This window comes from Poecile atricapillus, chromosome Z (genome assembly GCF_030490865.1).
Source record: "Poecile atricapillus isolate bPoeAtr1 chromosome Z, bPoeAtr1.hap1, whole genome shotgun sequence".
NCBI lineage: Eukaryota > Metazoa > Chordata > Aves > Passeriformes > Paridae > Poecile > Poecile atricapillus.
In genome coordinates, this window is record NC_081289.1 from 79,576,729 (window position 1) to 79,720,907 (window position 144,179).

At 43.2% G+C, this 144,179-nt stretch overlaps 1 protein-coding gene and 1 pseudogene across 1 annotated transcript; one reads left to right on the forward strand and one right to left on the reverse strand.

Moving 5' to 3' along the window:
- Window positions 1-17,602: 17,602 nt before the first annotated feature.
- GRIN3A (glutamate ionotropic receptor NMDA type subunit 3A) lies at window positions 17,603-93,416 on the forward strand. The gene is made up of 9 exons (XM_058826143.1): window positions 17,603-18,292; window positions 50,839-51,443; window positions 57,179-58,226; window positions 73,595-73,740; window positions 75,214-75,329; window positions 77,391-77,542; window positions 88,887-89,051; window positions 89,774-89,847; window positions 92,726-93,416. The coding sequence occupies exons 1-9, from the start codon at window positions 17,603-17,605 to the stop codon at window positions 93,060-93,062; spliced, it is 3,333 nt and encodes a 1,110-aa protein (XP_058682126.1). The 3' UTR covers window positions 93,063-93,416.
- Window positions 93,417-98,935: 5,519 nt separating this feature from the next.
- On the reverse strand, window positions 98,936-113,277 carry LOC131572613 (E3 ubiquitin-protein ligase BRE1A-like; annotated as a pseudogene).
- Between the last annotated feature and the right edge of the window lie 30,902 nt (window positions 113,278-144,179).

Sequence of the window (144,179 nt, forward strand, 5' to 3'; positions counted from 1 at the left end):
CTCAGTGTATGAGCAGTGGGGATGACTTTTCTTCTTCAAAAACTCACTGTGGTTAATGGGATAGCACCCTTCTGGCATAAAGCTGGGCTCTGGCCTGATCTTTTCTGTACCTTCAGGTCTGGAACATCCAGACAGCTCTTTCCTGTACAGTTGGTTCCACAAGAGTTCAAGACCCAAGAGAGAGCCTTCATATCCAAGCAGCTCCTGGATTCCCAGATCACCACCTGCCTAAGACCACGACCTTCTAAAGGCTCTCTGTGCCACCCATCATGATGCTGTAAACAGTGCTGTGACCAATCCTATCTATTTGAGCTGTTTCCATTACTGTCTTATGAATAAACATGACAGAAGATATGACATAATGGAATAGATTTAAAAGTAAAAATAACAAAAGGCACCGACAGTAACTTCACATAAAGGATCAAACTAAACCAGAGTAGAGAACTAAACCAGATCCTTACTAATCAAACAAGTCACTACAGTGGCTTCTCTTCCAGCTGTCCCTCTGCCCAGGATTAATGTACCTCCACGATGAAAACAACAGGGAGTATTAAGAATGACTGGCAAGGAGGAAAACATGACTAAGTGTCAAACTCAAAACACATGGCATGAACAAAATACACGGTAGCTGGGGATCTCAAGAGGGTTTTACAGCAACTTGTTTAGAAAAATATACACTGCTACCTCATATGGGGAGCAATAAAAACAATTGACTGGATCACTCACACTGACAGAACAACCCTGTCACATGCAGCTGAACGCTTCCTCCCTCATCCTGGCAGTGGAAACAGAATACATTTGTGTCTCCTTTAGGCACATTTAGTCGGCCACAGTGGTAGAAAGAAGCTGTGACTGAGTACCAGTGACTTTTTTTTCTTTTTTTTTTCTTTTTTTTTTTTTTTTTTTCAATTTATAGGTACTTGGAAGGTATTGAGGTCTTCCCGTGGTAGCATTTTTAGGGAGAAGACTACCAAAGCCAGAGAGGGTGGTGGGCTCTGTGCCCCTTCCTGTCAATGTTACAAGGTCTCCTGCTGCTCTTCTATCCAAAAAGGACCACAAAGTAGTTGACTGCCTGTTTTTCTCACTCACTCCTTGAGCATCCTCTGACAGGATCAGTCTGTCTGGATTTATACTGCCAAAAGAAACAAAGTGGAAGTTTTGTTCAGGTAGCAAGAACTGTCTCAGGCTCTCTTGTAAGGCAGTAAAATAGCACACAGCCTTCACTGATGAAAATCTATTTGACTGCAAAGTAGTTGTTTGGATTTGACACCGGGCCTGCCCACAGAAGGATATTTGCAGGCATTAAGTGTTAAGTGTAAGAATTTTGGCATAAAATATACTGTCTTGCACATCAGAGGGGCTGGGTGTGCCCGAGGAACTGAAGAACCAATTCAGCACCATGAGCCTATCATATTCAGTAGGAACAGTCCCAATCACAGTCAGAAGTAGTGCAGTCTATTGAAAGAAGAGAAATAAGAGATTCAGAATTGCATGGATGAACACACCAGCTGTGAGAAAACTAATAAAAACCATAATATTGTGTTAACCTTGGTAATAGTAATCCTACACAGAAGGTTACCAAGAAGGTGTCCTTTCCTGAGAGAAGGGAGAGCAGAGTAACCAGTCATCTGTCTCCATCTGTTTTTTTGGGTCTTCCTTCTACCCAGGTGAAATTTCTACCCTCCTGATATATGGCCCAAACTTAACCTCCTCCTCCCTCTTACAAACAGCAGGATCAAGGTGGATGGTTGAGTCATACAGTCATTGTATGTGTTAGCACATGCCTAATTAAGCTTATTAGCATGTCCTAGGAAGTGAATTTCAAAAATACACTTTTTGGCTGTGCTGCCCTTCAAATTTTCACATGACCTTGTTCCTCACATCTTATCTCCACAGGACCTCCCCTCACAGCTATCTCAGCCTTTCCTCTTGTCAGCCATGCAGATCTCCATCTGCAAAGATAACATAGAATGAACATTGCATGTGCTGCACACAATAGGCCTTGGCCCATCCGTAACTCCTTCAGGGATCACCATCCATCACATAGTAATTCTGGAGCAGCCAATGCACTGAAGATCCACCACAGCAAAGTGAAGGCTTTCAAACATAAACTCAACCTCCTTAAAGCAGTTTTAGGTATATGAAAGTGTTTGCAAATTAGTTTTTTTCTGACTGGTAAAAGACTGTGGAGGACAGAAAGCAAGGAACATCCAGATGACTATATTTTTTTCCCTTCAAGTGGCAATTCAAATCACAAACATAGCATTTTGAAATTTTGGAAACAGCATTTAGAAAAATTGGACCATCTAAATAGAAACAAAACAGTCCATTCCTAGTAAATGAAAGGATTAACTTTATCTGAACAGTTTATTTTTCTCTAAGTGTCATTTCCTAACTGTGGTTATGAAAAGGGGTGGGGGGGGACTCATTCCAGGCTGACCCAAAATAAGTCTCTCACCCACTCCAAGGCTAAAGAGACAGTGTGAGGCATCCTGCAATCTCAGTTCGTGACTTGGGCCTTTTAGAAGGCATAATCAGCTTAAAAAAGGGGCAGATGAACATGAATTTAGGCTTTGCAAGGCCTTGGGGTTTTTTCAGCAATGGGAGCAGAACAACACAGAGCTGGACAGAAGGACTGTGATAACCAATTTTCAAACAAGCCCAGTTGCTCAGAGGAAACAAGCTTTGTAGAAGGTCACTGTGATACACACAGGACAAATGTTCTGCAGCCCAGAAACCACACAAACCAACCCTACTTCAAAGAAATGACAGTGAGCCAAGCAAGTGGAAAGAGCGGCAAGAGAAATACAAGTGATAATTTTAATCACATATCCCTGCTGTATTTTTCATTGCTGAAGGGCTTTCACCAGCTCTAACTGTGATGCTCAGACACAGATCAAGGACAGATAACTTGTGTGGCCACACTTCTCCAGCAGTCAATGCCACCAGCACTGCTTGGCTGGTGGTTACACAGCGTGACAACCAGCTCAGAGGAGATGCATCCACTTGCCTGGGTCTGCCTGGTCTTGTTTCAGTTGAATAACTGTGGCAGCGGCCTCAGGGAGACAAAGAGTTACATTGTCCCACCCCAAACCCCTTGTGTAGGGCGGCCTAGGAGTTCTGATTGGGTTTGAGTCCCTGGGGGGTTCTCCCTTGGTGTGTTTCTAATGGTCCCTGACCCTGAACTCCGCCCTCAAAGGTGTAAACCCTCGGTTCTGTCCCTCAAAAACCCCTGCTGTGCCTCTGTTCAGGGCTCTCTGTCCTGGACCTGAGTTTGTTCTTGTGCTGAATAAATGGTTTCGTGAACCCGTCTCGTTGGTGTTTCATGCTGGTCGCCAGAATCCTGCTGCTTCCCTGGACGAGATCCTGAGGTTGCTGACTGCAACAAATGGTGAGAGAATGCGTGGCATCCAGCGAAGCACCAGGAGAACAGCAGGACCCAGCTCCATGGACACCTCGTAAGTCCCCAGCTGATGGCTTGAGAGCCGGCGAGACCCCCACCTTGGAAAGGAGGACTTGAGATTACCTGGCAGGGAGACTGGGTTGAGAGTGCCTCGGGCACGGGGAAGAAAAGGGCTTACGGAAGTGTGGGAGCCGAGACCAGACGCTGGGACAAGCACCTAACATCACCCAACGAGACGTATTATGGATGATATCAACATTATGGATGATAATGGACGATATCAACATTATGGACGATTAACATTATGGACAATTAACATTATGGACGATTATGAACAGTATGGCTCTTCCAGTAGACTGTTTTTTGTCTTCTGTGAAGTTCCTTTTTTTGGTGTATACCTCCCTGTACCTTCCCCTTTCCTCTGTTCCTAAGGGCAGGACAAAGGGTGAAAAAAGCCAAGATGGCTCGGGGTTGCTGCCGACTCCCCGTCACACCAGTGTCTTTTCTGCCATCCCATCCCCCGTTTTCCTGAAGGCAGGCAAGGGACAGAGAACATCCAGAGTGATGCAGGTCTGCTGCAGTCTGCCCGCCGTTCCGTGTCCTCCTTCACCCCCTGTCTTTCCATATTCCCCTTTCCTGGTCCGGGAAAGTCCGTCCCAGACCTCCCCCCTTCCCAAGATGGCGCTGGCCACGCAGCCTGGGATCCCTTGTTTCCCGCCTTGCTCCTTCTTTTCCAGTCCCGAACCTTCTCTTCCCCCAGTATCTCCTCCTTCGGTCTCAGCCCTTTGTTCAGTGCTCCACCCCTGGGGGCTGTGCCTGTTCCATCGTGGGCAACAACCCCCTCCGGGAAAATCGAAACTGTAACCGAGCTCTGAAAGCCAGTGTTATACGGAGATCATCTAAAGAGGCGGTGCCCACATGGGAGCCAAAGCCGAAGCTCGAGATCGAAGAATTCTGCCCCTCGTGAGAGGAGATCTGAGAGCTGCACCCTTCCTAACAGAGAATCCTAAAGTGGAAGAGACTGAACAAAAATCCATTATGTTTGCATTAAGTACCACCACCGTTTAATTTGCCCGGCGTGGTCCTAGATTTAAGTGTTTGGTTTCAATTTTGTTTTTTCTGTTTGCTTAATGTGTTTTGTTATTGAGTTATTGGTGTCCCACAAAGCAAAGTGGGTGCTCTGTGGAGGAGGTGAGATTTTAAGGTGTGTGTTTGGAAACATTTTAAGCTCCTAATTAAAATAAAAAATAAATAAATAAATAAATAAATAAATAAAAAAGGAGCAGATGTGGCCGCGGCCTCAGGGAGACAGCGAGTTACACTGTCCCACCCCAAACCCCTTGTGAAGGGTGGCCCAGGAGTTCTGATTGGGTTTGAGTCCCTGGGGGGTTCTCCCTTGGTGTGTTTCTAGTGGTCCCTGACCCTGAACTCCACCCTCAAAGGTGTAAACCCTCGGTTCTGTCCCTCAAAAACCCCTGCTGTGCCTCTGTTCAGGGCTCTCTGTTCTGGACCTGAGTTTGTTCTTGTGCTGAATAAATGGTTTCGTGAACCGGGAGCCCATCTCGTTGGTGTTTCATGCTGGTCCCCAGAATCCTGCTGCTTCCCTGGACGAGATCCTGAGGTTGCTGACTGCAACAAATAACTAACACAAAAAAAGAGCAGAATGGACATTCCTATGGCAGCAACCACTGTGAGAAAGGGAGAAGGAGGGAGGACTGTTGAAGGCAGCCAGTCCTTAGCGTGAAGTTGAAAAAAGTCAACAACCCCATCAAAAATTATATTCTGTATTTTATTCAGCCCTGCAAGAGGGACTGCAGTATTTCTAAATAGCAAGTTGCAACTGATAGCAGTCTCCAAGTACTTTTAGACTACAATGATTGTGCTCTTTTGCACATGAATATTTATAAAAAAAGCAGAAAAATTAATGACACAACTTTCCAAATATATAAACTTTGATGGTATTTATATCCTTTCTTAAGGAACTTTCTGGAAATATTCCAGCATCTCACAGAGCAGTACTTAAGGACTACTTAATGTCTCTTCTTAAAAACAAAGCCTGTGTTCACACACTTCGTTATATCAAGGATATTGCAGAGAACTTTATTAACAGAAATATTTGAGCAAAGAGTAAAAATAAACACAAATTTCAGAGAAGAGAAATTCATAATTTATTTATTGCTATAAATAATCAAGCTGAAAATATACTTTCAAGATGTAGAGCCATTTGAGTCAAAAGTATTTCAAATGGAAGTTTGACCATTCTGTGCAGTTCACGTTTCTAACAGTGACCACTTGCTCGAAACTGAGTCCAGAGCAGGAATTCCTCACAGCCATAATTCTCAGAGCAGCACTGATGACAAAAAAAATCACATTGCAATCTGGTCAAAAATTATCCACAAATGAAAAACGAACAAGAAAACAAAAACCCCAATGAAACAAAACAAAACCAAACATAAACAAATTAAAAACTCAGGAAAATCACAAGCAAACAAGGAAAAAAAAAGTAGATACTGAATTATTTCACTTTATTAATTGATTTCCAGTGTAATTTTCAGAGCTCTTTCAAGAATAAGGTTAATTACGTTTCCTGAAGCACTTGCTTTTTTAAATTAGTGTCTCCTGTTCTCAAAAGCCAGAGAAATATTTGCTTCTATAATGAAGCTTTAAATGAATGACAATTTAGGGCTGTGTGTTAAGACACAGAAGAGTCACCATTTCTTATAGAAATAATTCCTACATGAAAACTAGTAATTATCAAACCACAGAGCAGAAAATTTATGTGCCAGTTTTCTTCCAAACCTGACAAAAAGGATGCAGATAAAGACAACACCTCTGTAGCTGTACAAATCTCAAGTGATCCCTTTCTCACTACCTGAAAGGTAACTCCTGTGGTTCAGGGAAAAAGTTTTCTCTGCACTGTGTGAGATTTACTACATCCAAAGCCAGTTCTCCCAGCAATAATTTCTTACTGCTAACACAGCAGGCTTGGAACACGTCGTTAACACAATCTACTCCTTCAAAGAAAGTGAGGAAAAGTGACAGGAAGAAGCTGGGCTGATCAGACAAGAAATAAAAATGTGATTACAAGACTAGAAAAAAAAAGAAAGAAGAAAAGAGGAAATAGGAAATTGTTGCTAATTCTTAGACGCACTACTCGTGCTCACGCTACTCACCTGTACACACAGAAAATGGTGCAGTCTTGGCCTGCAGACCACTGCTCCGCCATCCATAGTTTTCCATGTTGGGAACCAATTTTGCAACCTTGTACCAATTTAGAGCAGAGTGAGAGAAACACTAGGTTTGCAGGCCACTGGGAAGGTAACAGCAGGCAGGAGAAAAGGACAGACAAGACAGAGAAACAGCAGCATGGCTGCCAAAGACCTGGGTAAGACCTTGCCTTGAAGACTTTGTACACCTCTGATGATGCTCACACAGGAAGGATGAATTTAAATCAGAAAACACACAGTTCAGACCTTTTGGGAGGCACTGACCTCCTCTTTTATGCAGCATGATGGGAAGTGTTTGTTTCTACGCAGATTATGTGCATACCAATGGAAGAAAAACCAAGGGATGTAAGTGAAGTTTTTTCAGCAAGGGTGGTAAAACATTGTCAGAGGTGATCCAGAGATGCAGTGAATGCCCCATCCCTGGGAACAGTCAATGTAATGATTGTGTAAGTAGAGACCCTTTTGTTCGCCTAAACATACAAGATACGATCAAGATACGATGCTTTGCAAAGCATTGCTTTGTGGAATCAGGATGAGGTTGAAGGTTGTTTCTGACGGTTGCATAAATTATTAGTGCCCTTGCGAGCTTTCTAGAATTCCAGAGATAAGCCTTAAAAAGAAAAACAGTGAGAAAAGGTCAAAGGGAGGACTGAGGAAGACTCTGGATCTTCATATCGCGACCACCAGGAGGCAGGGAAAGACCTCCGAACAGCCGGAGAGACATGCGCAGAGACACTCGAGAAAGGACACGTAACCTGGAAGCTGGATAGCTTAAAAGGGGGAATACCGGAATTAGCGGCGCTGCAGTTTCGCGGAGAGGGAACTCCCCTGCTCCCCTGTCGCCCAGCGCTGATCTTTTGCTTATTGCTTGCCTGCTGTAATTAATAAAACTTTTCTTTGATTGAACCATATCATTCTCTTGAGTGCATTCATAACAAATTTGGTCCCGTGACTCGGATGCAATCTGCAGGACGGATTCTCGGCACTACCAGGGGGGCGCCCCGCTAATATTTAGCGGCCCGGAGGACTGGTTCCTGCCTCGGTTGCACCGACAAACCTATATTTAAGGCAATAAGCAAAAGAGAGACCCCTTAAAATCTGTGCACAGAGTCTGGACGAAGACGCAGGACGCGTGAGTATTACAGGAGCTGTTTGGTCTGGGTCGGGATCCTGGAGTGTGGCGAAGTGTGTGTGTGTGTGAGCGGGGAACTGGTAGCCAGATTCCCCAAGCAAGAGCGGACCCTTCAGTAGTGCGGTTCCCATTAGCCCGCGAGGGCGTGGGCCACGAACCAGGGGAAGTGAAAGAGGCTGTGTGATTTGAAGGCACTCCGGAAGAATGGGGCAGGGGAGAAGCAAGCCCCCTGTATCTATTAAACTCCCACCGGTACCTAGAGATAGTCCGTTGGGTTTTATACTAGATAATTGGAAGTATTTCCCGGGAACAGAAAATAAAGATAGGGCAAAAATGATTCATTATTGTGTAGAAATATGGGGAGGAAAGGAAATTTCAAAGAATGTATTTTGGCCTATATTTGGATCAACCGAAGATTGGGTTAAACAAAAGCTAAATTCCTGGGTAAAAACAAAGATCCCCTTTAGCCCAGAGGAAAGTGCTTATGCAGAGATCTGGGTAGTAAATCCCGAGGTTTTTATATTTAAGCTGACAGTGAATTCGGGGGAGGGGAAGGGAAAGAAAAAGAAACCCCGAAAAGAAGACACTTTGATAATCCCCCCCTCCATTTGTACCACCACCACCACCACGAGCCCCTCCCCCTCCGAACCCCGAGGAGGAGGATTTAGACATGCCAGAAGTGGGGCCTGTTACCAGGAATAGATCCAGAAGGAAACAGGAGAACCTATTCCCATTAAGAGAGATGCCAATGGGTGGCCACCAAGCTGGAATAGTGTTTATATCTGTCCCTCTTAGTTCCGGGGATGTCAGAGACTTCAAAAAGGAGATGGGGCATTTGCTGGAAGATCCACTGGGGGTTGCAGAAAGAGCTGATCAATTCTTAGGACCCAATATGTACACGTGGGAGGAACTACAATCTATCCTGAATATTTTATTTACAGCAGAAGAGAAAAACATGATTAGAAGGGAAGGAATGCGCATTTGGGATGCTCAGCATGTCCAGGGACTACTGGCAGATGTAAAATGGCCCCTCCAGAATCCCCATTGGGATCATCAGAATCCAGCCCACAGAGTGCACATGCAGGATTTGAGGACTATTATAATTCAAGGAATTAGGGAGGCAGTCCCAAGGGGTCATAATATCAATAAAGCATTTAATGAGAGGCAAAAGAAAGATGAAACTCCTACGGAATGGTTGGAAAGGCTAAGAAAGAATTTTCAACTATATTCCGGAATGGATCCAGACACCCAATTGGGACAAGCACTGCTTAAAGCACAATTTGTTGCAAAAGCCTGGGAGGATATTCGGAGGAAGATAGAAAAATTGGATGGGTGGCAAGACAGAGGTTTGGATGAGCTTTTGCGGGAGGCACAAAAAGTGTATGTTAGAAGAGAAGAGGAGGCTCAGAAGTGGCAAATTAAGATGATGGTGGCTGCTGTGAGAGAAAGTAGAGATCAAACCTGGAAAGGGAAACAACAGAGACCGATCAGAGATTCAAAGAAAAGACAGAACACTAAAGTTTGTTTTTACTGTGGAAAGAAAGGACACTTTAAGAGAGAATGTAGGGTGAGGATCCAGGATGAAAAGATGTTCAAAGACTAGGGATGTCAGGGGCTCCTTATTATGGGGACAAAAAAACCACCAGAAAGAGCCCTTGATAAAGTTAAAAGTGGGTCCCCAGCACCAAGAAATAACATTCTTGGTAGATACTGGAACTGAGAGATCAACCATTCAGTTTTTACCTAAAGGATGCAGTATATCCAAAGAAACTGCCACGGTAGTGGGGGCAAAGGGGGAACCCTTTGAAGTGGGGGTTATTAAAGATGTGATGATAGAATCAGAGTCAAAAATCGGGTTGGGAAATTTTTTGTTAGTATCAGAAGCAGATTATAATTTGTTGGGACGGGATTTAATTATTGAATTGGGAATACATTTAGATATAGTTGATAAGGAGTGGAGGATAAGGCTATGCCCTTTAAGGGTAGAAGATGAAGACAAAATAAACCCAGAAGTGTGGTATACACCTGAGAGTGTGGGACAGTTGAAGATAACCCCATTCTCGGTCACTATTAAAAACCCAGAAATCCCAGTCAGAATAAAACAATATCCCTTGTCACTTGAGGGACGAAGAGGGTTGAAACCAGGAATTGACAGATTGTTAAGTAAGGGACTATTAGAACCATGTATGTCACCTTTTAACACACCCATACTGCCAGTAAAGAAGCCAAATGTGACTTATCGTTTGGTACAAGATTTAAGAGAAATTAATAAACGCACAGTAGCACGGTTCCCCGTAGCTGCAAACCCGTACACGTTACTAAGCAAGCTGGGACCTGACAGTTTGTGGTACAGTGTTATAGATTTAAAAGATGCATTCTGGGCCTGCCCTCTTGATGAGACTAGCCGAGATTATTTTGCATTTGAATGGGAAGATCCAGACACGGGGAGGAGACAACAACTGAGATGGACAGTATTGCCCCAGGGATTCACGGAATCCCCCAATTTGTTTGGGCAAGCATTGGAGCAGATTTTACAGGATTATCAGATAGACCCAGGAGTGACCCTGATACAATATGTGGATGACTTGCTTTTAGCTGGGAAAGAGGAAGAAGACATAAGGAGAGAGTATTAAGCTGTTAAATTTCCTGGGTTTAAAGGGATTGAAAGTATCCAAGGCAAAGCTCCAATTTGTGGAAGAAGAAGTAAAATATTTAGGCCATTACCTTAGAAAAGGGGAGAAAAAGATAGACCCTGAAAGGGTACAAGGAATTTTGTCACTACCAATTCCTAAAAATAAAAGACAGATACGTCAAATCTTGGGGTTAACAGGGTACTGTAGACAGTGGATTGAAAATTATAGCAGCAAAGTTAAATTTTTATATCATAAATTGACACAGGAGGGATTAATGAAATGGAGTTTAGAAGATACAGAAAAATTCCGGGAGCTACATGAAAGTTTAATTCATGCTCCTGTCCTGAGTCTCCCGGATTTGAGAAGACCTTTTTATTTGTTTGTAAATGTGGAAAATGGAATTGCCTTCGGAGTCCTGACTCAGGAGTGGGCAGGGAGAAAGAAGCCGATAGGGTATCTATCAAAGATCTTGGACCCCGTAAGTAAGGGCTGGCCAACTTGTCTGCAAGTAGTAGCAGGATGTGCCCTACTGGTGGAGGAAGCTAGGAAAATCACTTTTAATAGAAATTTGAAGGTAATGTCCCCCCATAACATTCGGGGTGTGTTACAACAAAAGGCGGAAAAGTGGATTTCAGATGCTAGACTTCTAAAATATGAAGGAATTTTAGTTGAGGCCCCAAACTTAATATTAGAAACCACTACTTTACAAAACCCGGCTGCATTTTCGTATGGAGAACCCGAAGGTGAACCTTTGACACATGACTATATAACTACAATTGAGGAACAAACCAAAATTAGACCTGATTTGGAAGAAGAGGAATTAGAAAGCGGAGAAAAGCTGTTTGTGGATGGGTCCTCCAGAGTAATAGAAGGAAGGAGGAAAACAGGCTATGCCATCGTAAGAGGACCTGATTTGCAAGTTCTAGAATCAGGTCCGTTAGACAAATCTTGGTCAGCCCAAGCCTGCGAATTGTATGCAGTATTAAGGGCATTGAAACTATTAGAAGGAAAGGAGGGGACAATATATACAGATTCCAGATATAGTTATGGGGTGGTGCATACGTTTGGTAAACTGTGGGAAGAAAGAGGTTTAATAAACTCTCAAGGGAAAGATTTAGTTCATCAAAAACTCATAATTGCAGTATTAAAAGCCCTGAGAAGGCCCAAAAGGTTGGCAGTGGTTCATTTGAAAGGACACCAGAAGGGAATGGACTTGAGGAGTAGAGGAAATAATGCTGCTGATCAGGAGGCAAAACAGGCAGCATTACGAACAATGGTTCTAAAAGAAAAAGAGGGGCATGAAGAAATTTTGGAACATAGGGATAGTGACTTAAGAAGTAGATTTACTGAAGAAGAGAAGTTAAAACTCCCAGAGACAGGAGCAATAGAAAACCCAGAGGGGAGATGGTTTCTCCCAGATGGCCGGGAAGTATTACCAAAAGCCATAGCTCAAAGAATATTAGAAAAAAATACATCAAAGGACACATTGGGGAGCACAGGGATTAATAGACTATTTCGCTGCAAGGTATATGAGCACAGGTATCCGAGACTTAGCTAAGCAAATTACTAGAAGCTGCCTCCCATGTTTAAAAACTAATAGGAAAAATCTCAGAAAATTACCGTATGGAGGGAGACCCCTGGCAAAAAGACCCTTTGCAAATATTCAGATTGACTTCACAGAACTACCGAAGGTAGGGAGACTTAAATATCTCCTGGTCCTAGTAGATCATCTCACCCATTTCGTAGAAGCTTTCCCAACATCTAGGGAAACTTCATGAACAGTTGTAAAGGTGCTATTGGAAGAAATAATCCCTAGATATGGAGTACCAGAGACAATAGACTCTGACAAAGGTCCCCACTTTACATCAAAAATAACTCAGGAGGTGTCAGAAGCATTAGGAATAAAGTGGGAACAACACACCCCTTGGCACCCTCAAAGTTCTGGGAGAGTAGAAAGGATGAATGGGGAAATAAAGAAGCAACTTACCAAGCTAGTGATGGAAACAAAACTATCATGGGTTAAGTGTGTTCCACTAGCCCTTCTGAATATTCGAACCCAGCCAAGGGCAGATTTGGGAATTTCCCCTTTTGAGATGTTATATGGTATGCCCTATAATATAGAGGAAGTTCAAACACATCCAAAAGTGAGTGATCAATACATCAATAAGTACTTAATAAAATTAATGAAGTTCAAAAGGGCATTGTGGGAAAAAGGGATGCTGGCTCAAAGACCACCATTGGATTTTATATTACATCAGGTACAACCGGAGAGTCGGTGCTGATAAGAAGTTGGAAAGAGAATCCCCTAACACCGAAGTGGGAGGGACCGTATCAAGTCCTACTAACAACTGACTCTGCGGTACGAACAGCGGAGAAGGGATGGACACATGCTAGTCGAATAAAAGGACCTGTGAAGCCACCAAAAGCTAATAACTAGGAAGTGGTTAGCCCAGCTGGGGACCTGAGACTTAAGATATCCCGAACAAAATAACATCCAAGAACTATTAACCTGCTTAGAAACTTATGAATAGTAAACTCCATAAAGGCTTCTATATAGAATATAAGATACCTCCATCTAGTGGTGAGGAAATGTATAATAGAAGTGTTAAAATAGGCTGTGCTTTATGCCAGAATTGTTACCCTTTTGTCTGTTTTAAATGTATTATATGTGAAGAACATTGGTGGACCCACTGTCATAGAGGCTACCCACCAAGAGGGGTGTGTACATCTTGCTACACTGCCCAGAGGAGACTCACTGATTGGGCCCTAGTAACCAGAATACAAGCAGGAGAGTTTGAGACAGGATCAGAGAAGTGGTGGGCTATCTACTCAAAGGGAGTCAATCCCTTGTATTATTGTTACCATCCAAACGAACCTGCACCTTTTGTAGCAAATATAGTAGCTGGGTTGTGCAGACAGTGGCTCCAGGAATTGAGGTGTAATACCCCTTTAGTAAAGCATAAAAGTTGGGAAAAATACATACAAAGAATCAATAAAAGAAGGAGTAATTTCCCTCCTGAAGAGTACTCTTGCTGCCGAGAAGATGGTGCACCCCGTGTCCCGCGGCAATTGGGTTGACGACGGGAGAGGCAGAGGAGTAATAAACTGTGGAGGGAAACACTCCAATATACATGGGACCAAAAGGTCATGGTCCTGGAAATGCCACAAGAGTGGGAATGAGACAACCCAGCGAAATAATTTCTGGGGAATCCAAATTGACACTTCACAAAAGAAAAGCCTCTATTATAGCAGGGGAAGCCAATGCTCATTAAAGAAGTCAGTAACATTTATAATCTTAATTAGCACATTTAACAATTGCACAAGCAAGATTCACGAACCCTTCAATTGGTCCTTAATCCGATGGGAAGACCAGGTCATTATCCAATCACAGATCACCTCTGGAGCCCCTAGCTTTCAAGTTACACTGGACTCTCTCATTAAGTGGAAAGGTATTAGTTATATCCGGCCTGGGCGTAAGGTACTATATATGTGCCCAGCTTCTAATCCAGGCAGAGGATATTGTAATTATCCTGGCGAATTTTACTGTAGATATTGGGGCTGTGAGACAATTTCCATGGGGTGGAAAGTACAGAACCCAGATAAGTATCTAAAGGTTGAACGGGGTCCACATGGATGTATAAAGCCCTGGATAGGCCCCTCAGGGGAAGTAACATATATTGGGACTTGCAAATTTCACTACATCAATATTACACAATCCCAAGACCCTGGGTGGTTATTGGGACGAACCTGGGGTCTCAGAGTATGGGAACCTGGAAAAGATTGGGGAGTGCACATTCTTATAAAGAAAGAAGTGGTTCCCCATGATTTGGGATCTGTTGGACCAAATCCAGTGGTGTGGGGAGCAGAAGACCCCAAAGCAAGGGATCAGAATAACCATTCAGAAAAACTAGAAAATAGCACCCAAGTATCAAACATGGTAGGGACACCCCAAGAATATGGAAACGAGGCTCTTTGGAAAATTTTGCAAGCTACCTTTAAAGTGTTAAATGATACACACCCAAATTTAACTAGAGAATGTTGGTTATGCTATAACATTAACCCACCCTTTTATGAGGCCATAGGCTCCATAGCAGAACCAAAAAGAGTAAACGGCACCAATCCTGCTGCCTGCTTATGGAAATCGGGAAGGGAAGACACCCCAGGAATAACATTATCTCGAGTCACTGGAAAAGGGAAATGTGTGGGAAATGTGCCCCCAGATAAGAATCATCTATGTCAGACAAAAATACAGATTAATGACCCTCACAAGCCAGCGCAGTGGCTGGTTCCAGCACCTAATACTAAATGGGTTTGTAACACTTTAGGAGTAACCCCATGTGTTTCTATAACAGCCTTTAATGAAACTTACGAATTTTGCATACAAGTTATAATAGTTCCCCGGATTATTTATCATTCTGAAGAGTATATGCATACACAATACCAAAACCCAGAACACCATTTGGTGAAGCGAGAACCCCTCATGGCACTAACAGTAGCCGTATTGCTAGGCATAGGAGGGGCTGGATTAGGAACAGGTGGCATCCTTAGTGAATCAGCACCAGGGATTCAGAGATCTTAGAATTTCAGTAGATGAGGATTTAAGAAGAACTGGTAAGTCTATAAAAGACCTCACAGACTCCTTAGACTCGCTGGCTGAAGTGGCCTTGCAAAATAGAAGGGGATTAAATTTATTATTTTTACAGCAAGGAAGATTATGTGCTGCACTTAGAGAAGAATGCTGTGTATATGTAAACAAAAGTGGAATAGTAAGAGAAACTATGGCCAAATTACGAGAAGGACTGGAAAAGAGAAAAAGGGAACAAGAAATGCAACAAAGTTGGTACGAATCATGGTTTAATTATTCTCCTTGGTAAACAACTCTGCTATCCACTATAGCAGGGCCGCTGATTTTACTAATCTTAGGACTTACCTTTGGCCCTTGCATTTTCAACAAAATCATTAGCATCATAAAAAGCAGGTTAGAGGCAGCTCACCTTATGTTAATACAAGCTCAATATGAAGCCTTAAATGGGGAAGAGACAGAAGATTATTTAGAATTAAGTAAAAGGGAATTACAAAGATTTAGTGAACAAAAGTAAGGAATAGAAAAAGGGGGATTTGTAATGATTGTGTAAGTAGAGACCCTTTTGTTTGCCTAAACATACAAGATACGATCAAGATACGATGCTTTGCAAAGCATTGCTTTGTGGAATCAGGATGAGGTTGAAGGTTGTTTCTGACGGTTGCATAAATTATTAGTGCCCTTGCGAGCTTTCTAGAATTCCAGAGATAAGCCTTAAAAAGAAAAACAGTGAGAAAAGGTCAAAGGGAGGACTGAGGAAGACTCTGGATCTTCATATCGCGACCACCAGGAGGCAGGGAAAGACCCCCGAACAGCCGGAGAGACATGCACAGAGACACTCGAGAAAGGACACGTAACCCAGAAGCTGGATAGCTTAAAAGGGGGAATACCGGAATTAGCGGCGCAGCAGTTTTGCGGAGAGGGAACTCCCCTGCTCCCCTGTCGCCCAGCGCTGATTTTTTGCTTATTGCTTGCTTGCTGTAATTAATAAAACTTTTCTTTGATTGAACCATATCATTCTCTTGAGTGCATTCATAACAGTCAAGGTCAGGATGAACAGGGCTTTGAGCAACCTGATCTACTTGAGGATGTTCCACTTAATGCCAGGAGGGTTGGAGTAAACGGCCTTTAAAGGTCCTTTAAAACCCTGACCATTCTGTGATTCCATGATTTTCCTTTTTGACATAAACATCTCTGAAGATAAACTTCAAAGAAAGGGGAAAGAAGGCTAACATTCAGAGCAGAGCTTAAGTTAAAGGTAAGGGTGAACAGCTGGACGAGTTACCAAAAGACTTCTAAACACTCTAGGAGTGCATGTGTCAAACCATCCTTCCATGCTGGACAGCAGGACTCTGCACTGCACTCAGGACTCAGCCAAGGAGGGAAAGATGACAGGAGTCCCATGGGCACAGAATACATCCAGGTGTACTCAAGCAGGCAGCCTCCACCTCGCGGTCGGGGAGACCTGTGAGATGATTTTCCCCTGATAGCCAGTGTGGCTGCAGAGAGGGATTCCTCTGAAATTCTGGCTATCCACCAAATAACATGGAGCGTGTCAATGCCCTAATCATAGCATTAGTCTCAGACCGGGCTCAGCGCAGCTCTGACAGCTCAGGTTTAAACCCAATTAGCAAAACTAAGACAAGGATGGGGATTTCCCCTAGTCCTCTCAGACACGCACACAAACGCCCATCTCAGCTCTGCCCTGTTTTCCCTTACGGCTTTTAGGACAGAACACTCTTGTCCTGTTAGGCAGTGCCCCAGGTTTGCGGAATCAGGATCTCAGGTCCCACGTGTCGGAAAAGGGTTGCATTTGAAGCAACAGCGCATGGGAAGGCATCGGGCTGCTTTCCACAACAAGCGGCAGCGGCAGACACGGCTTCCCGGCCATCCGATGAGCTACAGAAGCCGCACCTTCGGCTCGCAGCTCTCGGGACACGGAAAACTGTTCCGCTGCTCGGGCGAGGTGAGAAGGTGCCCCGGGGTAGCACCGGACGGAGGACTCCGTCGGGGCTGTGCCGGGACGCTCCCCAGGCAGTGCAAAGGGGCGGTTCTCCTGGGCGGCCCGCGGGGGCGGGGCCCGGGGAGGAGCCGAGCGGGGCCGGCGCTCGCCGTCCCTCCCGGCGGGAGCGCAGCGCAGCCCAGCGACCGCCCGCGGCCGCACCGGCAACTTTGCCCGGCTCCGGAGCCGGCGGGGAGCGCTCCGAGGGCTGCGAGGGGAAGAGGAGAGGGGGCTGGCGCAGGAAGCCGAGCCGGGATTGCAGGGCGGAGACGCTGCGAGGCGGGGAGCGGAGCCGGGAGCGCGGAGCGGCGGCGGGGAGCGGGGCAGAGCCTCACCCGGCGGGCTGGGAGCAGGGAACAGAGCCGTGTAGAGCCCCGCCGGAGCCCGGGCAGGGGGAGCCGGGCAGGGCAGCATCCCGCTCCTGGCGGGGTATCCGGGCGGAGCGAGTCCCGGGCGCGGCGAGCAGCGGGGTCGCAGGGGCGGGTGCCGACCTGGCCCCGCGGAACCGAGTGGGGCGGTGCGGGGGTTGAGCCTTCCCGCAGCCCCGGGGCGGGGGCGAGGCGGCGGCGGCCCCATGGGCGGTGGCGGGGGCGGCTCTGCGCGGGGCTCGCCCGCCGCGGCTGATGCATCTGTCGCCTGCCCGCGGGGCGCTTGATGCGGGTGGCGGGGCCGGGGGAGGCGGCGGGGGGCTCCCGGCCATGTGTCGGCCGGGGGTGCGCGGGGTCCTGGGCCGGGCGTGCCTTCTGCTGCTGCCGCCCTGCGCCCTGGTGCTGGCGGCGGTGCCCGGCTCCGTGTCCCACCCGCAGCCCTGCCAGATCCTGCGGCGCATCGGGCACACGGTGCGAGTGGGGGCCACCCACCTGCAGCCCCGAGCCGCCCCCTCCGCTGCCGCCTGGCCCGGAGAGGCGTCGGGCGGGCGCCCCGAGGAGCCGCGGGGCCGGCGGGCGGGGGGCGGCGGGGGACAGCGGCGGCCGCCCCCCTCGCCGCGGGACGCGCTGCTGCTGGCCGTGGCCAACCTGAACGGCGTGTCTGGGCTGCTGCCCTACAACCTGTCCCTGGAGGTGGTGATGGCGATCGAGGCGGGGCTGGGCGACCTGCCCCTCTTCCCCTTCTCTTCAGCCAGCGCCTCCTGGACCAACGACCCCGTCTCCTTCCTGCAGAGTCTTTGCCACACCGTAGTGGTGCAGGGGGTCTCCGCCATCCTCGCCTTCCCGCAGAGCCGTGGGGAGATGCTGGAGCTGGACTTCATCTCGGCGGCGCTGCGCATCCCGGTGGTCAGCATCGTGCTGGGCGAGTTCCCCCGGCAGAGCCTGGTAAGGCGCTGGGGGCACAGGGAGGAAGCGGCGGGCAGGGCAGCGCCCCGGGGGCACTGCGGGGAAGGATCGGGGGACGGGTGTCGGAGCCGGCGGGAGAACTCTGACCGAGGGAGAAGCGCTCGGACCCCGGGGCCGCCGGCGTCGCTCTTCGGTCCCTCCCTCCTTCGGCATCCCGTTCCGCTTTAGCCCTGGAGTGGCCGGGGTCAAGCATCTTCTCTGTGCACAGGCAGAGAAGAGCTCGGCGGCACAAGCGAAGTTGTTAGCCCGAAGTCAGTCACTGCGATAAGTTGTAGAGCCGAGAGCAGAAGTGGGGTCCAGGACCCGCCTTGCATGTCAGGAGAAGGTTGTTAATGGAGGAAAAAAAAAACCAAAAACCAAACAAACCGAAAAAAACCCCGGCTTTCAGAGTGTTTGTTATTGGTCTTAATGCTGTGGTCTGTGTATGGACACTGCAGGTTGTTCATCAAGTGACACCTCTCAGGGAAGTTGTTCAGTGTAACTTGACTTTGCATTGAGCTGAGCTAAAGTCCCCAGATTTTCTGTAGTTGTTTCACTTGCAGTTCATACATTGACACTAGATTAGATTTTTGCAAATTCGAGTTTCCTAACTCCTCCTAAAGTAGTGGAAATTGCAGCTGATCCTGTTTGTTTGAATGTGTAGCTAAAATAGCAGAAACTGAATTCTTTGTGTTTGACAAAAGTCTTAGGCACAAGTAGAAGTAGCATCAGGAGCTAAACTTTTTATCATACAAAGGTGGCAATTTAGTGTTACACACTCTGGAGAAAGGAAATAGATCCAGTGCTTTGAAATTGTGTGTTTGATGCCAGGAATCATATTCAGGTAAAAGAGCTAGAAGAAAATGCTCTATTCTGTAAAGTCTGTGCAAGGGAAGTAATAAGTAAAATGGTATAAGCTGTCTTTTAAGTACAGGATAAATAGTATATAAAAAGAGGTAGCTCAACTTTGCTCTCAAAATGTAATTAGAAAAAAGATTGACAGTTGAATTTGCTTTGCAAAACCAAATATAGACAACAGCCTGGATCTCATTTCTGCGGGCTTGGGGGTTTTTACGGTTTTTGTGTGTTTGAATTGTCTGTGACAAAAGAGGTAGAAGAAGTCTGAGTTAGGTAGCTCCTAGTCTGTAACTAGAGATGTGACTGCTGTATGCTGGTCTGAATGACAGCATGGTTTGGGTCAGAAGGGACCTTAAAGATGATCTCATTATACCCCCTGCCATGGGCAGGGACACCTTCCACCAGACCAGGTTGCTCCAAGCCTCATCCAGCCTTGAGCACCTCCAGGGCAGCCACAGCCTCTCTGGGAAACCTGTGCCAGGGCTTTCTCATCTTCACAGTCAAGGATTTCTTCCCAATATCCCAATTAAGCCTGCCCTCTGGTATTTTGAAGCTGCTGCCTCTCTTCCTGTCACTCCTTGTCAAACTGTCCTCTCCTTTGTTGCTCATTTGTAGCACCTTTAATTCAGCTAGGCTTCTCTACCTCAGCAAAACCTGTGTAACTCAGGTCTCTCTAGATTTAAGCAGAAACTCAGGGGTAATCAGTGCTGCTGAATTCAGTTATTGGTGGTACCAGTAGCATCTGAGTTTGCTGTTACATCTACCAGCCTTGCAGCTGCAGTCACAATGATGCTGGAGTCAGCAGCCAAAGCCCCCCGAGGGCCAAATCCTGAACCCAGGATTTGCTCTTACTGTTAGCATTATTTTATCTTCCATCTCAGAGAAGGCTCTAAGTTCAACCAAAGCTTCCTGAGTTCACAAGATGTGTTCAACACATGCAGCACGGTGTTAGATTTCATTGCTGCTTTCCACAGACTTCAAAGTTCCTGCTTAACTTTTAAATTGTTCTCAGCGGGGAGTTCAGTGGATCAGTCTGTCCAAATCAGGACTTAAGTCAGACTTTAACTGGCATTGTCTTCAGTGACAGTGAAACCAATGCCTGGCACTGCACCTGTGCTGAACAGACTCTGTTTTTCCTTCAGACTGTGCTAAAAAAATTCCTTTTCAAGGACCTGTGGTTTAAAAAAAACCACTCAGTCTTAATCCAAGGCCAGCAGGTGTTGGTCTTTCAAGATTGTCTTGGAGGGTCTGACATCTTTCTGAACACTATTTTTTTCATACTTTCGCTAAATACATACCATTTTTAGGCTAACACTGGAAGCAGTGCTTCAGCAGCCTTTCCTTGCATACTTCCTAGAGTTACAGGATCTACCAGAGCATATTGGACCCAGGAGTCCCTGGAGTTGTTGGCCTCAGCAGTCTCTCTTGCAGGCAGGGATTTTGTGTTGCTCACAGTCCCATACCAGCACTGACATGAAATGAACACACCACAGACCTGTCTCTATAGACCTGGAGCTGCAGATTGGCCACTTTTACTGACTGGCCAGGAAGCAGTTGTAAATTACATCATTGTAGACAAGACAGATTTTGCTGATAGGCCCAGGATGCAGATTTCAAAACAAAAGAAGACTGATTTCTTACCCTGCTTCTGAATAGGCACCCCTGGGGCCACCCCTCCTACTGATGTTTGTACAGAGCATCTTCCCTCCCACAGAACCACTGCAGCATGCCCTTGGGAGTACCTGCAGGTATCTTTCTTCCATGCAGGGACAGAAGCAGACCCAAAATTTGTTTGCCCTTGGAGAGCATTTTGCATTGTGTGCATGTGAAGACCGAGGCAAACATAACAAACCCAGTATTCACTAAATGGTGTGTCATACTGCTTCTCCTCAGCATTCAAATCTTTTATCAGGGAGGTCTTAAGGTAGTAATGTTTAGTAAAGTCTCATTTTCCATACTACAGCAGGTCAGGAACATGTATACGCCATGTCTTGTACTGCTGCTGAATATTAATGTCATTACTTCATGCAGAAATTTGTAACAGACAAATGTTCACTGTAATTGAAAAACATGTTGAACTTGAAGCAAATCTTCTCTAACATGCCAAAAAGCAATGCTTAGAATGAAAGGGAAGGTAAAGATCCAGAAATTAAATATACTTCAATAACACTGCCTGTTGTCTCTGTGGTATTTGATGATAGTAATACTTCTGACGTGTAACATGAGAGGAAATCCATAGCATCACAGATGGGAAGCTACAGTCAGGTAAGATACCTAGACTGTGTTTTCAAAAGTTTTGTGGTTGTTGAAGCATATTTAAAAATCTATTTCTCATTAAATTTTACCATGCTGAAGATAACAACAAAAAAAAAGAGAGTAAACAGTCTTTCTCCACTACACGACAAGACAACAGCCATCACAAGATGTGGTACTACAGTTGTTCTCCCACTGGCAACAGGTTATTCTGGAGGTGCAGGAGTATGTTGGTTTCAAGGGATGTCACACAGAGTAAAGTGTGACACACTTTTTTCATTTTATATCTGTGATTTAACTGTTAATGTACACTAACAGTAAATCCAAGTGCTGTTGTGACCCAACAAAATGCTGTTTACTTTTCCCACTTTACTATCATTTCAGTTAATTTTCACACTCAGTAAGCAAAAGTAACAATTTAACACTGTCATTCAGCAAGGAGAAAAAACCACTGGATTTCTTCACTACTAGCACAAATGCAAATTGCAGTGAAGCTTTGACAGCTCATTATTTTGGAGACAGCAGCTCACAAGCACTGATGCCACTGAGGCAAGGCTTGTCACCTTGTGTATGTTTGTATCAAGAAAAGCACTTTATTTTTTGATTCCAAGATTGTCAACATCATTAATAACTTTCCCATGGGATGGAACAGGAAACATGAACCATACATAAATAGAGTTGATGTTGTTCTAGTAGTACAGCTCAGAGCTGAGAGTCTGGGAAGAATAGCCTGTAATATCTATTTTGTTGGTGATAATATCAGAAACACAGAGGAGGTCATGTTCGCAGCAGTGCTCTCTGAATTTAAAGAAGTATTTTTAGTGGGTTTCAGATAAATCAAGGACCTCTGATGTCTGTTAACATGGAAAGGAATCTTCTCAGAACAGCTAAACTGAATAAAGTAATTGCAAATCATCAGTCCCTGCCAGTCTGTCCTTTAACTGGTTTCTTGAGGAACTGAAACTGCAGTGCTACTGATTGTTGCTATGACTTCGGAAGGAGTCAAAAGAATAAGTAAACCAAATCAGAGTTCCAGGTTAAACTGAATTATTTTCCAGTGAAATAGCAAGCTTCAGAACAGATGCTGTAAAAAGAAACTGCCTATAAACATTTAATTTTTTCATTTGTTTTTAAAAGAATTAAGCTTTTTTTTATTATTCTTTAACAGCTTCCTGATTTATAGCTATATATATCAGACCACCCTGGATGAGGAACTATAGGTCTTTTTGGAAACAGAAAGGAATACCACTGTGAATACAGTGTCCTCAGAAGTCATACTGAGCTGCAAGACACAGACCAACATCTGTGCATTGCACCAGTGAGGGCAGGCAGGAATTACAGCAAAGGGATGGAGAGGTGGGAAAGCTTCTGTCCAGCTAAATGCCCAGAGACTTTGTTCTTTCCTCCTTGGAGCCAGAATTTCATTTTTGCAGAAAAATGGTTTTGATTGGCTGGGGAAAAAAGTTTCAGTAACTCCATTTTCCAGGGAGAGAGTGCAGCACACACGTTTGGCTGCAGGGTTGGGTCATTCAAACTGTCACTGCTAATCTGTCTTAGTCCAGATATTGGAAGCTTGTACTCTTTTCTGTGTAGATGAGGAATATGTGTTCAGTCTTTCCCTGTGGCCAGCAACCCTCCTCACCTCACACTGAGTAAATAATGTGATAGCAGTTGCCTTTTGTGTACTTCAGGAGGGTTTATGAGAGGGGCCTTGAGAGGAATCAAGGACAGAAATTGAGAGGATGTGCAAACAAATGCCCAGTTGCTTCTCTTTCAGCCAGAGACCTCAGTGATATTTCCTCTGTCAAAAATCTTTGCATGGAACAAAGAAAGTGGAAAAAAAGCCTAAAGTAGTCTCTTTATTTGAGTTAGAGAGTTTAAAGAGGGTCCAGTTAATCACAGCTGCAGAAAATCCCTTTTCAGAATGCAGAAAAGTGGTAAGAATGTTTTCACTTCAGTTCTCTCCTCTGGTTCCTTAATTTTAAAGTCCCTTGGAGATGGAAAGAGCCAGAAGTCTGTTGGGATAGCACTCATTCAGAGATGGCCAGTAACAAGATACTCTCATTCCTGGTGCCATGTTGATCCTTTGACGCAGAAGAGCTGAGTTAACATCAAATTCAGTACCATACATGATGTTTATTTTGGGTTGGGCTCTTTTTTTCTGTTCTGGGTGTTCACAATACAATGTCTTTCTTGCTGCTAGGTCTTTTATAATGCATTGCACAAACTCCTGTCAGTGATGACTGATTAAAATATGACAGTGTGAAATCACTGATTATTACTTTGCTGAAGAACAGGCATTATCAGAAGAAACATCAAAGAATACTTGGCTTAATCCACTAAGTAAAAATTATCATTTTGCCTAGAACAGACAAATTTAAAGACAACCTGCTGTCAGATTCTATATGAGTACATAAGTTACTGTACTGAACAGATTGTTAACAAAGAAAAGTAAGTTGGATTATTCAGTATAATTTCCCCCAAGAATTTGTCCATGAAAGCAAGTGGAAATAGACATATAGAAGCTGGAAATCAACAAAGGATCTTGTGATGTGTTATTCTATTTATTTCTTGTGATTAAATTCAAAGACTACTTACAAAAGTTCTCATTTAGCGTGCATTTAATAAATTAATTACTATTTAAATCCATGAAATATTGAAAACACGTAATGTTAGGACTTTAGGCTGTGCTGCATCCAGTTACAGTTTTAAGCCCTCAAATAAAGTGTTTATATTGTGTTCTATTATTTCCTTCTCTGATTTCCAATTAATTTTTAAATGTGAAAGACAACCAGAATAACATGGCTAGAATTTATGTATTTATTGTAATTAGCAGAAAACTGGAAAAAGCAGTTTCTTTTAAAAACCTAAATTTGCTTTCCAACAAAGTCTCAGACTATAAATCCATGTTCCTGTACGTCTTACTGAAGGACTTTTAAAGAGTGGAAGAGTTGTCTTCTCAGTTTGATGGAATGAGAGAATGCATCAGATCTCACTGCAATACAAAGAGCTGTGCATTGCTGAGTTTGTTCTGAAGAGCTGAAAGCATCCAGAGAAAAAAGGAGGAAGAAAACAAGAAAAGGAAGCAAGAAAACTGGAAACATCACATGTCAGTGACACAGGGGGAGAGAAGGAGAAAATAAGCTGAATTGAGAAGAGAAAGAAGAGGTGCCCTTCCCTATCTTTGCTTTTTGTGGTACTAGCAGCAGAAAACAAGGGAACCGAATTTTGTAGGAAAGCACTGGACAAAGACCTGGGATCACCAACCACAGAGAAGAATGGCTTGCCCAAATCAGGGTTGAATCCATAGAGCTGTCTTGATCACTGGCTAAGAATAGTTACTTCCATTGAGTAGTGCTTACCCAAAAAAGCATTTTGCCACCCCCAAAATGCATTGTCTTCCCTGTAGACTTCTCAGGAAACTGATTAGGCCATCTAGGAAGCAGTGATGTGAGCAGGGATTATGTCAAAGGTAGATAACGGTTTATTGCTGTTGCCAGAGGGTCTTGTAAAGGGTGTGAGGTCTTGGTATAGTTGGGTGTGATTAATGGAAGCATTTTTTCAAACTTCATGCTGAGAATTATGGTCAGAGTCCCTTGTGATGCTGTGGGACCCAGGGTCAGACATTTTCTGGTTAGTTGCAGGATTTCAGAGCACCAGGTTACTGGGATGCATGCAGCATCATACCAGTAGGTACCCAGAAGGGATTTCCTAATAAATGGGAGCAGGTTCAGGCACAGGAACATTACGATTGAAACTTTGGACAGTGGTGAGTGTTCTTCTGGTCTGGCCCTGAAAGCCTCCTCATTTTCCCCAAAACCCTGTCAGTCAGCCAAATTGGTTCTCACCACCACAGGGAAACGATGTGCAGATGGTGGAAGTAGCAGGAGAACTGGGAGAAGGATATAAGCTTGAGTAGGCAGCAGTGATTGATGATTCATTTATTAAGGGAGTCACATTCAAGCAAAGCTGCTTGTTGAAGGGGCTCCTCATCAGTGTGACTCAGAAGTTCACAGCCTGGCCCCAAGTGCTTTGCAGCTGTCACAGCAAGCTGATAACGTTGCTCTTGGGAATTACAGACAACTCCATGAAGAACTGAGACAGGCATACTACAGCTATTGTAACATTACATGCTGCCCTTGTGGGGCATTGCAATGAAATTTTTGTGTGCAGCTGGTGTTGAGACTTGGGTTTGGCTGCAGAGTTCAAGAGCATCTCTCCATTCAGGCCTGTTGTTAAGCCCTCAAACCTGAGCTCTGTGTGTCATTTCTCTGCAGTGCAGGTCCATGCAGCCACTGGGGAGCATCTTGCATCTTTGGAGCACAGGAATATCCTGCTGGTACAAGCAGAAAGCAGGTGCCACCCCCATGCCAGGCAGCCGCCCCTGTGCCTCTGTGAGCTCTGAGTGCCTTGTCAGTGAGTGGGGAGATGATGTTGAGCCTCTGGGATGCTCCCTGCTGCAGGAATGGTGAGCTGGGAGAGCCCTCAGAAGCTGATGGGAAGGTTTCCAGTTGGCAGCAGTTTGGAAAGTTCTGGTGTGCAGTGTTAGTGCTGGATAATTAACTTGTATCTAAAATGTTTTGGCCTGGGTGGCTGCAAGCTGCAGATAAGGGGTGAAGGTGGGCACAGGTGCATCCTCAGCTGACACTGAACCACAGCAAATGGGGAAATTACTGTGATCATTCAATTATTATTATACAGGAAAAATCAAATGTTGCGGAGCTCAGAAGAAGCAACCACAATTTTTTCCTCTTCTTTCTATGGTATTTTTATTACTCTTTCTTCACCTGCTTTCATCTGTGATGATAGTTTACAAAGCCTGTTTTACAATGTGGAAAGTATTTGAAGTGGATTATAAAAATCTATGAATGTGCTGTGCAGGCATATTTTAAACTCTTAGTATTTCCCTGAAGGCATGCTATCCCACTTCCAGCTTCTTTAAGACTGTGAAGGAAATGATTGCCCATGCTGTTCATATGACATTTTACAAGACTTTCTAACTTGAGACAGAGTTAAAAGACAAAGATCATCAAGCATCAACTGAAATTTTAAAAATGAAATTTTGCATTTGTTGCAAAGAAAGAGCTATTAGACATAGCAAATAATAACCGGAAAGAGCAGCTGAATTACACACCAGCTTCTCTCAATGATGCTACTGATAAAGCAGGTGCATTACACTCAATTTAATAGCGTACTCACTCACACTAGCTTGAAAAGATCTTTTTATTTTGCAAATCAGATGAAAAGTTGGTATCATTGAGTTCACAGTTTGATAATTTTCTGGTGCTATTTTAGGTGAAAGCATAATTATTTATCACTGTCTGAGTGTGTTAGGCTCAATCATATGTAACTGCTTTCTGTAAGTCAGCAGTTGTTTTTAAGAATTTTATGTACTCGATATTAAGTATCTAAAGTGGAAAAACATCTGACCTCTACTTGGAGCTGCCCTCCTTTGAGAGTGTACTGAAAGCATTTTAGCTATGATTTTCATTGTTTTATTGTGCCAATACCATAGAGCTAATTTTACCCCTACCTTGAAAGGGCAACAAGATGAAGGGTTAATGTACCTGGGTTTCTTCTGCTTAAATTTTGTGTGTGATAGGTGATAAACTACAGAGTTCCAAGGCAAAAAAAAAGATACCCACTGACAGCCTTGAGGCAAACACAGGTAAATAGGTACAGCAGAAAGCATTGGTATTTTTTGTTTAAGCATCAAGACGTGAAAATTTCAGATGTCTCATCTTCTGTCCCTGGAAGTGTTGAAAGCCAGGTCAGATGGAGGTCTGAGCAACCTTGTCTGGTGGAAGGAGTCCCTGCCCATGGCAGAGGGTTGAAATGGAATGGTCTTCAAGGTCACTCCCCACCCAGATCATTCTGTGATTCTATGATCTTTGAATGTGTCTGATGCAGAGCTCATAACCAGGGAAATGGTAAAACATGGCACAAGTGTTTCTTCCTCAGAGATAATGGGGAGAAAAAAACCACCTATTAATCACCTCTGTAAAAGTGCCTTTCACAATGTTTCAGCATAGAAATATCCTGTATCGGCTGGTATGGTTGACAATACTCCTGTGGCATCTTATTTGGAGTCTTGCATCAGCAGTCAACACAGGGAAGCCAAAATGATGATTATTCAGTCATCCTTATGATCATCTTTTTATACACATGAATTATTTACATAGTACAGGGTGCTTACAAGCTTGTTAATTAAAACCTCCTTTTTCACTTCAGTTATACCCCTAAGATTTCTTCAGAGCATGTCATCCTTCTAATGACTTTTATTTCATGTTCATTAAAGTTGTATTTTTTTTTAATGTTTCCTTCCGTTGTTTAAATTGAAAATCCCTTAGTGTGTGAAATACTCTTGGGAAAGGATTCCTTTACACTGAGAGTTTGTTTTAAGAGAGAGAGATGAGTGGTGTATCTGTTTTGGATATTGGTGCCCAGAATCCCCAGGATTATTTTTTCAGATGCTCTATCTACTCTTCCATTTTCAGTGTAGCATGCTCATTTCATCCTTTTTTTGTCCTGCCCACTGGTCTTTGTTCTGAGGTCCTGTCTTCCACTGTAGAATACTACAGATCCTGAGCTTACAGAGTCTATAAACTGCAGAAAAAGACTGCAAGGTTCTATTGTGATACAAATCATCAGCAACATAAATTGCTCATCATTCACTGTTCATCTGCACTGAAGAGCACCAAAAATAAGGCATTTATTTATAAATAGCTCAGCCTGCTGGATTCCAGTGAAACACAGTTTTGTATCTTCCCACCATTTTTACAGTGCATATAAATATGTAACATGCAGTTATGTGGAAGTGAGCTGTGCCACGATGTCCTCCTGGGGTGTTCACAACCCTTACAGGTTTTTAAGTGGCAAATTTAGACCCATGGTGGGATGCAGCAGTGCCACATGATTAGCAGAAGAAAGAAGCTCTGTTTGACAGGGAATGGGAGCTTGTTGACCAGCTCATACTGCCCTTGTATTCCTCCCCAGCAGTGTACTTTAAGAGGAAAATGAAGTGAGAACTCATAGTGAATAATACATCTGATAATCACAGACATTTCTTTTCTCTGCCTGAAAACCACCTGAAATTTCTGGAACAAGCCAGAACAGAGAAGTGGTAGCATCCCAGAGCCTTCCAAAACATCTATTGCTTTTATTTCACTGGCTTTGAGGAAGGAGTGGTTTGAGATATGGTTTTGGTTGTTTAATTAAGCCCATGATTTTTTTTTTTTTCTTTCCCCCCCAGTCCAATAAACATAGGAATTGGAGATATACATGGAGTCTGGAATTAGCAAATATTCTAAGTGTTTGGTTTTGCTATGCATTTTCTGTGAGCATTTGTCCTAGTGCAATTTGATTACTGAAGTGTTCATGAAAAGAGGAGAATGTTCATGTTCAGGAGAGCAAGAACAGCTGAAGCAAATCTTTTCAGTTGTATGAGTGCCTGCATGCTGTTTCTGATGCAACTGACATCATTAAATAGAACACAAAAAACCAAAACAAAGGTATTCAGACTTCATTTAAGTATGGTATTGTTTTGCTTTGAATGAGGAACTAGTCCAATAGGATCTGTGGTTTGTTGCTGTGATACTAAAAATATATTCATAGCAAACCTCAGACTTCTGTCAGCTCTGCCCTTTAATTTTACCTGAATTTAGCTTGTTTTCACCAGAGAGTTCCCACTTTGCCTAAAAACCCATAGAAAGCTATTCACTTACTATGATCAAGAATAATTCAGACAATTAATCTTTTTGTGGACCCGTATTATGCCAGCACTGTGAGAGCAAATGCATGTCATCCAAGAGTCATGCAAATTATTACAATTTTATTGGAGAATAATAAGCAGAAAAATGGCATATTATTGTCAGTAAGAGCAGGAGAAATGAGTCTGAAGTCTGACCCTTGAACAGGGGACTCAAATGGGAAAGTCAGTCCTCTTCAGTACAGTTAAAACCAAGGAAAATACACTGGGCTTAGTACTAGAATAGCTGTTGGTCTACCAGTCCAGGCATGAAGAAGTCCAGATGTATTTTTGTGCTTTGTCAGAAGTCTCCTCTGGAAGACTTAAGTTGCCAGGGGATGTCAGACTTACCCATGACATATTGTCTGTCTGTAAACAGTGACTGTTCAGTGTGACAATGATGTGCCTGCCACTGAAAACATGTGGTGCTGTGTCATTCTTTAACAGAAGATCCTGATTTCTGTGTGTCTCCCTTTGTTGCTTTTATTCTCACTGCTGCTGACCATTTCACTCCAGTTTGCCAGGTAGCTCAAGGAGCACTTCTGGGGCATCAAAGCTTTATTGCAACGAAATTCAATTCAGCTTATAGTTTTTCACCTTCTTTAGTCCTATCCCAGGTCACTGAAGTCTGTGGAACTACAATTCTGTACATTGCTGTAATAACTGCAATACATTCCCCATCCCTGGAAGTGTTCAAGGGCAGGCTAATAGCAAACTATCTAGTGGATGGTGCCCCTGCCCTTGGCAGCAGGGTAAGTTGGGGTTTTCCAACCCAAACCGTTCTAGTATTCTGTATCTTAGACTGACCAAGACTTGCACTCTAGTGCTAACATCATGTAAACAATGAAAACTGAAATATGGAAGGAAATAAAATCCTGATACCCCTCTGTGGGTCTTCAGGGAATACACTTTCTTTTTGTGACTGTTTTTGCTGGAAGTTCTCTCTCACTGAAGCAGTACCATTTCCTGCAGAGAGAGAGACAGCAGTTTGCATACTCTTGCTAAACTCTTAGGAGCGGTGATCTGTCATCCCTTCCTCTCAGGTTGTCTGGGGGAATTAGATACTCCTCTGCAACACTCCCCCTTGTTCGGAGCGTTAAAAAGAGTTGCAGTGCCAGAAATAGTCAACGCGAATTCCTCATCCCCATGCTTTGGTTCACCAGACTCTGCAGAGTCATCGTGGATTATTTGCATGAGGATGGAGAGACGCAAATATCTTGCAGAGACTAGTGAGACATGATGCTCCTGTATTTTGTTGAAGGCACTTATCCATGTTAAACTCTCAGGGTGCGCCTCATTTTCGCTGGTTCTTACCCTCTCCTTCAGGAGGATACAATCACCCACTCAAGGAGCAGAAATAGTGCATGACTAACTATGTCAGGGAACAAATGATTAACACTAAGTAGTTTGTGCAAGCTGTTTGCAAACAATCCACGTGCCGACAATTACGCTGGAGCAATTTTGTGAATACCTAACTCTGTGTTTTGCATAACTCAAGACTGGCTCCCAGATCATTAAATTCATAACTTCTGTCTCGTTTGCTAAATTAATGAATGTCATTATTTCTTCTAGCCTGTAGAACTGGTAGTGTTAAGATTTGATGGTGTTAATTAGTCTTGGTAACACCGGAGTGGCGAAGCTGTCGGAAGGATGGTGGCTCTGATGACTGCGGAGCTGTTTAAGAGGAGTCACAGCTGCTGTGTTTTTAGAGTTTCTAAGTCACTTGAAAGTTAACTTAAAAGTTTTAAAGTGCTGAGCCAGCTGTAGTGCAGGCTACACAGGCAGGTCCATTAATACATCTGATGCTCTCAGATTCTGAGTGATGCAAATAAAGATGCTGTTTGCCCCAGCCGCACCCAGAAGACCCACAAACCCAACCACTGGCTGCCCCAGTGCATCAAAACACTGTTAAGAGATTCTGAGATTCTGTTCACTTCTGAGAGCTGAGAGCCTTTTTGTCAGCTGGAAGAGCTCATTAGCTGACTTAAGGGTCAAAAAGCTGACCTGTAGAGAGTGCAGCATCTGTAGGCATCATCCCATGGATCAGGGTGTGGGAGAGCTGAGCCATGAGGAAGAAAGATCTTGTACATCTGTAGGAAGCTCAAGCACAGGCTAGAGTTTATTGATTCATTTAGTTCATAATGTTTGGGAGCCTTTTGACTCATAGAAATGTGCAGCCCACATTTAGCAGATGCTAAAGCTCTTAATAGATTAACTGGATGCCCAATGTGCTTGGGTAATTGGTGCTGTGCAATGATTGTAGTGGCTTTTCAGTTGTCACGGAGTTTTTCAAACCCTACATAATTCTAAGGAGAAGGCACACCAATTTTTAAGGGAGATTATAAGATATTATTTTATAATACAAGGATATGGAGGTAGTGGAAATTTAATAGAATTGCATCAGAGAAGAAATAACCAGTATCAAAACTAGATTTTGTAGGCCTTTTTTCATAATTTCCATGCTGCAAGGCATTCTTCCCATCACTAACATCCAGGCTATTAAATTGTTGTTGTTACTTCCATTATTTTCTCATAAACAAGGCCTACCCCTTTCAACCTTCTACAATAGTATTTTTTCCTTTCCCCTCAAGTAATGTAATCAGCACCCGTAAGTTTTTACATAAATAGGTAGCATGAAGAACTTTGTTTACAAAGAGGTCCAATTGGTATTTAATTATGTTTCAACAATTTGTTCACCTCCTTGACTATCTTTTCCCTATGAGTGTATTGATCTTCCCTACTGTGAAAGGTCTTGCCTGGTACGAGCAGTATGCTGAGTTGTTTATGGATGGACACATTGCTTAAAGCCTCAGTTATCACTGCTCCACTGAATCTAAACATGATTTAAAGGAGGGATTAATGTGTATGATTCATATTTCATTGTGGCTTAAAATCTTGTGCAATCACTTCATTCTTGGTCCAAATGACTATGATAGGTGCAGAATTAAACCATACTCATAGCAGTAGTTGTGTGAGTGTTTGTGTGTAGTAGGGAGGTGAAGGTCTTTTGTATTTTCTGTCAGGTATTTAGATGAGCCCAGAAGATTGAGTCACAAGTAGAAGCTGTAAATGTTCACTTGATGATCTTGCACATTATAAATCCAACAGTGAGACAGGGATGGGTGATGATTTTTGACACATTCTCCCAAACCTCCCCATAATACTGGTTGTACACCACTGATGTACCTACTATAGCAAAGACTTGTTTCATGGCTGTATTGAGGACTCTTTTGGAATACAGTGGACAATTAGTAACTTGCTTATCCTTTAAAACTAATGAGGAAACCACTTTACCAAAATGTCCATAGACATGGGATCCTGATGAGGGGATTTTCAGTGGGATGTTGGAAGGACACACCAGTGCACCAGAGCAGTGTAATGGTGCAAATACTGAAATCATTTAACAACGCTTGAAATAAATGGTTGTCACTTCCCATAGTTTTTATATATTAAGGCAGTTGTGTCTAGCACAACAAAGAAGTGGAGATTTGGGTCTTAGGTTCTGCATCTGGCAAAGGCTTTATGTATTACTTAATCCCTTTTTTTACCCCCCTTTTTCCCTCTGATCCGTGCCTGTGTAAAAGGCTGTGAAGTATTTATCTTGCTGTAAGACTTAGGATGGGTGAGAAGCCTGGTGGTGATGTGTCCTCCTGGTGCACTGTGGAGGGGGTTATCCCCATTTCACAGCGATATTTGCCATCACTGAGATGAGGCAGGAATCTCAAACTGGATTGCTCAGCTTCTATTTTCAACAGCCAGCCGGTGCCCCTCCTCCTCCTCCTCCTCCTCTTCCTCCTCCTCCTCTGTGTGCCTGGTAACAGGCTCTGTGCACTCACACACTTTTCTGGTTTGCTGCTGTAATGCTTTGTTGGAAACTCAAACGCTTCTGCCTTTGGGTGCAGGGGGTGGGTGCCTCCTCTTCACAGGATCTTGCCTGATTTTGTGGTTTGCGCACTCAGAAAAAGCAATTTCAAAACATGGCCACGGAACTTCTACGCAGTAGCTCATCTTTCACGTTTTTGTTTGTTTGTTTGTTAATGACAATGTTTTAAGTCAGTATTGGGAATTAAAAGTAGGGAGCAGTGATAAAGGCATTTGCAGTGAGTACAAGCCACTAGGCTTTGGTACATTTTCAGATTCCTTTCTTATGTTGAAAGGTAGTAAGCCTGCAGCTGAGGACCTTACAAACATCATAGCTCCCAGTTTATCTGGGTTTGCCCCTGCTGAGGAAGGGAGCATCACTGCCTGATTATTGAAAGGTACCCAGCGAGCTGAGGATGCTCATGCAGGATGAGACCCTCTGACCCTGCCCAGCATTTTGGGCTTCAGCTGAGCAGCAAGAGGCATTTCAAGTCCACTCAGGACAGCACATTCCAGTGGCCCATCCTCTTTGTCAGCTGCCTGCATCCCATCACTTGCAGACTGTATTTGTTTTTAAAAGAGATGTTTGGGGTTTTTTTTCCCTGCTTATCCCTTGCCCTGAGAGCAAATTTTAACTCTTTTTTTCTAATTTCCCATCTTTCTAATTAAATCCTTGGTATATTAAATAAGGAACCTCAAGTGAAGCTGTTTAAATTCTAATCCTGGTTTTAAGCCAAGCCATGTACACCCAAGAATTCACCTTAGAGTCATGTTTTTAATGCCTAGCCTCAGAAAAATGAACTACTAACTTAATCTACCCTGGCCTCATTTAATAGAGTTAAGAGATCAGGCTTTGCAAGCTTAATTCTCAGCTTTCTTTCATACAAAAAAATCAATACAGAACAAAATGCCCTTGTAGCTAAAATTAATCCTGTGAAACATGCCTGGAGCAAGGCCCAGCAGAAGAGGATGCGATGATGAGCTGGTGCTGGCTTTCTGACGAATGGGACATGAGTCAGCATTAATTTCCCCTGCTGTATATTGCCATATACAGCTATCATTTCAGGGCTGCCCTGTGGATCACTGCATGAGTATTTCTTCAACAGGCAGAAGAAGAAGTAAACTTCTTTTTGGGGACAGAGCTGCTGAGGGTATGGGGAATGCAAATGCTCAGGAGGGGTTGAAAATACTTTCAAGGCATGCTGTAATTGCACTGGTAAGTGAAGACGGTGCTCCATCAGATTTTATTCCTTGCTGCAGGTGTTAATGGTGAATATAATCTAACTGGATTAAATGCTGTGTGCATACACCAGGTACATCTCAGAGAGGGCAACAGCTGCTTTTGTAAAAGGGGATCAGACTCCTTTTACCAACACAGCATGAATCAGTCTTCTCCACACCCTCTCTCCTTTTATTCTACATTTCCTTCCAGAATTAATTTCTTCTTGATCAGTCACTGTTTTGCTTGTGCCAAAAAAGTTAAGTCATACAGAAGGAATACTCACAGCCTGTTGTGCCTCTGTAAAAGCAGGATTTTCCAGCAATATGCTGCAGCATGTCCATCTTACTGATGAGAAGGTGGAAGCTGCTGAAATAGGGCAAAGATGGGAGTGTTGATTCAAGAGCCCTTTATGCTGAGGAGCCTGGCAGGGATGGTGTGCCAAGGAGCCCAGTGTGGAGCAGTGCTTGGCAATGTGAATCATAATTACAGCCCTGGCTGCCAAGTTCCCTATCAGCTCTTGTGCTGTGTTAGCAGTGGTCCTCAAGAGCAAGGCATTGGACCAAATATTGCACTCAATTAATGTGAGCTTTAGAAACCCTTTCTATGTGCAAAGCCAGGAATTCATTGTTAGCTTAACTGAGGTCTTAGCACTGTTAGCAAAGTGATACTGTTGGTCCCAATGACGCAGGGGAATTATGTAAGTGCCACAGCTCATAATCAGTAACAACGCAGTTCAAAATGTTGTGCTCAGAGTCCCTGTATCTCTGAGATCATCCTCTGGCTTCCCAGATCTTTAGAGACAGAGCATATGTGCCTGTTTCGCAGGGCTGGGGTTCTGACTGGCAAGTAATCTGTGTTCCAGGATTTCTCAAAGCAGGAGCATTATATTGATTTTGGGAGTTTCTCCCACATTTGGTCTCTTCTGTATTTTCATTAATGCTGCCTGCATGCCTAATATATTTACTTGCCCATTCTCCATTTGTTTGCAGTCGCACCTTATGACCACATTCATGGTATGTGGTACGTTTAATACACTCGGGGTAGCTGTCCTTTGTTCTGTGTAGATCCTGTTTTACTCAGCTCACGAGGCTGTAATCTCCTAGTGGCCAGTATCTGACCACTGGTGAGTGGTGATTTTTAGCCCTGGCACCTCTTGGTGCCATTCTGTGCTGGAAGTGTTGTTTTTTGCAGTTACCTTGTGATTCCACTTCTGAGGATCTTCAATATAACCCTGTTTGGTTGGTTTTTTTAGTCAGCCTTCAAACTCTTATTTCTCAATAGTCCAACTCACATTTTATTCCTGCAGCCTGATCACACCTATATCTTTGATCTGGGGTTGTTGGTAATCACTCTGAAAGGCTAATGAGAGTTCTTCCATTAGCTGATGCACACACAGTGTGTCCCTGTATCTGCTTAAATAGTTCTCTTCAAATTAAACCAGCAGCACTGGTGTCTTACCACATTTCCTTACAACAATAGAGTCTTCCTCTATCACACCTCAGATGTGAGGAGCAAGGAGGCAAATTTCAGCAAGCCCAAAGTACTTTGTAGTATCTGTTTCAACATCCTGCTGCTGTTTCAGCTCTGCTGCTGTGAGAAGTTGGATTGCTTGAACCGAAAACTGGGGGGAAAAAAGCCCCACCCCAGTGCATTGCCTGAATAACACGTGGGAAAACTAAAGACTGCCTGCTTCAGAACTCTTCTGAAATGGATCCCTTTGGACTCATAGTCAGGATGTGCAATGCACCAGTGCTTTTGAGGTGCTTCTCTACAGAAAAGCACTCAGACATCCCTAGACAGTCTTCTGAAGGCCTTTGTTTCAGTAGAATGCTCTTTCTTCTTAAAGGGAGGATTAAATCCCGCTAAACATGATTTTCCAGCTATCCAGGCCCATAGTGACAATCAGAAGAAACCCCAAAGATGCTCTTAGTGGAACAGTCACTGTATGGGAAGACTTGTTCTGGGGCAGCTCCTTCTGGCAAGACCTCACACACTTCAGTTGTCCATTCTGACCTCCACAGCAGCTCCTGGAAGCTTTTGCTCAAATGTTGGCAAGGACATTTTGGATACTGATGACAATCCTGTGGCACCTGGGTGTGAGCACCACAGACATAGACCCGGCCACCACTTCCTCCCATCCAAATTTTACAGAAATATCATGGAGAATTAGCACAGCTCTCCATGGTCTATTTGCACAAGTGACCATGGGCCCTTTTTTAAAATATAAAGGCAAATTTTAGGGAAGAGATAACTATTCTTTCTCTTGGTTCAGTATGGAATGTTCTTTATTGAACTTTGAAGGTTGGTTGTTTTTTTTTTTTTTTCTTGCTGGAGCAAAGAACACCTTGAAGTTTTTGAAGTAATATTACTTACGATAATTTATAAGTGGCTATTCAGATAAATAATGGACCCTACTTTCCAAGAGCAGCTGAAAGTTCATATTTTACATTGCCTCTTTAACACTGTTGAGAGCTGTACATATTCAGATTAGTTTGGACTATTTTTGTGTAGCATTAAAGAAAGTGACCTCAAGTAATGTCTGTCTAGTCTAATAAAAGAAGTAATTTTCAAGACAAACTAAGTCAAGATTTAAATTAAGCTAACTCCTGTGGTATGGTGATTTTTAAAATCAGCAGTCAGTGCATTTTTAGGATTTGCATGTAAGCATTGCCTGGATGGATGCCAGGCTTCTTTGCTGCCAGAATCAGGATTGCTCTAGCTAGTCTAAGAAAGCTTTTATTTCTGAGCTTTTAAACTCAAAAAAATAGTCTTTAGTGGGGGACCAAACCAATTTGAAATAATGGTCTTGGTCAAACAAGGGTGTATAAGGAGACAGGTGGACAAGACAAGGAAAAAAGGAATTTTTGGCATCATCTTACTGGTTTTTGGTCCAAAGCAGGTCTGGGATTTTCTTCCCCAGAGAATCAGAAGTCTGCATAGCAGAAGCAGCAAAGTGCTATGGGCAGAGCAGGTTTTTTGCTGCAGCTGGAGCACACTGCCCCTCTGGAACAGCCGGTGGGCTTGGCAGGGACTGGGATGTGGTGCAGTGGGGACACCTCAGCAGCTGGTCAGGGGAGGGGGGCCGGACTTCCCACAGTAGGTCAGTTGCAAGCACAAACTCCTTGAAGGAGTGCCATTTCAGCAGAGGCACCAGACATTGGAAAGATAAAATAGCATTTCGTAGCACTTTTTCTTATCGCATGAAATAAGGAAGTGCCATAGACTTTAAGGAACTGGGCTTTTGGCCCAAATTTTCTGATTTCAACCATGGAAAAACCAGTCTTCCCAGTTTTTGAATCTGTGGCATCAGCTTGCTCAGAGCTGTTGTTGAGCTGTGGGTCCCCACCGTGGCACTGCAAGCCAGGAGGGCTTTTTTCCTTCAGTGGAACTTTCTCTGATGTAATTACATGGTCTGTTTTCTCTTCTCTGTTTCTTATAAAAAATGTATATACTTGTACATAGATATAGATAGATAGATAGATAGATAGATAGATAGATAGATAGATAAATAGATAGATAGATAGATGTAAGCACTGCCTTTGCACGCAAGAGTCAGGGGAATAATACTTTCTGTGTGTTGTTTATTTTTGCACAGTTAGCAAAACAGTGTTCACATCTATGCTTTTAACTCTGCTAATGAAGCTATTATAATGTCAAATAAAATGTCACCGTGACTATGCCTAATTAGCATTACAAATTCGGATGAAGAGATAAATAACCAGATCCTTCAGGGTGCAAGTCAGTCCAGCTCCAGGCACTTGTGCTTGCAAGATTTACAAGGATGGGTCTGCAGACTGATGAAATGGAGGCCTGGAAAATGCTGCATTAATGAAATGCAAACCGTCTTTCAGCTGTTAAATGAACCTGCTCTCTCAGGTGTCTCAGGCAATGGAAAAAACCTGTAAAAACCGCTCTGGTTGGGATACAAAAAGCAAATCAGTAGTTACAGTGTCTGCTGATGGGCAGGAGAAGAGACACATCAGACCGTGTAAAGCTTAATATTCCATGAATGGCTTGGTCCAGAGCCCACTGAAAGTTAGTAGAAAGACTATCAGCATCTGATCCAAAGGCAATTAGTCAGAAATTAAAGATTCGAGGCCTGTTCTTTACCAAGTAAACAGTGAATTCAGGTGCTCATGGATGGTTTATAAAAGAGCTGGTGATGTTCAATAAAAAATTAAGCACTCATGGACATAGAAGATGTTTCTGCTAGTGGCACTATGTAAACTGAAATAGATACTAAAATAGATACTAAAAATAGATAACAATTAGCACTATTCAAACAAGGCTTAATTGTCTGTTTGTGTAGTTTGAAGAAAAACCAGTGCAGATCACCAATCTTCAATGGCAGCCTAAAGTCAAATTTAAAGACATTTGAACTGAATTTCCATGTGAGCTTTGTCATTTAAACTGAAATAGTCAAACTCTACTAATTTCAAAGGCCGGTAAAGAAGGAGTTTCCCCTAGAGCTTTAATAAGGGTGGAACGGAGTTCAATACACAGATGAAATATCATAAATCTCTGTCCCATGATTACTAAAATGTTGTAGACATCAAAATTATAATTTCAGTTGTCAGAAGCCTTCACTATGAAATTACACTTTCTCAGCAATTACTACTGAATGATTTAATAAATAATTTGTAGAAGTTGTTCATTAAAAAGCAGTAATTGTTGATTTTAAAGAGCAACAAAGCAACAAAAAATCTGTAAAAGCATTAAGAAAACTGTAATATCAAAGGCTCCCTACTGAAATATGGCTTCTGTGTGTTTTTCTTCAACTGCAACCTACATACAAATGGCAAATAAACTTTTCAAAATATGATTAGGAAAACATTAAATCCAAACATTTTCAAAGAAGCATTCCCTTCCCTCAGTCCCAGTACAAAGGAAACATTGATTACATTTCCTTCCCAACACCTACAGCGGTGTTCTCATGCTGTGTGGAGACAATTAGCTGAAACTTAAGCAGAAGTAATGCCTGGTGACTAAATTTTATGTATGCCATTGTATCAGAAAGATTCTGAAGACAGGTTCGTAGTCCAATACTCCTAAAAAGAGAAAAGAGACTCTGCTGCTTTTTCAGGGCTGAATGTTTATCCTTCAAGCACCTTTGGAGGGAATTCAGAAGCTGATAAATCACAGTGATGATAAGTGCTTGTGTCAGTGCATCTGTGGGCTCCTGAAGGTGATGTCTGAAGCACAGATAGTCTCAGTCCGAGGAGCACTTCCACATGCAGGCTCAGTCCAAGACAGGTTATCCCAAATAACACCTCTGTTGAGGGAGGAGAAGTGTCCGACTCGGGAAAAAATCTCTGGGTTATTTTACATTTTGTATCTTTACAGTATTACAAATATAACATATAATTCTTTATTCTCTTTCACGAATTTTTATCCAATGTTATATTTATCACAGCAGGGTATGAGAGAGCTTATTGTCAGCTACCAAAACCAGACCCAGGACAAGGTAAGCCATACAAAAGCTCCAGTTTGCTTTTTGTTTCCTGGGCGATTTGATGCAGCAGAATGGACACAGCTGTTACTGCAAACATCTGTCACTCTTAGATTGTTTTTCTGCATCTGGTAGATTTCTTTAGTTGATCCCTGAGCCTGTCCCATAATAGCCATAGTACCGTGCTTGGGATGTTACCTTTCTGAAATGCTGAAGTTGTTTGCTCCTCCTTGCACAGATATGGTCAGGTTGTGTGCCGTCCTTTGTATGTTCTGTGTATACTGAAAAACTCATTTCTTCATCACTTGCATTAACGCTCGAATTAACTAAAGCTTGTAGAGTTTTCCTGATGGGAGGTGGATCATTGTGTAAAAAATATTTGTACTTCTTACTCTTGGACAAAGAGGACAAGGCTAGTAATTTCTACTCCCATCTATTTGCAGTAAGAGACAAACTGGAGTTAATTTACCTGATTATCTCAGAACCTCAAAAAAAAAGTTCGTTGTGATTTAATTTGCAGGGACTAGTTTATTCAAACCAGCTTCCCAAACCCACTATGCACAGTGCTTTATTTCCCTCCTGAACTAATAATGTGTTTTAATTAGTAGGCAATGTTTTCCAGCTCAGAACTCAGAAGTTCTGCACAGGTTATCTCCTTGTGCACTGAGTAACTTGTCCTTTATCAGAGTCATCCCTCTTGTGTCTTGCTGGCAGTACATGATGTGCATCAATTGTGAACGGTGATGCGTTTAATTAGCTTGTTCTTGTGTCTTGGTAAAATAAAAAAAAAGGGGGCCACAGGTACCAAACCCAAGAGAAAACAAAAAGAACTGAGAATATCTTCAATTACAGCAATTTTTTTTAAATCAAGCTCTGAATTTAAACTATCTGGAAAACAAACAATGAGTTAGTGTAACTGCAAATTAACACAATGAGGGCTTGCTGCTCATAACCAGTACATAGCTATTCAGGTTTGGGGGGGTTTTTTTGCCATTTCACCCCTTACATCTGTGTTGGAGAACTTGGGATTTTATTTGGTAAAACTAGTGTAAATTGACTCATTATTGTATTATTATGAATTCAGAATGCATTTCTAAGATCCACACAAACTGGAGCCTGTTATTATCAGTAAAATATTTTAAAAGCAAAATGTCATTTTTTATCGACTTTGAAAAGGTTTGGTCCCTCATGTAGTACACATTAACTACTGAGGATGGAAGAGAAGGATGTACAGACCTAAATAGTAGGTTTAACTAGTATAGTTTAGTAAAATATTGGATAAAAAGATAAGATCTAGGTGCCTGTGTAGGGTAATACAATTTGAGTGGACATGAATTCAGACAAATGCTGACATAAAGTCACAAGGAAGATCTCACAGACCAGAAGATGCACTGGAACAGGCATGACATTTTTTGGACAGTCTAATGGCTGGAATCAAATGCCAGTGTAAAGTGATGCAACTTCTTTAGGAAAGTTGCAGGGAAGACTGTAAAGTTCTCAACTAAAAGCAAAAGTTGGAGTAATATATAATATGATAGCTGAAAGCCTGGTAGGAACATTTGTAATGCAGAGAGTTATTTCATAGCAAATGTGAGAAATTTCTTGGATTCTTTAACTTCTTTCCTTTCTCATTAAAACTGTAAATAAAAATTTATTTTTAAGACCAGGGAAAGGAGAGGAATGAGAGTGAGGGTAAAGAATGATCAAATAATGAGAACTACTCACCTTAAGAGAACAGAGGAGTTAGCCTCAAATCCTCCCTCCTTTTCTGAAAAAGATAAAACCGAGGCCAATGGTGTTGGGAAAGATAATAGGTTAAGTTCTATAATAGCATCAATGACATGAAAAAAATGAGTAAGGAATGCTTATTTATCAAATATTTTCTAGCTCAGAAATCACAGTCTGCAAATCTTAGCCTCTTGTGCATTCAGTAACTTGTCCTGTTTCATTGGCAGTATATGATGTGCTTTGATGGTAGATCCATTTTATTAGGTTACTGTAGTGGTTTAGATTTGCCAATTTCGTTTTCCTGGCCAATGCACCAAATAAATGTCGTGGTTTTAAGGCAGTAACTAAAAAATTACTAGAAAATTTACTTATTTCTTGTTGTGAGATATGGATTAGAACAAGAGCAAAACAGGCTTAAAACTTAAAAAGGAATAAAGAAAGTTTATTAACAAAACTACAAGAATAAGAACACCAGAATAAACCTCCAGAAAACCCTTTTATCCCCCACTACCCACCATTCCAACAACATAGAGACAAAAAACTTTGGAACTTTGGTGTTTAAAACAGTCCCAATTCTTGCTAGAGTCTTTTCATCAGCCTTTGTAGAGAAACAGATGTCTTCTTCTGCTAATCTATGGAGTTTCTCACAAGAAAACTATTTCTGTTATAGTTTTCCATTTCTCTGATGCCAGCTGCCCAGAAATCCTGTCATCAGTTCACTCCTCCCATTTCACATCACTCTGAGGTGTGTATGGGTCAATGAGTCTAGGGATGTCATTTTTAAGGATGAGTTATTCAAAGGCAGAAGTTTTCATCTGTCTCTGTGAGCTTCTCTGGAAAACAGTTTTCTCATTGCCCTCAAGGCCTCAAATCTTTGCTTCACTCTGTTCCAGCACCTCACTGTATCACAATTACTCTACTTTTTGCTCAAAATCCACACTTTGAACACTCTATTCCTCCCAATATACTCTGTCATGAATTAAAGGAGTTTTTTCAAAACACTATTGTTCATCTCCATAGCTTTAACATAAAAATATTTCAGCTTATACAGCATCTCCTTATTCTCTCTTCCCCATCTAAAACTTAACTCTTTTCTTTTCTGTCTTGTTCATGTTGATTGTCTCTCTCTCTCTCTGTCTCTCTGGGGAAAAAGGAGTAATCTGTACATTTTATCCAGGTAGTAAAAGAATTAAAGTCTTGGAAAAGCTGCAGGTGTTCAAGGTGTCAGGTTTCAGTCCAGCAGCAGAAACTACAAACTAAGTCAGACCGGCCGGCTCCATTTCTCTCCACCCCTCCCCCCCCCCCCCCCACCCTCTGCGGCCTTGTCCGGCCTGGAGCGGGGGAGGAGGCTGAGACAAAACCTTGTTACCTTCTCAGAAGCCAGAAACCAAAGAGAGCAAGAGAACTGTGGCTTTACATCTTCAGGTGGTGTTCACAAGTTGATCTCACTTTTCAATGGTCAAAACTGCTGTCAATTGTTAGAAATGACTGATAATTGGTCAGGAGAAAAGACTCCCATCAGCCACCAGCAGCTTCAACTTCCTTAGCTCCCAAAACCACCTTAAAGGTAAAGTCATCCCATGACAGTTACCCATATGTCTGTAAAAGATCCCCCAACTACACATACACACACACACACACACTATAATAAAAGGAACTGAGAGGTTTTCTTTATTTTTTCTTATTGTTTACTAGAGAACTTTTCAGCATCAGTTTGTAAATAGGTCTGGCTGAACTAGACGAGTAAGGAAATACCTTCTCATATCCCTGTTAGGGGTGCAGGTGAGAGGAATGATGAGCTTGTCTTTACAAACAAGCTGTGGGTCAGCTGATAAGATGTAGCTATCAGTGAGAGACGACAGAAACAATGGGATGGATTCCAGTAGAAGATCAAAGAGGCACTGAAAGAACACTATGAATTCCATAAAAGTTAAGAAGGGATTATGCATTGGGGGTGGGGGGGGGGAAGGTATCGCCGGTATCAGGCGTTCCAGGAAGCCTGTACCTCTCAAGTACCTCAGCCTATGGGGAAAGAGAGAAGGGACAAGCGGCCAGGAATTAGGATAAAAAGGAGGCTGCGCCCTCCAAAAAGTTGAGAGACCCCAGGGGAATGCCCCATGGCCTCTCCCTTTATTCGAATAAAGAAAAAGGACTCCTCTGTCTCCTTTTTGCACATAAACCTCTGGTGTTTGTGGATTAATTTTCCTGATAATTTTGGGGGCTTGTCCGGGATATTTCCACCGTCCGGGGCGGCAGGCAGTGAGAGGAGCTGAAGGCGCGCCTCACCCAGTTTTGGTGATCAGCTCCCCTTGGTGGCGGCCAGCACCAGGCGATCGATTGAGTTCCCAAGACTGTCCAGGAGACAGACAAGTGGCGGACCAGGGGGGTCCGTGAAGAGTCCACAGGGAAGGACCACTGAAAATCTCACCGGTGAGTAAAATGGGATCTTCGGGGAGCAAGCCTGGGAGGGCACCCATGGAGGGTTGCACAGGCAAGCCTGGGAGGGCACCCATGGAGGGTAGCACAGGCTAAACAGGGCACCCAGGGAGGGTTGCAAGGGTACAGCCGGGAAGGGGTCTTGGCAAAAGGGATGACGATCCCATAATAGCCCCGGAGAGTCCCCTGGGGAGAATGCTGAGATCTTGGGACAGATTATGCATTCACACAGAGGTAACTATGGAGATGGTGGTAAAATAGTGTTATGATGTATGGCCAGAGTATAAGTTGCCAAATGGACTTATATGGCCACCTTAGAAAACAGAATTCATTTGTGTTGAGTTCTGTGAAGGTATCTAGAGGAGAACTGGAAAAGTTGAATTGAAAGGGAATGTAGATTGATATGGTTTAAACAAACAACAAGAGAAATCTATGTGTTCAGAAAAAAAAAAGGAGAAGAGGAAAAAGGGGGGGAAGAAGAAAACAGTGAAGATTAAAATGTTTTTCAGCACCTTCCCCCATCTTGTCCTCTAGTGTTACCAGCTGACCCAGGGGCAGCTGCAGGTCCCTGTATCCTCACCTTCCAGAGCAAAGGGATCAGGGAAATGCTGTTCCTACAGTTCCACCTGAAAATAACAGTGGTGTAGGGGGAAGGGAGCAGCGTATCATATAACCCCCTAGAACTAGAAGGGATCTCGAGAATCTATGCCCGGGGGGCGGGGGGCAGTAAGGGGAGTCAAGAACAAGTCTTTGACAACAGGGGGATGGATGGATTGTGTTGGTGTGGTGGAACAGAATTGGTTAATGGGGAGTGTGGAGAGATGTGGTTGAAGCAGGGACCAGGAGTGGAGGTGCGGGACCAGGAGCACTGGCTGGGGGCCTGTGAGGCTGCTGAGACTCAGCACTTGGCAGTGCCTGACCGCACCGGCCCCGGGCAGGGGCAGCAGCAGCTGTCAGCCCTTTGAGGCTGCAGGACGCCCTGGCCGCCTGTGGTGCTGCCGGCCATGCCCACCGGGGCACTGGAGCGGGGATTAGCTGTTTGGACAATGTGGCAGGACAGGGACTGGCTCTGGTATTCAGTGTGTGACAAATAGAGTGAGAACAAGGAGGAAAGGCGAAGGTGATGGCCTTTTTCAGGCCAAAGAGGGAAAAACTGCAAGGTCTAAGGCATCCCCCAGGACAGAGAGGATGGGATCGGCCACAAGGAAGTGGCAGTGAATTTCTCTCCCGAGCAGGGGAGACCCAAGCCAAACAGCGGTTGGGAAAAGATCAGTGTGCTGTCTTCAGGGCATAGGACACTGAAAACAGCAATGTCTGCAAAAAAGCCAAGAACAGCTGGACTGCCGAGAAAGTCCAGAAGATAAGAGAAATTGATTGTTAAGAGTGTCAAAAGCTCTCATTATATCCACCAACCTAGAGCCGTTGTCAACTTTTAAAGTGGGTCTGGATCAAGGAGAGGTGTGTGTCTTAGTAAAAACAAAGACCTCTCGATTCACCTTAATTTTTATCCCCGAGGGGGAAAATTGTCTAAAGAATTTTTTTGATCGTTCAAAGGAGTTGTGAGAATTGTGGTTTCTTCTGTGGGCTCAGAAGTTTGAACACATCTTTCTCTGAAAGAATTGTCAAAATTGTAGTAAATTAATTTGGAGATTTAATTAATTTGTCTACATGAAGTTTTGTGCGGAGCTGAATAGCTCCAGTTTAGAGGAGACCACACCCCTCTGCTTTTTGTATGTTTTGTTGTAAAAAGCCTGAAATTGACAAATTTCAGTTATGAAGCCAATGGTGCAAGTCATACCTTGTGGAGAACACCCCCACCAGTCTGTGGTTTGTTGTGGACCTAAAGCAAATTCTGTAACTGCAACCTTGTGAAAATAGTGTCCTACGGAAGGCCTGAGTATTTGTCATGCACTTCCTCTGTGGAAGTTATGGGAAAACTTTAAAGGAAAGTATTTTGTTTCTTTCCTTAATAAAAGTTTTAAATGTTAAAGGTTATAAAATGTTATAAATATTAGAGTTTCCTTAATGGAAGTTAATTTGTTAGTCACCTCCCTATGCCTAAGATGAACTTGATGCAAAAATTGAGATGGGGAGTGGTTAGTTACCAAAAAAAAATGAAGAAATGTATGTAATTAGCTTGAAGCAGTGGCATTACTTGCTGCTGAACTAAATCATGTTTATACAAAGTCACCTGTTTTGTTTGGGCAAACTTCCCAAAACAAAAATGTTAGGAGAGTTTGCTCCACCCTCAAAAGTTAAGTTGTTGCAGTATGTGGATGCTTTGCTGTTATCAGGGGAACAGGAGAAGTCATGCAAAAGAAATTTTGGTTCAAGAGCATGGACGAACACAGAGACCTGTTGCCTATTTTTCTTAAATATTAGACCCAGTGGCCAGAGGCTGGCCCCATTGTCTGCAGACCTGAGCAGCCACAGCTCTGATAGTGGCTGAGGCCCAAAAGCTGACAAGGGGGGTTATCTGATTGTTAAAGTTTCACACCAGATTAAAGCTTTGTTAACTGAGAGAGCCTCTAAGTAGATGACCAGCTCTCCGTTGTTGTAATATGAGTCTTGTTTATTAGAACAAGAAGATTTAGAATTTAAAAGCAGGGAAGGTTTTAACCCAGCCTCCTGTTTGAATGACCCTGAAGAGGGGAGCCAAGGCAAATTCCATGATTGTATTCAAGTAATAGATGTGCAGACTAAAGCAAAGAATGATTTGCGAGACATTCCATGGCCTGAGGGGGAAAACGTGTTTATTGATGGGTCTTCAAGGGTGATAGAAGGAAGACGCAGAGCTGTATGCTCTTGTGAGTGCCTGTGAATTATACCGAGACAAGACAGTAAATGTTTTTACTGATTCTAAATATGTATATGAAGTGATACATTCATTTGAGAAACTGTGAGAAGAAAGAGGTTTATTAACCTGCAAAGGAAAGACGTTGGCTCATGAGAATTTAATCTCCCGCCTATTGGAGGTGGTGAATTTGCCAAAAGAAGTAGCAATGATGCACATTAGAAGGCACCAGGCAGGGTGCTCAAAAGAGGCAAGGAGAAACAGACTGGCTGATGAAGAAGCGAAAAGCTGCATTGTTGCCAGAAGTTTCTGGGATACTTCCCTTGCTCCCAGTGGCTGCCCCCTTGCCAGAAAAGTTGTCTTTTCCACTGGAGGACCTTGAGATAATTGTGGAGAGTGGGGCAGAGGGAAAGGGAGGTGGTTAGTTTGCAAGGGATGGTGAGCAGATGCTGAGAGCTCTGACCTCACAGTTGTTGAAGCAGCATCATGGGGGAGGTGCCGAGGCTCCCGAAGGATGGCAGAGACCTTCCTCAAAATGTATGCTGCTGAGGGTCTTTTTGCTCTGGCAAAACGAGCTGTTGATGTTTGTTTGATTTGTGCTAAGACAAATAACAAAGTTACAAAAAAACTTGCCAGGGGGGGAAGGCCTTGGGCTGTAGGTCCCTTCCAGAGATGCCAAGTGGATTTTACTGAGATGCCCCGGGTGGGAAGATTTAAATATCTTTTGGTAATAGTATGTCAGTTAACAGGGTGGCCAGAAGCGTTCCCAGCTGTTTCAGCAACTAGAGGGTCAGTTATTAAAGTATTTTTGGAGCAAATAATTCTGAGATATGGGATGGTGAAAGCTATAGACTCAGATAGAGGAACTAATTTTACTGGAAAAATTCTTAAAGGAGTAATGACTGCTTTAGGGATACAATGGAACCTCCACACTCCCTGGCATCCCCAGAGCTCAGGCCAGGTTGAAAGGATGAATGGAAAAATAAAAAAAACATCTTCTGAAGCTGGTGATAGAAACGAAAATGCCATGGCTGCAGCTCTTACCACTGGCTTTAGCAAGAATACGGGCCAGACCCAGGGAAGATATTCAACTATCTCCTTTTGAATTAATGTTTGGAATTCCTTATCCTTGTAATTCTCAGCCTGGGGCAGGGGTAGAGATAAGTGATGTATATCTAAAACAGTATGTGGCTCAGATACTGTCTCTTGTGAAATCTCTTTGACAAGAAGCTCAGCTGACACAGACCCTGCCTTTGGACTTTGCTGTGCATAGTATCCAACCAGGAGACTGGATCCTAGTTAAGGAGTGAAAAGAAGCACCATTGGTGGCTAAGTGGCGTGGACCTTTCCAGGTGTTACTGACTACAGAAACAGCCATCAAGACAGCTGAACACGGGTGGACACATCACACTCGAGTCAAGGTCTTTAAAAGCTCCAGAGGTTTGGACATCTCAGCTGGAGGAGAAAGATGGGAAGCCGCAACTGACACTCCACAGGATTGGATTGGAGCAGTAGCCGTGTGTCGACATCGGGAGAAGCCCTGAGTGCCCACCCACAGACTGCCTGCTGAAATAGTCTGTATGGGCATCCCTACTCTCAGATCTCCAGTCACTGAGAGCCAATCCATGCTGTCATTGCTTTCTTTATGCTAAGCTGTTTCTGTGCCTTCACTTGCCACAGGTGGTATAGAAGACAACGTGAAATTCAAAATTAGAAATTAGATTATAACACTATTAGAATGTTTCTCTTAATAATTTTACCTTTATATTTTCAGTTAAGTTGGGGTCTAAAGTGGGAAAATAATTTTTTAACTTTAGGAAAAGAAGTAGCAAAGACCTTTAACCTTAGAAACTGTTGGGTCTGCGGGGGGCCAGGGGGATCTGAAAGCTGGCCCTGAGTGGCCAGCCCAGTCGAGCCTAAATGGTGGGTTAGCACCCTGAGTGAAGTCCATAATGGAACGGGATTTTGGGACAAAGAAGGAAGTCCATGGCAGCTTCATTCTTCTGAAAGAGGCATTTATTGCCTAAACAGAACAGGAAGCACATATGTGGGAAAGAGCGTTTGTGACTGGACTTTATCTTTGGGTTTAGATTGTTGGACCCCCAACTGCCCTCCTTATGACTGTTCCAGGTATCGAGGCAGATGGAATCAAATGCATATTAAACTCACTAATGGTAGCTGGGTAAGGTGTTCCTTCCATAATTACCAAAAAGATTTTGAAGGCTGTAAAGCAGTGGGGAAGGGTAAGTTTTTTGACCCTTTATTTTTAAGCTGCCCCCGAGATAATTCCACAAGTAAGACACATGTTGTCCGAGACTATCAGTAGAAATGGCAACACCGGAATGGAACTTGAACCCTTTTCAGTAAGTTCTGGTCCAGATCTAATAAAACAGATCAGGGATGTGATTGCAAGTGGAAGCCTCATGTAGGAGCTTGGAAATGTAAATATTGTGATTCTTATGGCGAGGCAACTATTGCTAGTGGACCACTAGGCCCTGGAAGCAAGCTGTATTTTGACCCACCAGTTGATGATAAAAATTGGAAAGGTCCCTTCGCTAATGGGACCTGGGCTCTAAAGGGGCATTACTGGATTTGTGGCCAAAATGCTTACTGCACGCTACCCCCAAATTGGTCAGACATATGTTATGTAGGGTATATTAGACCATTGTTCTTTCTGCTACCACAAGTTCAAGGAAATCAGTTAGGAATCAAAGTATATGATGATCTAATTAGAGAGAAGCGGTCAATTGATACATTCCTGGCTGGAAGGAGCACCCAAAAGTGGGGAAAAGATGAATGGCCACCTGAACGAATCATACAACACTATGGACCAGCTACCTGGAACCCAAATGTATTAATATCAGGTGCCAGAGAACCCATTTATAATTTAAATCGGATAATTAGGTTGCAAGCTGTCTTTGAAATAATAGTCAACCAGACAGCTACAGCTCTTGACCTTCTTGCTGACCAGTCTACTCAGATGAGAAATGCAATATTTCAAAATCGGATGGTATTAGACTATTTATTAGCAGAAGAAGGGGGAGTGTGTGGAAAATTTAATGACTCGATCTGCTGTTTGCAAAGAGATGACAATGGAAAGGTGGTAAAACAAATAACAAAAGGAATAAGAAAGTTAGCCCATGTACTGGTCCAAACATGGAAAGGATAGGAATGGGATATGTTTTCATGGTTACCTGGTGGCCTATGAGTCAAACAAATGCTTTTTTTCCTCTTATGTGTTGTAGTAACTCTAATCTTTTTACCATGCATGATCCCTTGCTTAATACAACTCATTCAACATGTGATCTAAGGAATGCAAGTAGTAGCAGTGCCTACTGACCCAGAGATAGCTACAAAAGGGCACAGAGTGATGCCACTGAAAATAATTGCAAAGCCAAAAAGGACCCAAGAACAAGAAATTAAGTCAATGATAACTAAAGTTTGTAAAGACAATTATTAACAAAAATTAAAAGAGGAGGGATTGAGAGGAATGATAAGCTTGTCTTTACAAACAAGCTGTGGGTCAGCTGATAAGATGTAGCTATCAGTGAGAGACGACAGAAACAATGGGATGGATTCCAGTAGAAGATCGAAGAGGCACTGAAAGAACACTATGAATTCCATAAAAGTTAAGAAGGGATTATGCATTGGGGGTGGGGGGGGAAGGTATCGCTGGTATCAGGCGTTCCAGGAAGCCTGTACCTCTCAAGTACCTCAGCCTATGGGGAAAGAGAGAAGGGACAAGCGGCCAGGAATTAGGATAAAAAGGAAGCTGCGCCCTCCAAAAAGTTGAGAGACCCCAGGGGAATGCCCCATGGCCTCTCCCTTTATTCGAATAAAGAAAAAGGACTCCTCTGTCTCCTTTTTGCACATAAACCTCTGGTGTTTGTGGATTAATTTTCCTGACACAGGTAAATCTTTGCTTTAGAATGCATCAAAAGGACAAATGGTAGAAAGAAAAACATATTCTCAGAAACAGGCTAATTAATGACTGCTGCAGTTGAGTCAAGCTAGCAGAGGAAGCCTATGAATCACAGTCCATTTAAACTAGGTGGGTATAAATTTTCCTGTTGCACATACAGTTCTACTGATTGGCTGGTGGTTTCTTTGAACTAAAGGAGTGTATAAAAATTAACGAGACTCATTAGCTTGTGTCCAGTATATTTCTGATCATTGTCTTTCACTTTTTTAACCACAGAACCCCCTTCACCTGCAGATGAGTTTGGAAAACTCAGTGAGTTCTGATGCTGACGTCACTTTCTCTATCCTTGCAATGAACAACTGGTATAATTTCAGCCTGATGCTATGCCAGGAGGAATGGAACATCACAGATTTCCTCTTCCTCACGCAACGAAGCTCCAAATTCCACCTGGGGTCCATTATAAACATTACAGCAAACCTCACTTCAACCAGTGACCTTCTGAACTACTTGCAGTTTTACGTGGAGAGCATCAAAGACACAACGTCAACCATGGTGATGTTTGGGTGTGACATGGAGAAAACGCGAAGGATTTTTGAGATAACCACACAGTTTGGTGTGATGCCTCCAGAGCTGCACTGGATTATTGGGGATTCACAGAACGTGGAAGAGCTGAGGACAGAAGGTTTGCCCCTCGGTCTCATCGCTCACGGCAAGACAACTCAGTCAGTCTTTGAGCATTATGTGCAGGATGCCATGGAGCTGGTAGCCAGGGCTGTGGCAGCAGCCACCATGATCCAGCCTGAACTGGCTCTCATTCCAAGTACAATGAACTGCATGGACATGGATGAAGGGAATATTTCTTCAGGCCAGTATTTGTCAAAGTAAGTTTTACCTTTTTCTGGCCCCCTCCCCTCCACTTAGGTAATATTTGCTGTATTGGAAGAAAAATAATTTTCTTCCCCCCTACCCCCACCATTCTCTGTGGGTTAGCTATCATGCTGCTAACACACACACACACACACACACACACACAGACACACCCACACACACCCACACACACACCAAGCATGTTTCAGTATTTCCTCCTGCTTCTTTACTTCTGGGCAGATAAAGAAATTTTTACTTTGCCACAGTGGGAGAGAAGCCAGAGCTCAGAGATTCTGGTAGAAGACGACACTATTCCATAGAAATAGAGATCACATAGTAAACATATGCTAGGTTACAGATAGTGCTCTGAAATTTGCATTTATATGTATTCATGTAAGGTGGGCTACTGTCAAATTCTCTGAGATTTTGAGTGTACGAAACACTCAATATTCAACACAGCGTATTTGTACTGTCTAAGCCCTCAGACAATCTAAAGACATGTAGTAGCCCTTGATGGTATGCTCCCATGGAAAAGAGAGGAAAAAGATGCACCTTCATCTCCTCAGACGGTTTCTTCTGGTGAGGGCACTCTAAAGTACAAAGTGCTGTCTCTGCTGCATGTTACTATATGGAAGTTATTCCCAAAACTACTTGGGTGTTCCTGTCAAGAAATATTATCATTTTTAACATATGAGTGGAAAACTTGCATGGTTCTTTTTAAAAACAAGCAAAAATGTCTTGACTAAATACATGAATTCATCATTTAATCTATATCCAGCAACTGTTGCATGTTTTTCCCCCATTACATCTGGTTTTCAACTTAAAGATTTTGTTGGATGGAGTTAGAATAAAAGTTCTTGAGGCTTTTCGTCTTTAACTTTTTTTGAAAAGCAAAACTTTTTCTTGGATATGTCTGCACAATAATGTATTAACAGCACTACTCAAAACACAACCATTTGAGACCCCAACATTTCCTTAGTTCACTTGTCCATTTGGAATCAAAAACTCTGTTTCCAAAGAGTGAAACAGGGCTTGGGAAATAAACACTGGACCAACTTGCAGTACCCCATTGACTTGTGATGTTTATTTTTCCTCATTATTCTGGATATTTTAACTAGATCATAACTGAAAAGTAAAAGTTAGCAGGGGACTTTTTAGAGCAACAAGAGGACAGCAGTTTTAGGAATAGGCTTTTGAGGTTTGAAGAATGATAAAGAAAAAGGAAAATAAAAGCAAAACACTTAAATGTATTCATTAAAAATAATTCATCATCATTGCTCTCTATAGAGAGCTACTAGATTTTGTTATATTTTAGGAGACAATATGCAATTTCACATCTGTGAAATTTCTTTTCATATTGGGGAAGGTATTGTGGAAGTGAAAGAAAGGATGGTGTGCTTTGCCTTGTTTTTTTCCCTATACGTTTGCTTGCGAACCCTATTAAAGAGAAAATAACAGGTTAGAGGAAACCCTTGTCCTAAATCAGTGCAGCTGTTTTTGCAGTGTATGAGTGAGACAGGTACCTGATGGCCAGAACTGATGTACCTGCGTCAGCAGCATAGCTATTAACTCTGAGTGGTGCCATTAATTTCTCAGGTGTGACACACTGGTAAGTGGCTTCACTGTGACCAACCTGGCCCATCTCACCAGAGCTTTTAGGCTTTTTTAGCCTCCAAAGATGAAACTTTTGTGCTGGTGCTCAAATGCTTGTTTACTAATGAGTGCATTTTCTTGTCTGGGTGAACTCATCTGTCGTGGTGTGGAGCCTTGGAGCTGCCATGGGTGGGGCTGGAGAAGGGGATGGAGCAGAGGCAGTGCGCAGACCTCCACCTCCCCTCTCTGCAAAGGGTGGATGAACAGCAGCCCCATTCTCTGGCACAGCCAGAGATTCTCCTGCCACCACTGATCTCATACCTTGGCTGTGCAGACATTTAAGTGACCCAGGAGAAGAATAATGAGCTAGTGCATGGCAAAGCATGCTTGTATCTGTGTGGTTATGGGTATAGATGTACAAACCCCTGAAGATTTTAGTGTTGTAAGTCACTGTCCATCATTCCTGTTAAAATGAGATTCCCTTATCTATTCTTGCCTGTTCACAGAAGCATCCTTGTTGATGGAATAAGGCATTAAAATTTCAAAGCCTCATCTTGTCTTATCACTTTAATTAGTCTTACAGCTTTAACTCACCTTCTTGGGTAATTTCATCGGCCTGCTATTTCATAGATCCATAAAATCACAGAATGGTTTGTGTTGGAAGGGACCCTAAGCATCACCTCATTCCATCCCCTCCTATGGGTAGGGACACCTTCCACTGTCCCAAGTTGCTCCCAGTGCTGCCCAACCTGGTCTTGAACACTTCCAGGGATGGGCCAGCCACAGCTCCTCTGGGCAACCTGGCCAGGACCTCCCTACCCTCACAGGAAAGAATTTATTCCCAGTATCCCACCTAACCCTGCTCTCTGGCAGTTTGAAGCCATTCCATCTTGTCCTATCAGTAAGAAGTCTCTCCAGCTCTGCTAGAGTCCCTTTAGGTACTGGGAGGCCACTAAAAGTTCTCCCCAGAACCTTCTCTCTTCCCTGCCAATTCTAGTTCTTGCCTCCAGTAAGCTTCCCAATAAGAGAGTTGGAATGACCCAGCCATCAAGCTTGAGAGAAAGTAATTTCATTGAGTCATTCTTAAATATACTACAAAGATACTGCTGCTGGAGAGTGATAGTACTGCTAAAGATGTAAGGAGCAGTTCTTGTAATGCAGCACATGAGAAACAAAGCTGAAATGAGCAAGTGACACACTTTGGACTCATTGTTCAAACCGAAGTGACTCTGATAAAGCTTTGATACAGTTATCAGAGACTGTCAGTGTGAGCGTCAGCTCCCATATATTGACACAGCATCAAGAAAATTCATTAGGCTGTCAGACTTGATGATCTGGCCCTTCACCTGAAATTTGTGCAGGCTGTCTTTCCATACAGATCTGTCTGAAACAGCACTGCTCAGATATTACCAGCGTGTCTGTGCAGTACCCAGTACTTGTAATTCCCAAAGATTCACAGTGGAGATTTCTAGCTTAAGAAGTGTAGACAGAGCCTCTTATCTGTTTCCTAAAGTTATCAAATAAAGGAGTTTTCACTTGAAGTTGCTGGCATGAGTTTCACTGGTGCTGCTCACAATGCATGCAAATGCTCAACAGCCACAGCTGCCCGCATATAACAAAAAGTGTTGTTAAAATGCTTCTTTAGCATGGTTCCCATAATTTATTTTGATTCATGTTCTGTCATTACAAAAAATTCAGAATATGCAAGTCAGCTGCAAAGGTAAACCACTTACGCCATGATGTGGTGAAGTTCTACATTTAAATGCTGCTTAATCTCTCTCAGGTACCCACTCCTAACACAACAACAGGACTGGAACAGAGGGCTCATTCTGCCCTCCTGGGTGTGCTTAGTTCTACTCTGCCAGTCAGGGAACACTGTGCCTTAATTCCACAAGACTCATTCCACCTTCAGAAAATGAATGTAATACATTATTCCATAGCTTCAGTTGCTCCCAAAGCACCTGCTTTGCAGCATTCTCATGCCGAGGTCATGCTGTATTAGCAACATGGGGCCAAATTCATGAGAACTTTGCAGGCTTAATCCACCTGAGGACTTGTCTTGTTCAGTTTTTGGTATTTTTGTGAACTGCTAATAGTCTTTTTTGCACAACTCCTAAAAAAATTTTTATGCAGGCCAATCTACACGCACAAAATTATTTTCCTGTTACTGTCACAATGATGGCTTCGGCCTGTAAACCCAGCAAGGCTCATAAAGAAGTTGCACAATTTTTCACAGAGACTGAGGGAGATAAAAGTAAGAGGGAGATAAAACGCAAACAAGTTTCCTTTAGTGCTAAAGATTGCTTGCTCCCATAAACTTTGTCTTGATAGTGTTTACATACACAAACAGAGAAGTTACACCATCAGATAGGAAGCATGGATTAGGATGGAAACAGTGGCAGATACTACTGATTAGTGGAGCCATGGTGTCCTTTTACGCTGCACTAAATGGTAAAGGATTTAAAAAATGAAAACTGCATTTATAGTTTATATACATTTCTATTTATAAACACCTGTCTGCCTTTTTAGGCATGATTTCCAGACCCAGGCTAACACATGTATAGATCATCTGCTTTTAAGAGTATTGTCTGTATCATCTTTCTCCAAACTCAACCTACTCAAAAGAGACTGAGCAAGAGCTGTGAAGCTGTCTCAAAGAATGGTATCACACACACAATCACACTCAAAACTAAAGCATTTACTTCCATAAATTTACCTTTGTAAAGGGCTAAAATTGATATGAGCTTGAAACTTAAACAGTGCAGAGTTTTAACTGCTGAAACCCCATCAAAAGTCATCAAAACAAAGCATAGAGACCCGTCAGAAGTATGCATGTACCCACATTTGTATTTGGTTAATCCTTTTCAAATCAATTTAAGGGTGTTTTTTATCCTCTGTAACTACTGATAAACAGTTAATTCTACTTAAAAGTTTATGTCTTCTTTATTGAGACGGGAATGAAAGCCTTTATACTTCCAACACTTGCTTTTGTCCAATTCTCAGGACTAATGTGAAGTGCTATATTCTCCTACGACAGCTGAGTACTCTTCTGAATTCTTACTGAAAAAAATGCACATGACTTTCCTTGCACCATATTAGCAGCAATTTAACTCAGTTGTTTTGAATGGAACCACTCTTGTAAGGCTTGTGCAGCCCTTGCCAGATGCATAGCAGCTTCGCTGTTAGCAGCGTGCAGTTCAGCTGGTCATGGTGCTCACACTAAAAGGATTTTCTACTTCAAACACTTAATTCCTGCTGAGTTCCCAGCTCCTTTATCCGTGTGGCTTTTAGCCTCTTTGATGATATCTTGCCAGAAGATGAATTCAACAGGCAGGGAGGACAGCTACTAGCAAACACTGCCTTCCAGTACAAAGGAAATACACAACTTTACCATCAGTATCTGTAATAGTAAAAGCCCGGAATTCTCAATGCAAAATTCACAGTGCAAAACTGGCACACTTCATGAAATCTGCTTCAATGGCAGCATCACGCTTTTAAGAACACTACTTTTGCACATTGTTTTTTTTTTTAACTGCTTTTTCGGGTATTTATTTTTGTAAGAATTAAAACTGACTGTCCTAGAGCAACCATCTTTCACTTTCTTTGCTTACTGTATTCTGAAGTGTCTAACAGTGGTTTACCAATGCCAAATTTGCATTTTTGAATCCAGATTGGTTCACTTGAGAATGCTTGAAAGCTGTTGACAGCACTTCAGTAGCCCCTCTTATATAAGCTAGATGTTGCTGAGATTATAGCATTTTTCTTGGAAGGACATTTCATACATAATTTCCACGCTTCCATTTTCATATATATTTTTATCTAGGAAAGTGACAGCAGATCTGGTGAGTTCAGCTTAGAACTAACCTGTGTTTTATCAGTTTGTTAGGCAAAGGTAACTGAAAAAATACTGTTCCTGTACTCATTTTTTCTAGTAAGTAAAAAAATGCGTCATTCCTGAGGAGTTTTCCTTTACATTAGATATGTAGGGGAATATCCCCATATAATTTAGTCACAAATTATGTGGCTGGTTCATTGTGCCATAGGATCTATGTGTTATTAATGGTCCAGGTGCTCAAAAGCATCCATCTACTCTCTTCAACATAAATTCATGGTTCAGCTGTCTGCTTCTGATTACCCTGCTTTCCCCCTCCAACAGGTTTTTAGCCAACACAACTTTTGATGGTCTCAGTGGCCACATTAAGGTGAAGGGTTCATCCATTGTCAGCTCAGAAAATAATTTCTTCATCTGGAATCTGCAGCATGACCCTGTCGGGAACCCAATGTGGACACGCCTGGGGAGCTGGCAAGAAGGGAAGATCATCATGGACTATGGGATATGGCCAGAACAGTCACAGAGACATAAAAGTCACATGCAGCACCCCACCCGGCTGCATCTGAGGGTTGTGACTCTGATTGAGCATCCCTTTGTCTTCACAAGGGATGTAGATGATGAAGGTCTTTGCCCAGCAGGGCAGCTGTGCCTGGACCCGCTGACCAATGATTCAGGTGTGCTGGACAACCTGTTTGAAACCCTTCAAGGGGGCAATGACACTGTTCCCATTAAGCTGAAAAAGTGTTGCTATGGCTACTGTATTGATCTGCTGGAGAAGCTGGCTGAGGATATGAATTTTGACTTTGACTTGTACGTTGTTGGGGATGGAAAATATGGTGCCTGGAAGAATGGTCACTGGACCGGGCTGGTGGGAGACCTTCTTGCTGGTACAGCTCACATGGCAGTGACATCATTCAGCATCAACACTGCCCGAAGCCAAGTGATTGATTTCACCAGCCCTTTCTTTTCAACCAGTTTGGGGATCCTTGTGAGGACCAAAGACACTGCAGCTCCTATTGGAGCCTTTATGTGGCCACTTCACTGGACTATGTGGCTGGGGATATTTGTTGCTCTTCACATCACAGCTATATTCCTCACTTTGTATGAGTGGAAAAGTCCTTTTGGAATGACCCCTAAGGGAAGGAACAGGAACAAAGTCTTCTCCTTCTCCTCTGCCCTCAATGTCTGCTATGCAATCCTGTTTGGAAGAACAGCTGCCATCAAACCCCCAAAGTGCTGGACTGGAAGGTTTTTAATGAATCTCTGGGCTATTTTCTGCTTGTTTTGCCTGTCAACATACACAGCCAACCTAGCTGCTGTCATGGTGGGAGAGAAGATTTATGAGGAACTTTCTGGAATACATGACCCAAAGGTAAAGTATGTCTGTTGTTATTAACTCAGCCTTTCTTCACTCAGAATTCACTGCTGCTTAATTTATGGTTTCTAACAAAATCAGAAAGTGATCTTTGTGGAAAACAGTGGTTGCAATTACTTACAACCTGGTGGCATTTTAGGAAGAAAGTTCAGTGAGATAGAACCTTCAAACACTCTTAAGAGTGTAGTGGGAAGGATTTAAAAGATTGAAGGTGAGGAGAAAGATTAAATATTCTGGTATTCTCCACTGCAGAGAATAATAGTAGTTCTACATGCAGATTAAGGGTCTGAGTTCAGTTCCAAGGTCCCTTTGACAGGAGTTGTTTAACTCAGTTGGATGATTCAGATCATCCTGACATCTAGTCAAACAAAACAACTGCACAGAATAACACAAAAGGTCATAACATTGCTGGCAAAGACATTGTTGGCAAAATTCCCCATGAATGCTAAATAAAACACAGCGGAACTGAAATATTTTGAAAAATCCTGCCTTATGCTTCAAAATAGTGGAATTGACTTTACAAGTAGTCAGGGGTTTGATTTGCAGTGTTGTTTCTGCTGGGGAGCCATCATGGGAGGAGATGAACGGTGTTGTAGACAAGCCATCTGCAAAGAGCTCAGACTTCCCAGAATTTCCCTCCACCTGCTCTCTCCCCCTTCCCACAGGGAGCTTAAGTCCAGCCCTTTTATAAGACTACTCTTAATTTACCTGCCACTAAGTAGTGATCAGGGCAGAATGGCTTGTAGAGACAATAGGTGGCTGCAGGTGACACCAGAGCATCCTCTGCACCCGACAGTCGCTCCAGGGGAAACAGAGGCAACAGCAGATCTCCCTTACTCATGCGGCACTTTCTGCAGTGGAGGTGTGATTGTATTACCCACAGTTTTGTACTCATGACCTAACTGCTGATACAGAAAACATCCACCATGTATTTGTCTCAAGGGACTGAACTGATAGATTATTGTGCCACTGTAAAAAAGTAATTTTAATAACACGAGAACAGGGCATACATCTTGCTTTTGTGAACTGTGTGAATAAATGTTACATATGTCCCTCCAGACAGCAAAGGCCAGGCTCCATCTGTTACATAAGTGAAACCTTGCAGGCAGGCTAATAACCAGACAGTTTTGACTTTGCGAGTGCAGTGCCTGACTCACTTCTTGCAATGTTAACTAGATGGTTTCTACCAAAAATGTTATAAACAAAGAACAACAGTTTTGTGGCTGACCTGAGACACTCTAAAATTCATTTACGGCTTAAAGCAAATTGCTTCTAATAATCATCCATTCCCTTCCAAGCAAAAAGTATCATAAATATTACATTAATATCTTCATCAATATAAGGCACAAAAGTCCATTATATGTGATTTCTTCAAAACATTCTGAAGAAGCAGATGAGAGCTTTCAGCTGAATTTCCCCAGCTCCAGGGATATCTCTTGTATCTTTTACACTCTTGTGTGAAGCCACAATGTTGATTCGAAAATGAGGTTAGCCCTCTACTCTTTGCATGGGCATCTCCTCATCCATCAAATCAAATTCCATCAGATTACATCTTATTTTTCAGCATTATTATTGTGACCACATTGGGAGTTTTTAAAACAGGTATTGGGAAATCCCTACAGGTCCAAGGAAAATTAAATTGTTCTAAAGCTGTGCTTTTGAAGCTTAGTGCAGAACATTGAAGCATGTCAGGTGCTGCAGACACAGATCTTGGTCATGAACAGAAACACTGACCACTCCTGGTTAGTAACCTCAGCGATTCCATTACATCAGTGGGATTACTAGCCTTTCCTAAAAAAGCACTTCCCTGCTTCATGGAATAAATCTAAGCCTCTGAGTAGTTACCAGTTCCCATTGTGGGAATAAGACAACTCAGATTTTAAGAAAGAGACTGCCTGCCATTATATGAGTTGCAGAATAGTTTTGTGTATGTCATTCATGCATTTGCCTCCAAAATCTTAGTCTGACAGAATAGCTGTAATAGAAAATGGCAATGGTTTAACCTTTGGTCACACAGAGCCTGAGCTGTGGCTATTCAAAGTTCTCTCTAAGAGTTAAAGCTTCGGTTTAGGAAATGTTTGGGTCACAACAGATCACACATTTATAGGCACCACATTTTATTTAGTTACTAAAAGCATTTTTCATGTGACTAAAAGATTTTATGCTTGGGTTTTTCTTCCCAGATATGTTTACCTCTTTCTTTTTAGTGGTGGAGACTGATTTCAGAAAGAAGGGAGGAGGAGGGAGAAATAACCTTTTTAATTTAAATATGCAACTAAACATTCTTCTGCTGCTTTCAGTGTGCATGTGCCCTTTGTACTGTGCTTGTGAAATTTATTTTAAAAATAAAGCCCAAAATAGAGGAGCAGCCTTTTTGAGGTGATGTAAGACACGTAATTTCTTCAGGCTGTCAGCCATAAATGGCAAATCCTGTCTGAGGTTGTGAACAGTCAGGAAGGACAGAATTAGAGCTATCTCAGTTGGACTTTTAAATGCACTAATGATATAGAGGAGAATATAGAAATATCATCAAGCTGCTGAAAGGAGGAGCAGCCAGCAAGACAGGAGCCAGAGCAGAAGTAAAGCAGTGAGAGGAAGGAGAATTAATTTACTGGACTATGTCTAGAATTTGGGGAACTTGCTATGTATTTTCTGTGTAAGACTCTTAACCAGGGCAGGTCACTAAAGCCACACTCCTGCAGTGTCCATCCAAGGTGGCTGCCTCCTTTCCAAGGATGTACAATAGCAGCCAGTAGGTTGTAGGGATCTTGAAGCAATGTCCTGCCACCTTAAAAGCTAATTCCTCTAAGAGAACGGGCAGTTTTGGGCCACAGATGCCCTCTCCCCCCTCATTTTCCAACTGTACAGGTTTTAGACATCATCTCTTGCCAGTGGAAACTGACAAATACAGCTTTTGTGTCCACTGGAGCATGTTCAGCCTCCTGTTTAGGGACAAGGGGATAGCTACAGGATGAATGTGCTGGCTGCCCAGATGGAACATGCATCCATGTTCTGAATCCCTCTTAAGAAGCTCTCTACAATATATGGCAAAGAAGTTTAAAAGCTTGTCCACAGACAGAGGAGATAGAGTAAAAATTTTGTATTCATATCATCTACTTTTATCCCTGCTCTCATCTGAATCACAGAAGCCCATTTCATTTTTCTTCTGATGTCACCTCTTAGGTTGCACAAAATATTGTAATGTTACTCTTTGTCAGAGTGCCTGGCAGCCCAGGTACTCAACCAGAGTTCAGTTCTTTCCAAGGTTCAGATATTCGTCCTCCAGGCATGCAGACCAGGAGCCTGCCTTGGGCATGTTCTTACCACAGAATCACAGAATGGTTTGGGTTGAAGGAGATGTTTTTAACATCTGGTTCCACTCATCCCTGTCATGGGCAGGGATACAGTCCAGCAGGTTGCTCAGTTATATATAATTTACTTTTAGGTACAGCCATGCATAAGTCCTAGGAAAAAAAACATTTTACTCTGCAAAACAACTTGTGGCAAATGATTCTGCAGGATCTCCCCAGAGAGTGGGTTTTTTTTAGTGGCAAAGGGGACCTGAAACAGGTACTTGGCTTTCAGGTCTTTCATGCAAGAACATGTATTAGAGATGCACCATGAATTCTTGAGTGTGTTGGGTAGTTCAGGTTATTTGAGACAAAAGAATTCTGGAAGCCCATAAGGCAGAAGAAATATTTCAAACATGCCAAGATGGAAGCAAACAGCAACAGAAGGAGAGGAGCTGGGCAGATTTTCCATACAGCAATCCAACACCTGGACTTTCTTTCTGCAAAAAGTGTTGTTCTTTCAACAATTTAATGAGCTTTTTGGGTTGTATCTGCCCATTGTGACTTTTGTGACAGCTGTCAGCTTTTCTTTCCTGTCTTTAGTACACAATTGAATAGCCATACCTGTTCCTTTGCTCTGGTTATGTTTTTACTCCCCAGCATCACTTTAACTTCAAAAACACCGCTTGGCAATGGCAAAGTTCCTTTCTCCATTATATTTTGACATAAAATATTGAACCTATTTAGCTTCATTTAACAAAAATGGGCCACTCCCATGGGTTCTATCAACAGCAATTTCACTTCATTGTCCCTCCTAACTTTACATGCCTGCAGTGAAGACATAAGATATTATTTACTAAATCTACTATACCTTTACAGTTATAGTTTGTAGAGGTAGGCTGCTGTTAAGGCACTGGCTTTAGGACAAGATCACCTAAACCATTCCCTGGAAGTGCCTCCTTCTCTCTACCATGAATGATGGTGTTTTCAAAACTCACCAAAAAAACCCCAAAAAAACCACGTGTCCCAAGGAATACACTGCAGACACCTACAGTCACTCTGGCAAGTTCCACCCAGCAAGTCTTTTAAAGAGCCTTGGTGTGCATAGGAATTAGTCCCCAGAAATCTCTGATCCTCTCCTAGTTCAGTGCCTGAAGACTTGCTCTTATGACATACCTATTTTTCTACCACAAAACTAAGATGCTTTGAGTGATCCAGGCAAAGTATTTCTGAGGTTTTAATAATCAGGAATTCAGTATGTACAACCACCAAGATATTCATATCTAGATATATAAAACAGGAGGGTGCAAGCTTTCATTTCTGATTTACAAGCATCTCAGTTAATTGAGCATCTCAGTTAATTTAGAGGCCTTATCGCCCTTATTATATCTGTTGAATACTTTGTCTTACTTGTATTAAAACTTTCCAGAAATGAAACTGGCAAGTAATTGCAGATGAGCTTTGGCAACACCAAAGCAAGAAGAGGAAAGGTCAAGCCACTGTATAGGCCTTTTTCATCATTAAAGGCATGATTCAAATATTCCTTCTTTTAATGATATTTTCCATCAAGTTCAGCAATTTTTAGAGTGAAGCCATAACTGTTGTGTGTTTATTGGTAAATTTTCTTGCTGAAAAAGGAATTTTTGTAGGAATTACACTGACAGAAATGACTGCTGTGGTCTTTCACTGCAGCAACCTGAGATAAGGGCCACCACTTGAACTGCTATGTGTTAGATAGATAATGAAGTAGCATCTATTAAGTATGCATTAAATGCATTAAATTCTATACCAAAAAATCAAGTTACAAACTCAGTGAAATTTAAAGAAGTCTCACTCCTGTCATGGGGTTTAGCATCTGTGCAGGACCACAGCATTCTTTTCATAATTAAAAGAAGAAACTACAGAGCATGAGAAGGAAGTTACTGGGCACAGGAAGGTCATGGTTCACAACAGCTTGCTAATTTTGTGCTTTTCTGAGTATTAATGAGTCAGTGAAGGATTTGAACTCAAAAGGTCATAGTGTCACAGAGAGCAAAGTGAAAATACTCTCAGACAAAGGCAAAATCGAGTATCAATCAATCTCTAGCCAGAATAAAGAATTGTAGAGCTGTCTCATACAGGAATAAAAAGCACCTGCAATTTATGGAGGTGAAATCTTGACTTCTTTAGCTTCCCCATGCAATTGATGGTGGTGAACACTTGACTTGTTTAGCTTCCCCATCACCTCATTAGAGATTTCTTGTTAAAGTTACAGCTTTGGAGGTTCAGAATCTGTCCATCTCAGATCTGCATCATCCTGATACCCATTTTATCAGATAATGCACTGCAGTGTTCTACAAATCAAGTTTCCTTTCCCCATGAAATGTGCTTTTCTATGCCTTCTTGACAACAATTATCTTTTTGTTATCTTTGCATATTAACCCTTAGTGCTTGAGGCCTTTACCTACACACATTACTTCATGCTGTCACTGACTGCCTTCTGCCCACTCTTCACCTCCCCTCACTGTTTGATCCAAAGAATTTTGGGGTAGGTGTGGGAGAGAGGAAGTCCTGCTGTCTTCATTCTGTGTGGTGCAGGTTGTGAAGGCTGTTCTTCAAGCATCACAAGGAATTTATGTGTTTTAGGATTTTCTCATTTATGTGTGTGTTAGATTCTTACTCTCAAGCTAAATACCTAAATGCCTAAATGTCTTAACATTTTTTGAAAAAAGGAAAGTGAGCCCACCAACAGAAATAGCAACTGCATCATAGGTGGGGCTCAGACCCTTGCAAGAAATAATGCAAGTGGAGAATTACAAGAAATTGCTGAAGTAACTGGCAAAAAGTAGCAGAGAACAGTGAAGGTGCATAAGCTGGTCCTACCACCTGACAGGTGGAAGGTCATTGTGTAGCTGACTTAGCAGCATGGAGAATGTTTATTGTTGTTCACAAAAGTCACAGCCATTGTGATCTACAGAGACCAGAGTGCTAGTCTGGCTCTCCTTCCTGGAGGCAGAAGTCCTGCACTGATCCACTGGATTTTAGGGATGAAAAGGACCTTACTCTGGGAGAAATAGTGGTTTTCACTGAGTGCATTAAGATTTGACTGAACACCAAGCAAAGTAAAATATTAATGTCTGTATTTCACTATGCAAGAGGCCAGGTTATCCAATATGGCCATAATATTTTGTTTACACTTCATGCTTAACACATTCCTCACTGATTCCAAAAAGGAAAAAAAAAATCTCTATCTGTTTCCCATTTTGGATCTGTCGGTAACATAGGACTCCCTCTGATTTACCTTCATTTGATGCTCGTGAACCCAAAGCAAATAGGAAATAACATGTTGATGAAATGAGGGTTGTGCCAGTAGACAGTTCCACCACCTACAATTGGAAACCTCTTCATCCTGGTAGCTTACCACCCCTTTACAACACAAACCCATTGTTTGTTCCATTTCTGGAAAGCACAGAGCACTTACAGGTTTGGGCAGAGGACTGTTTTCAGCCCTGGCAGCCAGGGAACAGCCCATATGGCCAGGGACTAGGGGTAGGAGGGTAGGAGGTGGGAGGACTTGACCTTCAATCAACAACAGGTGGAGCAGAAGAAATCTGTAAGAAAAAGAATTTTAAAGATGATGATTTTGAAGATGGTAAACTACCTACACTTCAAGTTGCTTTCACATTAGGTTTCCTTCTTCAGCCCTCAGATGCTTGTAGAAGTCTGTGGTTGCTTTTCATCCAGAGACCAGAGACTCAGGATGGGAGGACAAGAGGAATTCTCTAACCAGAAATCTTCTTTGGTACTCGTCAGTAGCATGAACATGTTCTCAGTCACACAGCTCTCCTTCACTTGCTTGTAATTTGGAAAGGATTTCACCTGCCTGACAGTGCATTAGCCATGTTTTACAGGGAGTAAGCAGAAGAACATGCTGGATGAAGTGACTTCATCTGGACCATCTTTACAGCTGCTTTGTGCTGCTGAAGTGGAATTGGAAGCAGTGATCTACTGCCTTTTGGGATTTACATCACTTCTTTTCCCTCAGTCTACCCATTTTTCTTACAATATTTTACACTTTCTACCTTACTGTCCTCAGCTCTCCCAGAATAAATCAGAGCTCAAAGATCCCTCTGTCCAGAAAACTCAGAATGCTATTAAGAAACAGGGATAAACACACCTGCAAGTTCATATTCTCCAGAGTGCTCTTCTTACAGAGTCTTTTACACTGCCCAGCACCAGGCAACCCTCAGAAATTAACCACAGACCTGAGTCCCCAGTCTCATCCCTGAGCTGAACGTCTTTTCCAGCACACAAAGGAGCAGAACAGGTCTTACATTTAGTTATCAACACTCACACAGAGACCATGTGATTCATATTCTTGAGCAGAGACCTAAGTCACGGTTTCCTTTCCCTTATTGCAGTGTTGCAGTGAAGAGAGTGAGCTGTCAGCAGTGGACTGTGCACTTGCATCCAGATTGAAGCTGCTCATTGACTTCAGTGCAGCTGTCAAGTTTTATGCCAACTAATGACCTCTCTGAGTTGGATTCAAAGTGGCAGAATTTTAAGGAAATCTGTCATTATTCTGGCAAGGAAAGAATCAGCTCCACAAACACTTTTCACAACAGAGAAGCAAAAGCGTTGATTCAAATGTATTCTGCAAACACCCTCTCCTGGAGGCCCTGGGAACATCTCGGCTTCAGAAGCCTGAACACATAGGACACTTTCTGATCAAAAGCTCCACTTCCAGAAGTTGAGCTGCAAATTTTCATCTGCTAAAATCTGAAATTCATGTGCTTCACTGTGAATAATTTTCTTTCATCTCCCTCTGCACCCCATAAATATTCACTAGTTAGTTTCACTAGTTAGTTTTCAAAAACTTCTGATAGGCAATAAGAAGGGAAAGCCCATGAACAGTTGTGGTTCGTTGGTTTTGTGAAAAACGAAGTTCACTCCTGTAAAATTTTAAAATGGTTTAATAAAGACAATAAGAGACATAAAGTAAAGCAAAGAGTTACGGCCGGGTGCCTTGGCATGCTGCCAAGAGCACACCTAGTATCTCAGGAACACTCTTTTTATCCCCCCCTTGCTGTGAGGGGTTAATGCATATTCAAAGCGTGTCCCCTCCCTGGTTCTGCCTTCTTAGATCATGCTTTTGCACAACTTAATTTTCTGCTGGTCAGCACTATTTTTGCTGGTCATCATTATTCTTGCTGATGAGCATTATTTTGGAGTTTGGTTTCCTTTCCTCTGGAAATGGTCACTGATCGATAAGAGTCCAGACCCCTCATCCTTCCTTTGAGGGTAGCTCGTCTTCATATCTTCCCCCCCTGCCAGCGTCCTGGTACCGGCTTTTTGATAACAGTTTGGTCTCCATTCCCTGCTGCTGATAATAGCCTGTTTTCCACAGCTTGATCCTCCCATTGTCTTGCTTGTTTATCTTGCCTTGTCCAGATGAAACATATCCTTACCATTCAGAATTCCTATCTAAGCCTATAACTTGCTAAGAGAGAAAAGAATATAGTGAAAGCATATAATATATATATTTATCAGAATAATTGTGAAAAGCCAATATTTACAACATTAATTCACAACAGTTTGTGGTTGAGATTTTTTATTATAATTGTTATTTAATTTGTTTTGTTAATTTTCCCCTGAAATTTTGCTTAGCACTTCCAATTGCTTATATTTTCTCACTGGGCTATGGGAAATCTATCGGTGGCTGGGAAACTACCTAAATGTTTGGGTTACATTAGGCAAAGTAAAATACTATTGCTCTATGTACAAGGGACACAAATGTTGTTGTAAACCAGCAGATTTCTAAAACCACATCAGTTCTTCACCTGATGCTACCCTTCTCCAGTGATTAGCAGCTGAAACTGAGCAGGTTTTCAAGATGCTGCAGCAGTTGCCTGGCAGAGATCATGCTGGCAATTCTGCTGATACACAAGGTGCCCATTAAACACTGCACTTGTACCAGGTAACCAGCACTGTTGCAAAAGTGAGCCACTAAAACCTTTTGCACCACAGTTTTTCCTCAGAAGTTGTTCTAAAAGTTAGGAAAGTGTTTTCAGCCATGTTCCTCCTTACTATACTCTATTTAAATTAAAAGGAACCTTTATAGATTGTGGTAAAAGCTAAATCCACGTTAGCTCTGTCACTGAAGTGAGTGGTCATTGGCACTGCTCTCAGCTACACAGTGTGTTGCCTTTTTCTCATTTCTCTCAAAAAATAGTTCAATGGAGTTGAATTTGAGCACTGAAGAGGCCAACAGAATGAATGATGAAATGCTTCTTGTGAGTTGAGATCATGATTAGAAATGGAGTTCCCAAAGCATTTTTTCTCCAGTCCCATTTCACAGTTCTGCTTCTGAGCCAGACTCAGTGAGGCAGCTGCTGTACCCCATCAATCTGGGAAGGCATTTCCTAGATTTCAGTTATATCATTGCTTGTAGAAAATAGCCAAAATTTCCCTTCCCAATAGCTGCTCTGTTCAGATGTTCTTTGTCTCATCACAGGTCCTAGCAAGCTCAAAGGTCCGTGGGATCAGAAGGGAACATTGTCTTGCCTACTTTTGTGGACCTGAGACCATAATTCTTCTGTACCTGAGGTTCTTACTGCAAAAATAAATGGCAACTGAATTGGATACAAACCTCAAAATGATACTAAACTAAACCAGGGCATTAAGGGGGGGAAGGGTTGGCAGGGGAGAGGGGAAGTCCTTGAGACAAGTCATTTGGCTTTGCAGCACTGAAACGTCCTACAAAAGCTAGAACCTACTAGAAAGACTTCAAAACCCCACAGTCACACAGCCTCGAGTGTGCCAAGGTCAACTGCTGCATTTTCAGTTTTAAATCCTAACTGGTACTGGATATTTCTGGGCCTGTTTCATTTCAAGTTGGCATCTAGGTGTTCTCCCCAGCTGACAGCATTGAGTGCAATGGCAGTGCATAAAATGGAATGTGCCAAGTTATGCAAAACCCCTGTCATTCAGGATGGTGTTTTCTTCTTTCTGCTGCTGGAGTTTCATCACATCGGTATTTATCACTGTGGTATTTTTGTGCATAATTGGCACCCCATGCCAGAGATGTATGCAGATGCCCAATTCATCTCAACATCTTCCCAGATAAAACAAATTCTCCACTTCCCACTAAGCAGATGTTTTAACATCAGACAGAAACCATGGAGATCTGGAAACAAGGGGCCGAGGGAGCTGGTAGCTGCAGTGTTTGCTTTCAGCAGCAAGAAGCACAAACATCATTTGTATGGGAGCACAATGTTATGCAAGGCACAGAAGACTCTCAGAAGTCCCAAAGCTTGTTCTGGCACTGTCAGAGAAGCTGGATGTAGAGCTCTTGTGTTTTGTTAAACACTGCATGGCCTCCCTGCCTCAGGGCTCAAGTGACCCGACAGCCATTTCACCTTCTCAGCACTTGGCAGCATTCACATTTCCCTTTGCTTTCTTACACAGTGCAAGAAAACATTGCCTCTTGTTTGTTTCCTTGTCCATGGTACATTTTCTTCAATAGTGAGACTTGTTCTTGGAAATGCTGGCCACAGTCCATGTGTCCTACAGTAGATACTGTTCTGAGAGGTCACAGGGACAGTGGTGTTCACAAGGGATGCCAGTTCCAGAAACCAAGTCTCTTTAGCCTTTCTCCTGCACCTTCATCCTTTACTTCCCAGCAGCATGTCCTAGTCCTTCCTCCCAAGATTGTTGCCTTCACAGAATGGGGGACATCCTTCTGAGCCATCCATCCCTGTACTGTGCAGCAAGATCCTCTGGTCATGGCATTCCACAGCCCTGAACCTGTGAAATCCAAGCACTCAGTGCTCAAGACAGGTGCTCAGGCCCCTCTGGCTGCATGTCCCACTCATCTCTTGAGTTTGCCCCAAGCACTAAACCAGGTCTAAATGGATGTGCATCATCACAACTTCATGTGCAGGAGCTTCTTCACAGTAGAGTGTGGAGCTGGTTTGAAAACTGCGGGGTGCACCTAAAGAATGCTCATGGTATACACTATTGCTTCAGGTATAAAACTCAGTTCACTAGTATGAAATCCATGATCTCCAGTATTTGAGATGCAAAAACAATGCTGTTAGCTGCTGGAGTTATCACCCTTTTTAGCAGAGCCACTAACCACAGCACTAAATAGGTTTTTAACCCCTTTTAGCTTTTAACAAATAAAATAATAAAATACGTTGGCAGTTAATAGCTTTTAACATAGCTGCTCAATTGATATGTTCATAGCCTTGCTGTTGGACTGCCCAGGCTGTTGGTGCTTCCCTGCTCAAGATCACAGACAGCTGCAGTTGGCTGTAGTGGCCTTGCCAGATAACACCCAGAGGGCTGTTTTCTTGATAAATGCTAATGGGCTTCAGAAGAGAGATCCAGGGAAAGTTTCTTCACCATAAGGGTTGACTGGCATTGGAACAGGCTGCCCAGGGATGTGGCAAAGTCACAATCCCTAGAGAGGTTTAAGACCTGTAGATGTGGCTCTTGGGGACATAGTGATAGATCCAGCAGTGTTGGATTAATGGCTGGGGTCTGATCTTTTGGGTCTTTTAAGCCTAAATAATTCTGTGATTCAATGATCTGATAGTTAAAGAAATTCAAATTTCTGTATTTGACATACAGCTAATTTGCAATATCCATACCCAAGACAATCTTCAGATCTTGTTCCCTGAATTGTCAAGCCAGGACAATTGTGGTGATGATTTTCTTGGGACAGAAAGTGCATAAACTCCGCTTCACTGTTACCTCAGAGCCTTCCTCCAGGTCTGAACAAACCTTGTTCTTTTCACTTCTTACAGCCATAGATGTCCAGTTTTGGAGGGACTTTGTAAGGCTATCTAAGCCAAGTGCCAAAGAAACTCATGTCTGGAAATTGATCTGGAGCTATTGCATTAATTTATTTTTAATTGTACTTCAGCCACCAGAAAACCTCCAGGTGTTCTGGATACAAAAAGTGTCAACATTTCCTAGAGCTCTTAAACCTGCTTTGTGGTGGTTATTCTCCTCTGACACTGAGTGTTGAATGAAGAAACGTATATACACAGAAGCAGAGAATCCACATAGTAGAAATTACTCTAATTTCAACAGCTGTTTCTTCCAGTAAGCTGGTCTTTATATTTGCAATTACTGGCATAAAAGTAAGTAACTGCTTCCCATGAATTATGAGTTAAAAAAAAAAAAAAATACATTCTTGAGATACAGTCAAGAATCCATTCTTGATGCTTCAAATGCTGATTTTTCAGACTTGATGATTTCTCTGAAGCCCCAGGCGTTAACATTTCATTGCTGGTTTGTAGAAAACTGAAAAAGCCTTTCAGTATAGGACTTTCAAAACATAAGAAACACAGAAGATTAGGGGAAAAAAAAAAGAACAACTAATAGGGCAAGATTCACAGCAAGACTATGGCATTTACCTGTCCTGTCAGGACACAGATATTTGTGGTTTCCATCTTGTCACATAATCTTCCCAGGAAAGGACTACAGAAGGTAAGAAAGCAGCGATGACAAATGATGAGTCTTGTTTCCATCCTGAAGTTTTTATCTGCTGTTGAAGCAAGTAACCCTTAGCAATCTTAGCAAATCATCAGTGAAGAGCTTTTGGCAGCATTTTGCACTGTCAATCCACAGAGCTGCAAGCTGACTTTTTCCTCCTGTGGATAAGGAGCAATAAGAAGAAAACTGAAGTCTTTGAAAGACACAGAGGATTAAAACAACTGTTAACATTTATCCTTCATAAAAGGAGTTGATCAAATACAAAGTTGAAAACACATAATGATGCTTAAGAAAAAGCAGTTTTAAAGAGCACAGGATATAAGGGATAGCTGAACAACTCCCTTATACAGACTTCCCAAGGCTCCCCACCAGACATAAGGTGTTGCTAGAGACAAGATATTAAGCCAGATGGACTTCTGATCTAATAAACATTCCAATGTTGTCATCATTTGGGGTGAAATTTGACAGCATGCCCAACACAAAGGCAAGTGTGGACAGTCCTCAGTAAATCGTTTAGGATAGAAAATTGCATGGGTGTGCAGTTTACTGTTTTTGTAACAGCCTTTCTCATTCAGGCTTAAAAGTTTAGCCAAATGCAGACATTGGTGACAGTCTGAGTGAGAGATGCTTTCCAGTGAAGTCAGACTTTATCTGCAGATCAGATGTTGCACTGCAGTTGGCATCACTAGGTGGGCCACAAACTTCCCAAGCAACACCTAAGCTGACTTGGAAGATGCCAGTGTGGTTCAGTGTTGGGTCTTAATGGGGTTTTTGGTCTCTTCACGGAAACTGCCAAGAAATAAAACCTAAAAGAAGTGGTCCTGACTGTGGTGATGATTTTCGTGGGACAGAGAGTGCATGAACCTCACTCCAAGTTCCTTCTTTTGGCAGTGTCTCAAGATTGGGGCTGGCAGCATTGTGCTGGTAGTTTCCATGATGTATTGTCACAGCCCAACTCCTGTTATTTATGTCTTCTGGCACTTGAGTGCTGCTCCCACACTCCCAGGCAAGAACATTTCCCTCTGTGCCCACAGTCCTTCTGGCACAGCACTATGGCCAGCTCCAGATGGAAACACACCCTGCATTGCTTTTCCCACAGCCATCTACACCAGAACACATTAAATTTTTTTTTCCAGGACTCCCTCCATTCCCACAGACTTGGATTAGCTGCAGGTCTCATTCCTGGGTGGCAACACAGGGACCAGATCAGCAGATCACAAGGTGGTCACCACCTGCCCACTTCCATTTTCAATTTCAGGTAAAAAAATTACCAGAAATACGGAATGTTCATAGCTTCCATGACATCAAAAACACCATCCCAACAACCTTTTTCCGTTCCTTTTCAGACTAAACTGGATAACAGTGAATTTACACCCTACCTTTGCCATTCTTAACTACAAACATTCTTTTATCCATGGGGGTGTTGAAGAGAAGACTGGGAAAGGTCTTTTTATAGCTTTGTGCTGACCTGCACTCTGTTTGCTTAGATGATAATGCAGAAGCCAGATGGACTGGCAGAATGCTTCTCTTCTTGGTCTTCGCCAAGCAGAGCATGGCTGTGGAGAGATCATCTTTGCATGCTGCTGTGATGTCCATGAGCTTCCTGGGAAGCAAATACAGCAGGCCTGCTTCAGCCTTACCTCTGTTTGGCTTCCTGTGTTCTGAAAACTTGGTCTGTTAGAGGCTGGTGGGTTACTGAAGGCTTTTTAATTAGTGTGGCTTGGCAGCACCTGGCCAGCTCAAGGAAGTGTTTGGCACAGTGGAAGATGCTACCTGACTCCTCCATGGCAGCTTGAGATTTTCCCCAGGAGTCACTAAATGCTCCAAAGGCAAACAGGAACTTCAGAAAGATGGGTCTGTGAAACCTGAGCTGGGCTCCTTAAAGCTGCAGACTGTGGGTCAGTTCAGGGAAGGGCAGGGCACCGAACTGCAAAAAGACTCTGTGTGTATATATCCATGGCTGTAGCCTGGGCCATGCAGAAGGGAATGCTCCCTCACTGCTGGGGGAGACTTCTTGATGACTTTTCAGTTCTCAGTTTGTCTGTGGGGAGTGGCAGCAAAGACTCTGATATGGTGTCTAGACTTCTAGAAATGAACTGGAGGTGCTACCCTTCTGCAGAAGGCTAAATTTCATCCCTAAGGACGAAGTAAAACATTGTGCCAAAACAAATCTAGGCTGTGTGTCCTTTCCTGGGTACCCAGAGCCCCAGAAAGTGGATTTAGCCAGCCCAGAGGCTTCCCATAAATAATGTTTCATAAAGGGGCTTCTCATAAATGTTTCAGTTCCTGAAATATTATTCTAGAGACAAATAATCCAAATAAACACCTTCATTTGGGTGTTCAGGGTGTTTCATGAGGATTGTTGTCAACACTGAACAAAACTCTGAGAGTACACATATAGGCTATTTAGTCACCTGGTAAGTCTTTCCAGGCTTTTCCTATGGGGTGGGAAGCTGTCTGCAGGAAAACACCCAAAGAGGCAGGTCCACAAACACCGAAGACATCCCAGGAACTGTTGGCAGACTAAGGCTGAGATACCAGATGTGATGGGAGGCAAATGACACTGCTAATCCTCTCCTGTCTTCCCCTCAGCTCCACCACCCGTCCCAAGGGTTCCGTTTCGGCACGGTGCGGGAGAGCAGTGCAGAGGACTACGTGAGGCAGAGCTTCCCCGAGATGCACGAGTACATGCGGCGCTACAACGTCCCTGCCACCACAGACGGGGTGGCCTACCTGAAGTGAGCCCCTGCATGCAGCACCACACCTGTCCCCCTGGCCAGCTGTTATGATCTGGTTGTTAAAATTGTTAAGAGAGATTAAGGTGAAAATGAGGCCAAAGTCAATAGTACAGATTTTATTTAATAGTAAGTGCAAGAGAGAGAGAGAGGGAGGTGGTAGTGATGATGGTCGTGGGGAAAGATAGTGACAGACAGACAGATGTAGTAGCAAATGTCACCACTCCATGGATACCATATCCCATTGATCCTCTCCTCCCCAGTTCTGAGTGTCTCACAAAATATGGGAGTTCAATAGATTAATGCCCATTTTGGCCAGGTGGGAATGCCCAGCTGGGTGGGAGGGTGCCATGAAGCAAGGGCAATGTATAAACTCCTGGCAGGTTGCTGAGCCTGGGAGCCCTTCATCAGGCAGTGAGAAACATTCAGAAAAAATCATCCAGTCCAGGCAAAAGCTGACAATGAGGTTCCTTAATGTGCTCGGAGGAAAGAAGGTTCTCAGGAACCTTAATTTATTATTAAAATGTATAAAAGAAGCACTAGACTGGTAAAAAGTAATAAAAGCCTTGTTGCTTTACAGAATCATGGGGTCAGTGTGCCTCAGAGACATTTGTGCTTTACAGTCTGGGGGTCACACAACTCTTCTAAGAAAGAGGGGAGGTGGTAATAAGTCTGAAATCATTAATTCATTTGATCTTAGAAGTTGACTGGCAGACAGTCTGAGAACTTTTCACCAGAAGTTTTTTCCTGTGGTTTCCTGTTTATATATTTTTCCCTGGACCCATCCTGTTGATAATTAAGACACATGGCATTTCTTTGAGTCAAATGGAATCAATGGATTGAAATCAATGAAGTAATCACAAGAGAACACCCAGACTTTTAAGGGAGAGCCCTGGGATCTGATGAGAACAGGCACTGAAGCTGTTCTCTTGTATAATTATTTTATCCAAACATGCAGTTCAGAAATGATTATTTTCGTAAATTCAATCATTCTGTTCATGAAGACAACACAAGGAAAAGATAAATTGGGTGAAGGAAATAATTTATCTCATACCCAAGGAGAAAGGAGGAGAAATGCCTTTGAATAAGTTATCCTTCTGTATTCTTGTTCTAGTATCTCCCAATCTGACATCACAAATCAAGACAGCAATTTTTGATCTTCTCCACTAAAGCCTTGTGCTTACTTTCAGTTGAGTCAAAGTCCAGCATTTTGTAGTGATTGTTGTCATTCAGGACAATAGTATTTTGTGGGAGCAAAATAAGTCCTAAACTTCTTTTAATGCCTAAGGCTTGCATTTCATGCACAATTCTCTCATTCAAAATATAAATCAGTTTTGATTTTAAGTGTGGATGTGCAAATAGCAGTCCTTGGTCCCTGTTTTCATACAGTAATCTTCCAGAAAACTGCTTAGACAAATGTTTAGTGTCACTTGGACTGTGAAGTGATTGTGTTTCTGACTTTGATGTTGAATACAGGCACGATCCAGAGAAACTCGATGCCTTCATCATGGATAAAGCACTCTTAGATTATGAAGTGTCAATAGATGCTGACTGTAAGCTCCTAACCGTGGGAAAACCCTTTGCCATTGAAGGTAATAACCAGTTTTATAACACATTGCTCTGTTCCTCATGTGCTGAATTTGCTTTGTTGTGTTGTAGTATTCTCAGTGAAAACACAGAGGTGAAATCCTCAGTGACTGAGCAGAACAAAAGCTTCAGCCGTTTCTTGTGTGTTTTCCTTTTGAGATCTCATATCACTTTTACCACCTATTTCACAGTCAGGTGGAGCTTTGAGCAACTTGGTTTAGTGGAAGATCCCCCATGACAGGCATTGGGAAGAAATGATCTTTAAGGTCCCTTCCAGACCAAGGGAATTGCCCCTATGATCTGTTGCCATGCTATATATAGAAATTATTTCAAATGCTCAGACAGTATGTCTCCAGACTAGTAGGGGGCAGAGTCCATTTACCTGCTCACTATGAAATAAAGAGGCCCCTGAAATGAGGCTTCTCTTCTGCCAGCTCTCTTTGTTGACATGCATTCAAAACGCAGTTCAAACATGCTCAAAATGTGGTTCTGCAGTTTCATTCTCATATAAAGCAGACAAATACTGTTCCCATTTTAAAGGTCAGCTCAAGATTCCCACTGAATCTGTAGTTAATTGAGAAGGGAACCTGCCCTGGTGCTTGGCCTCCTGCAGCCTTGCAAAATTAGCAAGGACAGCTCAGAAGGCAACAAGCAAGGCTGGTGGGAAGCTGCTTCATGGATGAGCACATGGGCAGCAGACTTTAGAAACCTTTTTTGTGATAGATGGCCAGTGAAAAGGACTGGTGCTTCCACTTTCCTCCCCCCCAAGGGCAATTGCTCCAGCTGCTCCTATCTCATAGTAAAACAACCTCCTTCAGAAGCCTGATAAATCACTTTCAGAAAGGTCAGCTCCGCTGAAATAAAACCAGAAGCTTCCACAACTTCAAATCAAGTAGATTAGATTTCAATACAGAAAAAGAAACAAACAAATAGACCCCAAACTATATGATTCTGTATGACTGGACTTCCTATCACCTAATTACAAAAAAAAGTATGCTGAAAATGTGGTATTTATGAGTCCTAGCTGTGCCAACTCTGAAACAAATCCTTTGACATGAGCAAATTTATTCAGATGTAATTACAGGCACACTGTAAAAATCTCAGCAGCAAGAGAGACTATTGTACTGTAAGAACACTTATCACCACTCACTGGAAAGTCAGCCACTGTCCTGGCAAATTCAGCACTTGTCTGTTTGAAAGGGTTTTTTTCTTTCTTCCTGTGTTGCTGTAGCTTTTTTTCAGGAGACAGTCTGAAATTCTGAATTCTGAACTGAAAAACAAAAATCCACAGTGGACTAGAAATGAATCTCTGCAGGAAATTTGCATGTAACTGCATGTCTTCAAGGGATCAGTTGTATTTGTTTAGAATTCCTTAAGTCAAACCTCAGATTCTGCAAATAGAAATACCACATTCAGAGTTACTGAATTAATTTACACTTACAGTAAGTCCTTTACCAGCACTTTAACATGGTGAAAGACAACACAGTGGCTAAAAACTGCATTTATTAGTATCTGAAAGTCCCTGTCAGTGCCACAGCAGAAGTGCACAAACTGAAAGCACAGCTCTTGGGCTTTAAATTGCCATGTGATGACAATGAAGATGCGGTATATATTTACATGCATACAGCTCCTCATCAGAAAATGTGTAGGAAGAAAATGTCACATCTAACACTACAGTCACATCCACTGCTCTGACAATGCAAGGGGATCACAGAATGGTTTATGTGACACTGAGGCCCTTTTGCATTGCTGAAAGAATCCATGGGAAGGGTCTGTGTTTCTAGAGAAAATATCTATTAATCCATTGCCTTCATTTTAAGTTTCTGAACCTTCACTTTTACGCATTTCTTGTGTGGCCATAATAATTTTGAATTTGCTTACTCTGTTTATGTTGGGTGGCCTTATTTTGCACAAAAAAGGCCTTGTCTCAGCATTCTCAGACCACAGTAAGCCAGGTTTGACTGGCTGAAACAGAGTGCCAGCTTGCTCTTCCATGCTGAAATGAACATACTTCAGCAAAAAACAAATAAGAAAGAGAGAGATGATTGTACTGTTCTCCCTTCTAGGATATGGCATTGGCCTTCCCCCCAACTCTCCGCTTACCTCAAACATCTCTGACCTGATAAGCCAGTATAAATCCCATGGCTTCATGGATGTTCTGCACGACAAGTGGTACAAGGTTGTTCCCTGTGGAAAACGAAGCTTCGCCGTCACAGAGGTATGCAATGAACTCAGATCCTCTAAATGAGGCTTTGTGCAAGCTGACAATTATTTCCCCTCCTTTCTAAAGACATGCCCCCATGGCAGGGATGGCTGGCAGCTGAGTGGAAGGAGGACGCTTCAAAGGCAAGAGCTGCTGACCTGGGCAGCAGCCAGACCAGAGGAGCACATCAGTGGGACTGTGCTGGTGACTGAGGCACCAGAGGGCTCCTCTGGACACAAGGCAGGGCATGGAAAGGGCAGCAAAAATCCTGATTTGGCACAGTGCATAGCAAAGCTGTGTGATTCCACTCAGCTGTGTGTGTATGACCATCCACAGAGAGAGGGGGAGCTCAGGACATCCCAAATTTTTAATACACCCTGACCACTTCCCAACATGGGAGGAGCTACCTGTATCAAAGATAGGATTTCAGGCTAGAAATTGTCTGCTAAGACACCATGCCAAGAAGAGAGGGGAGGTAGATCTCACTTCCACATAAATCTATGAGAAACAGAAGTAAATCTTCATGGATGTACATCCAAGTACCAGATCAGAGGAGTTACGCCAGCTCATGGCAGCTGAAGAGGTAGGCCATTATTTATGAGAAAAAAATGAGTCTTAGCAGAATAGCAGTTTTTCCTCAGGTTCCCCAGACTGTTAAGTGAAAAAATAAGATAAAGTATTGAGGAATCAAAAGCACCAGCAACGTCTGAAGCTTGTAGCATACTCTTTTAGCTCAAGGTCCTCCAGGAGGGATAGATTATGTATTCTCACAGATACAAAACAGAACTCTGCTGTCTCCTTCTCAGAGTGTTCAGCCAAATGTCAAACACACACTCAGTGTTCCTCAAAGAAGTGGCAGCATTCTCCTATCAAATAGAAGCTCAGTTTCCTGGGTTCTGACTCCCACTTTTCAATGGTCACCTGTCGCCCTGAAAACTCAGCTTCTGAGCTTGCTAACATAGTTTTCTAAAGACTTTCCCAGGACAGTAACTGTAAACATAGATATGTGTACATTCTTTCTGTTACACGTCTTGTGATGGACATCTCTCATGGCCAGTGCAGTGAGAAAGTGTTATCCTGACCATCCAATCCCTGGCCGTGGTCAGAAACCTATAAATCCTGGAGGGAAAAATAAACTCTCTCTTCTCTTCACCACACCTCGACCTGTGTCCGTGTGATCTGTTCATCTTCAGCGGCAACAGTCACCTGCAAATGTCTGGCTCCTGACTAAATCACTGGAAAGTTAGCATTTTTTAGAGACACAACAAAGCAAATCTTTATTTGCCATTTTTAATACATAATTTGTTGGGGTATTTCTGCATGTCTTACTACATTTTTTGCTTTTGCATTATGCTTGTGTCAATAGGAAATAAATTATATTTTAACATCAGACATTCACAGAAGAAAATTCAGTTTACTTTCATCCAACTTACTCATTTTTTCTTTCTTTTTTATGTGATTAATTCAACACAAGAAAATGAACAAACAGAAGTGTGTATTCACTGCTCTTTCAGATTTAGCTTATCTGAAGATTGTATTATCAAGTAAAAATTGTCTTTTTAAAATAGCACTTCCTTCTATGACTTCTTGTTAGTCTACATTTTAACAAGTCTTTTGAATTAAATATCAGGAAAATTACAAGATATAAATTAATGAGGTAATGGTATAAATTACCTCAACGTTGTTTAATACTCAAAATTATGACAGCAGAGAAAACTTACCTTCCTAATAATTCTCTAGTGATGTGACAAAAGGAGCTTCCTCTGGTCATGTCTCACCCCACAGCATTCATTTGGGGCTGTATGCTCTCTATTTTTAGCCATAGAATAAATTCCAGTTAAAAGTGCAATTTTAATTAGTACTGCTTATTTAAGGGAGGCCTTAAGCATGGGGTCACAGCTGGAGGACATGTTATGCTTTACCATAATTAAGTCATTTGAGTATAACCTCCGTGTGAAGTCCAGAAAGAAAGGCAGGTGTAGCTGCTTCTTCCGGGCTGGTTGTCTGACCATAGTCTTTATTCAGTCATCAGCTGCCCTAATTCAACATGCACAACTAAGTTTTCTGTTCAGAGACTGAAGTCCAACAAGGCAGCTCAGGTGTCTGAACTGAAGGACTCAGTTCATGCAGTCCAACAAGGCCTAGTGCAAGGTCCTGCACCTGGGTTGGGGCAACGCCAAGTACAGATACAGGCAGGGCACAAACACAGAACAGACTGAGAGCAGCCCTGGGGAGAAGGACTTGGGGCTTTGGTGGAGTAGAAGCTCAAGATGACCTGGCAGTGTGCTGTGGCAGCCCAGAAAGCCAAAGACATCCTGGGCTGCATCAGTAACAGTGTGGGCAGCAGGTCAAGGGAGGTGATTGCGCACCTCTGCTCACTCTGGTGAGACCCCCACCTGCAGAGCTGCATCCAGCTCCATCATCCTCAGAATAAGAAGGATGTGGTGCTTTTGGAGGAAATCCAGAGACCACAAAGATGATCAGAGGGCCTCTCTGCTCTGGAGCCAGGCTGGGAGAACTGGGGGTGTTCACCTGTAGAAGAGAAGGCTCCAGGGAGACCTTAGAGCCCCTTCCAGTGCCTAACTGGGATCCAAGAGAGCTGGAGAAGGACTTGGACAAGGGATTGAGTGACAAGATAAGGGAGAAGGCTTTAAGCTGAAAGAGGTAGATTTAGATGAAATATAAGGAAGAATTTAAACATTTAGGTGGTGAGGCCCTGACAGAGGTTGCCTAGAGAAGCTGTGGCTGCCCCACCTCTGGAAGTGTCCAAGGCCAGGTGGGACAGGGCTTGGAGGAACCTGGTCTGGTGATTGTCCCCCATGGCAGGGGGTTGAAACTAGATGTCTATAAGGTCTCTTCAAAGCCATACTATTCTAGGCTTCTGTGAATCTAAAAAGTCGCTCAAAGGTCCTTACGCAATCAGAAGGTGAGCAGAAGCAGAATACCACTTGAAAGTCTGTGCCATTTGTGGGGTGAGCTCTGCTATGTCCAGATCTTCATTTTCCTGAGTTGCCTCACTTTAAATGTATCTTGTACATGCATCCCCTCTTCTTCATCCATTCCTTTTGGCCAAGAACTTGATGATTTTAGAACATGCAATTTCTTATTTGGGAGAAATTTACTAAACAGCCAAGCAGCAAACACTCTCCAGAGCACAGGTTCCCCACTGTTACAGCAAGAAGCATGGGAATTAGTCTTGGACTTACCTTTATGTTGGTTTGTATCATTGACTCCTATACAGCCCAGAAATCTCCATAACTTAAATCACTGCACTCAGTCACAGTAGTATTCTACAGATTCACTGAACTGGGGACAATGCTAAACACAGAAGCAGATGATTCGTTTTTCTAAAATGTCTCACCTTCTCAGTGGGTAGTCATCACATGGATTATATACCAAATTGAGACCCAGCAATTGCCTTTTCATAGCAAGAGTAAGGCTTTATATTCTTTTATGTATTTTTGATAAATTTGGTCTGTGACATGCTGCACCTGTTGACCAAGAGTAATGACCACAAAATGGGAATATATGTAGGTGAAATACTGATCAGTATAGTGTTTAAATTGGTGAGATATCCATCATCCATTTTTGTCATTTCCTCTTTAGCTGTACCTGATTCTTATCCACCTGCCACTCCTGCCCGCCAAAGTTAATTTTTCTACAGATTTGTTTTGAGATCCATCTTCCTACTCAGTTTTTTACTTATCTTACACTGGGAAATTATATTTCATGTGGCAGAACTCACTGATAGCTCTTCCCATCTCTCTCTGTCTGGCAGTGAACTTTGCTCATTCTAAATTGCATTTCAAAACAAAGTTCTCCTGGAAAGAAATTATTCAGCCTGGAGCTAGAGGGTTTGCAGTGATTCTTCAAGCTGGGAAACCAATAAAGATGGTTTCTTTTCTGAAAGTGCAGAGATCAGGTGTGCTTGACTCCATGGTTTTGTATGAACCTCTCCAGTAAAACCACTTACCCAAGGCATCTTACCCTGGCAAGCATCCAGTGTATCATTTATAGGGGATGCAGCTAACTCAGGCTTGGAAAGAACACTGCAGTGAATTGCACTTTATCCTCTCCACTGCAGGTAATTGTGGGTGGCAGTGGTTGTTCATGGTGAATGCTAGCCTCTAGCAATATTTCTTGTGTACTCTTGGTTTAAAATTGTCATATTCTAGTTTCAAAGGAATGCCTTTGCAGAAAAATTTCTGAGTTCCCTACTTAGGGTGAAACGTGGTGCAGGAGGGATGAGGGGTTGACAGTTACATTTGCACATCATATCTGGACATAATCAATGTAATTTGTTTTTATTTTGCATACAGTACACTCAGCCCTTCCTCTACCCTACTGTTATTCTCATAATGCCTCTTCAGAGGGAGCCAGGCTCTTGGGACTTGCCTTCCCATCTCATTAGCTCCACCCAAGCTCAGAAGAGACTGCAGAGAGAAGGTTTCTACAAAGAGGGTGGAAAATCACCAGCGGATGTTTCCTAGAGGGGTGTGGATACCCCATTCCTGAAAGTGTTCAACCACCCCTGGAAGCATCCAAGGCTCCAGAGCAAGCTGTTATAACTGAATATGGCCCTGCTCATTGTGGGGCAGTTGGACCAAGTGGCCTTGAAAGATCCCTTTCAACTCAAAGCAGTCTGATTCTGTGATTTTTGGGAACCAAAAGCTTTGTGGTTTTCTGCTCCTGGCAGCAAAGCAGTTCTGGAACTCAGCCAGCAGGGCAGCAGGCAGGGGTATTCCTGAAATGCAAAATGCCTGCAGTCAGTGGGTTTGGCTGCTCGGACCAGACAGTGATAACCAGGGTAGTATAAAAAAGAAGAGCCCTTCCTGGTCCATGCTTTGGGAAAAGTTAGCTAATTGAGTGTACATACACTTTCATAGCTTTTTAGCTATGTTTTAAAAAATGTTACTGTTGCAACTGTATCTTCTGTTTTACTTGAAAGGCTTATATATTATCCCTTTTATTCTCCCAGTGGTCACAGGGCAGCTGGAACTCTAACTGGCTGGCACTTCAGTCAGATAACAACCAACATATGGAATAAAAAATAATATATTTCCACATACCATTATCCTAGCTATTAATATAAAGAAATTGCTGATGCTTCACACAAATGGTATCTAACCTGACATTTAAAATAACAATATATGAAAGAACTTAGACCCTGTCAGCCCAAACTGACCCTGTCACTGAACTCCCACTGCTTTCCACAGTGGTCATGCTGGGGAAGGCAGAGTGCTGTGAACCTCCTCCCAGTGCCTGAAGAGACAGGCTTATGCTAGCAGTGGGGACTGGTCCTTGACCACGGCCTTCCATTTGATCCAGCCCAGCCATACTGCAAAAATAAAATCCTTTCATCTTAGAATTGTGGAATAATTTAGGTTGGCAAAGACCTTTACAATCAGTGAGTCCAACCATTAATTCAGCACTGCCAAGTACACCACTAAATTGTGTCCCTAAGTTCTACACCTGTAGGTCTTTTAAATCCCTTCAGGGATGGTGACTAATCCTCTCTTCATCTCCCATATGGATGGCTTTTGTCTCAAATCTCTGAAGGAACTTGCTTAGACTCACTGTGTCTTGTGCCTGAATTTATGATCTTTGACCTCAACATCACTCAAGAGGTGCAATCAGACAGTGCCTCATTCATCTTGCCATGATTTCACCCCGTTGTCATCTAGAAAACTGTGCCTTTCTGCTCTTGTTCTTAGTCCCCTTAAAGGTCAATCAAGTTTCTTTTTTGTTACACCCATTGCCTGACAACTCAATGGTGACTTGTCCAACCTTGAAACTCTGGTTTATGTTTGTCCATGGTGCACGGCAGGTGTCAAGGGAAGGCCATGCAGACACTTCCAAAAAGGAAACAAACTGCCCTGTGCTCATACATAGCAGCTGCCCATCAGTCACCTTTCACAGCACCTTGCTGCCAGAACATGGCAAACAAACACAAAGAACAGGGAAAAAAGGTTCTGCTGTACCAAGACAATTTTCTCAGTCTCCACTTATGCTGTCTAGGAAGGAAAAGTCACCCCTGCCCATAGGAGGAACTGGGAATGTTACCAAAAAGGGTCTCACAAAGTGACAGATGTTGCACTGAAAAGGGGTCAACTCAGTGTGGGAAGAAACAGTGGGTTCTGGACTTGCACTGTGTTAAAAAATACTTTTCACAGCAGCTCTGCAGAAAGAGAGTATTGACTCTGTCAACAGAGTCAGGAGATGTCTCCTGAAAATGAGTAAAATATTTAGATTCATCCACTGAAACTGAAAAGAAACAAAAGAAAAAGGTGACTGTCTAAAGAGGTACTGACAGGGCTTGGAAAATTGATGAGTAGAAAATAAAGCATTTATTACAAAACAGTGTTTTTCCAGCTCTGTGCAAAAGTCCTCACAACAAGCAGCTAAAGAAACTTGCCTTGCCAATGGGAGACAATATTTAGAGTATCTTGAAATTTGTCACTTGAAACCTTAAAGCCATGGTCACCAGTCTTTGCTAAGAATAATCCCCCTGAAGAGATTAAATATGTATTATTTTTAAGCTGCCACTTCTTTGAGAGCACAGAAAACCATAAGAATGAAAATCAAGTGTAAAAATAAGTCTCTCTGCAGCTATGAGAAATGCCACAATATGGATAGGGGACATGTTTAAATACCACTTAACTGACTAAGTAAAAGCATCAGTATCAGTAGGATTTTTCAAGTCTACTGAGATGCGTAAATGAGTTTAGAATTCTGCCCTTCATAACATTTACCCCTACTAATTCTTTCTCAACACAGGTGCTGCAAAATTTAACTTCCAAATATCAGCAAACCTTTTTAAAATCCTTACAGGGAAAATGCAATCAAGAAAATACAGCTTATTGTTATAGTTACACATGATACCCATATTTAGTGTTTGTGTTCAGCAGTGTGTAGTAACAATATCTGTGCTGTGCTGCCAGCCTGCAGATTATCCACAAGAATCTTTACAAGTCTAAGTCAGACCACAGGGGTATTTGATGACTTAGTGCAGCAAGGGAGAGTAAAGCATTTACCGCCTCCTGTAGTAGGGAGTAACACAGGAGTTCTTCCCATGAAAACAAATGCTGAAGTCACTACATGCTGTTTTTGTCTCTGCTTCCTGCTCCAAAGTGAACACAAATGTCTGACTGTCTTCTCTACATCCCTTTGCTTCTATTCAGGGTTTAAAAAAAACAAAAACAAAAACATATAACTACAGTGGAAACCACAGGAAGTATTTAGATAGCAATTGCATATATGGGTTGATAAACTGGAAAAGTCTCTCCAAGGATATATACAAAAAAAAAGCACATACCTTCTCTTGTATTTGTTGGTGTCCAGAAAACGCCAATTTCCCAATTTGCCAGTGGGAAACAACTTGGAGGGTGTTGGAACTGTTGTGCTTAGCACCCATTAGCAGTAATTATCACAAGATTGACTACACTGTTTATTGCTCCAGAACTATTACATGGCCATAATTGAGATCATTCTCCTAAAATGCAAGGAGCTACCTCCTGGATTTATGATTACAAACTTGGAGCAAGAACTGTATTTTTATCCTGGCTTAATACAGAATACACCACATGGTGAGCTTTTATCACTTAAAAAAAAAGTAAAAGGAGACTAAAATAAGATATTGCAGTAGAGAAATACGTCAGTTTGTTTTCTCTTGCCAGAACACTGCCAACCCACATACCTACTCCCCTGGCCCCTACCCCAAGAGCAGAGAGGAAGGCAGTGATGCAGAAAAAAACCAGGGTTTTTCTGCTCTTTCCACTATGCACCTAAAAATACATAAAGGAGCAACAAAGTATTAGGGTTCACTTCTCTAATCAGCGTGAAGCAATGAAAATGAAAGGTGCCATTATTAAATGGTTTCCTTTACTATTTAACATGTGTGTCTCTACAGTAATTACAGACAGCTGATGAATAGCCATTTTACAATGGTTGCTGAATGTGCTGATATTGCTATGTGTAATCACTCCATACACTCCACACTGTTAATTATTTTTCCCTTACCGTGTTTTCCTCCCTTAATTTAATCTCAAATATTTGCTTCTACTGTACAGCTTTTATCAGGCAGCTCTTCCAATGCATTACCTTCTTTATTGCTAGATGAAATATTATTGATGCTTTGTTTTGCCACTTCCTGTCCTAGGAAAAGATGTCTTGTTTGGGACAATTTCAAAAGCCATCCATTACAGGTGAAAAACTCATCCAGCATGACAGTGCTGGAATTTCTTTCACCTGTTTCCAGGGAAGGTAGAAAACAATTCTACAGAGCTGACAGGACATGGAGCCAGACCCTCATCAGCATAAATCAGAGAGGCTTTGCTGAAGACAAGGGATTACTTTTTATTTAAGGAGCTGGCCAAGTGTGTAAGAGACGCTTTCGTGGTGCTGGACAGTCCGAGACATGGCAGAGACCTCTATAATTGAGTGCAGATGTTAGTAGTTTATTTCAGGGCATGGGAGAGAGAGAGAGCCTGCTATAAGCCAGCAGGTAGAGCTCAAAGCAGGCTCGGAGAGAACAATACAAAAGGGGGTAAAATATGAATACATGAGTTCAAGACTTAAGATTGCTAAGGAAAAGAGTAACAGAACAGAAGTGAGAGAGCCGGGAAAAGAGGATAAAGAAGAGCAGGAAAGAGCAGGAAAAAGAGCAGCAAGAGAACATAGTAAGAGAGACAAGAGAAAACAAGAGAGCTAAGAGAGTGTAGCAAGAGAGAGCTCTCTTTTACATTTACTTATATAATCTATACATTTGAATATTCTATTCCTTTACTAACCAATCTTTCTATGTATACTAATACAGTAACATTTGTGTGCGACCTCTAGAAATCGCTGCTTTTGCATATTTTTAGTTATCTCAGGGTCCTTCAGACCTTTCCTTATAAGGCTGGGGAGAGGGGTCTCAGCTTAGTTTTACTGGGAGAAAGAATGTGTTCTGGCATACCAGACCGGTTTCTTTGAATTATTCAAACTGTGCTTTCATTTGTATTTCTTCCTTAGCCTTTCTGGCTAAAGAGCCATATTTATAATTTCTTTCTAATTCTACCTTCCCAACACAAGTGTACCTTCTGCAGCAGTGCTGGAGTGGCACCAAACACTGACCCCAGGATGGAGAAGACATCCCAGCATGCAGGAACGCCCACTGCAATAGGGCTTTTTAGTATTGTTTTGAATGGCTAGAGTTTTATGATATTACATTAAACCTAGTTCCCATGGCAAGAACCACCCACAGGCTGTTACTCTGTGACATTCAACAGCTGGAGCCTGGGAGCATCAGTAGATATGTGTATTCATCAGATGACTGAGCAAATACATTCCCTTTTAATTATCGTTCTGATTGTTCTTATGTTTACTGTTAGCTCTGCATCTCTAAGTTGCTGCATACTTTCCTTTGAACACCCTTTCTGGGAAGGGAGTGATTTGCATTAGATCCTCTTGGAAAACTCACATAAGCACCTTTAAACAGTATGTTCAGCTATTTGGGATAGCAGGTTTTTTTGCTTCTTACAGATACTTACAGATGCGCCGTATTCAAAGATGGGCCATACTGAGGTCTTACTCTGAGACCTCAGAAAAAGATCAGACATGGGACCTCATTCTGATTTTATTCCACCTGGGTTAAAAGTTGGGCTTCACTGCTGGTTAAAAGAAACAGGTCACACAGATCTACAGTCAAACACTTTGGTTGTTGAGAAGTGTAAAGCACTGCCACCTGTCACTCCCCTGTGCCCCTAATTGGAAGGACAAACTATGGGACAGTAGGTTCTCGTCAATAAGAAATGCGGAGAGGCAAGTTTCGCATTGAGGTTGAGTTGATGCGGTCTCCATATCAAAAACCCTTATGCCAAAACTCTGACACCCTTCTACTCCAGAGCCACTTTGCTATGGTTTTTTATGGTTTCCAGGCTGCAGTGAGTTTCTTTAGAAATTGCTTTTACACCTCCATTATACCCTTCAACACCCTTGAAGTGTTTATTCACTGGTACAAAAATTCTCATCCTGAAAGTTCTGTTCAGTGTGCTTCAGTACAAGGAGGTTGATTTTGGCAGAGGATCACCAAAACAAGAGTTCACAGCCAGTGCCAGCTTGGGAAAATTCTCACTCTTCTAGATTGCTGAAGCTCTTTTCTTGTAAAAAACCCACAATATGCTATCTCGTACCATTGTGTTCTAAAGAAATAAAGTATGCAAACCAGAATAGAGAAATAACAGCTCACAGTCACCCAACAAAAGTACACAATGGAACTTCCAAACCCTCAGCTGTGGTGGACTCATCAGTTACCAACTTGGTGGCTTAAAATGACCTTGGAACAAGACTTCAAAAATATTCTGTGATGTATCTTTTGACTAATTCCAATTTCTTTTTCCAGCTTATAAAAATAGTTATAATAAAGCACAATCCCCACCCATGGAGCAAATGAGCACAAGAAACACAACAAGTCCAGGGTAGCATCATCACAGGTGACAGACACACAACCCTACCCAAACTCTTCTTTTTTTTTTTTTTTTTTCTTTTTTTCTTATTTACTTGGGGAATAACACTGTTTAATAGAAAGACACAAATGGAATTTGTATTACTGGAAATATTTCCATAGTAATCTGTGGGCAGTAATTTTTTACAAGGGATTTTAGTTATTGGTGGAGGCCTGAGAGTAAAGGTACTATATGCATACTTCACCCATACATTGCACTGCAGGTATCTGTGGTACAGATTTCTGCTCTACACAGTTTCTTGGTGTTCAATAAGACAAATTAATTAAGGGCTTTGTACACTACATGAAAAGGGTGGGTTGGTAAAAAGGTGTGAGCGTTCCTGTTTTCCACAGACGCAGTCAGAGTTCCTAACAAACACACTATCAGTCCTGTTAATGTAGGGAGTGGACGGGTGCCATGTTTGTGCTACTTATTTCACATTTTCTCCATGAAGGGTAAAGTACAAAAAGGGAAAGTTAACAATCAATTCCCAGAAAATATGAACATTAGCTCCCTGCTGATGGAGGACTTGCTTTATAGTTCATTAACTACATTCTGTCAAGCAGTACTTGCTTTTACAAATGCAGACACTGCAAACACTAGGTTCATGTACATGCTTAACACTCCACCTCATTAAGGGAATAGCACCAAATTCCCTAGTGTTTGGCTGATTCTCTTCCTATGACAGATCCTTTGCTCTGACTAAACACCAAGCAGCACACAAAGGCTTTGCTGTGAATTGTATCCAGACTGTTCTGCATTATTTCACCACTGTGTATTCAGTCAGACCGCATTTCCACATGAGAAAACAAGGCATCTGCTTCAGCACACTGACAGCCTCCTGCATTAACTTTCCCTTTTTATTTTATTCACAGACACTGCAGATGGGGATAAAGCATTTCTCAGGGCTCTTTGTGATGTTGTGCATTGGCTTTGGTTTGTCCATTCTCACCACTATTGGGGAACACATCGTGTACAGACTGGTCCTGCCACGAATCAAGAAGAAATCCAAGATGAAATACTGGCTCCATACCAGTCAGGTATGTGTTCTGAAGGGACCCTGTGAAAGTTGTGTGTCTGACTAAGAAAGCCTGGGACAAGAAGAAAGTATAAAATGTTGTAAGAGCACTGACAGTTGGAATTTGAAAGGTGACAGTGGCTTCTGGATCTAGAAGAGGTTGACCTAAGGATGGAACAGGAAACACAAGCAATTTAAATATGCAGTTGCAAAGCTCGCGGAGGGACCTTTCCATTTGCACTTGTAGCCTCACAGCTCAGCTCTTTTGGATGACAGAAGCAACTGTGTTGTTATCCTGAACTGGAAAACCAGAACACTTTATCTCAATGTTACAGGTTTCCAAAGCTGTGAGGCATGCAGGAAATGCTGGGTAACCTCCCTCATTATTCTAATAGGACAGAATTGATCTGGGTGTTTGCTCTAAAGGAAGAAGCTACAGCGAAAGTTACAAAAAGAAAGAACTTCCTTTGCTTTAAAGCAGCACAGTGGAAGAAATCTTTTAAAACTAATTTAACACCAAAGATTATTTCCAAACTATTCATCAGCCCTTCAGCTTGCCCTTCTTTGGAAAAGTACGGGAAAATAAATCTGTTGTCATGACAAAGCACAGAAAATTGCTTGTATCCTTCAATGTGCAAAATAATTTATGCTCAAGTCCATCAGACTAAGCCCAAATTGTTTACCTATTTGTGGAGCCATTTTTAATCTTGCTTTTACTAATTTACGTTCCTCTTTTCTCTCTAGAGATTACATCGTGCTCTGAACAGTTCATTTATTGAGGAAAAACGTCAGCCTAAGAAAAAGCGCATAGAAAAGAGGTAGGAAGTTCTCCATGCCTTAAAACACAAACTGTAAAAATTACCTTGAAATTAAATATCTTGTGTCTGGGTATGTAATTATGTATTTAATACACTCCAAAGTTAATAGAATAAAAAAAAGAGAAAAGGCAACAAGACAGAAGTGACAAATGAGGGAGGCAGAAATTAATTATTTTTTCTAGTATTAAATCTAGAAATCTTTCATGATTTTGCATACAGCTAATAAAAAACCTCCCATTGCAAATGGAGGCTTTTCAATTCAAGTCCACTGCCCTCTTGTTTAGGGAATTAATGACTCCCATGCCAAAGTACAGCAGGTGTAACCAGGGCTCCATGAGGCAGAGCCTGTAGAGGGAAAGAGAGGTCAGGCACTCACATGCCTGAAACTCCTTCAGCTCTCTTCTTTTGTAGAATGAGAAATAAGCTGAGGAGAGGCAAATGCAATCCTTTCAGAAAACATTGTCTTGAGCAAGTGTTGTTGGAGAAAAAAGGAGGCAACAACCTTGCCTTGTTTTCATAGCCTGTGTCTTCTGCAGTGGAGACAATGGAATGTACAGCTTCCAGGAACACAAGGCATTGCATGAACTGTGCACTCAACCCTACTGCTGCACTTTGTAAGGACATAGACAGCAACACTGCTTTTCTACAGAGAAGTTCAGGCACAGAGAATAGAATAAAAAAAGTCTTCCAGAATGTTACTGGACTTTGGCCTGACTGAAACCTACAGATGTCAATGTATGTGTATTCTTTGATATTCCTCTGCTAAAGGCAGAAAATATAAACAAGTAAGCATCTCTAAGTTCCTAAGCTACCTTTATACACACAAGTGTCTAGAAACGCCTGCACTTGATCTCTGTTCATTCCTTCATCTTATCAAACACCATGTATGGCACCTCCTTGTATACACAGCCACTCCTGACTTTTGATGTCTGAGAAGGAAGAGAGGCAATGAGTACTGCAAAATGTTTCCTCCTGCTCCACCCTCCTTGCTGGGTGGAACAGGATGAGATGGTCCATAAGCCCCCCAGGCAATGGCTTAGAAAAAGATCCATGCAAATAATCTTTCAACTTGGGAGTGTGAAGATGTACCACTGTCCAAAACCTTCTGCTCACACAGTAGTCAGCCCACAGGTGTCTACATGCACACCCACCCACTGTCCTTGCTCTTCTCGCCATCTCGGGGCTGCTGTTTGCACAGAATTGGGATGGATTTAACTCAACAGACCCACAGGTGGGGTGTCCAGCTTGTCATGAACGCTGATGTGGCAAGGCACAGCACAGCTCTCAAATCACTTACATTTATCACACGTAGTTTCATTCCTGCTAGGCACTGAGGAACGCTTAAAAGCACCAAAGATACAGAAAAGAGGTGTAAAGAATCAGCATCATGCTACTACTGGTATCCTCATGGAGGAAAACCTATTCAGTTTTTTAAGGTCATAATTTTCCAGAAACTAGGAAAGCTGCTCAGCATCAGTAGCCCAACTGTGAATGGTTTTATTGACTTGGTGAAGCTGGAGTACTAACTGTGGACTGTTAAAATCTACTGCCCAGATTTGAGAGTCTTTCCATCTTTTATTTTGAAATATGAGAAAATAGCTGATCTGCACAAAAACAGACAACTCTACATACACATCCCTGCTGGGATTCCTTGAGCTCTCTGGAGCATGATTCAGGCAGGGGTTGCTGCTCCTGCCTGAAACCTCCCCTCTTGCCTCTCTTCCAGCACATCTCTTGGAGAACACTCCCAGACGCCACCTCCTTGAACAAAATTTACACTTTCCAAGTTTCTTTACTGCAGGCAGGTGAGAAAAGTATCCATCCTGGAAAGCAACTGTTTTCAGCAGTGACAGCATTAAAATAGCAACCTCCTTCCTTACCCTGCCCACTGGGAGCACACACACCTTCTGTCCAAGAATACCCACAGAAGAGCTCAAGCATAGAACAATTTGAAATGCAGCTCCTTCAGAATTTAAACCTCCCTTTATCAAACGAACACACACCAACTTGTCCCAAAGGGAAAGCAGGCAGGAAGGAGAAGCTCTTCTACCACAGCATCAAACTCCTGGTTTCCTTAGGTTCCAGTCAGAGGATGGGCTATTCCTCAGTTTGGGAAGGAACCCTGGAAAACGGCCTGATTTGGAGGGGCCCCACAGGGAACTTCCACAGAGAGGAGAATGTTCTCTGGAATCAAAATATTATGGAAATATTTCTGCAGGAGAAAAAATTGAAGCATTTGAAAATGTTCCCAGATGGGAATTTGTGCCCCAGTAGAACAATCTCTTAAGTCTCTGTGGTCTGTCAGGAAGCTCAGGAATGAACCTGCAAGGCTTGTATAGACATCATTTGTTTCCATCCCCCAAAGCACAAGCAAGAATTCAAGAATAAAGGACAAAGCTTCCCCCTGCACCTCTCCACAGCAGCTCTAGGGAGTCTCTTTCTGCTTCTCATGAGAGCAAATGCCCCAGCCAGGACAGAGTAGTAACACACTAAGGACTAATACTGTAATAAACATGCACATTGTGACCACAAAATCTTTCAGAAGGCTTTGAAGGACTCAGATTTTCCTAAGCTGCAGCTGAGTAATATATAACTGAAAAAAAAAAAAAAAAAAAAAAAAAAAAAAAAAAGGATTTGGGGAAGATGACATTAAGTGTTCTGTTCTAGCCTCCACTATGGTTAAATCACAAAAATTTGGTCATTTAGATTCATGATTTGTGCTTTGCAAGAAACCATAATTCCAGAGATAAAGGAATAATATTTCTATGTAATATGTAACAGCAGCCTTATCATTTTTCCAGTGGGATGACTGACAGGGGAGGTCTGCATACACACAAGAGCAGGCTTTGATGTGGTGTTAACTCTCCTCTCTGTTCAGGGTCCACATGGGGAACAGCCAGCATGCAGTGTGGAACACAGCCAGCCTGGGCAACTGCCACCGAAAAAAATACATCTGTACCGATGAGGGGCAAAATGAGGTGACAATCCATCAGCATCAGGACATCCCCCTGCCACAGGGGAGGAGAGGCACTCCGCCTTCCTTAACTACCAATGGGAAAGCGGAGTCACTCAATGCTGCAAAGACCTCAGTGCTGCAAGAGCTGACAGAGCTGGAGAAGCAGATCAAAATCATCAAGCAGGAGCTGCAACTTGCCATGGACAGGAAATCAGAGCTGGAAGAGTATGCAAGGACAAACAGAACTGCAGAGCCCTAGGCCAGCATACCTGGGCCCTTCCCCTTTTCTTCCTTTCTCCCCTTCCTCTGTAAAATTTGTAACACACTTTTGTAATGCCAGAAAGGGGTGCAAAAATAAAGCAGGCAATAAGCTCTTTGGAGAGCAGAATTGCATCAGCCCACAGCCACTGCCACCCTCCTGGGTCCTCCTCCTTTCACAACAAGTTTCTTACTCTCCTGGAAAACAGCAGCCATTCCCAAGGACTGGAGAGACAAGAAGCATCCCAGTGAGAGCTCCTTGTTTCTCCACCTGACAGTACAGTGAGCTTCCACTTTTTTAGCCCTTTCTGTGCATTAATTCAAAAAAAGATACCAAAAAAAGGTTTCAACTGTTCATAGGGAGTGTGTCCCTTTATTGGTACATTTTTGTTGTGTTCTGTATGGGTCTAGTCTCTGTTCATGTGAAGGTTCCTCACGAATGCCTCTTTATAGCAGATGCTGTTCTGTGTTGGCAGTCCCTTCCCTCCTGGCACAGGCTCACAAGAAATTCCTGTGTGGCAAACAACACACCATTCCCTCAGCCCTATCAGCACAAATGGAGGTGTGGCTGCTCGGAAGGGAAGGGACTCAACCAGCTTAAAATAACTTGGCAGAAACCAAGCCACCACTTCTGTCTGCCTGTGAGCCTAGGCTGGGCTTCCTTCCTCCCAGAGAGAATCCGTGCAAACACTGCACTGGCAGGTGAAGGGATGGGTTCACAGTGGCACAGGGCAAGGAGGAGAAGGCAGGGGGAGCACTACTGTGCATCATTATTTTCCTCAAAAAGTGAAATACTTGCCATTGTGAAACTACTCCCTTAATACTCTGTCTTAATAGAGGACAGTAACATCCTTTCTCACAGATGAGGTGACTAAAGGGGCTCTGGACCATTATTTATTCAGATGCCAAGGTCCCATCAGAACCAAAAGGAGTCACCTTTGTGAGTGGATGAAGAATGAGAATTCAGAGGCAATGTACTGAATGGAGCTTGTTCCCACCTGGGTGATGATGGAAAGGAAGGGTAAGCTGTTCAGCATCTGAATAAACACTGCATCAACCTAACTGACTGTGTTTTTTAAATAGGGTTTCTACCAATTTTTAAAAAGCACTTTCCAACACATCCCATATTACAGAGAAAAGGAAAGTTTGTAACACTGTCTCTTAACTCTGGTCTCCCAGATAAGTCACCAAAAGTAGTTTTTACCCTCTTTGTATGTCCAGCCACCTGCAGGAATGTTGCCCAGGGTGTTCTTGTTAGCTGTTGTTCAAAGGCTGCAGACAGACTGATGAAGATGTTCTACCTCTTTGCACCTCTAACCTTTGAAAAACCCTTGCACATGAAAAGCTCTGCATCTGCACTAAAAGATGATCACATCAAGACCCAGTCTAATTAGCCTCATCGAGAGCTGATTTTCTGTTCCCTGCTCAGGGCTTCTCTGCTTTTGTGTGTCTGCTCCTTCCAATGCAGTAACACGGGGACGAGAAATTAGGACATAAAACACAGAAATGGGATCCACAGGCCTGCACCTTGGTAGATCTAATAGATCTGGGATGACAGGATTCCTGACAAACTTGATAGGCAAGGTTACTTCTGTTGTTTTCCCTTCCCCTTCCCCCCTGCTTTAGATAATTAGCTTTTTAGAAAAAAAGGGGGGGTTTTGTGTAGCATCTGATGCCTCAACCTCACACATCACATGGTTAGAACTGATGAATATTGCTCTTTTCATTAAAATGCTAGAAAAGTATTTCAGTCCAATTTTATAAGTATTTTTATCATGGCTTTTATGTCCTTATCTCTACACACATGAGCCCAGAAACAGATTTTTAAAAAAAAGGTAATTGAAAATGTTAATCATATCTTAAACAAAAATGTTTTGCTTCAAAGCTCCAAATGTTTTGCTTCAACAAATCAGACTTCATTTAAAAGCAAAAGTATAAACAGAAAAATGTCAAACACCTAATAACTACTGTTAAGCAAGTGTTACTTCTCTAGTTGTCTGAGGAACTTCTCCCATGTCAAATGCAGAATAAGGATTCCTCTGAATTGCTTCAGCACCAAATATGCCTTTTCAGAAAAGACCCCCAAGTTACTGCTGCCCAACAGAGACATACTTTGACGTGTTATTTTCTTGTTCAGCCACTGCTGCAGCCTGGTCCCCTGGGGACAGAAAATTGCAGATTGTGGCAGAGGGGAGGATCTGCTGTAATAGAAGGTTGCACAGTAGACTGGAGACTAGGCTTTTTCTTTCTTGTCTAAGACACTGAATTTAGAAAACCTGTTCATAAAGAATACCTGTCACCCCTTTACTTTCTTTTACCCCAATACTTACTAGTCCTGATAAATTTTAATTATTTTCATACATTATGTTTCTCGGTGGTTTAATTAAAAGTAGAGAGAAACTCAGTAATTTCCAAAATTAATTTGAAAGAAGCTATTATTTTGAAAAAAAACCAAGACATTTTTCTTACTAAGGGAGAACAGGAGTTTCCAAAACTCCTTTGTGAGACTCGTGCAGATTGTTTGAAGTATCCATTTCCTGCCATGAGCTGGGGGAAGCCAACCTGAGCAGTGTGCACACAAAGCTTAATTTCAATAGAAAGGTGATACAAGAGTGACTGGGGAAGGAGAGAGTGGCTTTGCAGCTCTGCTGGGGCTGTTCAGTTCAAATTGCTGTTCACTGCTGGAAAAGGAACCCTTGCTGCTGCAGCAAAGCTGTTGAAGATGCAGGCAGTTTGTTCATAAGCCAAGTCCTGGTTGTGATGAACAAGCATTTGTACCCCAAAATCCACCAGCAGCATTAACAGACCATTCTTTAGACAACTTGCTGTCAGAACCTGTAATCCCAGGAGCAACTTTCAGTGAAAGGCGAAAGGCTTCTACTCTCATTCCTTCTAACAGCTCTTACACCTCTTCACAGCACTTGCAGAAATCCTCAGCATCCCAAGTTCCCCTTGGAAAGTAGGATGCTGTGTTCCTTCTCACTTTTCAGGATTCCTCATCATTTGCAAGGCTTTATTCATATATTCTGAATGTTTTCACCAAGATAATAATGAATAGTGTAAGAGCCTGTAATGTACTCCTTCCACTTTGTATCTGGTACTTCCTGCAGGGAGGGGATACAGGAAGGCAGTAGAGATTCCATGCTTCAGGAAAGGTCCACCCATGAGACAGACCTCTGACAGCTGCACCTTCCACGCACATTCAGTTTACAGGGAAAACACTACACCCTAGGAAGAAATGTGGAAAGGCAACAACTTCCCATTTTGATTTTAGGAGCAGACTTCAAATGCAGCCTCCAAGTACAAGGGAGCACTGAGATTCTAAGCCACACCACATCCCTGCCAAAATTTCCAGCAGCCATGGCAAAATGACTGCAGAAATAATGCAGAATCCTGGCCCTCCTGTTGTGTCAGGAATAAGCTACTGGGGATAGAGCCAAAGAGACAAAAGTTGTTCTAGTTGAGCATATTCTGAAAGCAGAGGAACGAAGGAAGGAATTAATTGCCTCTACTGTAGAAGTTTCAAGCTTGTGAGAAATGTTTCCAAGAACTGGACAAAGGATGGGAGAACAGACAGATAGTACCAGAGGCAAGAGAACCAGAAAAATAAACCAAACAACAGCTTTAATAAGAATTTGTGCATGTAGTAGTTTAGATTCGCCAATTTGAGTTTCATGGCCAAATAATGTAATGGGTTTTAGCGCTGGCTAAAGTCACCAGGGTACGTACTCATTTCTTGCTCTTAGATATGGATTAGGAGAATGGCAAAACAGGCTTAAAACTTAAAAGGTATAATGAAACTTTATTAAGGTCCTTATTATTAAAGAAACTTTATTAAGGTCAGGACTACAAGAATAAGAAGAATCAGAATAAAGCCTCCAAAACACCTTTCCTCCCCCTGCCCAACTTTTTCCTTTCCCAACTGACCACATAGAGACAAAACCTGGGATATTCAAACAGTACAATTATACAATAGTCTTTCATCACTTCTTCTAGGGAAAGGAGTTTTCTCTTGTCATGCCATGGAGACTTCTCCACAAGAAACAGTTCTTTCATGGCTTTTCATTTCCACAAATAGCAGCCACCCAAGCAAAATTTCTGCACCATGACATTCCTCCCATTTCCACAGCCCTCCTAGAGGTGTGTCAGTGGGCCATGAACTCATGGGGTATTATTTTGAGTTGTTCAAATGCAAAGGTTCTCTTCATCTGTTTCTTCTTCTCTCCCTGGGGGCAAAGGTTCTTCATCACTCTCATCTCTCTCCCTGTTCAAGCTTCTCATAGGATCACAGCTACCCCAACATCTGCTTGACTTCATCAATGGATGTCTCTGCTCAGATCTGCAGTTTGAATACTTCGTTCCCCCATACTCAAGAATTAAAGGAGATATTTCAGTATATCATTGTCCATCTCCATGGTACTACCAAAAGAATTTTCAGTTGCATTAGGGCATCTCCTCATTCTCCTTCCATCCGAGGCTTGACTCCTTCTTTTACTGACTTTGGTGTTTTCATGTTGTCTTTCTATGTGTCATCATTTTTCTCTCCCTTGAGAGAGGATCAAGGTCTGCAGGTCTCATCTATGTAGTGAAAAGGTTAATACCTTTCCCAGGTCACAGCAGTCACGGTGTTGGATTTCAGGCTGTGCTGGGCCCCTCTCTCTTCCTGGCAGCCGCTGGGAGGGGAGGCTCAGCCTGGAGCCATCGGTGCGTGCCAGGGAGAGGGTTTAGTGTCGGCAGGAAGTCAGCAGCTGTGGTCAGGCCCAGCCTGGGGCCGGTACCCCACAGCCTCCATCCCCTGCCCGGGAGCTGCTGGGGTCTGGCCCAGCCTCCCCCAGGCCACACAGGCTGTGGGTGAGCAGGGCCAGCCTCACCAGAGCTCCAGTACCTTCTGGGTCTGGAAGAAAAGAGAGAAAGAGAGAGAGAGAGAGAGAGAGAGAGATTGAGAGAGAGAGAGAGAGTTCCCGGGTTTGTGGTTTTAAGATGTGGAATTCACATAGCTGGATCTAATTTCTAAATAGTTCAAAATGCTGTCAGGTCTCAGAACTAGCCAGCTGTTGGCCTGTCTCAGGCACAGAGGAAACTCCCAGCAGCTTCTCTTAAAGAAATCACTTTAATGGGTGTTTCTTACTTGTTTCCCCAAATATCAATCAATGTGAAACCACCACAGCGGATAATAAGATTAATATTTGTGGTAAAGCTGAAGCAAAGGAACTGCTAGAAGTCCTTTTCTGAGGACAATGACAGCAATACCTCAGCCTAGGGGAAGGTTAAGTACATTAACCAGAGCTCATCAGTGACATGCTATTTTCTAAGGGTCTCCAAGATCTCTCATTTCTCCTCTTCTAGATATTTAGGTGTGTTTGTTAGAGGCTAGGGAGGATGTTTCCTAGTGCACCAGCTCTCAGGAGTTCTTGCCCTAACTCAGGAAGATACACAGGTACATAAGGAACTGCTCCGCTCAGCCTACAGAGTCAGTTCCTTGGCTTCTATTTGGTCTGCCACTTGGGAAAATCTTCCCTCCCAGGAGCAGCGCCATCCCTTGATATGATTTAATTAGCATCCAAAGCAGAACCCTCACATAAAACTCTCACTAATCTCTGCTGCAGCTCAGCTTCCATCCCACCAATGCAGCACCTCAGCTGCAGGTTCCCACCTTGGCAGTGTGAAAGTGACAGACAGGAAACTTCCTCTCAGGCACAAAGAGCACACAAAAACTGAGGGCAAGACCAAAGGGACAGGGCCAAGAAAGGTAGCAAGATCCAGACTGCATTTCTTTTGAGACCCCGAACGCACCTTCAGAAGACACTACAGCTCAGGTGGCAGAAGCTGACAGAGAGGGAGGCAACTCACACATGCAGAGGCTCTGTGAGGGCCTCAGCCGACGTAGATCCTGTGGAAGTCATTGGCCCCAAAGGCAGCATTGCACTTGGGGCACTTGCGCTGCCGGGTGTCATAGCGTGTCTTCACGCACTCGAAACAGAAGACATGGAAGCACTTGGTGAGCACCGCATCCTTCTTACGCATGTTGCAGCACGGGCACGTCAGGTAGGCCTGAAACACACACACAAACAGAGCTGTGAGAGGCCCTGCAGCCCAGCTGCTGTGCTCAGAGATGTCTCAAGGTGAAGGTGCTTCCATTTCTCAGAAAGACAATGTGGTTTCTTCAGTGCCAAAGTACAGATGAGAGATGTCAGATACTGAAAGTGTGCCTACACACCTTCTGCCTAAAGTGAAAAGGAAACCTGATAGTGTTAGCGTTCAGGATCACACATAATCACGAATGATTATATGAAGGTGCTTTATTGAAGAGCTCTGGGTGTCAGGGGTACACATACCCAAATCTGACCTGACTCAGTTTTGAGTTGAACATGTTTTTATATAACTTATGTATTAATTATTAAACTTATATTGTTATTTGTATGCATTGTTTTTACCAAAGTATGGATTTCTCATGATCCCCTCTCAACCCCCTAACACTGTTTCTCATGTTCTTTAAACAATAATTATATCTAATCACATCTAACAATTGTATAATTTATCATAAATTGATTACACAGGTGCAGTTTCACATGATCTTTAGCAAGCACAAGGCCTAACATTTCCCAGGGCCTACTTTTCCCAGGGCTTGACAAGCCTAACCTTCTTTCTAAGTCCCCAAATTTTCTATGATTTTAAAACTTTTTACTATCAATAGACACAGATGCATTGTAGTCCTTGATTTCCTCCATCAGGGTCTCTTCACAGTTCAGAACCATGTCAGGCTTCTTTGTAGTCTCCAGCTTCCTGGCCAACCTAGAAATACCTTCCTGCATAAAAATAAAAGACCAAGTGAAGGAGCAGTACATTTTCTGTCACATCTTCTCAGGGACCTAAGAGAATGTCCTGGGTAAGTAATGCTAACCATAGTTTCATCCCCTATAATCCAAGGGACAACATGATCATCTGATGCCACAAGAATTTGTCAGTTACCAGCAGAAAAAACCTGAAAGGGCCAAGACCTGATGAAGCCAAAGATAAAGTGAAACTGGACACCAAGACCAGTTAAGCTGAAACCCTCTGCAAGCTCAGTGTACAAGGAGAAGGACACTAAAGCAGACAGACCTTGAAAGATTGTGCATAGGATATATACCTCAGCCCTTTTGAAGTTGAACATACCTTTCTCTCTAGTTACTCTGTTTTCCACAAGCTCCTCCTGAAAATCATGTAATTTCTTCTGAGCCAGGTATAGCTGGGCCTTCAGATCATCTGCAAGCTGGGCTGCATCCATGGCCTAAGAAAGAAAACCAGTATAGAAGGACCAAACACAGAAGAACAGCTCTTGTGATTTCTAGACCCTTGTTATTACTTTATTCTTAACAAGTTCTAATCATTTAGCTTCAAGATTCCTTTGGGCAGAGCCAAACCCTGGCACACTGCAAAGCACATCACTTAGAAAAACACTAATGATCATCCAATTCTCAATGTATTTTCAGTCTTCCAGCTTCCAGATTTTCTCTATTAAATTGTTTAGAGGCAGTTCTACAGTTGAACTAGACAGAACTGTGAGATACCTGCTTCTAACAATCTTCTCTCTTCACTTGTTCTCTGCTAACTTGATAACCAAATGCCCTTAATATCATGAATTGTCATACTAAGACAGGTGACTCTTGCTGAATTCTTCCCAGCCCCTCTTTACAATGATATTTCTGCTTTCATTTCTGCCTATTTTAATGTAATTTCTGTATTTCTACTAAAACTTAACAATAAAGGCAGCATCCACCATAAGACTTAGTCTTATTCTACTGGTAACACACCTACTTTTTTCATCTTAGGCATTTGTTAAAAGCATTCCCATTCCCCAGCTCTATTTTCCTTCTGCTTATCCCATCTTTCCTACAAAAGCTTTCACCCCAGTTAACTTCATCTAGCTGCTGTCTCTTTCTTCACTACAGGTTTCACAGAAACACGTATGACCTGCTTCTCCTTATCAAAATAAAACATCAGTCTGTAGCACTTTAATCATAATTCTCTGCAGGACTCCTCAGCTTCTAATATACTCATCCAAAACCAGGGAATATCAGGTTCTGTAATGCCAATGAGACATCAGAGCCTTCTATGCCTCCCACAAGGCAGCAGCTCCACCTCACAACGCAAGAGGAAACAAAGGCATCACTCACCTTGCATTTGTTAATTTCCAGGGCCTGTGTTCGCAGACCCAACTCCTTCTCTCCTGTTCCAATACTGCTCTGCAGTAAGTGTTCCTTCTCCTCCAGCTTACGTACAACCTGCAGCTGGGCATCCACCTTGGAAAGGGAGACAGAAGGAACAGAGGGAATGAATGCATGCTCTGGTTGGGTCTTCAGAGCTGTCACTCAAGCTGCAGGCTAAAACCACCCCTGCTTCCCCATCACCAAGGAGCACACCTTCGACTTGCCTTTTCCTCCCTGAACAGCTGTGCCTGTATCCAAAGAGCCCTAGCCAGATCTCTCTGGTCAACACTTTAAAACCTAGCAGTCAAATACCTGCAACAAAGATGTCTTAATTTTTGGACAGTGGCTTAAAGACTTGCTGCAAGGCAAATGAACAGTTCCAGAGTGGTTCCAAGGATGACAGAATACAGTCATAGAATGGCCTATACAGATGCTAAAAGCAGGCAGGGAGCACAGGAGCCTGTGTGAAACTAAGTCGCACAGGGGCCTGTGTGAAACTAAGTCACACAGGCTTCTCATTATGGCCTGAGAAAGCATGAGAAAGAATCCAAACAGTCCTTGGTAAAGGACAATAATTTGCAGGTGTTGTTTAGTCAAGGGGTGGTGTTCCACTTACGGTGATGTGTACCTTTAATGACCAATGAGAGTTTTACCTCTCAGACCTTCACAAACGTGTATAAAAGAAGATTAAGAATAATAAACTTTGCTCTCTTGGACAATCCAGCTAAGAGAGTCAGTGTCTACTCCTCGCCAGTCCTAATAGTGTGACAGGCCTGGATTGGAAGGGACCTTAAAGATTACCTAGTCCCAGCCTCCCTGGGGTAACCTCCACTAGGCCACATTTGTCAATGCCCTTGAACACTTCCAAGGATGCCACATCCACAACTTCTTTGGGCAATCTCTAGCAGTGCTTCTAGTGAAGCACCACCCTCTGAGTAAGGAATTGCCTCCTAACATCGCATCTAAGCCTGTCCTCTTTCAGTTTAAAACCACTGCTTCTTGTCCTATCATTATATGCTCATATAAAAAGTTCCCCTCCCTCCTTTTTCTAAGCCATCTTCAGGTTATGGAAGGCTGCAGTGAAGTCTCCCCTGAGACTTGTCTTCTCCATGCTGAACAAGCCCAGTTCTCTCAGCCTGTTCTTGTAACAGAGGCGCTCATTTTTTCTAATCATCTTTACAGGCTCCTCTGGACTCCCTCCAACAGGTCCATGTGTCTTGCCTGTGCTGAGGCCCCCAGAGCTGCATGCAGCACTGCAGCTAGGGCAGAATCCCCTTCCTCAGCCTGCTTCCCACTCTGCTTTGGATGCAGCCCAGGACGCAGTTGGCTTTCTGAGCTCCCAGCATGAGCTGCTGGGTCACGTCCAGCACGTCCATCCACCACAATCCTTCTCTGTCCCAGTGTTCTCAGTGACTTCCCCTCCCAGTCTGTGCCCATGTCTGAGGCAGTTCAGACTGAACCATGGTTTCCAACTCCTCCTGCTTGTTACCAATATATACAGGTAAAGGTAGAATATACAGGTAGAAGTAGCATTACAACAGGAAAAGGACTTCCCACTTTTCCTCACCCATCTGTTCTCCATAGCAGTGAACCTGTAGGACATTTTAGTGCTCATACAGCAGTCTCAGCTTCTTACAAAGACAGCCCCCTTTGAAGCCTGCTATGTTCCTAGGCTGGTGAGAGGAACATTCCATCCAGGACTCATTTTGGTGAGGAGAGTTAATTCTCTTCAAAGCAGCTCACATGCTGCTCTGTTTTGTATTTTGGAGCAAAACACCGTCAGTAACACAGCACTGTTTTAGTTTTTGCTGAGCAGAACTTACACAGCATCAAGACCTTCTGTGTCTCATGCTGCTCACCAGCAGGTAGGCTGAGGGTGCCCAAGAAGTTGGGATGCCACACAACCAGGACAGCTGATCCAGCTGACCCAACGGGTGTTCCGTACCCTACAATGCTGTGCTCAGCAGTAACAGCTGGGGGAAAGGAGGAAATGGGAGGATGTTCAGAGCTGCAGCATTTATTAAGCAACAATAAGGCATGATGAAGCCCTGCCTTCCTGGAGATGCCCTAACTCCCGCCTGCCACAGGAAGTAATCAATTAGTTATTGTTTTGCTTGTATGGACATCTTTGTTTTAACTGTTAAACTGCTTTTATTTCATCTCACCTGTTTTCTCACTTTGTCCCTTCTGATTCTTTCCCCTTCCACTCAGCAGGGGAGCAAGCAAATGCTTGTGTGCAGCTTCCTTAAACAGATAATCCACAACACTTCCACCTTCCCCACCAGCTCTCTTGTCTTCTCTCCTTTTTCCATATTACCTGTGTTTTCAGTTTCAGAACCTGGTTTGCCAGCTCCTCCTTTTCTTCTTTCAGCAGCTTATGGATCTGGTTGGACTTGATACGTTCTGACATCAGCTTAAAGTTGGCATCATCCTTCTCCCTCAGCTGCTGCATCAGGCGGATGTTCTGCTCTTGCATGTCTTCAAAGGTTTGGCCTGTCACATCCATTTCTGACAGCAGGGCCTCCTCCTCCTCCTGCAAAATAATCACAGGCTCTGGCCAAACTGTGCCCTGGACCCCCTACAGTGAGCCTGAACATTATATTCAGAGACACCAAACCTAGTGAAGATGAAGAAAGATAACAACCACAAAAACGTACTCCCTACAAGTCTGTGCCACAGCAGAGATACTCTGGATTTGAAAGTGCAGAGAAAAGATGGTCACCTGTCACTTGTCTGGCAGAATCAGTTTTGACACAGTCATTACCAGAGCTGGGAAGAAACCAACTCCCAATTCCCAGCAGCTGAACAGCTGTCAGATACACCAGGCCAAAAACTCTACATGTGGACAGCTTGACAGCTTCCAACTAACAGGCTGCCAAGCCCCTTAAACTCACTTTGGCCACTTCAGCATTGACAAGGTATTGACAAGAGCAGCTCTGTTCTACAAGAATCTGAATTCTAAAAACATACACATCAATTCATTGGCTTCCCTCTACTCTGCTGAGGTGGTCCTGCTCTTTCATTGCATTATCGCTTTTTTACCAGAAGGTACGTAACAGTTCCATGCAAACATAATCACTAGATGAACTGAGGAGATAATAACTCTTACAAAGAAATCGTAATCTCTTCCCCAATGGCTGATAAAGCCAATTCTCTGTGTGCTTTACCAAGGCCACATTTTTAATTGTTTATTTCATGTTAATTATTATTAAATATTTCTCACCATGGCCTGCCTGTAATACCCCACAGCTGAGGGTTGAATGGGTTAATTTGTTGGTGGTTCTTCTGCTTGTTTTCTTTCCTTTTTGTAAACAAGTACCAAACTCCTGTCTTTGGCCCATCCAGATATAAATTCCTTCTCTCTTCCTGGAGGTAACCTGAAGGCAGCTTCTTCACAGTTGCTCCAGCCAAAAGAGAACTCATCAGAAACTTCTCACCTGCTTAGCCATAGCAAGTTTCTTCTGTAAATATTCAATCTGCTCCTCCACTGCTCAGATCTTGCGGAGGGCATCCTCATCAGCCATCTGTTTACTCTCCTTTCTTTCTTTTTCTCAAATTCTTTCACCTTTTGCCGCAGTTCTTCAAGCTACAAGAACCAAGCAGAAATGTCAGTAAACATAAGGATGTGCCCAGAGCATTGTTAAGAGCCTATTTTCCCCAAAATCCTCTGAAACATTCAGGACTGCCTTCAAAGCATGGCAAAAAAAAACAACAAAAACATGTCATTTTGACAGAGTATTGCAGGCAGATGTGCCACTGAGATGGGCTGTAAGCCCAAGATCTTGACTTCCACACCTTTGAAAACTTCACAGCATCTTTTATCAGAGTAGGAACATCAGTCTCCTGCAACTGTACATGTATGGAAATGTGGACAGAGAACAACTGCTCCTTTAAGGGCATCTGGTCAAGAACCTGTTTCCACACAAGAAGGAGATAATAGGAAAAGGAGGTGTTAAAATAAAACATACAGAGACACAAACTTGGCAGACAAATGGTAAGGGAGGCAGTGATGAGAATGAAACCTGGTCAGTCACACTAAATAATGAAAGCACATCAAAGTGTGAAAATGTTTATTCCATCAAGGTTATCTGAGTGTGGGGGAAGGAGAAAACCAGAAACAAAATATACAGAGACACAAACCTGACAACACACAGAGACAAAGAGAGGAAGAAAACCACTCCAGTCACAACAGCTGATAGGATTCTAAGAAACCACAGGAACCACTTCCATGAAGATCAGCTTGGACTTTGTAACTGATGACATTGTAAAACAGGAGTGGTTCCTGAACTGGGAGGGCTGTGGGAATCAAGAGCTGTTCAAATCCAGAAGCAATATGCAGGGAAATGGAGATCAAGGATGACCAAACTGGGGTTACAGAAGGGTATAAAAGGGGCCAGTCCCATGGAAAACATGGGCAGTCAGTACACATTTGTCTAGCTCAGCCTTGCACATGATCATTGCAGCCTGTCCTGTTCTATCTTCTTTTTATTACATTTATTATTTTTAAATTTATTATTTTCTTAAGTATCCCCATGTTACCTAACTCTTTACCCCATGTATGTGTGCTGCACGGAGTAAGTGTTGCCTATAGGTGAGACCTGCTTGTGAAGAAGGTAAGAGGGGCTTGGAACCACAGGGGTCCCAAACAGAGGGACATGCTGGTACTTAAGGAATCTGCAAATGGGTCTGTGCTTTTGAACTAGAGATTGGTGTGTGTGTGTGTGCCTGCACTAGCAACCAGTCCCTGTTTATTCCAGACCATTCCAATCTCTAAGTGACAAAGCTGAGAAGACAAACAATCCTCAGTCCTGAGGAGAGAAACAACACAGTTCTGCTGCAGAGTAGCTGAAAAGAAGTTTAAGCAAAAATAAAAAAGGAAAAATAACTAGAAATACCTCAGCTTTTGCCTTCTTCTCAGCTGCCATCAGCTGCACTTTGTCCCTCTGCTCTTTGGGGGCAGAGCGGTACATATCTAGCAACAGTTTCATCTCCTTCTGGCTCTCCTGGGCCTTCCTGGAGAAAGGGAGACAGACCACTGTGAGAACACAGCAGCAAAGCCACACTGTTACACAGCCAGCATGAGAGCCTGGCAATATTCTCTCCATCACTCACATGGATATGCAGTCATCCTTGGCTCATCTTATGCTAGTAACATAAAACAGCAGCTGAGTACAGGTTGGAAAAGAAACATATTCAGGCACATGGGTTGAAAGGCATTAGGTGGGGTGGAGATGAAATATGTGCCCTAACAATAAGCTACAACCTATCCAACTCTGCTTTGGGAACCATCAAGGAGTGGGAACACTCCTGTGTGAATTTCTATGCTATTATTATGACAGCAACAAATAAACATTAATTGTCCTACACCATGAAGTATCTGATACCGTGAAGTATCTGGTTTGGCAATTCATGCTCTAGGCTGTTGTAGGGAAAAACACTTCTACATTGACCACATCACAATCAGATACAGAGGGTGTCAAGAAACTCACTTGGCTCAAAACTTCAATGATGCTGAGCCCATAAAAGCAAGAACATGAAAACCCCAGGCTTGAGCACTGCTCCCACAGGAAAGGGAGAGACAACAACTCTTACTTGAGCTCAGCCTTCAGCTGCTTGATCACTTCAGCCTCCTTCTTTCTTCCCTCTTCATGCTTCCCTTTCTTCTTCTCTTTCAATTCTCTCTCCTTCTCTGATTCCTTCTGCTTCTGCTTTTCTCGCTCTCGTTCCTTTTCCTTCTCTTTCTCTTTTTCTCATTCTCTCTCTTTCTCCTTCTCTCGTTCCCTCTCCCTTTCTCGTCTCTCCCGCTCCCGTTCCTCTTCGTCTCGCCTGGCCTTCATTTCATGAACATTTTCAGAAGCAGCCTTGGGAACAGACACTTGGGCAGAAGGATCATCAGGCTCCTGCTTGATCTCTGCAGGTTCCTCCTTTGTGTCTTCAGTGATGGACTGGGTCTGGAGGAGAGCACTGCCACTGTGAGAGCATATCTGGCATGGAACAATAAGAGAGATGACCAAGAAAACAAACATTTAAATTCTTAGCCAGGAGTCTTCTTTACCCCCTTCTCCCTTGTCTTCCCAGACATATGCTTCCATGCCCCTTTTCATGGAACACTACATAGCTACAAAGGAAGAATATTCTTTTGGTCAAAGGCAGCAGTGAAGTGCAGAGCTCCACAGAAAATTTCACTGCATCCTGCACACTGTATCAGAAAGATAAATACATGGGATCTGTTGATACAGCATTGATACAGCATTCCCCCTTTTCCTAAGCACTTCCTCTCTTTTCTGGCATTCCTGCTGTGTTACCTTGCTCAGGTCAGACTGGGCCTCTCTCAGTTTGCACTTGTATCTCAACACCTCTCCCTTCAGCTGGTGGTTGTGATTCTGGAGGCTGCTGATGAGGTGACGCATCTCTCGATTAATTGGGCCTGCAAAAACAGAAATACCTCTGTAAAAAACCACACTTCTGTCCACCTTCTTGGGGACTTTCACAAAAATGGAAAACAAGGGAAGTGACAATGACAAAGGACAAAATAAGATTGTTATCATTCTGCAACACAACAGAGCAGCAGACAACACCTGCAGAAAAAAACTCACGCCAGTTTTATACATAACCATAAATCCTTGCAAATTCACAGTCCTAAGTTCCCACTTAACATTATTTTTATACCCATGATCCCATGGGAAACCTGTCATGTTACAATAGAAATCTGATTTAAATGCTACTTCAGAAGTAATTTATTTCCTCTGATAAAATTTAAGAATTACTGCTTTGTGATCTAAATTATCCTTACTTGGAAATGAATCCTCCCCCCACAAGTAATTTTTAAAGTAAAATATCCTGTCATAAACCAAAATGTTAGCAAAGTCTATCTATTATGCAGCATCAAGAAGGTAGTCAGACAACATGGAACTGGCCTCCCAATAAAACAGGTGAAGTGCTTTGTTTTTTGAGATAAAGAGATCTGCCAGAAAAAGTATTTAACAGCAACAAAGAATCCAGCCAGGTGTTCTGGTGCACTGTAGCCCCTAATGGGCATTGGTGGGCAGGTGGTGTTTGTTTTTAGCACAACACTATACCTGCTTGCTCATTGGCAGCAAGTGTCTGTTCAAACTCTATCCTCAACATCTCATACTCTTTGCGGACTTGTGCCAGGGTGTCCTCCAGCTGAATCACCTCAGTGCGTAGCTTCTTGTGGAGGCTGACCTCATCCCTCTGAGAAACAAAAAGGAAGCAGAACTTGGTGCTTTGAACCTCGAGTATCTCTCACCTCATCAATATAAGGTACCACAAGAGCATGAATTATTGCCAGAAACATAAATTTCCTGAGCACCCGCAGAGGCACACAGATCCAGCAGTGACGGTCAGTGGCACAACAGAGTTCCCAGGCTGACGAAGCAGAGGTGTTACCTCAATCAGTTCAACCTGGCGCTGGTGTGTGGCACGGGTGCTGTGGAGCAGTGTGCGGGCCTCATCAAGGTGCACCTTCAGCTGGAGACTCTCGTTATACAAAACCGAAAACTGGGACTGCATGCAGCAATATTCCGGGGTCTCCTTCACAGCCTCTTCCACTGCTCATTGCAGCTCAACCTAGTTGTGAAACAAGAAAATGCCACAAAAAGGAATATTATCCCCTTGCCTTTGGTCTCTGTCTCAAGACAGCAAAACAGTGAATCATACTGCCACAAGCAAAGACAAAAGTAGAGCTTCAATAGCACTGCTGTGAAATAGGTCCAAGTGATATGCTTCAGTATCGATTTTAAAAAGTCTCTGTGGTCTCTGCATTCACAAGGCTGCTTCTCTTGTACAACTACATCATGCAAGTTTTTGACTCTTGGGTCCTGAAACAGTTTCTCTCAATGATATGAACTTGGAAAACATAATAAATCACTCAGATCAATAAAGACAGACACATATAAAAGTGTAAGAGAACAGTGAAAACGCACATGGAAGTAGACATTACGTTAACCTTCTTCCAGTAAGACATAATGACTGACAGAAAGAAAAATTAAAAAAAAACCCAGACGTACAGAACTGAATTCCCAGGAAAAAAAGTTAGCAAATGATTGTGACTAGCAGCAGAGAACTGTTGAGGGTTAGGTGGTTTTTTTGGGTTTTTTTGTTTGTTTTGTTGTTCTGGCCTGCCCGTGGAATTTTTACCCATTAGCAGCAGAGACAACCCAACTGTGGGTATTTAGTGGGTGTTCAAGAAAGGACAAAGAGTGGCCAAGCCCAGGGGGGAAGTGGGCAGGAAAGGAGAGTGGGGACAGTTTTTGGCTGGCTTTCTTCGGCTTCAGGGAAACACATTCGTCTCTGGGTCGCGGAGCTGCTGCGGTGGAGAGAAGAGAATTTCGCCATCACCCAGACGGAGCTGCTGCTTCTTCTCCTTCTTCCCTCTTTGTTGGTGCCCTCACACCCCTCGTCCTGCCGGGACGTGTGACAGTGCCAGGCACCGACGTGGAGCTGCTGATACACCTCATCCACCAGCCCAGGATCTCAGCTCATCCCTGCTGTTCCAGCCGACTGTTTTCCTCGGAGCCCCGCAGGAGCACTGGGGCTGTCCGCCCGAGGGGGTTTGTGAAAACAAAGCCTCTCCTCCATCCCATCTCAGCCGAGAAGGCTGTCCTGGGGCCCCTGGTTCTGTTTTCTTGTTAATGCTGTAGTTATTGTTGTTTGTTTGCCTGGTTCTACTAGTAAAGAACTGTTATTCCTATCCCCAGATCTCTGCCTGAAAGCCCCTTGATTTCAAAATTATAATAATTCGGAGGGAAGGGGTCTACATTCTTTCATCCCAAGGGAAGCTCCTGCTCTCCCTAGCAGACAACTGTCTTCTAGAACCAAGACACTTTTTATAATTGGCACTGACCAGTAAGACAACATCTGATTGTTTCTGTTCTCTGGTTCCACTTGCACAGGGCGTGGGCAAGGTGGAAGAGGGATCACTAATCGTAAAGATGTGCAAACAATTTTAACCAAATATGGTCAAAAAGCACTGAAAGATCAGGACACGGGCAGGAAACCATCACAATTTCCAACGGTGGCCACAGGGTGTCACACACTGAACAGCAAGTGGAGCCACAGACAGACTTGCTGAATTGTACACTGGAGCAAACTGTAACACAGCTAAAGAGCAGGTTCAGAACAGGCATTGCTAATGAGCTTTCCTGCAGATACAGCACTGCAAAGTTGAGGGCAATTCAGAACACCTTCATCCTCACATAGCTACAGATGTCTCACCTTGAGCTTTTCATTTTGTGTTGTTACCTCCTCAAGATCCTGACGTAGTTAATCCACTTCATTAAGGCGATTCCCAGCAAGCTCTTTATTCTCTTCTGTTGTAGCTGATAGCCTGAAATGTATCTTTTCCCCTCTTTTAGTTGTGATGTCCTCCCCCCGCCCAGCTTCTCTTTCTCCTAATTGTTTATCTGGCGTCAAGTTACCATGGTTACTGAAGTTTCTCTCAGCTCCACGGCGAGAGGCCGGATCGAGTAAAGAGAGAACCCTGCTGGCATTTCCAGCTGCTTGAAGTTTCTTTAGCCCAGGAAAGCACGGGGTCGGGAGAGGAGACCCTTCTTTCCAACACGGAAGTTTGTAACTTTGTTTTTCCTGTCCCAGAATGCCTCTGAGGTATGGAAGCTGAGAGAGCATGCTTACCTTCCCTTCCCTTTCTTTCCCCCCTGTGTTGCCAGGAAACCAAGCCCCCCCCCTCTCTCCCTCTGCCCCTCTGTGGAGAATACGCCACCTTTGTGGGCATTTGAAGAAGTTGGTGTCTGTTATTTCTTATCTTGGTGTGTGTAACCTTGATTTGTAGAAAGTTTGTAAGATGTACTAACTGAGAAAAATAATTGGTTCTCTCTCTGATGTTCCCTCCCTCCAAGAAACCCTGTTAAAAGAGACCCCCCAGACCCCAAATCCTTTGGTCTCTCATCCTTTGGATTCTCCTTCACAGAAATAAACTGTGGAATGCAAACCAGAGAGAGAGTCCCCCCCTGATTTCTTTACTCGCTCTATAGACTTGGATTCTTGAAGAAAATCAGTGAACCCCACAAACATATGCTGGCTCGAAACTCGAGTGAAGAGAAACCTCATCACTGAGCTAGCCGGGCCACACTCGAGAAGATCGAGTCACTCTTCCAGCTCTGCATTCATCTCCTCAAACTGTTGGGATAAACTGCTTGTAAATCCCACTGCTAATGTTTCTCCAGAGTGTCCTTTCAAACCATGTTGCTCCTGTGCCTCTCCAAAGAAGTAAGCTGCTTTCCAAACTATAGTAACAAAAAATTATGGTAAGCAAAATCCCAAAGCAGATTTCTTTCTTTCTCCTCTTTATACCTCCTGAGACATGACTCTGTGCTTCTCCTGAAGAACATCAACCAGTTCCTGCAGCCTCTATTCTCATGTGACAGGTAGGAATGCAGCTCCACTACTGCTTCTTCCATCAGTGATATATCTGAAAGGTACACAAAGAAAATAAATTAATGGAAATCAAGGAACACTGATTTTAATTCCTGAACAGCAAAGACAGAAATAAGAAAATAGAAAAGGAAATTTCTGGGTCTAACTTCAGTTTACCCTACCTCTCCCACAGATGCTTTCTGAAGGTCTGATCTCCATCCACAGAGAGCTTTGACTTGCACTCCCTAATTTTGCTTAGGCTCTTTAAGACTCTGCAGTTTAACAGTGCTGCACATTTCTGACATGAACACAGTACTGGCAGAAACAAGATGCTTCTTAGCCAAACACGCTGAGTAGAGCCCTCATCATTTAAATACAGAGGTAGCCACAATACACTTTTGGCACATGACCCTTTACTAAAGGTTCTGGTAACAAGAGTTTGGAAAGCCAAACAAATTCATTTTGGAAAACAAACACACATGGGAAAGACTAGACTTTAATGTCTACAGTGCAGGATCAGGTCTAAGGTGGGGGCAGATAAGCACTCTTGAATACCTGCCACTAGTCATACCTCCACTATTCAGCTTGTGAGACAGCACATCCACCTTCTCCTGCAGCTTGTCATACATTGTCACAATCTGTGCAACAGCTCAGCAGGAGGACTCCACACGCTCCTGCAGCTGAGATTCTATCTCCTCACTGGTACTACTGGCTAGAGTGGCCAGGAAGGAGAATGCTGGCTCCAGTCCTTCCCCTGGAAACATAAAGAGGTGAAAAGAAGTAAATGTGTTCTCAAAGGTAGCATGTCATTGATCTTTACAACCACAATAAAAGTCTCCATCAGCCTTTTGAAATGGACCTCAGCTTTGTCCACAGCAGAAATCCATCTTTCCCACTGTCCCCAGACAGGTGCCTCACCTCGTTCTCTCTCATCTTTGCGCTCCTGATTACTGTCAGTCTGGTTCAGGTTCTGGCACCACCAGTGCTTTTCTTTCAGACAAGAAGTCTCCAAGACCTTGGTCCAGGTCAAAGCGTTTAAGGATGATGCGGATATTTTCATCAAACTGAATGATGGGACAGGCAATGCAAGAGAAAGAATGGATGTGAACAAAGGAAGTGCAGTGGTACAGCAGAGACAAGAAACCAGTGAATATTAAGGAACAAAAGCTGTTACCAACCTGATTCCAGTATCGGTTGATGATCAGCAGAGAGGCATCATCGGTGGCCTGCCGACACTCCAGCTTCTCAATGTGCTCCCGCAGCTCATCTTCGATGGCCTGGCGCTGGTCAAGCATCTCTGCAAGCCTCCGGTTCTTGGTCTACAGGGTCCAGATGTCCAGCTCCTCCTGGGCATAGGCACACGGGACACAGGCCAGGTCACAGAAGGGCTCATACTGACCCCAGAGACATTTTTGCCTCCAGATGAAAAATAACAAAAGGTGGAGAGGGGGTATGCAAGGAAGACATACCATTGACAAAACACCACCAAGTTTAATGGTCTCCACAGTGGTGCCTGAATCTTCAACCCCTGCCTTCTTCTCTGGAGGTGCAGAAGGGCCAGGCTCTCCAGCCGCCTGTTTATTGCCAATTCCAGACATGGTGGCTGAAGTGTACAGACTCTCACCTTCTCCAAGTTCTTCCTGAACATTAAAGAACATAAAAGAAATGCCAAATACACATCCACACAGTCAATTTGATTTGGAGTTTTTAACATGCTGACCCATCATGGTAACAAGATGCCCAAAACAGAGCAGATCATGGAACTCAAAAGGTTTTGAAAAATATCTGTTGGGAGGAATGGATTAAAAGTGGAAGACTAGTAAGGAGGACTGTAAATCACTCAAGTGACCTTGCAGCTGGGAATAACCCTTGATAAGCCAGTGATCCTCTGGCTGGGTCTGAGTTTAAGGGTGCCCACATCTCTCATACTGCACCTCTGCCCAGGTGTTGCTTTAGGGATCCCATAAGTAGCAAGGTAATGGAAACAAATCTACTCCTTGTGTTCTAACTCAGAGTTTGTGCCAGCCTGTGCTGACTCAGACATGCTGGTCCAACATTAAGCCGTAAAAGATACCAGCAGGATCAGCACTGCAAGCGCAAAGTTGATGGGGAAAATATCCACTGCTCTGTAAAGCTGAAATGGAAGCACTGTACCTTATCACGCTCTTTGCAAAAAAATCTTCACCCAGGTTCAGTTGAAACAGAGAAATTAAGAGTTAGAAATCAAGCATAAAGAAATGCTTTGACAAAAAGAGGGGGGGTGCTGATTAAATCATATGAAATGCTTTCTCCTCCCACAAGAGCCAGAAGAGAGCAAGACTGCAAGAGTAGAGCTAGAATGCGCAAACAGAATGCAAGGACAAAGGTGCCACAGGATAAAGAGATTCTTTGGACACGTAAGCCAGGAAAAATGGTATCAAAGTCCAAAAGATGGTCAAAGGACTAAAAGGAGCATGCAGCTGTTGTAAACGAGGCCAATCACTTTTTCTTTAAAAAGTAAACTCGTTTATTTAAAAAAAAAACAAGAGCAGCTGAAAGCGAGGCCCTAGAAGCCTGCACCAACAAATTGGGTAACAGGCAGCCTGGTACAGCCTGCACACCACTGCAGCTGGATGCTCCTCAGGACTCAAGTTCCATCAGAAGACCTGGGTGCTGGGCACTCTGGAGGTTTTAAAGTCTCTCAGAGTGTCAGATTGGTGTGTTTTTCAATCCACAGTTTGATTGGTCTAAATACAGTCTGTTAATTGGTCTTTGTCATGGGTTAGCTTCACCTTTAAGACCGAGTAAAAAAAGGGGAAGTTGAAGCTACTGGTGACTGATGGGAGTTTTTCTTCCTGACCAATTATCAGTCATTTTCAAGAATTGACAGCAGATCTGACCATTAAAAAGTGAATTCAGCTTGTAAACACCCCCTTAAGAAGTACACTCAGAGCTGTCTCGTTCTCTTTGGGTTTCTGGCTTCTGAGGGGTAACAAGCTCTGTCTTGGCTTTCCCCCGCCCCCACCTCCCAGGCCCGGGACAAGGCCGCGGGGGGTGGGGGGGGGGGGGGGGGAAAGGAGAAGAAAACAGAGCTGCTCAGTTACTGCTGCTGCTAAACTGAAACCTGACACTATGAACTCTTGCAGCTTTCTAAGGCTTTAATTTTTTTTACTACCTGATAAACGTACAGATTACTCTTTTTTGCTAGAAAGACAGAGAAAGAGAAGCAATCAACATGCAAAAGATATCATAAACCTAATAAAAACAGTGAAGAAAAGAGCTAAGTTTAAATAAGAAAGAGAGAAAAAGGAGATGCTTGTTGCTGAAAAGTCTTTCTGTTACAGCTATGGAGATGGACAGTAGTTTAAAGACTCCTTTAATTCATGACTAGAGTATGGGAGGAATAGAGTATTCAAAGTGTGGACTTTAAAGAAAAGAAGAGTGGTTATGATGCTGTGAGTTGCTGGAACTTGCAAGTGAAGTGAAGATTTTAAAGCCTTAAAGGAGCCAAAGAGATGGCTGTTTTTCCAGGAGGGCTCACAGAAACAACTGAAGACGATTTCTACCTTTGAATCACTTATCCTTAAAAATAACATCCCTAGATTCAATTTGACCCATTGCACACCTCAGAATAGTGTGAGATGGGAGGAGTAGACTCTAGAAACTCCATGGATTAGCAGGAAGAGACTTCTGTTTCTCTACGGGGACTGATGAGAAGACTCTAGAAATTGAGACTGTTTTTGACCACCAAGATTGTGAAACTATTTTTTTTGTCTCTATGTTGTTATGTGTACAAAGAAATAGTCAAGTAATGAAAAGAAAAAGAGTTTTCTGAAAGTTTATTTTGGTATTCTTATTCTAATAGTTTGTTAATAAACTGTCTTTATTCCTTTTAAGTTTTAAGCCTGTTTTGCTCTTATTTTAATCCATATCTCACAACAAAAAATAAGTAATTTTTGTTACTAGTTTAAAACCACAACAGTCTTCAAGATCATGCAACCTCCACCAATCATTTCTGAAACTCGACGCTCCATTGGTCCGTTCCTTCAGCCAATGAGGATCCGCAATGTCATCTGAGGTTGTGACTTCATTGCTCCAGAATGTTCCATTCTGTTCTGCCTTCATTACCCTCATACCTCTGTCTATTGTTCAAAACCGGCTACCACGTTTCTTTACATCTGTACAATCACACACAATAAACAAACATCATTATAACTTTAACTTTCTTAACCAACTAGAGAATTGCATTATTTATAACAAGGTGAAAAGTTCAGCTGAGAGGAAGATCACTTACTTCATCCCAAAGATGCCCAGACAGCCACCGCAGTGATCAACAAGGAGCAGTGGGCAGTCGCAAAGAGGAGTGGAGCTAATTTTAATATGAAGTGGGGATAGCAAGGTTAGGAAATGAGTATGTATTAGGCATATTGTGTACTCCCAGTTTGTATAGAATAAAAAGACAGGGACAAGTCTCCAGGGTGCGCATGTCTTTGGAGGAGCTATTCCCCATGCACCTCAGTGCTAATACATAGCTACTCTTGTAACTTACTCTGTGGGTTATAGAGTTTTCTTTCCACATATCATTTTGTTGAGCCAGCCAGGAGAATCTCTGTCTGGCTGTGGGAGCAGCCGAGGAGCAGATTCCCTGGAGTGGCCCAGGGCCTTCCCAGGAGGGACCCTGAACCTCGGTTCACTCACCATGGAGACAGACAAAGGTATGAATAAAATATCAAGGAAAGGGCTGCTGGTAAGTCATGGCAAGATGTCTGATGCACAGCAGAGTCTCGACGGGCTTGCAAGCAGCTGGCCTGGAGGGGGCCGGAGACAGAGGGAGAGGGATCGATCCCTGGCCAATGGAGCAGCCCACAGAGGGGTTTCCCTGAGCTGATAGAGCAGTCCACTAGCAACTCTGGGGGTGAGTCGAGTGAACCCTTGTTTTGCTGCTGTTTTGTGTAAATGCTAAGTCCGGACACGTTGAGTCACTGAGTGTGTTTGGTGTGTGAATGAGTGAGACACACCAGAGGTGCGGAGCGAGTGTGGAGCTCCATCTGCAGTTCTCACCTCAGGCAACTGAGCTGACCAGAGAAAGGCAAACCCGAATGTGAATGAGGAGTGTTGTGCTTGAATGCAGAGTGGTTAGCATTTGTTTTAACAAATGGATAGACAAATTGAAGGAATGTCTCCTCAGGAGTGGTTTGGACTTGATCCCTGGGAATCCAGTGAATCACTGGATAGAAAGAGGGAATGAATGGGTCTATCTAGGAGGAATATACGAAACCTCCGCAGGGAGGCTGGTGGCTTTGGATTGGGAACAACCCGCAGCACAGACCCTGAGTATTCCAGGGGAGGCGAATGGGATAGATTGTCTTTGTGGGAGATTTAGAGCTGTCAGAGGAGCAAGAGATTGGCATCTGGCATGGGTTTTATTGCAGTGTAGAGATTGTGGAAGATGTTGGTATTGTTGCTCTGATAACCAGCAAGGTGTATGCCCCACATGTGAAGTGAAAAATCATCCTAATCAAGTTGATGTTGAACCTAAAATTCTGAGGTTGGTATGTGTAAAGTCACATTGAGTGCCTGCAAATTAGGATTGTGTGTGGGAAGAATACTGGGAAGAGAGAGTGAAATTGTGTGAGGAAAAGTTTGGGTGGAAACAGGACAGAACAAGAAGGAGGAGATAATGTGAACTGGACAAAGTAAAGAGATCCCTAAAGCAAGGCCACTAGGCTGTATTATTGCACATTGCTGGATGTGGAGGAACTGAGAACAAGAGAGATTTTATCACATTCTGCAAGGACTGGTGGCCACTGTATAAATTGGATGATGGAGTGAGGTGGCCACCTAGTGGAATTTTGAATTATAACATGCTATTGCAACTCGTGCTCTTTCTTCAGAGGGAAGGGAAGTGGACAGAAGTATCACATGCCAGTATGTTTTTCTCCCTTTGAAATCACCCAGAATGGCAATTGTGGGATACCCAGAGGTATTGTGGGATCTGACCCTCTGGTATTGGCCCTGGAGAAGGAGAATAAGACTAAGAGAGTGTCCTAGTTTAGGGCAAATTTGAGAGAAAACCTCCAGTGGGGCTCCTCCCGGGAAGCAAACCCACGTGGCCCTTTTCTCCCTCCCCCCAACCGGTTCGGGAAGAGATTTCTCTGAAAGAAGTGGAAAAAACCTGTTTATTTCACAGGCACAGCACTACCCAGCACAAAAAATGAACTATATCAAATTACAAAACCTCTCGCCCTTCAGAAGAGATGACAAACTTCAGAGGGTCTCTTTCCTGTGGGTGTTCGCTCTGTTATCAGTCCCTCTGGCGCTGGAAAATGCCGCTGCCCAGGCTGGGCTCCCGGTAGTCCACGGGTGCAAGCTCCCGGTGCTCCCCCGAGTCCCCAGTCCAGAGCAGGTTAGATTCGGTTTAGAAAAAGGGAAAGAAAACAGTCCAGGAAGACCCCTCTGCTCCGGCTAGTTGGAAAGCCAAGGGGATCTGTGTCTTGTTGTCTGTCTGTGCTGTAGTCAAAACTCCCGATGCGTGGGGGGGGGGGGGGGGGAGGGGGGGGAGCAAGTACAGCCTCTGATAACAGACTCGGTGCTTCTTTTCCACTCACTTTTAGTCTCAGATGAAATTTTAGGAATACAAAACCTGTGTCTGGTTAGGTGGACGAATGGGGATACAATTTAACATCATAATCAATCCAGGACAGAGAGGAAGGCTTAAGTGGTGTTGCTTGGAGTGTAGCATAGGGCAATGATGCACAGAATGAGATGAGGTTTACCAGACTGTGGCCCAGGAACAAGATCTGGTGGACGATTTGCTTAAGCCTCCCCACGTAAGACAAGAAAGGGATGAGGATGAGGATGGGGACTCAGGGGACGTAGACACCCCTCCGGTTGCACACCGGACTAGACAACAGACACACATATTACAGGCACCTCTGTGAGAGGCAGCGGGACCAGAAGGAGGAGTGGTATAGGTTAAAGTTCCCTTCTCCACAATCGATTTGGAGACATGGGAAAAAGTTGCTAAAAATTACCACAGCAACACAGTTAACACAGCTAAACATCTGCGATATATAATAAAACAACTGTTGTGGTGCATCTAAAAATCTTGGTACCTCCCAAGGGTAAAACTCACCTCTGGGTTGTGTAATGTTAGTTCCTACCTGAGAATCTTTCCCTTCCCCCTTCCCATTGGCTGTGACCTCCCTGCATCCCCTAATCACCCCTGCCCCCTGCTATAAGAGATAAGACCCTGGGCATTTCAGTCTCTCTCTTGCCCCGGATGGAACACAGACAATAAACCCGGGATTATTCCAGCAAGTTTGAGCCTCCTGTGTCTAGATACTTTGAGTCCGTGTTGTATCCACTCCAGGACCCCCTCTGCCTCCTGTGCCTTAAGACGAGCAGGCTCTCACCACGGGGGGTGGGACAGAGGGGTCCCACCGAGGAGAGGGATAGCGACAAACAACATAATCCAGACTGGAGTGATATGCAATTATTATTGGATGCATTTTTAGAAAACAATTAATTATAAAAATGGCAGGGGATCTGGCAGAAGATTATTATAAAACCCAACACTTGGATGTGAAAGATTATTTCCCACTCCAAAATCCACAGTGGGATCCAAACAGATTAGCAGAATTGACAAAGGGAAAGCTATCAGGAGTGGATTGCAAAGGGGATGGAAAGAGCCATCCCCAAAACAATAAATTGGTCAGCTTTTTATGGAATCAAGCAGCGGCCCTCTGAGTCACCATCTGAATTCCTTGAAAAATTAAGAGATGCCACCATCTGAATTCCTTGAAAAATTAAGAGATGCCACATCACACATCACTGGACCCTAGGTCTGAAGTAGGAATACAACAGCTAGTTAATTTATTCCTGGGGCAGTCTACAGGTGACATAAGACTTAAACTCCGAAAGCTTCAGGGGACAGATGGGAGGAACCTAGAGACTTTGTTGGATGAGGCGTGGAGAGTCTTTAGGAACCAGGAAGAAGTATATAAACAAGGAAGTTTGTAGCTGTTGTGAGAGAGACAGAGAGGAAGACACAAACAGGGACCACCTGGACAAGGCCCATCCCAGCTGGGCAGAGACCAGGGTATAATCTGTAAGAAATATAGTCACTGGAAAAATCAATGCCCAGAACAAAGACGGGGTGGCCTTCCCGAAAAGAGAGACCGGGAAAAGGGAAAAGTGATTGCACATGTGAAAGAAGACTGAGGAGGACTGGTAGATCTCATCCCAGAAGATCCACTGGTTATAAAATTGAAACTGCAGGGAAAATGGAAAGAAGTGGAATTTCTGGTTGACACGGGTGCAACATAGTTGGCCTTGAATAGCAGTTTGGCACCAGTGGGGAAGGACTATGTTACAGTAATAGGAGCAACTGACCAACCTGAAAAAGCATATTTTTGCAAACCATTAAAGTATAGGCTTGGAAGGCAATAGGGCACGCATGCATTCTCATATCTGCCCAGCTCCCCAAGACACCTTTTGGGGAGAGACTTGTTAGAACAATTGCAAGTAACCATTAAATTTAAAAATGGGAAGGTTATTCTGGAGGTGCATAATGAACAGTACATAGAGGTATTAAGTTTAATGTTAACAGCCATTAAAATGGCAGGAGAAATTAGCAAATAAATAATAAATCAAGTATTTCCTGGAGTATGGGCGTCCAATGTACCAGGGAGAGCAAAAAATGCACTTCCTATATTAATCAAACTTAAGGAAGGAAAACAACCAGTTAGAATTAAACAGCACCCCTTGAAAAAGGAAGATAGGGGAGGAATTAGTCCCATAGTTAAAAAACATTTGTAATTAGGGCTGTTAAAAGAGTGCCCGTCTGAGTTCAACACTCACATTTTGCCAGTCCAGAAACCTGATGGGTCATGTGGGACAGTACAAGATCGAAGAGCTGTTAACAAAATAACCGAGGATCTCTATCCTGCAGTCGAAAGCCCATACATTCTGCTAATGTGCCTGACACCTGAGCTAACTTGGTTTACTGTTTTAGACTTGAAAGATGCCTTCTTTTGCCTCATTATCCATGAGGACAGCCAGAAAATTTTCACATTTGAATGAGAAAACCCCAAAAGTGGGCGCAAATCTCAGGTCACAAGGACGGTGTTGCCTCTGGGATTTAAAACTACTCTATTTGGGGAACAAACTTGTCAGAGATCTAGAATCCAAGGAGGTTCCCCCAGAAGGAGGAAAGCTACTGCAGTATGTGGATGATATCCTCATAGCCACCCAGATGAAAAGAGGCATGTGTAGCCTTGACAGTAAGCCTCCTAAACTTTCTGGGACTTCAGGGATCAGGGTATCAAAGAAAAAGGCCTAGCTAGTGAAGCAAAAGGCGATTTTTCTGGGCTATGAAACCAATGCTGGATAACAGACTCTAGGGCAAGATCGCAAAGAAGCAATATGCCAAACCCCAAAACCTCAAACAGTAAAGGAGCTGTGAACATTCTTAGGGATGTCAGGATGGTGTAGGCTGTGGGTACACGGCTACGGGTTGCTTGTAAAACCTCTGTATGGACTCATTACAAATGGGAACAGAAACCTCCAGTGGACAAAGGAGGCCACACAAGCCTTTCCCCAGGTGAAGAATGCTCTAATGTCAACCCCAGCTCTCAGACTCCTGAATGTAGTAAATCCTTCTTCCTGTTTTCTCATGAGAAGCAGGGAATTGCACTGAGGATACTGGCCCAGGACCTGGGTCCGTACCAGCGAGCAGTTGCTTACTTCTCCAACCAACTAGATGTAACAGCCAAGGGATGGCCGAGATGCTTCAGAGCTGTTGTAGCTGTGGTAAGTATTCAAGAGGCATGCAAATTCACCTTAGGCCAGAAAATTACTTTATTGGTGTCTCACACAGTGTCTGAAATCCTAGAAGTAAAAGGCAGGCACTGGTTCTCCCCACAAAGGTTCCTGAAGTACCAAGACATCATGGTAGAGCAAGACAATGTACAGATAGCTGTAACTAACATTATCAACCCAGCTTCTTTTCTTAGTGGGAATCAAGGGGAGCTGGTGCATCACGACTGCCTGGAGACTATCGAAGCCTCCTACTCCAGCCGTCCAGATCTGAAAGACACCCCTCTGGATGATGCAGTAACCTGGTTCACTGATGGGAGCAGCTACATCGTCAGTGGAAAGCGACATGCTGGGTATGCAGTTACCACCTGCAGAGAGGTAACAGAATCTGGACCCTTGCCAACAGATACCACAAAAAGTGGAGATCATCGCTCTAACCCACACCCTGGAGATTGTGAAGGGAAAGAAAATAAACATTTATACAGACTCAAGATATGCATTTGGGGTTGTACATGCACATGGAGCCATCTGGAAAGAAAGTGGACTTAGTGGAAGCGAAAAGCATCAAACATGCGCAGGAAATATTGCAGCTACTGGAAGGAATCCAGCTACCTCAGCAGGTAGCAATTATGCACATTAAGGCACACCAGAAGGTGAGCTCAGAATTGGAGGAAGGAAATGAGCTGGCGGACAGAGGGGCAAAAGAAGCAGCAAAAGGTGAGATAATGATTGAGGGAGCTTTAATTCCTGATGGACAGGTCTCTCTTGAAGGTAAGCCAGTATATACCAGAAAAGATAGAAAACTAATTCAGAATCAAGGAGGAAGGTATAACCAAGAGGGATGAGCTATTACTGCAGATGGGACAATAGTCATCCCTTCTCATTTGTTATGGTCACTAGTAAGAGAAGAGCACCAGAAAACACACTGGGGAATAGATGCCCTGTATAACTATCTAATTGAAAAGATCACTGCCAGAAATTTATAGTCTACTATCATTCAGGTAAACCTGGCAGTGTGACATTTGCCTCCAGACTAAACCCAAGAATACGCCCAAACCAAAACCTGGTTTGGAATAATTGGAAAAGGCCACAAGCTGGGACAACAGTGGCAAATTGACTTCTCAGAACTCCCAAGAAAAGGGGGGGGGGTATCGATATCTGCAGGTTTTAACAGCTACCTTTTCAGGGTGGCCAGGTTCCTACCAGAACTGCCAAAGCCCAGGAGGTAACTAAGATATTGTTACAAGAAGTAATACCACGCTTCAGAGTTCCAGCCACAATATCTTCAGATAGGGAGCCATACTTTATCTCAAAATTAGTACAACAAATCAGTCATCACCTGGGCATAGACTGGGAGCTCCATACCCCTTATCGTCCTCAGTCAAGTGGGCAAGTAGAGAAAATTAATCATTTAATCAAGCAGCAAATCATGAGGCTAAAACAAGAAGCTAACTTACCCTGGCCTCAACCTCTCCCAGTGGCATTGATGCGGATCCAAACCAAGCCTAGAGCCGAAGAAAAACTAAGTCACTTTGAAATGCTTTATGGGAGACTGTATGGAGTGCAAAAGGAAATGTCTGCCCAAGTGGGGGAAGAGAGGCTGACTGCCTGTATGACAGCCTTAGGCAAGAAGCTGAGATCAACTGAGAAACTTGTGGCTGGAACCCAGAGCAGAGGGCTGGATGGGCCAGTGCATGACATACAACCTGGAGATTATGTGTATGTTAAGTCTCTTACAGAAAAATCTCTGGAGCCACAGTGGAAGAGACCGTTCCAGGTGCTCCTCACCACCTTCACCACAGTTAAGATTGAAGAAGAGAGTGCCTGGATTCACCATTCTCAAGTAAAGAAGGCTCCAAAAACCCCTTAGAAAGTAACACTGAGTGACAATGAACTGAAATTAAAACTTACTCAAGCAAAATGAGTATGTTGCAGTTGGGAATATGCCATGATTTAGCTTGCAGGAACCTAATAAATAGAATTGTTTTGTTTGTTTTGCTTGTAGCTATAAGTGTAATCCAAGAATCGGAAAGCACCTCTAGCCACAAAAATGCTGAATGGCCTTGGTCCCAAGCTTTCAGTCAGTACAGTGAATCCATGGGAAAATATTCTGATATAAAAGATTTAAACCTATCAACTGTGATTATGCAAGAAAACCAGGTATATGAAAAGAAAGAATGGCAAAGGCAAAGGTTGTGGTCCCTTCAAGGGACTATAGGAAAAGTAATCAGAGTAGGATGCTGGATGATTAACGGGACTAATCATGAAAAAGCAATCCAAATTCGCATTTCAACTTATCCCACAAGCAACACCAAGAAATTTGTAATCGTCTAAGTGAATTAGATTGTTGGTATAATTTTACGTTAGTACAGATGGTAGATGTGGTCTGCCTTTGGAGTTGTGGTGCTACTGGGCTCTCATTCAAATTAAAAAAAAAAAACATGTCTATTGCAATAACTAAATCAACTATAACCTATGTTGGTTCCCAAGACGAGACCACACCACCTAAAATTGAACCTAAAACTTATGAAGTTGCCCCCTATGTAATAAAGAATACAGGACAACAACAACAACTGTTATTTAACCCAGAGTGGCCTCTTAAGACTACTGAATTACTAATGCAAACTAACATCTCTGAGATTCAGCCAGCCAGCTCCTCTTTCCTAAAGACATCATCTGAGGGCTGGGCAACATGGTTACAAAAGCAAGTATGCTTCAGGGGCAGAAGGCAAAAAGATTTAACTGGAATATTAGGAATAAAATTAGGAGTCTTAAATGGAACCGATTTGGAAATATTAATGAATAAATTAGCCACTGCAATGAGTGATTTGACAAAACTAAAATAGCCCAACTAATCCTCTTTATTAGCACTAAGAACTAGCCAATGGGAAATTTCCGAAGTGGAAAGAAGCTGAAGACCAAGACCACAAGCTAATAATGAATGCATTTACTATGGCCCAGGACAATGTGTCATAAGCCCTCAGCTGCATACAGGCACAATTATAGATACAATCAATAGCTGCTTTAGTAATAACGAAGTGAAGATGCTTTTCCAATTGAAATTTGCAAAATTGTCTGAGATGATGCAAGCAATTTATAAAGGAAACTTCAGTCTTGGTAGACTCTAGTAGATTTTACCTATGACCCTACCATTGAAATAGCTACTGCCTTCATACTAACTATATGCAAGGCCACGATTTACAATATCCACCCTATTATTGCATTAAGATTAAATCATGAAAAGATAGTGCTCTACCCCTCAGAGCATACAGCATGGGCCCAGATGATGAATGAAAAATGGCAAACTGTAAATTTAGACTCTCGTATTATCTGTGAGCAACAAGGGTTTATCTGTGAGACCAACACAATTGACGCACAAGGCATGACTGGACACTGAGCAAAGCATTTGCCACTCTGAGATTCATCCACATACTAGTCAAAAGACTCTGCTTGTATATATTGGCCTAGGCTGTGTATGTTTAAGAACTGTGTGTGTTTCTGTAGAAATAGATGATAACAATGTAGCCTTACAGCTATAAAAATCTACTACAAAAATAATTCTAATTTTTGTATTTGTAACTTTGTTAAGATTGTAGGGTGTGATTTTTCATATTGGCACCGGTTACATCCCACCAGTTGATGAGATCTAACTACACAATGTATAATAAATTATTACCTACACCCATTAGAATGAACCTTACATTAGTGAGACAGCTAATGAACCACCAAGACTTAGCAAAAATCCTGAAAAACATTCAAGAAAATGGGCAAAAGACTCTGGTTACTGTCTATCATAATATAAAAGAGATATAAAAAGCAAAAATATTACAAAGGGTAAACCAAGACACAAATCATCACTGGTGGTATGCACTCTTTGGAGGATCGCCAGCTGCAACTGGAATTCTGAACACGCTTTGCCACCCTATTACTGTCATACTAGAATTAGTAGGTATAAATCTGGTGCTATTTATTGCAATGCTTGTTTGGAATTGGAGGGTGTTAAAACGGATGGCAGTACTGATTTCCCTAGCAGCTGCTTATGGTAATGCAATGAGGGATACATACTGAGGAGGGCAAGCTGCGGAGGTGGACTGGTAAGGGGAAAGGCATCAATATTGCTAAGTAAAAGAAATTACTGATTTTATAGAAAAGGAGAAACTGAAACAGAGAGATTAAGAATTAAGACTCAAGCATAAAGAAAAGCTTTGACTAAAAGGGGGCAGGGGGGTGGGCAGGGCTGAGAAAACCTATGAAATGCTTACTTCTCCCACAAGAGCAGCAAGAGAGCAGGACTACAAAATAAGATAAAAAGTTAGAATGCATGAACAGAATGCAAGAACAAAGGCACCACAAAATAAAGAGGTTCTTTGGACTCCTAAACCAGGAAAAATGGTATCAAAGTCCAAAAGATAGTGAAAAAAGAGCATGTGCAAAGAGACAAGGTGAAAAGTTCAACTGAGAGGAAGATCACTTACTTCATCCCAAAGACCCTCAGGAGACCACCACAGTGATCAACAAGGAGCAGTGGGCAGTTGCAAAGAGGAGTGGAGCTAATTTTAATATGAAGCAGGGACAGCAGGGTTAGGAAATGAATATGTATTAGGCATATTGTGTACTCCCAGTTTGTAGAGAATAAGAAGACAGGGACAAGTCTCCAGGGTGCGCATGTCTTTGGAAGAGCTAATCGTGACGCAGCTCAGTGCTGAATAAATACATACCTACTCTTATTTGCAAAATAGTATAAAGAAGCTCAGGAGCGCTTCCCAGAGGGAACAATGTTGTGCTGCTTCTGCCGAAAGACGCTCCGCTCATGCAGTTACCTTCTCAGAGCTCCAGAGCCCCGGATTCTGCATCACTTCCTCTGAATCCAAGTGGAAAGCTTTTCCTCTGCGTCTGGAAAGAAGAAGCTGCCAGGACAAGCTATTTATCAGGAGTTTGCCCCTGCAACTTGTGCAAACATGTAATTGCAACACATTCAAGCAGCGCAGCTCTTGCACAGCCTGCAAACTGCTGTCAGATGGCTGTGCACCTTGTCAGCTCAAAGGGCCAGCACATACAAGCTTCACAAGGACTAAAGAGTCACATAGGCATGTGGCACAGAAAAATGGGCCAGGAAGAGGCATTTGCTTCATGTGCCCCTGTCATCACCCAGCTTGTGGTGCTGTGTTGAAAGTCTTGGCCACAGAAGGACTAATGCAGCAAAAAGGCTTCTCTCCTGGCTTGTTTCACTACATAAGAGCTACACAAATGAGTTGCATACTGCAAAGCAGAAAAAGTGTCTTTGTAGCTCGAGCTGAGGAAGAAGCATGCACAAGATGCACTGGCTGTGTGCAGTACACGCCTTGAAAAGCGGCAAAGCTGAATGCTACCTCTAATCAAGTGGCAGAGTGTCAGGCTTGTGTGAGCAGTGTAGAAAATTGCAAAATACAGCAAGAGCTTCTTCTTCTCAATCAGACACAGCTGGGAATGCCCTCACTGCTTGAAAATGGCACACGCAGCCATGGGACTTGATCACAAAACATGCAGATAAGCATTTCTTACACATTCAGTGTGGCAGGCTTCTGCGGACCACAAGGTGTTCTTCAAGGCGAGCTTTCTCTGAACAGCCTGGCAAGAGCACACAATACTGTACGGCTCTGCACTCTCCTTCTCGGATAGAGGTGCTGTCCCATTCTTCACTGTCAAAATGCTCTTGGCCACTTTCAGCAGCTGCTCCTGTAGCAAAAAGGCTGTAGAACTGGAAGCCAGTGCAGGGCCACAGCTTTCCCCTTGCGGCACATTAAGTACATCCAACTCAGTAATAAACTCCTCTCACACACTACATCTGGGAAACTGTGAAAATTGACAGTTTGTGTTTCCCACACTTAATGTGGTATGTAACTAAAGCTTCTCAGTATTCTTCTTAGGAAAAAATGAAGGTGCCTATCCCTGTTGGCATAAGCAGGGAGTTATACTAGACTCATGTAATAATAAGAAAATATAATATATATAATATAATATAAGAACAAAAATTAATGGGGTTCAGGAAGCATGTTCTGGTAGTGTACATTCACTATCAAAGTCCCACTGTATCCTCATAATCTGGAATCATCAATAGAAAAGCATTCTACCCAAAGATGTTGTACCATAGACATAGCCATAAACTTCAATACTCTTAGGTTTTAATGATATCTGAAATTCTGCAATGTATTATATCTGTAGGTAAAGAGTGGCGTGACTGGTGTTATAATCTCTCTTTTTCTGGTGACATGCTTATGAGAATGTTATTTACCTTCCTAAAGTTTATGTGAGTAGATTTAAGGTGGCCATATCTATTTTTTGCTGCATTCTAGCTATTAAAAAGAGGAAAGATATTGGCCATAAAACTTGGCTGATACAAAGAGTTTTCTTGCACTGTAATGCCTGGTGTAATTTTCTGTGCAGCAAGACATTCTTGCACATACGATGAAATTCTGTTGCAATTCCTGCTTTAGCTTCCGAGTATCTCATCAATTTAGGAAATCACTGGCTTTAATATCACCTAAAATAACTGTCATCTTTTCTCTGTGGAAGTGCATTGACAGGAATAATGATGCACAGTAAGTAGGAAATTCTTTAATTAAATATTTTTTGGTTGAGGATTATAACTAGAAAACTCCGCTTCAGTGAAGCAATCATATCCATCCTTGGATGCCCTCAACATGCACTACAAAGTTTCAGGATACAGAGCAGAAGAATTACATTTAAAAAATTTCCACTTTTATCTCCTCCCTGGCAGGCAATGAACTGAAATGTAACTAACTGTTGCGGTGTGGTTTTGCTCACTATATTTGATTCAATTACACTCTGTGTTGTTAAGTTGTACCCCCCTCCTTTGTTAATAGTTTAGTCCCAGTTGTGCCCTCCTACCCAGTTGCCAATCTACCCTGATACCTGCCCCTTGTTCCTGAATGTTCCCTGTTCCCGCTCCCATTAGGTTGTCAATCCTCCCTTGTGCCATCCCTTGCTTGGTCGGCCACTTTGGAATACCCCTATTCCTCCAAGCCCCATTGGTCCATGTGATCTGCTCTCCTCCCCTTGTCTTCCCCATTGGTTTATGTATTATGTAACCCCGCCTTGTGCTCCTCCCCAGTCTTTCCTTTATTGGTTCATGATTTGTACCCTCCCCTTGATCCTACCCCATATATAAGTTACTGTACCATTGTGTTTGTGTCTTTTGTCCGTGGAACCTTCAATGCAATAAATGCTGCTGGAAACCACACGGAAAACCTCTCTCCCTTGTCTTTGTTCCTGCTGTCGATGCTTGACAGCCTGTGCCATAGAGCTTAAGCTCTACAGCTGTATCCCAGACTGCACTGCTTTCTGGGAACAGCCCACTCTTGGCCCAGTGCTGGGAGCTGCCTGGGGAAAACCTGGCACTGAGTCAATTAACCCTTTCATTGTGTTACATTTGTGTGCTGAATACACAATACAGAATTGAAGGGACCCTTCCTTAGCCCCTCGACGTAATCCAGGCTAGCTCTGTCAACGGAGGGGTTCAGGAGGTCCTTCGAGACCAAGAAAAAGACCAAAAAGGAAGCTGCTTCTCCCCCCGGAGTAACGGAGGATGTTTATTCTGGCTGGATTCCAGGGGAAAAAGAGGCCGGGTTTCTCCTTCCCGGGCTTTTTCAAACCTCGGGAGAGGGGCGGGAGGACATATAACACCAACCAATGGGATAACGTTTCAGGGACAGGGAGGGGAGGGGAAAAACACGTCACAGCTGCTTAGAAGGTCCACACAGAAACTAGGTAACTATGCATTACCACATCTGCCCCTACTTTGATATATGTAATTAAATGAAAGGTAACGAGCTTATACGACTTACTGACTTGAAGAGGCCCACCAATCCTTATTTGCAGGCTGGTGAGGGTTACTCCGGTCTGCCAACTCTATATGGTTGACATCTGAGGTAGCTGAGACTAGTTTAACTATGCTTCTGTACAGTATTTTGCTTAGCACTCCAAATACTAACACTGTTAGCAAAACAATGACTAGCAGTGACAGAATGGTTTTCACTACTGAAGCCCACCACCCCGAGAGTCCCCAGTTTTTAAACAGTCCATTAAACCAGTCATCTGCTTCTTGCTTGACTTGTCTGATCATGCTTTTCATCTCTCGGAGCGTGGCATGGATGTTAGGAGCTTTTGATGTCAGATTCATGCAGCAGAGACCCTCGAACTCCTGGCACTCGTGCCCGTGGAGCAATAGGAGAAAGTCTATAGCTGCATGATTTTGGAGTGTCGCCTGCCTGGTAACTTCCTCATCTTCTAGGAGGGCACTTATGGCATTAGATGTTAAATTCGCTTGTTTTACTACCCAGCACTCTAGGTGTCCCAATTCACCTAGGGCTTTGGCTGCAGCCACCCAAGGAAGGAAAATGGATGCGGCAGTTCTTTTTGATTTGGACCAATGGAAAATCTCTGAGTCGCAATTTTCATCTAATTTTGTAGCACTTCTCTTTTGAATTTTTTTTTGTCAAATTGTTTTTATGGGTCCACTCGCCAATTAATGTTTGATTGGGCGCTGACAGTGATAGACGCCCTATGGTACACGGCCCTCTGAGGAGACGGGATGGAATTCCTGCCCATGCACGGTCCCCACAAATGAGGAACAGTCCTTTGGGGAGGCTTTTGGGTTGTGTATGAGCTGAGGAATGCACTTTGATGTAGCTCAGTACACGGCACCACCTTTTTGCTGTGAACTCTTCCTGATGTTGTACTGTATGGTGGAATGTTTCTTTATGAGTTGGAGGACTGACCCTAAAGTGCACACAGTAGGATGCTGGGGAGGAACCCAGCAGCTCTAACTCCTGGGGTTCCTGGGTTGCCTTAGGAAAATGGGGTAGCCACTCTTCTACTGGGTTTCTTAACTCTGTTTCTACATGAGTGCTGTGTAGTTTATTATCTGCTTCAGGAGTCAGCATACCAAAGCTGTGTGTGAATTCATTATCCTGCAAAGGAATTCCTACCAGGCAGGTAGATATAGGATTTTTTGCTGCTGCAGTCGATAGGCATATGTTTTCCTGTTGGAGTGCTTGTGCCAGGGTCACCCAGATGTTCTTGCGTGGCTGTGGGACGATCCAGGCTGCTGTCAGACTGCTCAGTGTGAGCAGGATGACAGCAGGGTTAAGGCTCATCATGGATTTGAGTAAGAGATAGGTTATTTCTAAAAAAAAAAGGAAACAGACATTTTTAAAACATATTCACAGTTACAGTATGCAGGTCAGGGGCTAGAGAGGTTCCTTCTTGCTCTCTTCAGCGGAGTCATCTCTTGGAAGCAACAGCCACTTGCTTCTCTTCTCTTCTTGCTGGGGCTGGATTCTTTGGAACAAAAGGTTTTACCCATTTCTGAGGAATCCATCGGGGGCCTGTGGGGGTGGATACACACGCGTAACCACGCCCCCAGGTGACAAGTTCATAGGGACCCTTGGTTTGCCACGTTTCAGGGTCCCTGATTAACACCGGTGGATGTTGTGACAATTTAAACTGACCACCATTGTTAAAATGCCGAGTTACAGGAGGATTCATGTTTTCAAATGAGCAATTTAGGAAGTTAATGGTAAACAGAGCTTTACAGAGTTTCTGTTGGGGAGACATCCACACTGCTTCACTGCCTTGCCTGGCTAGGACTTGTTTGAGCGTCTGGTGGGTACGCTCGATTACAGCCTGACCTATGGGGGAGTAGGGGATGCCAGTTTTATGTTCCACTCCCCACTGCTGGACAAATTCCAGGAACTCCTTGGATTTATACGCTGGGCCATTATCTGTTTTAATTTCTTTAGGGATTCCCAATACAGAAAAGGCCTGTACTAAATGTTGTTTAGCATGCACAGACTTTTCTCCTGCATGAGCAGAGGCATACACCGCTCCTGAGTATGTATCAATACTCACATGTACATGCTTAAGGCGACCAAAACTGGGGATGTGAGTGATATCTGTTTGCCACACCTCACAGCTCTTAAGGCCTCGGGGATTAACTCCGATGCCTAATGATGGCACTGCCTGGAGCTGACAATTGGGACAGGTAGCCACGATGGCTTTAGCCTGATCCCGTGTCAGCTGGAACTGACGAATCAGTCCTGGCACATTTTGATGGTATTGCTGGTGACTTATTTTTGCCTGCTGAAACACATCAGGGAGACATACCTTTTCAACTGGGGCAGCAAGGGAATCAGCCTTTCGGTTTCCCTCAGCGATTTCACCTGGCAACGGGGTGTGCGCCCTTATATGCATTACATAGAAAAGTTGTTCTCTATTCGAGACCAAGTAAATCAGTTTTGAAAGCAATCTAAAGAGATGTTCGTTCTCAATGTCCTTGAGAACTGCCTGTTCCGCTCTGGACACCACTCCTGCTACGTAGGCTGAGTCAGTAACTAAATTAATTGGTTCTGAAAATTTCTCAAAGGCTCTCACGACCGCAGCTAGTTCAGCTATCTGGGGGGACCCCTCTACAAACTCAACATCAGCTTCCCAAAGCTGAGTCTGTGGATTTCTCCAAGTCATCACCGACTTGTGGGATGTCCCAGATGTATCAGTGAACACTGTGAGCGCCTTGAGTGGCCTTCGGCTCCTTCTCTCACGAGGAATGAGATGGAATTCCTCATGAAACAATTTGTGTGATGGTGCATGAACTGAAATTTGCCCACTATAGCTGTCCAGAGCTAACTGGAGGTTAGCATTGCTCTGCAGCAGATGCTCAAACATCTCTTTGGTCAGTCTCTCAGGGGAGTTTTTGCCTTCTCCAGAGAGCCTGACTGGGAGGTGAATACACATAAAGTCACAACCTGCCAGTTCCCGCAGCCTTACCCTGGCCTTTTGAATCAGCTGAGCCATCAGCTCTTGTGGCATGGTGATAGTTTTGGGTCTTTGATGGGAGAGGAAGACCCACTCTATGATTAAGAGTGCATCTCTCTGCCCCTCGGCCCATTGGAATATTAACCCATGCAGGTGTGGCAATTTCCCCAGGACAATAAATTTAAAAGGCAGCTCAGGTTTGAAGCAGTGTGCCTGTCTTTCTGTCAAGGCCTTTTGTGCTTTTTCAATTACAGTTTTTGCTTCTGGAGTCAGCTCCCTGGGAGACAGCAACTATTTCTCCCCTTTCAATAAATTGAGTAGGGGACTCAGGTCCTCATTTGTGAGACCTAGCCATGGTCTGACCCAGTTTAGTGACCCGCATAGAGAATGGAGATCTGCTAGAGTTTTAGGATTACCAATAATTTCCAATTTTTGTGGAACAACAGTCCGTGCAGTAGTTTCCAGGCCCAGGTATTTCCCAGGTGGCATCCTTTGAACTTTGTCTTCCTGCAACTGGAATCCAGCAGAGGTTAAAACTTTAACCACTAGGTCAAGGGTATCTTTCAGTACATTGTTATTGGGACAGCATATTAAAATATCGTCCATGTAATGCAAAATGATAGCCTCTCTCTTTTCAGCACGCACTGAGGACAGCAATGACCCCACATACCACTGGCAGATGAAGGGGCTGGCTTTCATCCCCTGAGGTAATACTGTCCAGTGGTACCGTTTCATTGGAGTTTCCCTGTTAATTGTAGGAATGGAAAAGGCAAACCTTGGTGCATCAGCTGGATGCAGGGGAATTTGAAAAAAGCAATATTTAATATCAAGTACTGCTAGTAGCCTGTCCTGTGGTAGCATGGTTGGAGATGGCATTCCTGGTTGGAGAGATCCCATGTCCTGTATTTTTTTGTTTATTTCTCTTAAATCTTGAAGGAGGCGCCATTTATCTTTCCCTGGCTTTTTTATTACAAACACCGGGGAATTCCAAGGGCTGGTTGTTTCTACTATGTGTCCTTTAGCCAATTCTTCTTCCACTAATTTTTCTAGCGCCCCAAGTTTTTGTTTGCTGAGAGGCCACTGGTTCACCCAAATTGGATCATTATCTAGCCAAGATAACTTTTGGACCGGATGCTCTAAGTGGCCTCTATCAAAAATCCTGAGGTGTCTCAGGATTTGTTAATTTGACCCCCCACTGCGACATGGTGTCTCTTCCCCACAAGGGGCACTTGTAGTCAATTACAAAAGGTCGGACACTAGCTATTCTACCGTCCGGACCTTCGATCTGGACGATATCTTTAGCAACTTTTGCCAGTTTCATTCCTCCAACACCCTGTATTTTTCCTGCCACCGGTTGTAATTCCCAATGTGAGGGCCACACCTTTTCCGGTATGATGGTCACATCTGCCCCAGTGTCAATTAACCCTTCTACATGGAGATGTTCTGATTTATGTGTTAAATTACACCCCATAATGGGCTTATCTTCACTCACTACTTCTGCCCAGTAGACTCCCGGTGCTTTGTCATCTACTGGGACTTCTGTTGGAACAGGGATTACCTGGGCTATTACCTGCCCTTTGTCTATATAGAAAGGTGGTTGAGGGCACCTAGCTAAGAGAATGAGATGTGTTAGGTCTCCCATAATTGTCATGGGAGCCACCTCAATCTCTATTGGTGTGTGTGCTGTGTCTCCAATAACAAAATACCTACTATCCAGTCCAGCCAGGTCTTGTGAATTATCCTGCAAATCTACTCCAACGACAGCCCAGCGGTCAGATCTGAAACAAAAAGCTTTAGAAGTTACAAGTCTGAATCGCTTTTGTGGTTGCCAGACCTTATTAGGCAAACGTTTTTCACAATTATATTTTTGCAGTTTTTCACCCCCCTCCCTCCTTTTTATTAAAGGACAGAGATTCGTTTCCGCTTCATTAATGTCTGCGCGCTGAATGGATAAGCGCTGTGATGTAAGTTTTTTGGCAAGCTGGTATTCGTGTGTTTCTGTTGTTTTAAAGGACAGTTTTTAGCAAAATGTCCTGGTTTTCTGCAGTGAAAAATTCGCTGCTGCTGGTCAGACGTCATCTGTTCACTCCTTGTCTCAGATGAAACCGCAGCTACAGGTCTTGGGGTGGTCCAGGGAGGTCTCTTTTCCTGCAAAAACATCTCTGCTTTCCTTGCACAGGCTGGTGACACCTGTGCAAGGGTTGGAGGGGGATCCATAGGCAAGCCTAGAATAATTCTACGACAGGATTCATTAGCATTTCTCTGAGCAAGTTCCTTGACTAACTCTGCCTGTACTACAGGGTCTTCTACCTGACGGGAGACTTGTTCTCTTAATCGGTCTAAGAATTGCAGGAATCCTTCTGAAGGCATTTGTTTTACATTAATATAACTGCCTTTACTGTCAGCTGTAGGTAGCTGGGTGAAAGCCTTTTCTGCAGCTGTAGTGATTTTATCTATCACAGCTTTTGGCAATGCCCTAGTTTGGTCCTCAGGTTTTTCCCATACACCTTCACCACATAAATGCTCAAAAGTAATAGGATTATTTAATAAATCTGCATTTTGGTTATTAGTTTTTAATAATTCCACCAGTATGTTTTTTAGAAATCGTTTCCATGTGTTTTCCCATAAATCAAATTCAGATGGTGTAGGCAAACACCTAAAAAGATCTTTAATATCTGTAGGAACTAAATCATTTGAGGTTAATGTTGTTTTAACAATGCTTTTAAATATTTCACTATTACGACCAAATTCTCTTTGTACTTTGCAAATTTCCTTTTTGTCTTGATATGAGAATGGCTTGTAATGTCGATTCTGTGGTCTTGTTCCAGTAAAAGTCACTGGAGCAGCAGTGGGGAAAAAAGCTGAGTCCCAATCATTTTGTTCCCCATTCCCAGGAGTTGTATTGAACCGGCAGGGGGGGGAGGTTTGCCCTGGCCGGGTATTGGGAAGGCTCGCATTCCCCCATCCCCCAGGGGCACCATGTGGCTCTACAGGGGTAGCAGGCTGAGGGAATCCACCCTTCCATCCCCTAGGGCGTCCCCCAGGGCCATCAGGGCAGATTGCATTAGCACAACCACACCTGCCTTTGGAATGTGGTGAGGCAACCTCACCTCCCTGCTCGGTCTCCGCCCCGCCCCCTGGACCGTGGGAACTGGGAGGGGCTCCGCCCCTCACCCCCCACTCGGCCCAGCCCCCAGTCCCGCCCTTGGTTCCTGCCCCATCTCCGCCTCCCGGACCGCCCCCCGGACCGTGGGAACTGGGAGGGGCTCCGCCCCTCACCCCCCACTTGGGTTCTGGGTTTCTGCCCCCCCCCCCACGCTGGGTTCCGGGGGTCCGCATCCCCCCATGCCGGGCTCCGGGGTGCCTGTTCCCCCGCAGGAGCCGGGCAGGGGGCGGCCTCCCCTCACGCCGGGTTCCGGGGGTCCGTATCCCCCCACGCCGGGCTCTGGGGTGCCTGTTCCCCCGCCACGCCGGGTTCCAGGGGTCCCATTCCCTCATCGGGCTTGTGGAGATACCCAGCCCCACCCCCGCAGGAGCCAGGAGAGGGTCCGTGCCCCCCCTCTCCAGGCCTGGTAGGCAGGCCCCCCCCCATCGGGGGGCAGGGCCGGGACACCCCTCCTCCTGCCCCTCTGCAGGAGCAAGGGGTGTAACTCTCTCCCTCCCCGCCCCTCCTCCCCACGGGACAGGGGGCGGAGGGATAGGGGATAGGGTTACAGCCTCGGGGGGCAGGGTCATAGGGTGGGGCCAAGCAGGGCTTGGGAGGTGGAGCAGGGTGGAATGTCAGAGGGAACAAAGGGATTGTGATAAGGGTTATGGGTGGGAACCGGTGGGTGGGAGGGATCATGGGTAGGAGAAAGGGGATACACAGGGGGATTCACCATGTGGCCAGGTAACATGTGGCCAGTGCCATCTTGGCTCTCAGCCATGTGTTCTTGAATAAGTTCAGCTGACCCCTCCCCTCCTTGCAAGGAGGATTTTAAGCTATGTTTTTCGGGGTTTTCTGTGGGGAGGGAAGGGCACGGGGAGTTTTTGCCTGCCTGCAATGCTTCGAACAAACCCTCTGACGGGGGGGCCGAGGGAAGGGGCGGGGGAGAGGGAGCTGGAGGCTTTTGCCTCTGTAGAATGGCTTTCCGAATTAAAAGGAACAGTCGGAGGTATTTGCCAGTGTTTTCTCCCCCAGTTCAACTTGCACTGTGAGTGTATGCCCAACTTTTTCCCAGTCAGTAAGAGAATCAACATTAAAATCCAGAAAATGCAAAAAAACCCATTTTACTAATTTCTTCAGCTTATTTTTTGAGAAATTGATATTTCCAGCCTTTAAAATATTCTTAATAAGGGAATATTTATTCCTTTCCTGTGTAGACAAAAGAGTACCCATGGCCAATCTTAAGGCTTTACTACACAGGCTGGTCTAACCTTTTTTACCTCCGAAAAAGCAGAAAAGATCCAAACTGTGGTCAGGGTTTAAAAACCACCATGGAGCTCGGGACGCACCACCGGTGCACCCCCCCCACACCACGTGTAGTGCCACGTGGACTCCCCCGGTCCCGTTACCGGGGAGAGGCACCGGCACCACACAAACCACTGTGCCTCGCAAAACCCCACAACAACCACAGGATCTCCCGCACCCCCCGCGCCCCCTCTCAGTACCTGTTTCCTGAAGGACATGTGGTGTTCGAAGAAAAGAAAAAAAAAGGTTCTCAGTCCGAGTTGACTCGTGTACTCACCGAGCTACCAACCCAACCCCCGTCAGTAAAATCTGCAGGGTAGGTGACAGTACCTAGGCTTGTTAAAACACCAGTGGGGTGTTTTCCAGCCGTCCCGAGGGGATCTAAAGCCCCACTGTTGGTCGCCACCTGAAGGGACCCTTCCTTAGCCCCTCGACGTAATCCAGGCTAGCTCTGTCGACGGAGGGGTTCAGGAGGTCCTTCGAGACCAAGAAAAAGACCAAAAAGGAAGCTGCTTCTCCCCCCGGAGTAACGGAGGATGTTTATTCTGGCTGGATTCCAGGGGCAAAAGGGGCCGGGTTTCTCCTTCCCGGGCTTTTTCAAACCTCGGGAGAGGGGCGGGGGGACATATAACACCAACCAATGGGATAACGTTTCAGGGACAGGGAGGGGAGGGGAAAAACACGTCACAGCTGCTTAGAAGGTCCACACAGAAACTAGGTAACTATGCATTACCACACAGAATATTCACATTGTAGACACTTCTCTGAGCCCTCTTGTATTTGACAAAATTTAGAGAGGAAACAAAAGCAGTTGCACATACTCTAAAATTTATGGCTAAATTACTCATTACATTACATTACTCATAAACTGGAAGCTGAAAACACATTAAAATTCTAACATTTATGCTTAGTTTTCAATATAATAGTTATATATTTCATCTTTGCTTCAGCAATCTGCAAAAATAATTCTTAGATATGAGTGAAGGATCTATTTTCCCTGTTGAATGTGAATCTGGTTTAACTCGTTCAAAACAGCCCTGTCTTTGTGCACCATTCTTCAAACACATTTTACTTCCTCTAATAAGGTGTTTGGAGTTTGTATTTTTATTTGGAGCTCTGATATATCAGCCACCATGCACTTTATATCTGTTTATTGATCTATTGAAAATATCAATACTGTTCTGTTTATGGTCTGTAGACCAGACGTACTAATGCCAAGAATATTTGAATGAGGTCACGTGAACTCAGCAACCAGTATTTATAATCCTTCCTACATCTATTAATGCATTCCATATAATATTTTTTCTGTTCTTTTGTGCAATTACCAATGATGACCTTCACTGAAGCCCATGTCTTCTATCACCTTGTTATAAATGCAGTGGCAAAATAAGGTTAATAAAAAGCGATTTATTATAAAACAATTTCAAGAACCAGCAACGAGAGAAAAAAACCACAATAAATAGATCAGCACAGCGCCGGGTGGACAGGGGTCTGTACCCAGAGGTACCGAGTTCCCAAATCCACACTGTATGTGCTGCAGTCCGGGGTTCTTATAGGGGTTTTCATATCCTGGAGCAAAATCCGGAGTAAGCACCGTCCAACAAAGGTGTTTGAATAGACTTTCCGGATCCGTTGAGCTGAGTCAATGGTCGGTGGAGCAGAGTCCTTTCACATGCAAGAGGCTCTGAATGTCCTCTGATTGCATTTCCCGGAATGGAGCGTCCAGTTTGGGTGTGGGAGCAGATGGATATCTCGACGGAGCAGAGACCCTTTCACATGCGGAATGGCTCCAAGTGTTTTCTGATTGCACCTGCCGGGGTGGAGTGGCCAGTTTGGGTGCGGAGCAAATGGATATCTCAACCGGGCCACTCTCATTGTCTGATTTGATGGCTTGTGTCCTGCCTTTTGTTTTGTGTTGGTAAGCGTTGCTGTCGATCGTTACTACCCGACTTGGGAAGAAATCTCTGGGTTATTTTACATTTTGTATCTTTACAGTATTACAAATATAACATATAATTCTTTATTCTCTTTCATGAATTTTTATCCAATGTTATATTTATCACAACCTGATACCTATGTTTATAAAAATAACCTTACTTCAAGTGCTGTGTTCATCCTGTTGTCGAAAAGGTACCAAATAACTGACTTCTCATTTTTGTCAAGGAATTTTCTGTGTTTATTTTCATTGGAGGTTAGGATTTATTCCTTTTTGTTCCTCTCTCTTAGAAAATTTTTGTCCCAGATTTAGGAAGGAACAATGGATACTTAAGAGACAAAGGACTGTGGAGGGAGAGGTGCAGCTGGCCGCAGCCCCTTAGCTGGGAGGCTTTCTCTTGGGAAGCACAGAGAGATTCTGGCTGGGGGTGAGGCTGGCTGGGCTCAGCTCCTCGATCTCTCTCAGAACTGGAGCGAAAGGCTGGTTTGCCGCTACCACGGGGAGAATCCGCTGCCACTTCAGAGCCCAGCCCTTCACTGCTTCTTCCTCACTGTGGGTGACCCTTTGTACGTAAGAGCAGCTGCTGTACTGGGACCTTTCCAACATCCGACCTCACGGGAAAGAACCCTCATGATCCACTGGATGCCTTAGGGTACCTAGACCCCGACCACCCTCAGAGGGAGGGGCTCCCAGCGCCGCTGTTTGCTGCTGCTGCTTAGGGCTTTTTTCCTTTTTGCTACACTTTTACCCAATATTCTGTGCCCGCCCAAACATGTGGTGGCTCCTGGCACAGCTCCGAAGGTTTTTTTTGCTACTCCTTGTCTGCCACCCGAGGTGTGCTCACCTCTGCCCTTCCAGGCCGCCGAGTCCTGGCTGCGCCCACTCCGCCATCCGGAGGGGCTCCAGGCCCCGCTGCCCCTGGGGCTTCCTGAAGGAAACCCCTTTTGTGTCCCTGCTGCCGGCTGCGCCGGCCATTCCAGTGGGAGAGACGCGTGAGCCGCAGCACGGCGCCCCCTGCCGGCCGTGACCAGAACTGCAGCGAGGGGGGAGCGCCTGCAGCCCGGAGAAGGCTGGGGCTGTGTCTCTGCTTTTGTTGTTGCTTCCATTGTTGTTTGTTTGTTATACACACTAGTAAAGAGCTGCTTTTCCTATTTCTTAGCCTGAAAGCCCTGTCATTTCAAAATTATAATAGTTTGGAGGAAACGGGGCCAAATTTTCCATTTCAAGGGAGGTTTCTGCCTTCCTATTGAGAGGAATGATGGGTTTGTCTTTACAAACAAGCTGTGGGTCTGCTGATAAGATGCAGCTATCAGTGAGAGATAACAGAAACAATGGGATGGATTCCACTAAAAGATGAAAGAGGCACTGAAAGAGCACCATGAATTCCACAAGAGTTAAGAATTAAGAAGGGATTATGCATTGGGGAAGGGAGGAAAGTATCCCAGGTATCGGGCGTTCCAGGAAGCCTGTACCTCTCAAGTACCTCAGCCTATGGGGAAAGAGAGAAGGGACAGGCGGCTGGGAATTAGGATAAAAAGGAGGCCGTGCCCTCCAAAAATTTGAGAGACCCCAGGGGAATGGCCCATGGCCTTTCCCTTTATTCAAATAAAGAAAAAGGACTCCTCTGTCTCCTTTTTGCATATTAACCTCTGGTGTTTGTGGATTAATTTTCCTGACACTATGGCTCATCAAATTTTCATATCATTGCAATACAAAATCTGTACTTTTCTGAATGATTTTTTTTTTTTTTTTTTTTTTTTAATTTAAGAACCTGTTCCTCTGAATCTGGAGACAATTAAAATTTTAATGTTAAGGGTAGAAAATACTTTGCTTTCTACACTGGAAAATACAAGCTTTCCAGCACAGCTTACTGCTATTCAGTAAGAGCTGTTCAATGACTGACTTCATAATAAGTACAAGATTTTAGAAAAAAATTACTACACATTATCAGTGATAATTCCAAAAACATATGTGCTCCCAGTAGTGTTGCAAGTACTAATTGCAATGAAGTAAAAAAGCCATGACGATTATTATTTTCTGGGAAGTAAAAGCCCCCACCATCTCTCACAGTATCAATTAGTCAGATATTCCAGGCTGTAGGCTTATTATTTTGAATGTTCCAATTGCAATGAAATTTTGAAAAAAAATTGCAATGCAATTTTTCTCTTAAATGTCTTTTGACTCTGAAGTGTTATTATGTGTCTATATATAAAAGTTACCATTCCCTTTAAAATTCACTGTTTCAAGCTGGCAAAATGTCTTGAACATAACCAGGATTAAAATATGTCCATCACACTATATTAGGAACGGTGAGGTGGTATGGCACAGACTTTCTTGTGAGTTGAACAGGAGAGCAAAGTTTATTATTTTTAATCTTCTTTTATACACATGTTCGAGGAGGTCTGAGAGCTAAAACTAAAACTTTCATTGGTCATTAAAGCAACACATCCACCATCATTGGTTAAGTGGAACACCACCCCTTGACTAAACAACACCTGCAGATTGTTGTCCTTCACCAAGGACTGTTTGAATTCTTTCTTATGCTTTCTCAGGCCAGAGTGAGAAGCCTGTGTGACTTAGTTTCACAGAGGCTCTGTTCTCCCTGTCTGCTTTCAGCATCCATGTATGTCTTTTATGTGGAGGTTATAGAAATATGGTTTTTTAAAAGCTAACTGTTTTATGCATGTCATCTCAGAATTTCAAGTTCTTGAAGGTGTTAAACTGTATGCATTGGGATGTCATACCTTTTAATGTATATCAAAAGAACAATGAATAGTTCTTTATTGTTTGCTTCATTACTACAGCATTACTTGAGACTTTTTAATTTTCATTTGTTGTACATAATTTCTGTCAATATTACAGAATAATAAGGTAAACAAAAATTGAATAGAAGATCCTTCCTCTTTACTCAGAAATTCTGATGTGACACCTGAAGTGTTGGGTCCAGTTCTGTGCTCCCCAGTACACAAGATATGTGAACATTCTGGAGAGAGAGTTCAACAGAGTGACATAAGGATGATTAGATTACCATAGCATGTCACATATAGGAAAGGATGGATAATGGAAGTAACTTGGAAAGGAGAAGGCTCAAGGGGATCTTATTAATGTATATAAATACCTGGAAGGAGGGTGCAAAGAAGAGGGACTCAGGCTCTTTCCAGTGGTGCCCACTGACAGGACTAGGCACAGTGGGTACTGTCCTGGTTTCAGCTAGAATAAATTTTCTTCCTAGTAGTTAGTACAGTGATATCGTTTGAATTTAATATGAGAATCATGTTGATAACAAACTGATATTTTCGTTCCTGATATGTAATGCTTACCCTAAACAAAGGACTTTTCAGTTTCCCATGCAGACAGTGAGGCTCTGCACAAAAGACAAGGCGCAAACATGTCCAGGACAGCTAACCTGAGCAGACCAAAATGATATTCCACAGCACTCCTCAGAGACTGGATAAGCGTCAGTCAGAGGATGGTGGGCAGCTGTACGGTGCACCACTTTTCTTGTGGTTTATTCCTCTCTCTCTTCTCTTTTGCATTACCAGTATTGTTATTGCTATTGTTACAATAATTATTATTTACTTTAGTTCAATTATTAAATTGTTCTCATCTCAATCCATGAATGTTACTCTTTTTTTCTGATTCTCCTCCACATCCCACTGGGTGCAGAATTGAGTGAAAAGCTGCCTGGTACTTAATTGCCAGCTGGGGTTAAACCATGGCAGGCACAAACTGGAATACAGCAGGCTCCATCTGAACTTCAGGAAACACTGTGAGAAAACACTAAACATTCCATGGGTCCCTTCCCACCCCACCTATTTTGGGATTTTGTGAGTTGCTCATTTTTTTAGAATTTATGTAAATTCTAATGGAATTTTTACAGGATTTTTGTGGCTCTGTAGGAAAGGAGACAGCAACTGTTCAGTGTTTTAATTTTCTGACCAACTTTTCCCTTAATCTTCAAAAATTTTCTTTTGGCTTAGATTCTTGAGAATAACTCATGTTTCCTTATGACCATATTAAGATCTTGATTTTGTTTTGTTATGTATTTCCCCCCAGTTTCTATGATGTCTTTACTGCCTGCTTGTATTATCTGCACAAACATGCATAAGAGCAGATGAACAAGAATAATGGAAATCTTAGGTGTACAAAATTTCAGAAAATATTTCAAATTGATAACTCCTTATTGAATTTCTTTTTAATTAAGAAATTAAAATTTCCTTTTTCCATCAAGTATTAAGAATTTAATTGCCTTTTAACTTCACAGTATAAATTGATATATATTTTTTTAGGACAGAACTGAAGGTATGCTTGCTCCTGTTGCACTTGAGTCATAACCTGATCTTTAACATCATCTGTCAAATCTGGGGACAGCCAAAGGTGTCTTTATGGCTTGATTTTTATTTATATTCCTTCTCAGTTGAAAACAGAATTCAGACAGAAAAATTGTGTCTGAACTGTAGGAAAGTTTTTGAGTTGGCATTATAGAAGGGCATGGTTTGGAAGGGAGAATCATCTAATCCAAAGCCTAGTTCATATACCTTAATTATATATTACTTGAACCGTACTTTTTGGAGTAAGTAAAGTTGAAAGAGTAAGTGAACCATTTTAATCAACTATAAACTTAATGTATTCAAAGGTTAGAGGATGTTGTTTGAAAGTAAATTAAAGAAATTGTAGAAACTTAAAAGTATGTTTGGAAACCTATTTTCACTTCTCATGACTGTAGTCCTTCAAGTCCATCTTTTTCATGTGGCGTTTCCTATGCAAAACATTTCTGTTTCAGTGCAATGGGGTACAATTTCAATTAAAGACCTGCCTATATGTTTGTTTTCCTTCCCAAACAGATGAAGTAGGAAGCTACTTTAACTAATACCTTTCAGGTGCAGAGAAGCAGATGACACTTCACATAAGGCCATAGTAATAGCTTGGCTAGGAGAGTGAATCAGTTAATTTATGAGAGATAACTGTGTTATCTGGGCAGAGTTGTGTTGTATGAGGGGAAATTCTATTGGTTTTGAGAGGTAAGGTTTTGATTGTGAGGGGATGAGAGGGCTGTTTTCTCTGAAAAGATATCAGAAGCTTCTCCTGTGTCTCTTGGAGCCACTTCCAGCCAGCTCCAAGAGGGATCTGACAGTGGCAAAGGCTGAGCTCATCAACAACATTGGCAACAAGACTACAACAAATTTAAGAAGGAAGAAATATTGGTGTGAAACAGAAGATGTGAGAGGAGGAGTGAGAATATGGGACAGAAACAACCCCACAGACACCAAAGCCAGTGGAGAAGGAGAGGGAGAAGGTGTTCCAAGGGCAGGAGTTGAGATTCCACTACAGACTGTGGTGAAGACCATGGTGAGGCAGCTCTGCCCCTGCAGCCCACGGATGAGTTCTCAGTGGAGCAGTTCACTGTGAAGCCTGTGGAGGATATCTGAGAAAAAGGCTGAGAGCTTGTGGGCAGCCCATGCTGGAACAATTTATGAGGAATTTAGACTGTGGGAGGGACCCCACAGTAGAGCAGGGGAAAAGTATGATGATACAGGC

Excerpts from the sequence above, each read along its gene's own strand:
- GRIN3A (XM_058826143.1), top strand. The coding sequence starts at position 17,603 with ATGCATCTGTCGCCTGCCCGCGGGGCGCTTGATGCGGGTGGCGGGGCC. Across the intron at positions 58,227-73,594 it reads CTGGAATACATGACCCAAAG|CTCCACCACCCGTCCCAAGG; the intron begins GTAAAGTATGTC and ends TCTTCCCCTCAG. Across the intron at positions 75,330-77,390 it reads AAAACCCTTTGCCATTGAAG|GATATGGCATTGGCCTTCCC; the intron begins GTAATAACCAGT and ends TCTCCCTTCTAG.